The following is a 121,896-nucleotide window of genomic DNA, read 5'->3' on the forward strand; positions in this document are numbered from 1 at the left end:
TTTCCCTGGTGATTAGTAATGCTGAGCACTTTTTCATGTATCTATGGGCTATTGGTATGTCTTTGGAAAAATATCTATTCAAGTCTTTTACCCATTTTTGAATTAAATTATTTGGTTTATTTGTTTACTTGCTTGCTTCTGACTGTTGAGTTGTAGAAGTTCCTTATATATTTTGGATAGTGACCCCTACCATACATGTAGTTGGAAAATATTTTATTTCATAGCTTGCCATTTTAACTCTGTTGATTATTTCCTTTGCTGTACCGAAGTTTTTTGTTTGATGTAATTCCTCTTGTTTATTTTGATTCTGCTGCCTATGCATTGGGTAATGTATTGAAGAAGTCACTGCCAAGACCTGGAGGTGATCTAGTTTGGGAGATAAGGTGAGCTTGGCTAAAGTTTAAAAGTTGAAAGCGAGAAACATGCTACTCTTATTTCCTCCTCTACTTTTACTGTTGCTTTTGATTGTGCTGCCAACCAAGATTGTGGAGCCCTAACCGGTTTGGCTCAGTGGATAGAGCATCGGCCTGCGGACTGGAGGGTCCCAGGTTTGATTCCGGTCAAGGGCATGTACCTGGGTTGCGGGCACATCCCCAGTAGGGGGTGTGCAGGAGGCAGCTGATCGATGTCTCTCATCGATGTTTCTAACTTTCTATCCCTCTCTCTTCCTCTCTGTAAAAAATCAATAAAATATATTTTTAAAAAAAGATTGTGGAGACATTTGTTTTTTCACTAGCATGCTGGAAAAGTCCCAGTTTTTAGTCACCATCTTCATGAGATGCATATTTGGCATCCATTTTACAGGTATAGGTACAGATGGTAAGAGGTGGTGTGGTTTTGGCAGCTCTGGGTCAATAACAACAACTGCCTGGTTGCAGGGTACCCTACTGTGGTGATTTGGGCTGAAACCAATAGATGCTTGATCACAGAAAAGGCAACAGCATTTTTAAAGGCCCAATTTTGCATGTGGCTTTGGAATTCATTCCTGAGAAATTTGTTGCTTCATCCCATCCAACAATTCTGTGAGCTATTTGATACACTAGGATAAATACTTTCCTACATAAATTATTCTAGCTATATAACTAGAGTATTTTTCCCCACAACTGAATGCCAAGCAATATAGCCATTAACATTGTTACCTAGATTGTAAATAAGCTTTTGTTTTAATTTTTTACAGTAGAAAATAAAGGGTGGGGGACTCCTCTCTGGTCAAAAGAGTTCAAGGTACATAAGACCTTCACCCCAATAACATCCTTAGTGACTCTTCCCACTCCCACGTACACTGTACACCAAATATACCTCTCCAGAGGGTGCCCAGGGGCCACAGCTGGTAACCTGGCCTCATGGAGACAAATCTACACTTAATAACTGAGAAGCTATGGAACAGATATGCTGACTCTATTTAGACTTTACAAAGCACAGCAGGAGAATTTAAATTGAAGCTATGAAATCAAAATTGAAAAGCTATTAGTTCTAACTTAGTCATTTCATCCAGATATGCCACCTGCACACACACACACAAGAGAATCTGTTCCATTACAGATTTTGTGTTTAAGTTGTGCTTGTGGGCTGAGTATGGATGTAGACTAGCAGCAATGGGAACGGAGTCATGGGAAGACGTGAAAGACAGAGGGGAGGAGGTCCCCACTATTTGGCTTTGCTGTGCCCTTTGGTCTTCTCTTAGGTTGCTTTTATTCTCATCCTTGTCTCTTAGTCCCAGCTCTTCTTTCCCTTCCTCACTTTTCTCCTTTCTATGCCTTCCTTCATTCAGACTATACCTCAACCCCACTGCGTTTTCTCCCTCTTCCCATCATTATCGTTTTTTATCTTCTTAGTCAAAAGAAGAAAGTAAAATAGCAAAACAAATATATGTCCTGCAAAGGGAAAAACCAGCTCTGACATCTAATATTTGATTCTCTTTTCTGCTACATTCAATAATTTTTATATCTAAGAAGTGACACAAAATGAAAATAAAGGAAAAGGAGAAAATATAAATAAGAAAAAGAGAAAAATAGTATTTAAATGGTATTTACTACTTGCCTTTCTAACTAGATAGGAACATTTTGGTGGTGATGATGCTGATGATGGTAATTAAAAGTCAACTCAGGATAGCTTAGCAATTACTGCTCTAAGTTTGCCCTTCTAATGGGTTAAGAACTGGATAGAAAATGATAAATAAGACCAAGCCCCTGCCCTCAATCAGCTGATAAGGGGGCGGAGGGTTAGGGGGAGGAATCAGTTAGTAAGAGAAACATACCACACAATTATGACAAAATGAAATCTCAGAGTATCTTTAATTCCTCTCTGGAAGAAGCTATACAGGCCCCGAAACACACACTTGACCACTGCACTGGGCTAATGCACTTCCTAATAAATAGTGATTGGATATTTGGTGCCTCCCACTCAAGCATTCATATTCTAACACCCACCCCAGAGAGCACATCTGCTATGGGATATATAGGGAAACTCTTTTAGGTATTAATTTACCACAAACTCTGCCTCACTCATGTTTCATAGTGAAGCAGTATTGATTGGTCATGGTATTTTTCCCTTCCTTTCCCTTACCTACTCATATCCAATCGTGAGCAGGTCCCACTATTTCTATCTCCAGAGAATATCTTAAATTCATTCAGGTCTCTTTATTCACACTAAAAATCCATAAAATAAACCACCACTATTCTCATTTGGACTATTACAATGCCCTCCCCCCGCCCCAACAATTAGTCTCTGGACTAGTTGTTTTCTATCTACCATCCCCACCACCTCCTCCAGATCCAGATTCAATCCTTCTGTGACCTGCTCTGTGCCCTAGAAGTCTGACTCTTCTCACTGCACCATTTAGACTCTCTTGCTGGCCAGATTCTGGTTGAATTTGGCAGAAAAGAGGCGCCAAGAGGAAATCAGGAAGTAGAAAAAAAATCAAGGTGTTTCTTTCCCTCTCTATCCATCCTTGTTATGAGGTATGTGCTCATTGACTACAGTCTCTATGGAGCAAACCCTTCTCACAGCTCTAACTCTAATGGGGCTCTGCTTACATGATTTCTTCTCACTTCTTCTTCATGTCTAGGGGAAGCCTGAAGCTTTCAGCTATTGCCAGTCTTTGGGTGCCTTAATATCCCTTGTAGGTTCTCTTAATCTCCCACTCCTTTGTAAAAACTTCCTTTGTTAAAGTTTCTTGAACCTTCTGAGTAGAGATCATTAGGCTATGACCCTAATTCACAGACTCCTTGTCTCCACTGTTTCTCCCCTTTAATCCATTCTCCACAGTAGCCCAAGTGATAGTTCTTAAAATGTAAATGCCATCACTTCACTCTCCCACTAAAGCCCTCCAGTGGTTTCCCAGAACACTTAGGATAACTCCTAACCATGGCCTATAAAGTGTATAACTCTGCCCTCCCTACTGCCTCTTGTTCCTCTGATCCTATTACTTTGTCTGTGGCCCCTCGAACATGTTGATTTTCCCCTATCTTCAGGTCCTTGCAGCTGCTGCTGCTTCATGATGGAATGTTCTTTTTCATACTCTTTTCATGGCTGGTTCCTTCTTATCTTTCAGATCATCTTATCTTAAATGTCATCTCTACACTGAGTTCTTCCCAGAACACCTTATATAAAATAACCTCTCAATAAACCTGTTTCAATATTATATATATGTTTATCACATTTTGATATTTCTTTTGCTTATTTGTTTGTTTATTGACTGCTCTACCATCCACTAGAATATAAATTGTATCTGCCAATCTGAATATTTTTATTTTTTTAAATATATTTTATTGATTTTTTTACAGAGGAAGGGAGAGGTTTAGAGAGTTAGGAACATCAGTGAGAGAGAAACATTGATCAGCTGCCTCCTGCACCGCCCCCCCTACTGGGGATGTGCCCACAACCAAGGTACATGCCCTTGACTGGAATCGAACCTGGGACCCTTCAGTCCACAGGCCGACGCTCTATCCACTGAGCCAAACCAGTTAGGGCAGTCTGAATATTTTTTAAAATGGATTTATTGAATCCAATTTGAAAGGTATTTAGAAGCTCAGAGAATTGATAGAAAGCTGGAGGAGCAGGTTGGGAAATCAGGCTGGAACCAAGGAAGCTCTGAAGGCTAAGCATCAGGAAGAAGAATCCAGGACATCACCACCAGACACAGCTACTCATCAGTCCTGCCCTAGGATACCATCATAGTACCTGACCTTCACTGCCACTTGATGCATCCACTGCTGCTGGATGGACATGGACATGGACCTCAGCTGCTCCACCACAACTAATCTGGGTCTGTGGTCCTTGAGCTGAGACAACAAAGACATCCTCATAGCCAAAGCCCGTTTGGCTCAGTGGATAGAACGTCAGCCTTTGCAGACTGAAGGGTCCCAGGTTCGATTCCGGTCAAGGGCACGTGCCTTGGTTGCGGGCACGTGCCTTGGTTGCGGGCACATCCCCAGTGGGAGGTGTGCAGGAGGCAGCTAATCGATGTTTCTCTCTCATCGATGTTTCTAACTATCTATCCCTCTTCCTTCCTCTCTGTAAAATATCAATAAAATATATTTTTTAAAAAAAGACATCCTCATAGAGCGGCAACTTTGTTTGATATGGTGAATAAAGCAGTGGTTTTAGACTATGGTAGTTACTTTTCGGGCTAAGGATATAAATTTAGACAGGTCAGGTTCTTAGGGGCCAGTAGGGTATGGATTTGGAAGAACAAGTAGATGACACTCATCAAGGTCCACTGCTTTTGCTCTTCATCTACTCTTGTCCTTCATTCAGTTTAAAAGCTTCTACTGCCAAGCCAGTATAGCTCAGTGGTTGAGCATTGGCCTATGAACCCAGAGGTCATGATTTGATTCCTGGTCAGAGTACATCCCATGTTACAGGCTTGATCCCTAGTGAGGAGCCTGCAGTAAGCAGCCAATCAATGATTCTCTCTCATCATTGATTATTCTTTCTCTTTCTCTCTCTCTCCCTCTCACTCTCTCTTCCTCTCTGAAATCAATAAAAAATATTTTTAAGTTATTAATTAATTTAAAACATAGCTGCTTCAATCCCCACATGTGATGGTATAGCTGGTCAAGAGACCTAAGTTGCCTTCATCTACTACCCAGTTCAAGTTTTCTTTACAGTCTGCAAGCATTTCAAGCACAAGGAATTTTTGTATAAAGGATGACCTGTAGGACCTAACTATTTGGTGGTCTTGTCATTTTGGAGTTGTTGCTATTTTTCATTAAGCAGAATTATTAGACAAGGGAGTGCTAACAGGCATTCAAGAGAACCCCCTGGGATGCCGAAGCCGGATTGGCTCAGTGGATAGAGCGTCAGCCTGCGGACTGAAGGGTCCCAGGTTCAATTCCGGTCAAGGGCACATACCTTGGTTGTGGGCACATCCCCAGTGGGAGGTGTGCAGGAGGCAACTGATCGATGTTTCTCTCTCATCGATGTTTCTAGCTCTCTATCCCTCTCCCTTCCTCTCTGTAAAATATCAATAAAATATATTTAAAAAAAAAAAAAAAAAAAAAAAGAGAACCCCCTGGGTTTTAAACATAGTCCTTCTGAAAGATAAGAAGTCTTGTGAAGATTATGAAAAGAACATTCCAGAAAGAGGAATAAGCCCTTCCAAAAGGTCCATATACATGTCTTTTTTATCTTAAATTTTCCAGTTATGCTTCTAAGTGCCTGATCACCTGGACAGCCTATTAGCCCCTGTCCACAAATCACTGAGACTGTCTCTTTCCATACAACTGAGCAACCAGTCTCACCTAAAGTTCTGCCTATTGGCATGATATATATACTTTCACCACTGTCTTTTGGAGCCTCCCTTAAGTAAAGATGTAGTACAACACATCCACTCCTGCCTGGTGCAAGTATATTGCAGATACATCAGCCCAAGCCCACATTCTTTTCCCCTCTTCCATGAATTAGTCACAGAATTGAGAAAGAGGCAGCAAAGCAATAGAAGCATATGAGCCTGAACCACTGCTTATGCAGTTTCCTTGTGCCTCTGGACCTCCTGAGGTCTGATATATATTAGTCATTCCCATTTTATAATAGACTGTTGCCAATCCTTTCTAATTTTATGCTTCATCAGCTAAAATAACGTGCTGATAGTTAATAATGTGTTTTTGGGTAACATAGTCACCTTGTCAAGCTCCATATTTCTGAGGTCAGGATTCAGCTTCTATGGGAGCCCAGTAACAAGCCTATGAAGTCAGAAATATTGTTATTGCCATTGAAGAGCTAAAGAAATTTGCACGGGACCGGCTGGCATGGCTCAGTGGTTGAGCATCAATCTATGAACCAGTAGGTCACAATTTTATTCCTGGTTGGGGCACATGCCAGAGTTGTGGGCTTGATCCCCAATAGGGGGCATGCAGGAGGCAGCCAATCAATGATTCTCTTTCATCATTGATATTTCTATCTCTCTCTCCCTCTCCCTTCCTCTCTGAAATCAATAAAAATCTATTTTTTAAAAAAAGAAATTTGCACACAGTTCCACGGCTAGTTTAAGTGGCAGAGCTAAGATGCAAATCCAGAGCCCACACTCTTAATCAGCACAGTGTATTATCTAATAGTATTTGATTTGGACTTTGAAAGATGAATGAAGTTTAGCAATGGTATCAGCTTAACATTTTACGTTATTACTAAGTCCCAGGAAGTGTACTAAATGCTTTCCATTTATTATCTTACTTAAACCATACAAAAACCAATGAAGCAGATTCTGTTGTCAACACTTTTTTGCACATGAGGATATTACAACTTAGACAGGTTAAGTAATTCTCTACGTCACACAGCCAGTTAATGGTAAAACAGAGATTTTAACCCATGCACTCTGACTCCAGATCAACATGACAAGCCTTGACAAAGTAGAGTAGGAGAGCACTTAGACAGAAAGGCTAGGTAATAGCAGAGTAGAGCTAGAACATTATAGTGGAGCTGGTTTCTAAAGAGCCTTGATTAATAAAATAAGGAGTTTGGACTTCATTGGGTTGATAATAGGGAACTATTGAAACATGTTAATTAGGAATTGCCACTGTTGTTATAGGAGAGGGTCTGGGCCCAGAGCAGGTCTGCCTTAGGCCTGCCAGTAGTGTGTGGGTTCTTGACTTCATGTAGGAAAGATTTCACAGCACGAGTCCAAGTGATTTTGAGACTGTTTATCAAAGTGGAGGGCAGTGAAACAAAGGAACAGCTTAGGATAGAAAAAGCAACAGGAGAGAGTCTAGGTGGGACTGCGTTGGCTCTCTGAGAAATTAAAGTCACAGTGACAGAAGTAAGCTCACTGAGAATTCAGAGAAAAAGGGTGCCCTGGAGATAGGTTTAGGGGGTAAGCCTGGGATGAGCTGCCATTGCCCGCTGCTCCCTTGGTTGCAAGTCTCATGGCAATCCTTAGAAAAATAGCAGAGATACAAGGAATTGGTGTGTGCTAGCAACAGCATGCCATGGATCCTTTGTCTTGAGGCTTTTTCATCTTTCTTTGGCCAGCCAGAATCCTAGGGCAGGTCTCAGGGAAGGATCTCAGCAGAATATTCATTAGCTTTTCAAGTACATCCTTCAGTATGTTGATTCATCAAAATGAGTGCCAAAAGGGGCCAGGGTTATTTTCTGATCAGTTTATTTTTAAAGAACATTATTGAAGAGGGACTGAGACCATAGCCAGTTTGCCCCAGAACAGTCTGGAATATGTAAACCATTTGCTCCTAAGTGTTCTTGGTTAGGGAAGATAAAACCTTGTGATTTATTAACTGGCTGTAAATGCTCAAATTTTTTGGCCTTGTCTAATTATTTTGTCTTGGTTTCTCTTATTCCACTTGTCAAGGAATTTCCCTACCTTCTTACCATCCTGTTATACTATAGAGGGACCTCTAGATAAAACTAGTAGAGTTAATCTGTCTAAGAACAAATTCATGCCCAATCCTTTCTGGTTATGATTTTCAACAGTAGGTCCAGAGTAATCCAACAGCAGCGGGAGAAGTAAACAAGGCTGAGACAAATACCTTCTGCTATGGGATGACAGCTCCATGTGTATGGAAAGCATACTCTAGATAGGAGACAGCATCTTGATCTTTAGCAAATAGTTCCAGCCTTGAGAGAGCTAGCCATCTATTTGGGATATAATAACTATTCTTCCCTGTCACTTGTACTATGTTTTAAAATATACTTTTATTGATTTCAGACAGAGGACAGGAGAGGGAGAGATAGAAACATCAATGATGAGGGAGAATCATTGATCAGCTGCCTCCTGCACACCCCCAATTGGGGATCAATCCCACAGTCTGGGCATGTGACCTGACTGAGAATGGAACTGTGACCTCCTGGTTTGTGGGTCAACACTCAACCACTGAGCCACTGGAGAATATTACCACTGAAATGTGAATTTGGAAGAATGGAAATATAACTGTAGGCATGCCTGGTTTTAATGTGAAATGCAAATGTCCATTGGGCAGTTGGGAATGGAGGACCTTCGCCCAGAAGAGAAATGAGAATGCCTAAACGATTGATTAGGCATTGTTTGCATAGTGAAGATCAGAAAAGCCAGGAAAATGAAAGGGAAAAAATGTTTTATTTTATAGATTCAGTTTGTATGTCAAGTAGGTAAAATGTCAGAGCACAGTGGGCCTCATTATCCTCTTTATCTCAATTGGTTTCTTTCACTTTCGAGGCTCAGATGAATGTGTAAGAAAAACAAGATTAAGTTGATAGATAACGAGTATAACAAAAGAATAATGCTTCCCCCAAAAATATTTTCTCCAAAAATCCTCAATTATAAACCTTATTGAAGTATATTTTACTTTGTTTATAATAATGACAGTATGAAAAACCTCTCATATTGTTAATCTTCTTATTTTCATAATAAACTTGGTTATATATTATGGTAACAGGATGGAATGATGTAGTTGTTCAACTATTCATTCCAAAGAGTTATAATATGGACTAGATACATGGATTAGAAAATTTTAAAGAACTATAAAATCTCAAACTCTTACTTATAAAAAAAACATAAGGCATACTATTTCATTTCCTTTTGATAATTCAAAAGGCACATTGGGATTTTAAATTTCTCAGGGTCATTACTAAGGCCATAAATTTTCATTGGTCTACAAATGTGTCAAAGCATTGGATTCATTGTAGTTACTGGTATAAAACATTCCTAGCCATCATTAATTCTCTCAGCAAAGGAGATAAACTGGTTTGGCCACAAGAATTTCCTGAGTAGGTACAATAATAAATCCTCTAGATATGAAATGCATTTAAATGTAGTTAGCTTTGTTATATCAGGATCTATTTACCATGATCATTAGAATCTATTATTTTGATTTCATCTTCTGGTAACCCATTAAACACAAAAACTCTTCGTGAAAGTTTATTGTTAATTTGATTGTTTGATTGATTGATGATGCATTTAAAATTTTATCTCAAGTATAAAAATAGAGATTTTTAAATTAGGTCTACCATCTGGTTTCCTTTGATAAGAAGAATGGTAAAATGGACAAGCCTAAAGACCAAATGGGACTCCCTACTCCTAGTTGGACAACTTTCTGCCATGTTCACCCTAGAAAAAAATAGCATTTCTTAAAACTTGGAGAGAAATTAACTGGTTTTGTTGGGGAGGACTGGAATCCCTGTTCCAGTGATTCCCAGGCAGTACAAAGAACATTAAATCAATACATGGGAACAAGATATTTTAAATCTGTATACAGTAGCCTCAGGATAAATAATAATACATAACTGAAATAACAAAATAATTGTCCCTACCCACTCACTACAGAGGGACTACAAGAAGGTTGGTCTTTAAAGCACTACAGGTATCCTAGCTCAGTTACCAAAAATATATATAAAGTGAGTATACAATTCTGATATGCACATGTTTGAGTAACACAAGAACTGTCTGTAGCCTGGCCAGCGTGGCTCAGTGGTGTAACCAGGAGGTCAGGCGGTCCAGGCACATGCCCAGGTTGCAAGCTTGATCCCCAGTGGGGTCATGCAGGAAGCAGCCAATCCATGGTTCTCTCTCATCATTGATGTTTCTCTCTCTCTTTCCCTCTCCCTTCCTCTCTTAAATCAATATATATATATATATATATTTTTTTTTTTTTTTTATTTTATTTATTTTTTTTAAAGAACTGCCTGTATTTCAGGAAGAGACTGGAATCTGAGCTCAGGCCTAGAGAATACTGACTTGCTCTATGTAATCAATGGATGAATTTGTTTCCATCTGATTTATTTCTCTTTTGCTCCTGTCAACAAAGAAGAGAAGAGAAGAAAAAGAAACCAGTCAGATATCAAGAGGCCAGGATGTCCTACTGAATGCCAGGGCCTTTAAAAATTCCATAGGGAAAAGACTTCTGGAAATGAAAATATCTAACAATTAAACATAACTTATCTGACACTCTAAATTTGCATTGTCCAATATGGCAGCCACTAGCTATAGGTGGCCATTAAGTACTTGAAACGTGACTTGAAAAAATTGAGATGTGCTCTAAGTGTAAAATATACTGGATTTTGAAGACTTCATATAATTAATAAGTAAAAGAAATCATTAATAATTACATTTCATTGATTATATTGGTATTTTGGACATATCTACCTAATAAAAGAGTAACATGCTAATTGACCGTACCTTCATGACTCCCACCAGCCAATCAGAAGTGAGTATGCAAATTAACCCAACAAAGATGGTGGGTTAATTTGCATACATGGGCGCTGAGCAGCTGGGGGCAGGGCGGAACGCAGGCATCCAGCACCATCCCAGCCACTCCGAGCCTCCGAGCAACGTAGGAAGGTGGAAAGGCCGTTCTGGCTAGAGCGAAGGCGGTGCCATCAGCCAGGGAAAGGAAGGCCCATTCTGGCACAAATCTTCGTGCATTGGGCTTCTAGTTGGTTAAATAAAATATATATTAAAATTAATTTTATCATTTTAAAAATGTGTCTACTAAAAACTTAAAGTTGTATATCTAGTTCACATTATGTTTCTATTAGGCAGCACTGCTCCTATAAAGCCTGTTACATACTCAAAGACCTTGAAGGAAGTGGATTTTGGTGAAAAACAAGAAAAAGGCATTAAATCAAGCACAAGTGAGATGGCATCACAAACTGAGTAATAACATGCAGAAGGCAGAGCTTTAAGAGTTCTACATATTTTGATATGTTTAGTCTTCATTACAATCCTATGAGGACCTAGTTTTTCAAACAAGTAAACTGAGGCACAGATAAATTAAGTAGTTTTCCCAAGGACACACAGTTAGCGGTGGATGAAGATTAGAACCTAGGTAGTCTGACTCCAGAGTCCATGTTCTTTTATGGCTGCTTTATTGAATTACTCTTTTAGCAGTAGCAAGAACTTAAAATCAAAGGGAATTATAAGAATTTAAGTGTCCTGCCCTGACTGCTTTGGCTCAGTGGATAGAGCGATGGCCTGCGGACTGAGGGGTCCCAGGTTCAATTCCGGTCAACGGCATGTACCTTGGTTGCGGGCATATCCCCAGTAGGGAGTGTGCAGGAGGCAGCTGATCAATGTTTCTCTCTCATCGATGTTTCTAACTCTATCCTTCTCCCTTCCTCTCTGTAAAAAGTCAATAAAATATATATTTAAAAAAAACAAAACAGAATGTAAGTGTCCTGAGAAACTGCAGAAATGTATAGGGAGTGCTGAAAATTTGCGTAAGTTCTCTGATGAGCATTTGCTCTAATCTTTCTAGACTTTAATGGTATTCTCAGAGACATGGATGACATAGAGGTTAGGTTTGCTATAGGCCTTGCATAATTCAATTAGCTTGAACACAAACTCATTCATATACTTTCTATTTCACTGCCTTCCATTCACAAGGCCCGACCTTTGGGCCCCACTCTTTTTTTTTTTTTTTAATATATTTTATTTATTTTCCACGGAGAAGAAGGGAGAAGGATAGAGAGTTAGAAACATCAATGAGAGAGAAACATCGATCAGCTGCCTCCTACACACTCCCCACTGGGTATGTGCCCACAACCAAGGTACATGCCCTTGACCGGAATCGAACCCAGGACCCTTCAGTCCGCAGGCCGTTGCTCTATCCACTGAGCCAAACCGGTTTGGGCTAGGCCCCACTCTTGATGTAATCATACTTTCTTATTGGTTCTCTCTACTTTCAAGCCCTAATTGAGCTCTTTCTCAGCAAGGCAGGTCTTCAGAAAATTAGAGCTTTCTTCTCTAAGCTGCAGATCTAGTACTTTAATTTAAATACACTGTTGTTCCCCCAGAGTCTAATGACCCACTACTTAGCCCTGAGTGCTAGCCTCCAGCTCCTGAAATTCCCTGAGTAGCCTGTCTTCACATTTACATCCACTGTGCCTTAGTCTCATCTGTTCTGCTTCAGTGTCTCTGATGTATAGCTCCCACTTGTATAGCCACAGATCTTCTAAAAACTCTTCATTTTTTAGAACACTGACTGCTCAAAGCATTACAGTCATGGTGCATAACTCTCATTCCCAAAGCAAAACATAAATAACCTCCAGATAAAGGCAGTGCCCCAGAGAACCATGTCTACAGGAAATGAGAACCCAAGGACCGGAGAAGACCAATGCTTATCAAATCTATTGGGTACCATCTCACACCTGTCAGAATGGCTATCATCAACAAATAAAAAACGACAAGTGCTGGCGAGGATGCGGAGAAAAAGGACCCCTCATGCACTGCTGATGGGAATGCAGACTGGTGCAGCCACTGTGGAAAACAGTATGGAGTTTCCTCAAAAAACTAAAAATGGCACTCCCGTTGACCCAGTAATCCCACATCTAGGACTATATCCCAAGAAACTAGAAACACCAATCAGAAAGGATATATGCACCCCTATGTTCATAGCAGCACAATTTACCATAGCTAAGATTTGGAAATAGCCTAAGTGCCTATCAGCAGATGAGTGGATTAAAGAACTGTAGTACATAGTATACATAATGGAATACTACGCTGCAGTAAAAAAGAAGGAATTCTTACCATTTGCAACAGCATGGATGGAACTGGAGAGCATTTTGCTAATTGAAATAAGGCAGTCAGAGAAAGATAAATATCACATGATCTCACTCATTTATGGAATATAATGAACAACATAAACTGATGAACAAAAACAGATCCAGAGACTGAGAAGCATCGATCAGACCGTCAAACCTTGATGTTCTCCAATTAAAAAATTATATTTTCTTAAAAATGTGAAAAAGTAGTACAAACTGCCATAGTGAGGCAAAGGATATTGCTGATATGGATAAGGGAAAGCAGGAAAGAAGGAAGGGGGACCTTGTGCTTCTTTCTCTAAATTTGTCTCAAATCTGCCCTCTTCTTTTCTTCTGTATTTGTCACTACTCTAGTCCAAGCCACCACCATTTTCCAACTGGAATATTGCAACAGCCTCCTAACTGTTACCAGTGACCCTTTCTTCTCCTCAGAGCAGCCACAACTAGCTTTTAAAAATATAAACCAGATCATCAAAGGATTTCCATTGCATTTGGCATAAAATACAGATTCCTAGCCATGGTCCAGTAAACACTACATATCCTGGCCCCTGCCTCACTTCCCAACCAAATTCCCCACTGCCTTGCTGAGGAAGAGCAGTCTTCCTTCTTTCATTGCTGGAAAACATGACATTCTTTCCTAACTCGGGGCTCTTGTCTGGAATGCTCTTCCTCCTGGTCCTCTACCCAGCTGGCTCTTTTGGATCTCAGCCCAAAATGTCACCTATGCCCAGAGACGTCCCCCAAGACATTAACCTCTTCCCTCAAGTTACTCCTTAACACATGATTCTTTATTACCTCATTCAGAATTATCTGAATATACTTTATTCACTTACCTTTTATTGTATGTCTTCCTTACTTGAATGTAAGCTTCCTGTTTTTCTGTGTCTATATCTTAGACACCCAGAACAATGTCTAGAGTGTGATTGGTAAATGAAATAAGGTACTGCTTATATAACTCTTAGCACAATTCCATGGTTCCTACATGTATGACCTTGGCCAACAACTAACCAGTTATTAACTTCCTAAACTAAGCCAAGCTAATGTCTCAGTATATTTTTTATCTGAAAATTGTTCTAATTAAGCTAAAGTCTTGGAACCTAATTGCTCTTAATTTTTTGGTGGTTTATGAAAGGAAGCTGCCCAATTTCCTTGGTCATGTGCCTTGTCTTCCCCAGTAACACATTGTTTTATATCATTATTCTTGTTTTTCATTTACTAAAGTCCATTCTCAGGAAATGATCTTTTCCTGTGAGCATCTCTGCAGATATCTATAAATGATGGTGCGAAATAAGATCCCTTGATTGGTCATTTCCAAAACATTGGCTTTTATTCAGGAGCAGTTAACATGTCATACCCTTTATTTCAAAATGCTTTTATCTCTAAGAAATAAAAACAAAAACAAAAACTATTTCCATTCTGAATAATTCCTGCTACCTATAATATGGCTACTTGGGCACTAAGAAAATATCTGCAGAGAATGAATAATGTCTTACTTGAAATCTCTCTGTCAACTGGTACATTAAAAAGCAAAAATCTAATGCTAAGCTCTTTTGATTTAGGGTAAAAATAAACAACAGAGCTCCTCTACATTATCTGAGATCTTTTACCCAGAGTCATCATTTCCCCCCAATTTTATTCACCTTAATGTTTTTATGATTTATATAAAATATAGTCAATTTTTAAGTGCTACATTTATGAGCTCAAAGTTTACATAAAAATCTACATCATGAAGTCTTTTTTTCTAAAATATATTTTTATTGATTTCAGAGAGGAAGGGAGAGGAAGAGAGATAGAAACATCAATGATGAAAGGGAATCATTGATTGGCTGCCTCCTGCACACCCCCTACTAGGGACTGAGCCCGCAACCTGGGCATGTGCCCTTGACCAGAATCGAACCTGGGACCCTTAAGTCTGCAGGCTGACGCTCTATACACTGAGCCAAACTAGTTAGGGCCATCATGAAGTCTTGAAGTAAATAGGACCCTTATGGTCTAGTTCATCCAGTACATTTGTGTCTCCATTTAGGATGATTTTTCAGTACACAAGAATTCATCCCACATTTTAAATACATGGAAGTTAAATGATTATTCAGACTTTCTTTGGGGTCATCAGATTCAACTCACAGTTAACATGGTTTTACTTTGGCAAGAGTTGGTTATCATACATTTTCCCCATTATATTTCTGTTATATAGATTAAAAAGCTTAATTCTTTTATTTTATCATCTATCTTGGTGTGGTTTTTTTTGTTTGTTTGTTTGTTTGTTTTTTACCCTAGCTCCCTTTTAGGCTATTGAGTGGTACAGAGCTAGACAATACCAGAATCATCATGTTTATTCTTTCTATCTACTGATGATGTCCCTGATGGAATCATCAAGTAAAACTGAGACCCCAGGTTCAGTTATTTCCTTTCTTGGTTCTTTTATAGATAATTGTTTGGCTTTGGGGTAATAATCCGTATTGGGAACATTCTGTCACCTACTACCGTGCCGAGTCAAAAGGTGAGTACACTCTTAGTTAAAACAAAAGAATGAGACAGGTAGAAAATAGAAATTTTCTTTTTCACTTTCCCAGGCTGAATTTATCTCTCTGCAAGTCAAAAAAAAATTGTCCAATGATGCTGTAACTTCTCTAAAACCAGAAAAATTATGGCAGGAAAGAATTCTCTGAGTTGAAAAGCAGTGTCTTGCAGATCTGGACTTGTGCTGCTGCAATTCTATTTTTGATAAAGTATTCTAGGCAAAACAGCCTCCTCCTAGAAGGGTCAGGAAACTAATTAAACCCACATTATAAACAACACTGAGAACAGCAGTAAAAAGAAATCGGTGAAAACAAGCATGATGTGCATGCAGTTGCTATTATTAATAGGTGGTGGGAGCAAAGAAGTCTCTGCTCAGTAGGAGGTCTTTTTAGTGTTCTAAGCATGTGATGACCGCCAGGGACATGGCAGCAGCCCACTTTTGATCAATGAGCTCCAACAGGGAAGCAGTTTGTACCCATGTCCTGCCGTGTGCACAAGGGGAAGTTCAGGGGGTTGCTTTTAATTTTCAAAGCCTTCGCTACTTCTGGCTCCTTTTGCATGACCACAGTGGTCAAAATCAGTGGAGGATTTTTGTTTGCCAGCAGCAGTTCCGGGGGTTGGGACTTCTCAAAGATCTATTTGTGGCTTAATGCTACTTGGACTTTAGTTGCTAAAATATTTGCTGTCCATTCTCATGTTGGAAGATGAAACAAATACAAATGATTACTTGAAAAAGTATTTTTGACCAAGTCTAGGAATCATATGCTTTTCTTCCATATTCTTCTTCACCACACACCTCATTCATTCCTTCGCTTCCAAGCCAGCACTCAAGAAACAGTGGTCCCCACTGATGAACTCCACTTCCTTGCCTCCATTGATCGTTTTCCACTTTCACCAGCACACTGAAAGCGGCCTTATGTGACCAGTGACCAAGACCCTTCTCATTCCTTCTCTTACTGGACTGTTCCACTGGCCCTGCTCATGTGGACGTCTCCATTTCTTGAAACTCTCTGCCTCCTAGATTTCTGTCACATTCTGGATTTCCTCCTATGCCTTTAACTGTTTCTTCTTCGTGTTTATTAGTTCCCTATTTCTGTCTCCTTTCTAAAACAGTTCTGCCCTCATTCTAGTTGCTTTAATCAGCCATTCTAAACGATTTTTATTGCTTGTAAACACCACTTCTTAACAATTCACAGGTTGTATTTCTGGGTCTGCCCCTTTCTCTAAGCTCAGACTTGACTGCCCAACTGCTTGCTGGATACCTCTATATGGTTGTGCCATAGGCATCTCAACCTCTGCAAAGGAAAAACAAATTCATCATCTTCTGTCCTCTTTCCATCCAATTTCAATAAATGCTACCAAAAGTCATCCAAGCGAGAGGCCTTGGAATTTGTTCAGGCCTCTTACTACCTTAGTTCTCATTCTCCCTGTCCTCACTCCATACGCACTTCTAATGAAATGCAAACAAAACCATCAAGACTTGCTGATTCCACTTGCAAAATAGTTCTACTCTCCACTGCATCCCTTAGGAAAAGGACAATCAATAGATGCCAATGCAGAGATAATGCAGATGTTGGAAAGCAACTATAATAAATGCTCCAGCGAGCAATCCATACTTTGTTTTTTTTAACCTATCAATTGCTGAGAAATATGTTAAAATCTGCAATGACTGTGGATTTGTCAACACAAATAATTTTCAGGTGGATAAAAGACTTTAATATAAAGCACTGTAAAATTAAATCTATAACAGTTCTGCCATCTTTCATTGTTTATAATGACCTTAACACTTTTGAGGAATACTGATCAGTTGTTTTGTACACTATTCCTTGAATTTTCTTCTTTTTTTTTTAAATATATTTTTTATTGATATTTTACAGAGAGGAAGGGAGAGGGATAGAGAGCTAGAAACATCGATGAGAGAGAAACATTGATCAGCTGTCTCCTGCACACCTCCCACTGGGGATGTGCCCGCAACCAAGGTACATGCCCTTGACTGGAATCGAACCCGGGACCCTTCAGTCCGCAGGCCGACGCTCTATCCACTGAGCCAAACCGGTTTCAGATATTCCTTGAATTTTCTGATGTTCTCTCATGATTAGATTGAGGTGGTACATTTTTGGCAATGTCACAGAACTGGAGTAGCATTATTTTTCCCTTTGTAATTAGTATCTTGGGGAACACTTTGAAACTGTGGATATATCCTCTATCTCCTCAAATATTACCCACAAATTTTAGCACTGATTAATGGTTCTTGCCTGCAACAATTATTACTGTGATTTCTCATGGTGATTTCCTATGCTCATTCCTTCAGCATTTATTAATTAGAATTCTTCTGTAAGAAAGAGCTGTTTTATTACTATGAGATCATATATTTTATTCTTTGAATTATAATTTAATACCTCTACTATTTTATTGCTGTTCAAATTGTTCCAGCTTTGGGGGCGCTTTCCTACTTGCTCCAGTGTTTTTCAATATGATTTCCCCACATTATTTTTTAGTATATCTTTCTGGCACCTAAAATACTTCAAGCTACCTTGTATTTTCAGTGTCTCAGTCTTGGAATCAAACACTTCCTCCAGGACCCCTGGTTCTTTATATTGAAGGGTGACATAGAGAAACCAAGATCTGGTTGTTAGGTATAACCATTATTACTGGGGTGCCATGGGTTCTAGGTCCTCTCAGCTAACAGAGCCTAGTTACACACACACACACACACACACACACACACGCACACACACACACACACACACACACACACACACCACTATGGATACACACAGAGGAAATTTATTTCTGTATTTTACCTATTCGAATACATATGTTTAAAAAAACAATAAATTCATACCAATGCCTCAGATGTCAAAATATTTATTCAAGCCTCCTCCCTTTCTTTATTTGTAAGTTCTCCACCAGTGAGAAATCTGGTTCTCACTAGCTAAAACATATTTACTTACTTACTGAACTTTACTATATACATAAGTGTTGGAATGGCCAGTTTATAGTCCATAAAAAAACATTTACGAAGTGAAATATTGCATTTATATGCAATTCTTTTTGTCTTTACCCAGTCAAATACGGTTTTGCAAAGTAATTTAGGTTGGTTTTTTAGCTTCCCACCTCTGTATGGTTATGTTAATTTGCCATTCAGTTAGGTTTATTTGTTACCGTTTGTATTTCCTTTTCAGTTACTCTCGCATTCTGGTGGGTTTATTTTTCTGTTTGGGGGGTTTGTTTGTTGGTTGGTTGAAGTTTACATATAGTAAAATTCACTCTTTGTACAGTTTTTGGATTTCAACCATGCATGGACTTTTGAATGCACCACTACAGTAATGGAATAAAACATTTTATCACTCCCTCCCAAAATTCCTTCATAAGGAAGCATTTTTAACAGCAGCAAACTTTTAAAAAGAAAAAAAAAGACTAACCATAAATACTACAATTGAAAATTTTAACTCCATAAACATTTTTCAAGTTGTCAAAATTTTTTTTTGTTAGGTTATTGCATCATTATATTTTGTTCTTCAAATATCATATTTAGTCTTATAGCTTTATAAGCCTTTACTGGGATATGTTTTAAATTAACTTTATTGAGGTATAATTTATTAAAAAAACAAGCTGTACCTATTTAAAATATAAAATTTTTAAATAGAATTTTATATTCTACATGGAGAGGGCAGAGAGATGAGGCAAAAAGGGAGGTCAGAAAGATCTGAAGTATGAGGATTCAACCAGCCGCTGGCCTTGAAGATGGGGAAAGGGGGCTAGAAGCCAAGGAATGTAAGTGGCCTTTAGAAAATGAGAACAACCCCTGGTCAAAGCCAGCAAGGAAACAAGTCAACAGCTAACAACAACAAAAGGGACCTCAATCTTATTATAATTGCATTTCTTAGCAAACAAAAAAGTAAAAAAAAAAAAGTATTACTAGTAGAAATATTTGCTATAATTATGATTTTTTAAAAAACACCATCTATTGAAATCCTCATACAAACAGATAATAAAAACCTAAGGACCACCTTCAAATAAATAGGAAAATAGAAGGTTAATCACATTGCAAAACAATCTCTGGAAGACAGGAATTGGAAGTGGATTGATGAAACAGGTAGAGGAACAATAGTGTCCATACGCTCTGAGGAAGCTATTGTGGATAGGGGAGCCAGTTTACTGAAACAGAACCCTGTGGAGGCTCTGGGCTCAGGTTTGCTTGGAAGTGAATCCATTCCCTGAACTTCCAGAAAGAAACACCCCTTGCCAGCACCCGGGTTTGACCTTGTGACAGAGAAACTGAGCCCACCAGACTTCTGAGCAGGGTTTGTTTGGCCAATTTCAATTGGAATATACAGCATCCATTTGGAAAAGGACAACTGGTACAGCCACGGTGGAATACAGTATAATGGTTCCAAAAAATTAAAAATACAACTACCATAAAATCCAGCAATTGCATTTCTGCGTATGCAACTGAAACAAATGAAATCAGCATCTAAAAGGGATATCTGCACACCTATGTTCATTACAGCATTATTCACAATAACCAAGATATGGAAACAACCACCTGTGTTCATCAATGGATGAATGGATCAAGATGTGCTACCATGGAATACTATGCAGCAGTAAAAAAGAAGGATCTCTTACCTTTTGAGATGGCAGGAGGGACCGGGAGAGCATTACGCTAAGCAAATGAAGCCAGTCAGAGAAAGACAAGTATCACGTGATCTCACTCATATGTGGACTGTAATGGACAAAATAATCTGATGAACAAAATAGATACATAGACATAGAAGCTCGGAACAGACTGTCTGATCTTAGAGGGAAGGCAAGGGTGGGTGGGAGGAAGAGATCAACCAAAGAATATGTATGCATGTATGCATAACCCATGGACACAGACAATAGGGTGGTGGAGGCCTGGGGTGGGGGTTGGGGGTAGGGGCGGGCTAGAAGAGGTCAATGGGGGAAAAGGGGGGACATATGTAATATTTTCTACAATAAAGATTTTTTAAAATGCCTATTATTCAGCATGAGGAAGAAGGACATCCTGCTTTTTGTGGCAGCATGCATGGACCCTGAGGGCATTTTGCTTAGTGAAATAAGCCAGACAAAGAAAGGAAGCCTGCATGGTATTACTTATAGGTAGAATCTTTAAAAAAAAGGAAGTCAAACTGATAGAAACAGAAAGTACAAAATTGGTTGGCAGATTAGGGGGAGTTGGTAAAATGGTACAAACTTTCAGCCATAAGGTGTCTGAGGATCTAATGTAGTACATGGTGACTATAGTTCATGGCACTGTATTGTATAACTGAAATTTGCTAAAAGAGTATAACGTAAAAAAAAATAAGTAAAAGAGTGTAACTTAAGTATTCTTACCAATAATTAAATAAATAAATGATGGATGTGTTAACTAGACGGGAAGAATCCTTTTACACTGTGTACTTAGATCATCATTTTGTACACTTTAAATATCTTACAATTTCATTTGTCAGTTATACTTCAACAAAGCTGAAAATAATAAAAAAATTTTAAAAATAAAGAGAAAGAAGTCACTTTTAGAATGTCATGGTAAGTAGAGGGCTGAACAATAACTGCTGGGTTGGAATTCAGGATGTAATTTGCTATCTTAATAAGGGTCTTTTCAGAGAGTTGACGAGAGAAGCCAAAGTGCAATATATGAAGAGGAAAATGAAAAACAAGAAAGTAGAAATAGCAATAATATTTTATTTCTTTTAGTTGATAAGAAAGAAAGACACAAGAGTTAGATTAAAAGGGGTATAAGATTTAATTGAAAATCTAGTTTTTTGGTCCAGCTTTTAAAATATTTCTTAAGTTGTTTTGCATATAATTTTCCCACCAATGAAATTATGAAAAAGGCAACTATTATAATGGAGATAATTAAGATCTTTGAAAGGGAATATGTAATTTTTTCTGGCATCATGTAACCCCTTACCTATCATTACTTAATATCAATCCAACATGCATAATTGTTTCCCTATAGTTAATGGGATTTAAGCATAGCTCCTATTTTATACTTGGTTTCCTAATGTCATTGTTCTATTGCTTCATACTATCTTAGTGTTTCAATAATATGCCAAAGCAGTGGCAATGCTTTCTCAAATATAAAGAATTAAGTAATGCATCACAGAGGTAATACATATTTTCTTTCCCATTTACTGTCTTTTTAAAATACCTATACATCACTACTGGATTATAATAAAAGTAAACAAGTAACTGCAAAAGAAGAAATGGGCAATCTGATTTAAGTCACTGCCTACTTAAAATCTCTGTTTGGCTTTTTATATTTTCAGTAGAAATTTTTGTTAAATTATCCTGTGTTTTTACATATTTTTTAATATTTTTAATATATTTACATTTCTCTGTGAAGACTTTTAAAAAACTTAGGAACAGCAACTCTTATCAAATTTTTTTTAAGTTTTAACCAAATAAAATAGATGAGAATTTCCAAAGCCATATCACACAAGCGTATCCCACCAGTTTGAATTCTCAGCCAGATCAATTATATAAATGATAGTCAGAGTGCATAAAAGGAGGGTTTGTGAAGGTGTGTCTCTGGAAGATCTATTATAAGGCTGGAGTCCCACCTTTACCCCTAGGGGACAGGTGGGCTGCAGGGGGTCAGCTCCTTCACCTTAAGCCTCCTGAGAAATTGGCTTTTAATGTAAACAGGCTCACACTTACTCAATTGCCCTTTGTTCTGGCTTTTTCCCTCTGGGAATTTGATCTGGAGTTTAGGGGAGAGTAGAGATTTTCAAATTTTCTCATCTCAGGGCACACAGAAACTAGTTACTAAAATTCTGCAGCACACTAAAAAAAATACTTTTTGGCCAGTCTGACAAAAAGAATAGGTGTAATTTTGATTCATTCACACCAGAAGGCTACTGTTGTGTTGGCCATTGTCATTTTTATATTTGATGATCTAAAGGAAAAGAGGTCTGTACCCTTGACTAAACTGCCGGGTATTGAATGTTTTAAAATTTCTTGTGGCACACCAGTTGAAAACCACTGTGTAGAGGAAATTTTTCTGTCTGACCTACTTATTTCACTTAGCGTAATGCCCTCAAGTTTCATCCATGCTGTTGCAAATAAAGTATTTCCTTCTTTTTATGGCTGAATAATATTCCATTGTGTATCTACATACCACAACTTCTTTATCCATTGATCCCTCAACAGGCACTTACATTGCTTCCACATCTTGCCCATTGTAAATAATGCTGCTATGCACATGGAAGTGCAGATATCTTGTTCTACCTAGTGTTTTCATTTCCTTCATATTTATTCCCAAAAATGAAATGGCTGGATTATTTGGTAGTTCTGCTTTAAAATTTTTCAGGAACCTCCATACTGTTTTTTGTTTTTGTTTGTGCGTGTGTGTGTTTTGTTTTGTTGTTTTTTTGTAGTCACTGTAGAGCACAAGGATTTCCTTTATTCCATATCCTCACCAACACTCACCTCTTATCTTTGTGATGATAGTCATTCTAAGCAATGTGCATGATATCTTATTGTGGTTTGATTTACTTTTCCCTGATAATTAATGATGTTGAGCACATTTTCATGTACCAACTGTTGGCAATTCATGCATCTTCTTTTAAAAAAAATTTTTTTCATGACATTTAATTAACAGCTAATTTTTCAAATTTTATTTATTAAATTGATTGGGGTGACATTGGTCATCATGAACATAGAGGTTTCATGTGTGGATTTCTATGTTACAAAATCTGTATATTGCACCGTGTGTCCACCACCCAAAGTCACATCTTCTCCTGTCACCTCATAGCATATGCCTTCTTTGAAAAAATGTCTATCCTTTACTCATTTTTAAATTAGACTACTTGGGGTTTTTTGTTTGTTTGTTTTTGTTTTTGTGTGTTGTTGTTTTTTTGTTTGTTTTACTATTGAACTGTATGAGTTCTTTATTTATTTTGAATAGTAACCCCTTACCAGATATATGCTTTGCAATTTTTCTCCATTCCATAGGCTGTCATTTTATTTTGTTGATTAGTTCTAGTTCTTTTGTTGTGCAGGAGATTTTCAGTTTGATGTAGTCCCACTTGTTTATTTTTTATTTTGTTGCTTTTGCTTTTTGGTGGCATATTAAAAAAAAATCATAGTCAAGACCCATGGCAAGGTGATTTTTTCCTGTTTTCTTCCAGGAATTTTATGGTTTCCAGTATTACATCTTAGTCTTTAATCCATTACAAGTTAATTTTTGTGAGTGATGTAATTAGAGGTCTAATTTCATTCTTTTACATGTCCATAGCCAATTTTCCCAGCACCATAAAAAAACTGCCTTTCCCCATTGAGTATTCTTGGCTCCTTGTCAAATAATAGTTGAGCATATATGCATGAGTATATTTCTGGGCTCTCAATTCTGTTTCATTGGTCTATCTATGTCAGTTTTTATACCAGTACCATAATGTTCTGATTACTATAGCTTTGTAAGATAGTTTGAAATCTGAAATGTGATGCCTCCCACTTTGTTGTTCTTTCTCAGAATTGCTTTGGCTCTTTGGGGTCTCTTGTCCCATATAAATTTACGATTATTTTTTCTACTTCTGTAAAAATCTTGATAGGGATTGCATTGAATCTATAGACTAGAGGCCCGGTGCAAGAAATTTGTGCACGGGGGGGGGGGGGTGTCCCTCAGCCCAGCCTGCACCCTCTCCAATGTAAACAGGCTCACACTTACTCAATTGCCCTTTGTTCTGGCTTTTTCCCTCTGGGAATTTGATCTGGAGTTTAGGGGAGAGTAGAGATTTTCAAATTTTCTCATCTCAGGGCACACAGAAACTAGTTACTAAAATTCATCCTTGAGGGATGTCCGACTGCCCGTTTAGGCCCGATCCTACTGGGCAGTCGGACATCCCTCTCACAATCCAGGACTGCTGGCTCCCAACTGCTCGCCTGCCTGCCTTCCTGATTGCCCATAACGGCTTCCACCTGCCAGCCTGATCACCCCCTAACCACTCCCCTGCCAGCCTGATTGATACCTAACTGCTCCCCTGCCAGCCTGATTGCCCCTAACTGCCCTCCCCTGCAGGCCTGATCACCCCTAACTGCCCTCCCCTACAGGCCTGGTTGCCCCAACTTCCCTCTTCTGCCGGCCTGGTCACCCCTAACTGCCCTCCTCTGCAGGCTTGATCACCCCCAATTGCCCTCCCTTGCAGGCCTGGTTCCTCCCAACTGCCCTCGCCTGCTGGCCATATTGTGGCGGCCATCTTGTGTCCACATGGGGGCAGCCATCTTGTGTGTTGGAGTGATGGTCAATTTGCATATTATTCTTTTATTAGAGAGGCTAGAGCAGTGGTCAGCAAACTCATTAGTCAACAGAGCCAAATATCAACAGTACAACGACTGAAATTTCTTTTGAGAGCCAAATTTTTTAAACTTAAACTATATAGGTAGGTACATTGTTATTAACTTAATTAGGGTACTCCTAAGCTGGCCTTTGCTAAAAAATCAAGGGGCCAAAGAGCGGCATGTGGCTCATGAGCTGCACTTTGTCGACCACTGGGATAGAGGCCTGGTAAACAGGTGGGGGCCAGCTGGTTTGCCCTGAAGGGTGTCCCGGATCAGGATGGGGGTTCCCTTGGGGCGTGAGGTGGCCTAGGCGAGGGGCCTGTGGTGGTTTGCAGGCTGGCCATGCCCCCTGGTGACCCAAGCGGAGGCCCTGGTATCTGGGATTTATTTATCTTCTATAATTGAAACTTTGTAGCCTTGAGCAGAGGCCAAGGCAGGCCACAGCTGTGGAAGCTTGGCTTCCTTCATCGCCGGGAGCAACTCAAGCCACCTGCTCTCTCCAGCTCCATGGCCGCAGCCATTTTTGTTGGGGTTTATTTATCTTCTATAATTGAAACTTTGTAGCCTTGAGTGGAGGCCTGGCCCGGCCAGGGTGTGCAGAAAGCTTGGCTTCCTCCATTGCAAGGGAAACCCAAGCCTCCTGCTCGCTCCATGGCCACAGCCATCTTGGTTGGGGTTAATTTGCATACTCACTCCTGATTGGCTGGTTCGCGTGGCTTGTGGGTGTAGCAGAGTGATGGTTAATTTGCATATTACTCTTTTATTAGATAGGATGGCTTTTGATAGTGTGGACATTTTAACAATATTAATTCTTCCAATTCAGGAACACTGAGTGATTTTCTATTTATTTGTGTCTTCATTTATTTCTTTTATTAATATCATAGTTTTCAGTGTAGAGATCTTTTATTTCCTTGGCTAAATTTATTCCTAAGTCTAAATTTAGGATGCTACTGTAAATGAGATTATTTTATTTCTCTATTTTTCACATAATTTATTGTTAATGTATAGAAATGCTACTGATTTTTGTGTGTTAATTTTGTATCTTGTAACTTCACTCAGTTTTTCTATTAGCTCTAACAGTTTGTTTGATAGAGACTTTAGGATTTTAGAGACAATTTTACTTCTTCCTTTTCAATTCCGGGATCTTTTATTTCTGTTACTTGCCTGATTGTTCAGGCTAGGACTTCCAATGCTATGTTAAGTAGGAGTTGGTAAGAGTAGGCACCCTTGTTTTGTTCCTAATCTCAAACTTTCACTATTGAGTATAAGGTAAGCTTGTCATTTATGATCTTTACTATGTTGAAGAACATTACTTCTATACGTGATTTCTTACAAGTTTTTGTCATGAACAGGTAATAAATTTTTCAAATTCTTTTTCTGCATCTGTTGAGCTGATTATATTTCTTTCATTCTATTCATGTAATGTATCACATTTATAGATTAACATACTGAACCATCTTTGCATCCAAGGATAAGTCCCACTTGATCATGGTGAATGATCCTTTTAATTTACTGCTAAATTTGATTTGCTGGTATTTTATTGAGAATTTTGCATCTATATTCATTGGTCTATAGTTTTCTTGTATTGTCCTTTTCTGGCTTTGATATCAAGATATTGGTAGTCTTGGAAAGTTAGTTTGGGAGATTTCCCTCCTCTTTGATTTTCTGGAAGAGTTTGAGAAGAATTGGTATTAATTCTTCTTTAAATGTTTGGTAATATTTACCATGAAGTCATCTGGTCCTGGGCTTTTCTTCTTTGGGAGATTTTCGATTATTGATTAAATTTCCTTACTAGTAATTGTTCAGTTCAGATTGTCTGTCTTCCTGATTCAGTCTTGGTAGGTTGCACATTTTTAATAATTTTTCCCTGTCTTCTAGGTTGTCCAGTTTGATCACATGCAGTTAATTGTTCATAGTAGCCTTTTATGATTTCTTTTTATTCCTGTGGTATCACTAGTAATGTCGCCTTTTTCATTTATAATTTTATTGATTGGGGTCTTTCTTTTCCTTGGTAGTCTAGCTAAAGGTTTGTCAAACTTTTTATCTTTTCCAAGAACCAACTCTTAGTTTTGTTGATCTTTTCTATTGTTTTTCTGTTCTCTATTTCATTTATTTCTGCTAACTTTGAGCCCAGTTTGTTCTTTCTTCTCTAGTTCCTTGAGGCATAAAGTTAGGTTGTTCATTTGCTATCTTTCTTGCTTCTTAATATAGGCATTTATCAGTATGGCCTTCCCTTTTAGGATGGCTTTTGCTGCCTCCCATGAGTTTTGGTATGTTGTACTTCCATTTTTGTTTGTCACAAGATACTTTTCTATTTCCCCTTCCAGCTTTTCTGGTCAGTCTTTCTGGTCAGGCAGAAGAGGAGCTACACTCAAAAGTGGGTGTGGGGTGGCCTGATCACTGTGGGTCAGTGATTGAGCATCGACCTATGAACCATGAGTTTAGTTCCCAGTCAGGGCACAGGCCTGCATTGCTGGCTCGATCCCCAGTGTGGGGCGTACAGGAGGCAGCTGATCAATGATTCTATCTCTCCCTCTCTTTTCCTCTCTCTGAAATCAATAAACACATTTTTTTAAAAAGTGGGTGTGGCTGTGAATTAAGTCCCAGCTTGGGTTGAGCATGAGAAGCAGCCCCAAGCAGCCTCCCAGGTGGTCCCAGTCAGGCTTTCTGGTTGGGAGGGGCCAGAGCTGTACTCAGTGGTGGGTGGGGCTATTAATTTGCTCCCCTCCCTGGGTAGAATACGATGGTCAGCTCCTAGCATCCCACCAGATGTTTCCAATCTTCCAATAGGCTTTCTGGTCAGGTAGGGCAGGAACTGTAGTCAGAACTGGGTGGGGCTATAAATTAGCTCCCCTTTTCCAACTGAGCGCCAGAAATTGATTCCAAGCTGGGAGTGGCTCTTTGTGTGTGGCCTGGACTCAAGCTTATCTGTTTCTTAAGTCCCCTGGCTGAAAGGTGCCACTGACTTTGCTCTGGGGACAACCAGCTCTGCTGCTAAACTCTCTACTTGAGACTGGCCAGACTTCACAGCTTCCAGAAGTTCCTACCAGGCTTTGTGGTCAAGCAAGCTGAGAGCTACACTCAGCAATGGGCTGGACTATGACCATGCAGTTGGCTGTGCAGCTTCTTTCAGCAGTGGGACCAGGACTAGGACTCCGCTCCCTGCCTAGGCAGGAGCATACCAGGCTCCAGGCCCATCAAGGCTCTTTGAGGACCCAAATCAGGCGGACCTGCAGCCTCCATGTTCCCTGCACCACCGTCTTGGCTCCGTAGATAAAGCTGCTGGCTGGGACTACACCTTTGACACTACAGGTAGGAGCTCGCTCTAATAATATCTCAGTGCTGGTTGTTGCAACCCCCCCTGCCCTTCTCCATCACAGTTAGATTCCCAGTGGTCAAGTCCCACAGATTCCGCCCCCCCCCCCAGTTCCCCTGTAGTGAGACCAGAGTGGGGGTTCCCAAGAAGTGGCCCACAATGCTTGGGGAGCTGACTGTCCAGCCTGGACTCTTTTCTCACTGGAGGAAATGTAGGCTCAGGAGGCTTCTTGGGCGGTGCTGTGGCAGCCTGGGGCAGGAGCTGTGTGGTTGGTCTGTAGTGCAGGGGCTTCAGCCTCACCTGTGTTCTAGGATTTTCTCAGTGGTGTCTTGTGTATGAATAATTGTTTTGTTTTGTTTTTTGTGAGGGGAATGAAGTCAGGGACCACCTATGTCACCATCTTGGTGACGTCGCTCTCCTGGGCTGGATGATTCTTTGTTGAGGGGCTCCCACTGCCGGGAAGAGCAGGAGGACCCCCCTGCAGAGAACTTTAGCAGGCTCCCTGGTCTCTATCACTAGTTGCCGATAACGTTCCCCACCCCAGCGTCACAAGCAAAAATGTCTCTTGAGGAATAAAATCACCCCCGATGGGAAACATTGTGCTACAGGGAGACTGGGAAAAGGGACAATGGAGAAGGACATCTGTCCTCTGTGCCCTTTCCTGTTAGCATTGCTTCAGTGGGAGCAGTTGTTCTTGTCTCCAGCTTCTGCTGGCAACACCAGAGTCCACCTCCTCGTGGTCCCTCAGAGGTCTCTGTAGTGGCTGCCACCCTGGGATCAGCTCCTCAGGGCCTCTGCTCTGAGCTGCAAGGTAACCCCAGCTGCGCCCAATGTTCCTCAGGCCTAGGGAGCAATGGTGGTGCGGCTTCTTCCTGGAGATATTCCCTGTGGCATACCTCGATCTCTACCTCCTGTGCTTTCACCTGCCATCACTCCTGTAACGACATAGGTGTGGGTTTCCCTGAATTAAATCCCCTGTATTTGAAATATCTAAGCGAGGTTCTGTTTTCTGAACTGGCCTCTAATAAAGTGATCATGCCTATAACTTTGACACTGGCCAAGCAGAACTGGCAGGAGCCTCGGATATTTGTCTTCATTCAATATACATTTATTGAACACCTATGAGTCGGCAGGCACTGAACTGGGCTTTGAGAATCAAAGGCGAGCAATATGCAGCCCCGCTGTCTGGGCAATAATGAAAGGTGTAATAAGAGCCAACTGCAAAATTGTTTTTTAATCCATGCCTTATTTGGCAACCCACAGATCAGTGTCAGAAGGTGTGTTGTATTATCTTTCTCTTTGCTGGTTTAATTGTTTTGGGCACATGTCCTATTTCTTTAGTTTGGCTTTGAAATGGAAAACAGACACATGCTGACACACTTTTCTCCTTCCCAAAAGTGCAAGTGATTAAAATATTTTACCGTTGCCAACCCATGCAAAAGTGAAAAGAAGTTAGGAAATTTGTGTTCTCTGTTCAGACATCTTTGTTACAACTTTAGGCAATAGGCCAGGTTTATTTAGAGAATGGGTGGAAAGTGCGGGGAAAAATACAAGCTTGGTACCAGTCGTGACAAATGTTTAGGATTTCACACAATCCTGCTAAGATTGATTTGGGACTTTAGATATTGAGTAGTGGAGAATTCAAAACCTTTTTTTTTTTTTAAGTCTCTGGGTTTCATAAAAATGAGTATTTGAAGTAAAATTCCAAATTTTCTCCTTTGCCTGAATATGCCTGGTGAGATAAGGCAAGGACCTTATTCAGTCACTGTCTTAAATTCTGATCTTTAATTTGTTTAGAGATAATTGCCAGATGGCCTGTTCCTTTTTAGTCTTCTCTGATCGAGTGGCCGTGCCAGTGCCTTAGGTAGAACACTTGCTAGCAAGTGCCAGCAGCCAAACTCAAGCTAACGAAAGCAAACAGGAGAATGCATTATAAGGATGTTGGCGGGGTCTCACCAACTACCTGGATTTCAGGAATATTGGAACCAGGGCCTTGAATTTCATCAGGACTGATATTTTCTCTCCTTCCTGCACATCTGCTATTTTGTCTCTCCTTATAGATCAGCTATCTAACAAAACTTCCAAGTGTTATAGGGTCCATTCTTAGCCACCAGAGAGAAGCTGATATAATATGTTCTGTTCCCAAGTCCAAATTCATGAGGAATGAATCTCAACTTTATATATATATATATATATATATATATATATATATATATACATACATTTTATTGATTTTAGAGAGAATGGGAGAGGGAGAGATAGAAACATCAATGATGAGAGAGAATCCTTGATTGGCTGCTTCCTGCATGCCCCTTATTGGGGATTGAGCTCACAACCTGGGCATGTGCCCTTGACCAGAACTGAACCCAGGACCCTTCGGTCCACAGGCCCATGCTCTATCCACTGAGCAAAACCAGCTAGGACTGAATCTCAACTTTTAACCCAGCTTGTGACCCAAATGGAGATAGTCATTGAAGAAGAATTATAGAGCTCAATTAATAGAGACAGGAATTCTGCCTAGGGCATAATAAAAAGCGATTGCAGTATTCTAGTCTAAGGCAGTGATTCTTAACTGGAGGCAATTTTGTCCCCTAAGAGGACATTTGGCAATATCTGGGGACAGTTTTGATTACCATACTTGGGGAGTGTTACTGGCATCCAGGGGGTAGAGGTCAGGGCTACTGTTAAACATCCTATAATGCACAGGACACACACCCCTCCCCAACAAAGAATTATCCAGGTTAAAATGTTAGTGCTAAGGTTGGGAAACACTGGTCTGAGACCATTGCTGTGGGGACAGAAAGCTTTAGTAGAGATGCCTTGAATGTGGGTTAGATGTGGGAATAAGAGAAGAAGAAGCGTACACAGTGACTCTGAGGTAGGTGTCTCTGGAGGTTGGGTGGTCAATAATGCCTTCAACTGATAACGAGAAACAGGGTTCTGGGGGGGTGATAATGAAGCACTCTGATAGGTTCCTGCCAGCAAAGTGAAGGTGGATAGTCAGTCAAAGGGGAGGTTGGGTGTGATTTGCTTATACAAGGGTGGGCAAACGTAGGTTTACAGCTGTGCGTACATAAAACTTAATTCTTGTATTATTACTTATTATTTCATTTCTATACAAACAACTGTAAACCTGCTTTTGCCCACCCTTGTATATCATCTCTTGCTATAGTGATTTAACTAAACAGAAACTCTGTTAGTTCTTTACCCTCTGTATCAGCATACTGCTAGTGAATGAAGCCCACAGAATATTGGTCATTACATGGCTAAATGGAATACTCTTAAATGTTCCCTTCAGAGAGGTGATATTTAATACCACTAATATATATTAAAATTAATAGTGTTTATGCTATTTCTACTCATCTGGTTATTATTCCTTGGTTCCAAAACACTTTAAATAAAGGTAGACCAAGCAGGAATTGACATTATTTTATAACATGCTATCATATCCTTTATAATATTCATACATATTACTTCTTTTTGTTGGTTAGTGAAATATATTTAGATATTGACAAAGTCTCTTCTCAACAACCTTAGGCTCCTCCAAGCCCTCTAGGCTTTGACCTTGGCATCTGTCTTTGTCAGACCTGCATCACCCAGTTATAGCGATAATCTTGCTATATCAGTTTAGAGAGAACACCTCCCCCATCCCATTCTCCATATCTGATCACCCTTGGTATCTGATTAAATCCCTCATTCCCACCCTTGTTGTCTTACCATCCTAGCTTGCCTTCAACAAGAATTCTGTTTAATGAGACCCCCCCTCCTTTATCCCTGATGTTTCCGTGTAATAATTTTCCACCCTCTGACCCCCACTCTGCTCCTTGGCTATCAATCCCCATTTGTGCAGCGCGTGTTTGGAACTGAGCCCAGTTCTGCACTGAGGTCTCATCTCTGTGTTGCAATAGTTCCTGAATACCATCTGTCCAGCACTGGTTTGCTTTAACAATAGTATCCTAAAGTCTGGGTTTAAGTACTCTTGGCAAATCCCAACAAGTACCTACCGGGTACCATTCCTATGCTAAGTGGTTAGATTCTTAGGACCAGAAAACAGAGCCACTTGAACATTTAAAACAGATTTAATTCAATGCAGGGAACTGCTTATATTGGTGATAGAAGAGCTGAGAAGCCAAACAGGGCACACTGAGGCAAGGCAGAGATTGCTAAAGCAGGAACCTCATTACGAAATCCCAAGGGCCAGGGTCACAGGGCAGAAGCGGACACAATGGCACAACTGACCAGCAGGAACTGGGGGCCCAAAGGAGACAAACTGCCACCAGACACATCACCCAAGACAGAGAGGACAGAGGGGGAAATGCCGTGGCTTCTCCCTCTCACACCTCCAAACCCGACCAGAGTAACTCCTCTGGCTGACTCTAGGTGGGAGCTGGGGGCCTGGGGAACGCAGTCGCCAGGAGTCCACCCATTTGTGACACAGAGCAGGGACAAGGGATGTTAACCTGAAATTAAAGGGCCAAAGTGAGCAGCAACAAGTATTTATTTGACAGTCAATGGAATAGCTATTCAGAAAGCACTGATTCAGGCAGGAACCCAAATAGTGTTCCGATTAGCAGGTGATGGTAAGGGGTTTTTATGAAAAGGGCAGAAAAATAATGACATGAATAGAAGGGAGGGATTTTTATTGGTGCTAAGAAACTAAGGAAGAAATTGCTATAGGTGTGAATAAGGCAAGTTATTCTTTAGCTATATCCATGGTGGTGCCAATTCTAAAGAATGTCTTTAATCTTCAGTCCTGTAGTCAGGATGTCTGCTTTTCGGTTAGCTTTAAAAAACAGTTTGAAATAATGTTCGTTTGGCCCAGTCCAAGGTTATTTTGCCCAGTTCAAACATTCCGGTGGTTCGAGGAGGAAGGTGTGAAAGGCGGTTCCTCTGGAATGGCTGTCCTAGCTCTATTTTAAAATGGCTTCACTTACATCAACTTTTCACAGGCCAAAAGTGGATGTAGGCTGGAGTCACCAAGCCTGGCAGAGTGGTTCATTCAGGATTTATCTAATTTGTGCAATGCTCAGTAAGGTACTGCTACCTCCTTTTACAGCTTAGGAAACTTAAGCTCATTAAGTGACTTGTCCAAAGTCACAGGCCCAAAAGGGGCAGATCTGGAAGGATTACGAAGCTCTGTCCTGATCCGAAGCCCCTGCTGCTTTCTCAGCACAGACTCGAGCATCATAGCTGGGCTTTCCAGGCTGTCAATCCTAAAAGACAATTTCATGGAGGAAAACAAAATACGGAGAATGTCCAAGTCACAGAGAGACACGCTTGTAATACAAGACTACAGTCCTAAGAACTCATACAGACCGGAGTCTTTTATTGAACAGAACAAAAATCCTGGCCTACCGTCTTGCATAAATCATTACTGTTCTGCTTAATGGGGTGGCCATAAACCTAATAACCTGAAGGATTTGCAATCATTTTAATGAAAAATACACCGGCATTTTAGAGGAAAGTAACGGGGCCCAGGGGGACACAGTTTGGACACAGGGAGATTTATTCTGGTAGTCAACAATAAGCTCTGTTACCTGGGCGATGTAACACATTAGCACCGATGAGTTTATGTGATAAGCTGCTGCCAGCAAACAGCAGAACCTGGGGACAAGTAGAAAGGCACAGAAGAAGTGGTTTGTATGGAGGATGACAGGAAGTACGGGGGAGGAGGGAAGAGGAGCTGTTTTCTAGAGAGACGAAGGCAACCTCAAGAATAATGGAATTGCTAGGAAAGTTTCCCGAGTTTGTCATATTTCTTTGTTTAGAAGATTGCCTGTGTGTTCATTAAATGTGTGTTGTGTGATCCCCTGGTTGTCAGTCTGTATTAGAAAGCTGCCTTGTGTGGGTTTATAAGGTTAGGTAATGCCATTGCCAGTCACATTACAGCAGATGGAGAGATCCAATGAGCAGCAGGATAGATTGCAGCTCATAAGAAGGAGAGAGGACCAAGAGGGCCTGTGTGTCAATGGTGTTTCAGTTCTACTTCAAACTCTCAGGTCCCAGACAACCCCTGGTTCATGCAGCTGGTTGCCTTCCAGCAAGTCCTTCTGTCACTTGCAACTAAAGTGCTTGCTCAGTATAGTTTGCGATGTGTAAGTTGTAAATAGCAATGATATCTGTGACTCAATTATGGATGAAATTTCCTAAATGCCCCTTGTGAGCCCATCACCTGTAGAAATCAAAGCTGCAGACCACTCCTCTACAGACCTTAGCTAATGACGGCCTCTTCTGTGAATGCCTTCACAGATTTCCCACTGGTGAGTTTAGGAGACTGTACCAAAGGTTTGCTGGAGGCTGTGTCCTGAGGCACAGCCATGTCACACAGATCATGGCCTCTTAACAGCTCCTCATTCTCTCTTGTCTCCTACCTCTTCCACTCTCTCTTTGCCTATTCTCAGTAGCAACAATAACAACAAAAAGTTTAAATTTATTTTCCCCCTGTAGCTATTTACTAATCATCATGTCACCTTTACATCTCGATATTTCAACTCCACCCCAAAAGTCTTAAGATAATTTCCTAAGAAAGTTCTCTCTGATGCCAGCTATAATTTTATTATATTACAGCAGGACCGCACATAACACTGCTTTGTACAATGTCATTTTGTTATATCATTAATGGGGGAGGAGGGATCAATCCCCACCCAGGGCCAATCTGTATGGAGTTGGTCTGTTCTTGTGGTATCTACGTGGGTTTTCTCCATGGATTCCAGTTTCCTCCCATATCCCAAAGATGTGCACACGAGGGGAACTGGGGTGTCTAAATTGTCCCAGGGAACTGGTGTGTGAGTGCATCCTGCAGTAAAGGGTGTCCTGCCCAGGGTGGGTGACTGCCTGGTGCTCTGAGCTGCCAGGATATAGGCTCTGGCCACTGTGACCTTGACCTGGAATAAACAAACTGGAAAATAATTATCTTGTTTTTATTAACCTTTCCCAAATATACCTAAAGCTCACATTTATTTCAATGTTTAATATTAGAAGTTTTGGGTCTTTATTTAGAAGTTTGGTGATTTTTTCTGACCAGAAATATGCCATAGGACCTTGACTCTTGTTAATATCAATTAGCCTATGGCAAAATGGGTGTCATTTTATGTCCTTTAGCTTAAAGTTGCAGTTTCCAAGAACCTATTGACGTTAGTAAGGACTTGTACATGTACATAATTTTTGCTTATTTTGTCTTTTTAAAAAGTAGATACATATTTAGATATTTGAGATAGTAAATTATATCTAATTTTATATTCTGCTTCTTCACCACTCTTTAACCATAAGCATTTTCCTTTGTGAATAAAAACTCTTCAAAATCATATTTAATGACTTCATAGTATCTTATATGCATATATGATAACTTATAATTACTCTAACTTTGAATATTTAGATTGTTTTCAGTTTTCACTATTGCAAATGACAATTCAGTAAACATCTTTATGGATGTTTTTATTTTTGAATCATCTTCTAAAATTGTTTCCAAGAAGTGAAATTACAGAGTTAGAAGGTCTGCAAAATGTTAAGACTCTTAACCAAATTACTAAGTTGCTTTGTCAGGAGGAATGTATAAATTTACACTCTCTCTAGCAATGTATGAAAAAGTACTTGTTTGATTCACTTCACCCTGTTACCTATGTAAATTTGGTTACCAAGGTTTTAAAGATTTTCTAGGTGAAAAATGATTCATCATTATATACCTTTAGTTACTACAAAGGCTGAGAAATTTCATATGCTTGAACATTTTCTTGTTTTGTAAATGGTCTGTTCCTGTCCTTTGCCGCTTATGTAATAGGAAGCAGTTTCCATACCACCTCTCCTTCCATTGGAGAAATACTCTCCTGATGTTCCTGTTTGAATTTGTTCTGGTGGCTTTTACCATAACTGAGTAGTAATATACTCAAATGACTGTCTCTCATTTTATCAAATTTAGACAATTGGTATTAGCTCCTGGGTCTGGAAAAAAAAAAAAAAAAAGGAGTTGACTCACATTTTATAACTTTGATTGGTTCCCACTAAAAACGGACCCTGAGATAAGGGTTTGTGTACAGGTTTATTGGGGAAGGCAATTTGGGAAAGGACATGAAGGAGTGAGGAAGTATAATACAGAGCGAAGAAAAGCCAATGAATGGGGGATTAATGAGCGAGTTGTCTCTGTAGGCAAAGTTGTCTTCCCTGAAATCAAACTCTCATCGTCATTGGTTGGGAGTTATTCCTGAGCCATCTTCCCAGCACTGCTGGCCTGTCTACCTTGCAGGTCAAGCCTGTCCTGGCAGAGAGAGAATGAGATGCCATCATGGCTGTGGTGGCCTCTGGGGTCAGCCAGGGGGTATGGGTAGGGCACCTACTGGATCTGTCAACATTGTTCTCCCAAAGTGAGCATCCATGCTCTTCTTGGCTTTTCCTGTCCCCCCTATATCTCCCCCTCTTTTAGCTACACCTTAACAAAGTGGTTAATATTTACATTATTTCTGGCAACCATATTCAAGTCTTCTTTGTTTTGTCTTTAGGTTGACTCTAAAAATTGAGACCCAATGAACACCATTTAAATATTCATGACTAGGCATTGTTCATTAAAAACCCAAGTAATTTGTTTGGTTTGCGTTTCCTCCTCTGAGTACAACAGCTTGACACAATGCCATTTGAAGAGAAAACTGTGGTTAATATGCTTAACTTCGTGCCATCTATCACGTAGCCTTCCATTGAATGATGACTTTCTTCTCAAATTTCTTATTTTGCTCAGGAATTCCATTTGCATTTTTCGTATTTAGCATACTTTGAGTTTTTTCCTAAGCTCACTGATTTTAGTCTATAGAGCTCGCTTCTCAGAGGCATCTCTCTTTTTCTTTCTCACTAGACTGGGAGCTAACTGCTCAAGAGCTAACTGTTCCTAAAGCCCACTACACAGCTGTCCTCATGAGTCCCTTCTTATCAATATTTGTTTGGTTCTTCCGCTTTTAGTATATCATATGCTTCATTCTCTTGTTTTAGCTCTCATTTTGTTGGGCTATGTCCTAAGAAAATGTTTAACTTTCTGAGAAGTTACATGCAGGAAAAAAAAAAAATTATATATACATATATATATATATATATATGTATATTCTGCCCTCACATAATTTTGATAATTTGCTGGGTACAAATTTCTAGATTGAAAATAACTTTATGACAGAGTTTTGTGTTGTAATATTTTACACTCTCCAATACAGTTAGAAAAAAAAGTGATGTCAGTATGACTTCTAATTTCTTGTGATTTATGTGTTTTTTTTGTCTTTGAGGTTTTTAGGATCATCATTTAATCTTAGTTTTGTGAAAATTCTTACACAGTCTAGATGTGGGTCCTTCCACACTTATTTTCCTGGACATTAGCTGGGTCCTTTTAGTTTGAAAATTCTTTCTTCTTCAGTTCTGGGAAATTCTCTATTACAGTTCAGTGACTCCCCATCACAACGTTTGCCATCACAAGTTATCCATTTTTGTTTAAAACAAACGAGCAGATTGCCACTGGGAATATTCTATAATACTCAGTCTCTTGGTCTTTTTCCTGACTAGGTCTCTCTCCAGCATAAACATTTTGACTGAGAGGAAATTTGGGGCATGTCAACTAGTATAATTCATTTCATTGTAAGCCAACAGAGAACCAGTCATGATGTTATAAATCGGCCCCAATTTTAGAATTAGAAATACTTTTTTTGGAAGCTCCAAAGTCTTCACCAGAAGCCTCAGTTGTCTCCAGACAATTAAGTTCTGGTTTGTTTGTTTTCTCCCCCTGAAATGAGGCCTCGTATGTTTTCCTTGGAAAACGCCATCTGCTTCTGCTTCTATAGGTACAGTTGGCCCATATAGACATTTAATTAATCCTTCCGATTTCAGCCTCATTCACTTTCCCACCTGAGCAACTGAGCCCAGAGCCTCCACAGGGTTCGGTTTCAGTAAACGGGCTCCTTTATCTTCAATAGCTTCCTGTGCGTATGGGCGTTACTGGTTTCTCTACCTGTTTCTTCAATCCACTACCAATTCCTGTCTTCCAGAGATTGTTCTGAAATGTGATTAATCTCCGATTTTCCTTTTTATTTAAGGGTGGTCCTTAAATTTTTATTATCCATTTGTATGAGAATTTCAATATATGATTTTTAATCATAATTATAGCAAGTATTTCTACCAGTAATAAATTTTTACTTTTTTTGTTTTTAGATATTTCAAGCAGGATTTAAGAAAGATATATATAATAGATAATAATGATTTAAAAAGCATCACCCTTTCATATCTACATAAGAATTCATATAACTCGAGAGAGCAGGCTTTGGACAGCTGTAATAGGTAGACTAATGCTCCTGACCCAAAGATATTCACATCCTAATCCCCATAAACTATGAATATGTCACATTATAAGGCAAAGAAACATTATAGTTGCAGATGGAAATAAGGTTATTAAGTCACTGACTTTAAGATAGGGAGATTATCCTGGATTATTTGGGTGGACCCAATGTCATTAAAGGGGCCCTAAAAGTGGAAGAGGGAGGCCAAAGTCAGTGTCAGAGTAATGCCTCATGAGGGTAACTGGGCCACCTTTGCTGGCTTTGAAGATGGAAAAGGGCCCTGAGCCAAGGAATGCCGGGCAGCCTCTAACGCTGGAGGAGTCAGGGAAACACATCTCCCCTACACCTGGTTTTAGCCCAGTGATATTCGCTTGGTACTTCTGACCTTCAGCACTGTTAAGCTTGTGTTGTATTAGAGAACTAATACAACAAATATACCAAGTTAAAGAATCTCTGATTCCTACTGCAATTGAGCCTCTAAAGTCCAGAATGGGTAAACCAGCTTGGTAGTATGGGTAAACCATCTAGAGAATGCTATCATTTAGCACATTACTTCTGTCTGGGTGAAAGCCGAATAATGATATCACTATAACAGTTTATAAATGTGGTTTTAAAATACAATTCTTGGAGAAAATTAGGGAGTACACTGGCCAAAAGCTTATTATTAAACAATTTTAAATGCTTATGGCAATGTTGAATTCTCTTATTTATTAAACAGCAACATTTCTGACTCAACCCACTGTATCTGGTGCTTGATGACCATAAAGAAACTGAATGTAGTTTCTAATTTCACATTCATTTAAAAAGTTGACATTCTGGCCTTCAGACTTCTGTCAGACTTAGGATCAGTATTTATTACCACCAAAGTGAGAACATTTGCTAAGGGACAGATGGCTTGCACCCCAATTTTCTTTAGCTCTCTACAATGAGTCAATTCTTACCAACTATCATTCTAGAGGCCTACCAGGAGTGTGTGGAAACCACCAGTTATATCCCTACCAGAGAAGTTCGCTCATCTCAAAAATCTGTCACTATAACTGGCTCCACAGTGGGCAGACTTGGCAAACAGGTCAACAGTCTCTCCTGCTCTGTTAGTGCCACATGGACGCCGGGTAGATCAGGGAGCTTAGCTGCATGCTCTCTTTGCGAAACAAGATCTTTGGGTAAATAAATATGTACTTTTTAGCCCAGGACTCAACACAGGTTGAAATAATACTTTGAGAACTCAAACACATCAAAGGAGGTAAAAAAAGGGGGAGGGGGGCGCGACAAAACTTGGAGAAAATAGAGCAAAAAGGCTATGAAGGATGCATAGCCAGATGGCAGGTTGTTCAGAAGCAGTTGGATAGCAGTTTTTCTTCTCATTGTACCAAACTATATAACTCCCTTAGGCCTAATTAGGGATTGTCATACAGCTGGGGTAGGTCACTCATCAGGTCACTGGGGAAACCGTTACAAAGCATGCATTTGGAAGGAATTAAAAATCAGTGCAATAGAAATCGCAGTGGAATTTTTCTAGACCCATACCACCGAGCATGGGGTAACATGAGTTTCTAAAATCATAAGTCAAGCTTTCCCATTGATTTGAGTATTTTTAATCATTCACTTCCCAAAAGCCTCTGTCTTTGAAGATACTGAACACTAACAACTGCAAGAAAAGTTAACCAAGCACAAAAGAAGAGCAATGATTTGAGAAATACAATTGGGCCCAAAAGTCCATCTGCATAAAATTCTAGACTTGGGACATATATGACTTAGGACATCACCACCATCACCACCATCAAAAAGGATGTGGACAAGTCACTACCTGTGTGTGCAAAGCAGATTTTAAAAGTGGCTAAAAGCTCACTAAAGTCTGTACTGCCTTGGTTCTAATCCAAGCTCTGCCACTTATTGGCTATTTCACTGATGTATCACTCAGGCAGGCTACTTATCTTCTCCGTGTCCCAGTTATCTCTTCTGAAAAATAATAGGGTTGTTAGGAGGAAAAAGTTATGTAAAGTGTTAGAACAGTGGCTGGTATGTGGTAGGTGTTATACAAGTACTGTAATTTTTATTACCTTTAAGAAATAGAATTTTAGATGCCTGTGGTTCCTATGCACTTTAAGGCAAAGATTCCAACCTATCTCTCAGAAAAATGGGTAACTTTCCGATGGTATAAATTTAAGATAATATTAGTAGTCTATCTTCTATTATTAGGTTCCCAAGAAGTATTGTTTGGTTTTGCTTTTCAAAATAGAATTCTCTCTGTCCTCAACATGTAGAAAATTTTCAAAGAAATTCAAAAGACGACTTTTCAACACAGGGATGTTCGAAACTAAAGACGATGCATTTCTTCTACAACTTGCTCCTAATCCTGATTATATGATAAAAGACTTGCACTATTTCTTCTTCCCTTGTCCTTGTCCTCCAACATTGCTTATCTGTCCCCTCTTCTTGACTGCCACCGTCATCACTCCAGCTCAGTTTCTCATGCGCTTTTGTTCTATGCAAGGACAATTATAATGGCCCTCTTGCTGGTCTCATGTCTCCAATTTCTCCATTGTCTACATACTTTTACAGATGAAACTTTAAGCACCGCTTTAATCTCACTATTCCCCAGCCCCACACTTCCTATAGTTCCCTATTGTTTTCAAATTAAACTAAAAGATCTTTAATCTGATATTTAAGGATTTACCAATCTGGCCTCAACTTTATATCCCAACCTTATTTCTACCTTGTCCTCTCTCATAAACTCAAAACACTATCACAGTGATTCTCAACCATGGACGATTTTGCTTCCCAGGATCATTTAGCTTTGTCTCAAGACATCTGGTTATCTCAATTGGGCAAGCATGCTGGTATCGGGTGGGTAGAAGTCAGGGATGATGCTAAAGATCCTACAATGCACAGAATAACTGTTCACTTGCTTTTGGAAGAGAGTGTATCACCACTTCAATCAATTTCCCCCAATAAAACTATATGAACAGTTTGATTTTTAATAATTTCCCTACTAAAAAAAAATTAATTTCTTTAAAAATAAGGTAGTTCAATAAGATGAAGGTAAAAATACCAATAGTTTAAAAAATCCATACATATATATATTTAGCATGGGAGATGACTTTTGAAACTTTCTTAGCCCTTTCATGTTGTTTTGTTTCTATAATGGCTTTATTAAGATACTAGAGGCCCAGCGCATGAAATTCGTGCACTCGGGGGTGGGGTCCCCTCAGCCCGGTCTGTGCCCTCTCATAGTCCAGGATCCCTCAGAGGATGTCCAACTGACATCTTAGCACTGCTGCAGAGGTGGGAGAGGCTCCTACCACCACCACTGTATTTGCCAGCCGTGAGCCCGGCTTCTGGCTGAGTGGCACTCCCCCTGTGGGAGCGCACTGACCACCAGGGAGCAGCTCCTGCATTGAGTGTCTGCCCCCTGGTGGTCAGTGCGCATCATAGCTACTAGTTATTCCGTTGTTCGGTCAATTTGCATATTAGCCTTTCATTATATTGGATACTACTAAATCCTCTTAAAGTATGCCAATGATTTTTAGTGTAATCAGAATTGTGCAGCCATTACCAAAATCAATTTTAGAACATTTCTGTCATCACTCACCCCAATACTGTATACCCATTAGCAGTCACCATATTTCTCCCAGCCCTTGGCAAGCAATCTGCTTTCCTTCTCCATTGATCTACTTATTCGTATAAATGAAATCATACAACACATCGCCTATTTTTAGGCTTTTTTTCCACTTAGCATAATGTTTTCAAGGTTCAGACATGTTGTAGCAAGTTTCGGTACTTCATTCCTTTTCTTTTTTTTTTTATCCTCACCTGAAGATATATTTTCATTGATTTTTAGAGAGCAGGAGAGAGAAATATCAATTGGAGAAATATTGATCAACTGCCTCTTGTCCACCCCCTGACCAGAGGAGTGAACCCACAACCTAGGTATGTGCCCTGATTGGGAATCGAACCTGCAACCTTTTGGTACATAGGACAATGCTCTAACCAACTGAGCCACCCAGCCAAGGGCAGTACTTTTTCCCTTTTTATTACTGAGTAATATTCCGTTGTATAGATATATCACATTATTTACCCATTTATCCATGTGGGTTGTTTATACTTTTGGCTTTTATGAAGAATGCTACTATGAACATTAATGTACAAGTTTTTATTCCTCGGGTATATGTGAAGGCATGGGATTGCTAGATCATATAGTAACTCTAGTGTTTAACCCTTTGAGGAAGTGCCAGACTGTTTTCCACAGAAATTTTCCATGTTGTTTGAAGTTCTTAATTTCCCAGCTGTTTTTCTCTGCTTCCAATTGGGTTCCTGAAGCACCAGTAATGAACCTCCCAGCAGAATCAATTATACCAGCATTATAGAAAAATATACTTCATACTTTTATGACCCAGTACCTCCACTAAGATATCCCCATCCTTCTCTTTTTTCCCTCTAGTGATGTGTATATTTGCAGACAGGAAAAAAAAAACACTGAATGCATATTTGCTATGTAGTAAAGAACCCGAGAATTTAATTTCTTTGCAAAGGCCTTCTTTTCATGATTTCAGTGACTAAATTCATGTTGCCTGCTGAATTACATTTTCCCTGGGAAAAATCAGATGGCAGATGAGGGGGCAATATTTGCTTTAATATTAATACACTCAATCTTCCTCAACATTCACCTGGTACCATTATTCAAGGAGTAAGAGATGCATGTTGGATATTTGGCAAACATTAGAGCTGAATCTCAAAATACTTTTTTAAAAAATCAGTTGTAGAAGAATATATTTAAATGGCTTAAAAATATAATCATTTATAATAGAAGATTGGAAGTGTGGGCATATGAAAAATGTCAGTTAGAAAATAGTTTTAGGATTTAAAAAAATCCCATAAATATTTTATCCCTCCCTCCCTGGCACCAAAGAAGTTAATTTATAAATTTATTTCCATAGGTATATATTAAGATAATATACTTACATTTTCATAGATGTACATATATTTTTGAGGAGCAAAACTGTTTTGAAGTGGATAAAAATTTTCCCCTTTAAGAAGCATTTGTAATTTATTTATTAAATCCCTATTTATTGCTACTATCGATAAAACATATTTAATTAACTTTAAATAAAAGTCTCAATGTGAAGGGTATAGTGTCACATCAAAATAACTTTCACCATGGAATCAGGCCTCTTTTGACTCATTGGCCCACATGCAGCTCTTTGGCCCCCCGAGTGTGGCTCTTCCACAAAATACCACGGCCTGGGCGAGTCTATTTTGAAGAAGTGGCGTTAGAAGAAGTTTAAAAAATTTGGCTCTCAAAAGAAATTTCAATCGTTGTACTGTTGATATTTGGCTCTGTTGACTAATGAGTTTGCCGACCACTGGTTTAGGCAAAAAAAAACTTAATGACTCTTACCCTGAAGTCAAGAACAGATCTAGATTTAAGCATATCTGGGTAGGACTAGATGATGTAATCAAGGTCATGTTCTCTCTCTCACCCTCTTAGCTCCATCCCTGTTGGTTCCATATTTTGAGAGGTCCTCACCTTATTGTAAGTCTTTGTCTTAGAAATGACAGCAAATGCTCATTGTGAATCACTGGTTCTAAATGGGTCAACAGCCCACCTATCAACCAGTTTCCATGACCAGGGAAATGCAAAGCACTGATTGGCTTAACTTTACGTGACAGTGCCAAGGATGGAGGCGGCAACATAGAAATATATGGTCTTGAAAAAATCATGGTGTAGCTACTAAAAAAAAAAGAGGAATAGATGCTTATTTCCAAAATATAGAAAATGTGTCCTAAAATGCTATTTCAAACAAGAAAAACGTGTTTGCGCCAATAAAAGAAGAAATAGATCAAATTCAAAAAATTTTTTAAGATCATTATCAAGGAGTCATGAACATAAATGAACTACGTTTAAAGTGTACTATTTAACAAAGCTTGACTTATGTACACACTCCTGAAACTATCACCACAATTAAGATAATGAATATATCCTTTACCCAAAATGCTTCCTTTGACCCCTCCTTTTCATGCAACACTGATGTTACTATCAGTAGAAAATTGTTGGCACTTTCTAGACTTTCATATGAATTGAATCATAGAGTATGTGCTTTGGTCTTTCACTCAGCATTAATTATTTTGTCATTCATCCATGTTGGTGGTATCAATACTTGATTACTTTTTACTGTCAGGAAACAGTCCATTGCATGGATACATCACAATATACTAGTATTTGTCCATTCACCAACTGCGGATGCTTGCTCTCAGGCTTGGCTATTACAAATAATGCTGCTATATATGAACATGTACTTTCATTTCTCTTGGGTAAGAGACTGGATAAGTGGAATGGCTGGCACATATGGCAGATGTCTGTATAACACGTCAGAAAACTATCAAACTGCTTTCCAAAGTGGTTCAATGTTACATTCCCATGAACAATGTATGAGCATTCCAATTGCCCCATATCCTTCTCAACACTTGGTATGAACAATCTTAAATTTGAGGCATTTCAGTAGCTATGTGGTAATATCTCATTGTGCTTTCATTTTGCAATTTCCTAATGGCTGATGATGTTGAGCAACTTTTCATGTGCTTACTTACCATTCATATTTTATCTGAGATGATGTTTCTTTAATAATTTGGCCCATTAAAAATATTCATTTGATTATTTTCTTACTAAGTTTTGAAGATTCTTTATATATTGTAGATATTAGTTCCTTATCAGATATGCACTTGCAAGTTTCTTCCAGTCTGTGGCTTGTCTGTCATTCTCCTAAATTGTCTTTCCAAGAACATAATTTCTTACTTTTGATGAAGTTCAGTTTTTCAATTTTCTCATTCATGGATCTCACTTTTGGTCTCATGCAGGAAACCTTTGTCTGGCCCAGGGTTACAAAGATTTGCTTTTGTTATCTTTTATAAGTTTCATAGTTTCGGGCTTTACATTTAGATCTCTGACCCATTTTGAGTTAATTTTGGGATAAGATTGTTTATTTCCTATGATTGCTCTAACAAATTACCACAAATTTAGTGACTTAAAACATACTTAAGGCCTCTCAGCAAACTTTAAGAATATTAGATCTGCTTAGAATTCTGTTATATTTCACCTTCTAACTCAGCTATTAAGTTCATTTAATTATTTACAAGCATCAACATTTTAACTATTATTCTGTACATTCTATAGGTATAGAACGTAGAAATGATGTCAATGAACAAAGAGTACACGATAAATGTGTTTATTTTTAAACACTAAATTGTACATTTTTTCATATAAAAGATTCTAGCCTCTGCTTTTAAAAAATAATTACACTGCTAATGGTATCTATGTTTTTTACAGAAGCCAATTTTCTCTAAATTTTCAGCTTCATTCCATAGCTTTTATAGAATCATAATCTCTTGAATATATTTCCAATATCTTTTAAAAAATAAAATACAAGATCATTTTTTTTAACATATGAAAACTTAACAGGTTACAGCATAACTGCCCAGCCTTCCAGCTACCACTGACACCTACTCCCCAGCACAGAGGAGCCAACATGTTGGAGTAACTAGTTCTCTGTTTTCACCTTTATTAAAAAGAGGTTTCTGGTAGTCAGAACAAATAATCTCTCATTTGTTGCTTGAAAGCCTACTATAGGATCATTGGTGTCTAGGCTTGCTACTTGCTGCTTAGCAACCTGTCCTACCTGCCTGCCTTCCTTTCTGTTGTAAAGTACAGTGGACATAGGAGTGGGCTGACGATAGATGAACACTCGACGCAGGCACTCACAAAGGGCTGCATAGGAGTAATTTGGAGCACAGGCAAAAAATTTTTTGTCTCTCTTTGATGCTTGGACATAGCCTGCCAACAAATAAGACAAACAAAAGAAAAACTATATATTAAACAGAAGGAGAAAAGCTGTGATTCATTATTAATTAAAATGCCTAAATTAAAGATATACCATAAATACTCAACAATGAACTATTAATGATTAGCCACAACCAATCTCTCCCACCTGGTGCAAAAATACAGCTTTAATACCTAAGGAACAAAGTAGACAGGGTTTCAACTCTTCAAGAAAGGAACTATATAGCACCATATGACTTCCATGAATAATTAAAACACTAAACAGCTAAAATTTTAAATGCTAGAAACATGCCAAAGTATCTTTAAATGCCAATTAGTTAATTGAGTTCATCAATCACAGATGGGTCATGACACAATCTTTTTCTTTTTTCTTAATAAATAGGATACCATTGTAACGTTATTTCAGGAGTGTGTTCATAACGCAGGCCTCATTCCTGAAGGTACTAATATGCACAATATGTTCTTACTATTTCTGTGCTAGTATTTTTACCAACACTACAACAGAATTTTGTTGTAATTCAGCTCCCATAAGTAGAACCTTGAGAACACTTCAAACTTCAAAGAACATTCAAAAGTATCTAATTTATAAAACTTCATTAGGACATCCCTTAATTAAACTTTGAAAAAAACAACAACAGTATTAATCTTTTTAACAATTAACTTTACAGATTTAAAAAGCTTATACATAAATTAGGATTTTCAGCTGTAACATGAGATAAAAAATGTAACACTAAAGTAAATTAAGTTCATCAAACAATGAATGAGCAAAGGAACCACTGAGCACAGACAGATGAACAGTTTTTTTTTCCTCATTAAGCAGGATGTGAGAAGGAAAAGCAGGATGTAGGTTCCTATGTGAGTAGCTTAGAATTAGTTCTCCAGGCTAACCCTGACAAAATTAGTAATGTATATAATATCTATAATGTTGATTTACTTAAACTCAAGCATAACACATTTCTTCTATACTAGGGGACTTGGGGATTACAAATGGAGGATCTGAGCTTATGAAAATTATGGTGAGCGTTTCCTCTTACAAAAAAGAGGATAGAAAATGAAAAAAATAGGAATTATAGTGGAAAAGCTAGAAATATGCAGCTAAATTACTTAAACTTTATTTCAGGTCATAAAAATCCATTTGAAGTCTGAGTTAACCAATTTAACAGCTATATTATTACCTCGAAGGATAACTGACACATCTCCTCAATAGGGTTGTGCACATAGCTATATGCATAATCAAAATGCATAATTTTACTTCCTGTTGCCAGTTTAAAATAACCTTTCAATAAAGCAGTTATTTTGGCTAATTCATGTAAAAAATGTCTCCCATACAATACTAATGTATTTTGATATAAAATCAATTCTTACGTAAGTCTACAATTATGTAGTTAAAAAATTTTTTCCAGCCCTAGTTTTAAAAGAATTGATATTTTCCCCTTTATCTTACAGAATAAATTTTATTTCTGTTTATCACCATTTTCCCTAAATGTTTTCCTTTAGAATGGCTCTCTTTGCACTTACGTCCCATGAAAGATGTCTTCTAATGTACATTACCTCAGAGCAATTCTATGTTTTTGAAGAGTACTCTGAAGAAACGTGAATACAAGATTCATGCAAGCCTCATTTATTTAAACGAGGCATGTGGCCCGCCGGCCGCGAGTTTGACATGGCTTGAGTAGGGTATTGTCAAACGCCTTGTTCATATTCTATACCGTATAGCTCAATTGGAATAAACAAATGAATGATTACAATATTTCAAGTGTTTAGTTAACCACTTTGATTTCTATTCTGCATTGATCTTCTGTACAAGCATAAAACAGCTTAGTCCTACTGTTCCAAAAGCACTGACATTCATCAACTATAGTACACGCAACCAAATTATAGCAGAAATCAATCCCAATGTAATTAGGACAGCTCAAATTTTTAAAAGGAAAAAGAGCCTGCTGTGTACCTAAAGCATTGAAAGTGGCGATGTGCTCCCACATCTCGTCTTGTTTGCTGGAGTGTGGCTGCCAGAGCAGGGCGTCCACGTCATGGCGCAAACAGAAGCAGGGCATTTCCTTAGGATCCACTATGACAGAGAAGAGGTACTGGTTGCTTCCAAGATTCACCTAAAATAAAAAGTGACAAAACATTTTACTCAACAAATTATTAAAAATAATGATGACAAAAACACTTTATGTCAGCAACTATTCCAAACCTTTTATATACTTGACCTGGTAAACTCTTCAAAATGCCCTGGGAGAAATGTGGTATTGCTACCTACATTTTAAAGCTGAGGAAAGTGCTGTAACTGGCCACTTAAGTAACTTGCCCAAGAACAACCTGGTAATAAGTCCTGGAGCTGAGATTTGAACCCAGAGTCTATGTTTTTTTTTGTTTGTTTGTTTGTTTTGTTTTTAATGTTTTTACTTATTTTAGAGAGAAAGGAAGAGGGATAGAAACATTGATGATAGAAAAACATTGATGCCCCCTACTGATGATCGAGCCCACAACCTAGAAAAGTGCCCTGACCAGGAATTGAACCAGTGACCTCTTGGTTCATGGGTCGACGATCAACTACTGACCCATACCAGCCAGGCCAGAGTCTTAACCACTACACTAAAGTACCTCTTAACTCTTAATAACTAGTTTAAAACATGATATAAAATACCAATTTATAAGCAGAATATTTTCTTAAACCACAGTATACAAAGTTTACAAATGCTAACTTGTAATAATTACCAAGAACAATGCTAGCTACTAGGATTCATGAGCACATCCTACATGTCAGACATGTTATAAATATTAATCTCAAGAATCCACAAGGCTGTTATTATCTTCACTTAATAGATAAAAGAACATACTTGGAGAGCTTGAGTAACTTGTTCTAGGCTACATAGAAAAATCATAATGCTGAGATTCAAATTCAGATCTGTCTCTTCACAAAGTATTTACTTTGGTGTACTGTTTAATTATAATCTCAATGTCAAAGAATATTAATTTTTATTGCAATATTGATGGCTAAAGGAATTCATTTTAATATAAAATAGTCAAGTTGATATTCAATTGAATTCCATCTACAGGAATATTTCTTTTTAAGGAACTAGGTTATAAGATATTCTTTATTAGAAATGTTATCAGTTTAAAATGCCTAAATACCAACAAAATCAGTCAAATGTAGAAAACATAAGATATGCATAGTAACTGATTTCCACAAGTTTTAGAGTAGATTGGAGAATAAATGGTTAAAATTCAGGTAAAGAACTTTCCAGTATTCAGTAGGGAAAGCTGTGACTAGGCTCTCAGATTTACTGATATAGCTGTGCCCGCACAGCCTACTGTCTAAGTCAGGTTTATTTTCAAAATCACCACCAACTCACTGGCCTTTTATAGTAAGCTTGGTGGACCCAATACTGCTTCAGCTCTCTTCCCTGCAACACCCTTTACCCAACCCGCCTCCCCCTCCCCGCCCCCCCCCCCCCCACACACACACTCTATTCTCACTTGTTTACCAAGGGCTTTCACAGAAGAAAAGAACAATTGAACTACAAATACAGGTTGAAATGATTTTTTTTTTTTTTAAATATATTTTTATTGATTTTTTACAGAGAGGAAGGAAGAGGGATAGTCAGAAACATCGATGAGAGAGAAACATCGATCAGTTGCCTCTTGCACACCTCCCACTGGGGATGTGCCCGCAACCAAGTTACATGCCCTTGACCGGAATCGAACCTGGGACCTTTCAGTCCGCAGGCTGACGCTCTATCCACTGAGCCAAACCGGTTTTGGCTGAAATGATATTTTCATAATAATGCATTTACTTTCATGAGCCAAGTGCTTTAAGAATGCATTGAGTACTAACAATGACAATGACTGATCTCTAATCCTCTCATGTTTCAATGCACAAGGGAAAGAATAGAGGGCCCTGAACCACCAAGCGGAAGGCTAACTGAGAGAGATCACTAATGAAAATAAGAGGATGAAGATGCAGGTCTCTTGTGATGGGCCCCTTACTCAGACTTAGACATTCTCTTCCACTCCCACATACCTTACACATACCTCCAATAGAGTGGAGTCAAGGTACTATTAATTACAAAACAGCACTCTCACATCACATGGCTTACTCTACCATACCCTTAACACAGTGTTCTGCTTGAATTCTTCTCGCCTCTTCTTGCCTGATGGATTCCTACTTATTCTCCAAGATTCAGTTCAACCATGAAACCATGAGCTGCTTAAACTCTGAGAACCCCCAACATTATGGATATTATTCCTAACATTATTTATCATGCTATGTTAGATTATTAATATGCATGTATAACACCTGTGGCAGGCTGAATAATGTCCCCCAACATGCCCACATTTTAATCCCTGGAACCTGTGAATATGTTACTTTACATGGCAAAGGGGACTTTGTAGATATGACGAAGTTAATGATCTGGAACTGGAAAGATAATCTTGGATTATATAGGAGGGCCTAAGGTACTAATAAGGATTCCTATAAGAGGGAAACGGATGAGGGGAGTCACAGAGACAGAAGGCGATATGACAGCAGAAACAGAGGAGTAAAAGACAGATTGGAAAATGCTACACTGTTGGCTTTGAAATTGGAAGCTTAGCCCACTAGCAAAGGAATGCAAGCACCTCTAGAAGTTGAGAAGGGCAAGAAAATGGATTCTCCCCTTTGAGCCTCCAGAAGGAATGCAGCCCCAAAGACCAAGTTTAGGGACTTCTGACCTTCAGAACGTAAGAGAATAAACTGCATTTTTATTACAGCATGATTTGTTACAGCAGCAATAAAAAACAAATATACCACCTATTTCACAAGACTATCTTAAGAACTAGAATTTTGTCTTCTTGTCTCCATATTCTAGATAAATATTTTTTGAATATTTTATGTAGGAAGTCATTTAAAAATACTTCCAGCAAAGCTAATCTAACCTTAGAGTTAGGAATGTTTTATTCTACCTTACAGTTAGAATAATTGGCTAAGGATTTTTGTAAAGCAAAAAAATCTTACGTTACTAGAGAAATACGCACTGGTGATTAGGGGTCAGTAGCTTCCACACCCAACTAAGTACACAGCTCTCGCCTCAGAAAATCTTACTTTTTCAATAAGTGTTCCTATGCTTTCACAAAATGTCCAAACTGACTTAAATGGCATTTTTGAAAGCTCAAAAGTGACTCCAACATACCTTTCCAATATTGGCTCCTGTTACTCTCCTCGAAACTTAACACTTAGCAAAAACTGGATCACAGTCTACAAAACTGCACCCCCAACTGTCCCACTTCTTTACCTGCTGTGCCTTTTCTGCTTGCTCCACATCCTCCACCCATTATATACTTTATGCCATACTCTAATGGCATTTTCTCCTCTAAGCAGTTTTCTCCAATGTTAATAAAAAGAAATGATGTATCCTAATGGTTCATTTATACCTCTCTTAAGAATTTATCTCCCGTTCCCCTTACAGGTCTTTGAGAGGACCATGACTTCGGGTAGAATACTTAGCCCAAGCATGTCAAACTTGCAGCAGTTTGACATGCTTGACTTAGCCCCATTTTATTCTCCGGTAAATACAATGGTAATAATAGTACTTATTTCACAGTTACTTTGCTGAGTAAACAATATATTCCAAGCACTTGAACAGTGCCTAGCACTTAGATCTTAATAAATGCAAATGTTGATTATTACCATTCTAGACATCCTCTGTCCATTCTGCCTTGAATATTACTGGCATTCCAAATCAAACAAATGAGATGAGCAATAATAGGGGGAAAAACACACCAATTTGTTGTGATCTTCATTCATGTTGCTCATACATCACTTAGAAAATGTGAGAATAGCTATAAAAAAACAATAACATATCCTTCCTCTATCCTAATCCCAGTATATTTAATTTACACACAAATTTCTAAACTCTTACATTACTTTAAAAACAAGAAATACAGCCCTAGCTAATTTGGCTCAGTGGATAGAGTGTAGGCCTGAAGACTGGAGGGTCCCAGGTTCGATTCCGGTCATGAGCACATGCCCGGGTTGTGGGCTCGATTCCCAATAGGGGGCATGCAGGAGGCAGCCGATCAATGATTTTCTCTCATCATTGATGTTTTGATCTCTCCCTCTCCCTTCCTCTCTGAAATCAATACAAATAAAAAATACAAGATTCATTATTTTGCTTGTCATTTTATTGTCAAATAAATTCTATTTTATCAATAGTTTCTACTGTATGCCCATCACTTTCAATTTTACACTTTTCCTATAATGCATATCTTTCAGTAGTTTGTGGATCTGCCCCTCAAAAAGTGAACAAGTTATTCTTCAAATAAGATTTGGATGCTTTTAATATATTCAAAGACAAGTTTCTGGAAGTTTAAAAAACGATAATAAACTAGTCTGATGGTAATAATTTACTGTGAGACAAAACATTCCCTTTAAATGAGCTAGATAATTTGCAATTCTTTCTTCTTTATGTAGTAAGAGACTGTGTGGCATTCATTTTACTAAGTTCTAGCCTTCCTATTCTTCATTTTAAAGCCAAGTATTCCACAGCTAAATAAAAAAGACCATGCCACTGCAAGATGTTTGCTACTGCTTAGATTGGTCAGCAGCCACAATAGAAAAATAAACTCATAATTCCATTCAAAGGTTGCAAGCTAAGAGCAGATAAAAGAACGGCATATAAATACTGCTTTTAAGATAACACCTAAAACGTGTTTGGTTTCATTTTTCCCATGGTAGTAATGGAGTCTCTTGATAATTATTTATTACTTTTTCTTGAACTAGCTAGGATTTCCAGCATGATGCTGAGGGGTAATAGGGCAAACACCCTTGCCTATCACCAATCTTAGGAAAAACATTTGGTGTTTTACCAGGAAGAATGAAGTTAACTCTAGGTTTTTTGAGGAGGCAGTTAATCTTCAATTCCTGGTTTGCTGAGCACTTTTATTATAAATGAATGCTAAATTTTGTCGAATTATTTTCTGCATCTAATAGGATGGTCAAATATCTTTCTTTAGTCTGTTGATATGCTGAATTATGTGAATATTGGAATGTTGAATCAATCCTGAATCCTAGAATCAACTCTACTTGGTCATGACATATTATCCTTTTTACTTACTTCATTGGATTTACAAATATTTACTGAGGACTTTTGTGTCTATATTCATGAGGGAGCGTGGTTTCTTTTCTTTTTTTCCCGTTTTCTTGTCATGTCTTTGCCACTACGGTAATGCTGGCCTCATAAAATAAGTGGGAGGTGTTCCTTTCTCTTTATGTTCAGGAACAGTCCATACAGAATTGGTATTGTTTCTCCATTTGGTAGCATGTACCAGTGAAGCAACCTAGGTCTGGAGACTTCTTTGTCAGAAGGTTAGCAATAAATTCAATCTCATAACAGATATGGACCTATTAAGGTTACCTATTTCTTCTGGAGTAAACTATGGTAATGTTTGTCTTTCAAGGAATTTGTGTTTTCACTTAAATTGTCAAATCTATAAAAAATAGTTGTTCTTAATATTCCATTAGTGTCTTTTAGACCCATAATGATATGCCTGTTTGTATTCCTGATATTGGTAATTTGTGTTGTCTTTTTCCTTGGTTATTCTGTCTAGAGACTTATCAATCTTGATGTTTTCAAAGAACCAGCTTCTGGTTTCATTGGTTTTCTTTATTACCAGTATTTCTGGTTTTCAATTTCATGGATTTCTGCTCTTATCTTTATAGTTTCTTTCCTCTTGTTTGCTATATATTTGGTTTGCTATTCTTTTCCCAGTTTAAGATGGAAGCTTAAATTGTTAAATTGAAACAGGTTTTTCTTTTCTATATAACATATGCTATAAATTTTCCTCTAAGCATTGCTGTAGCTACATCCCACAATGCCCCAGGTTTCATTTTCATTCAATCAAAATACTTCCTAACTTCCCTTGTTAGTTCCACTATGACTCATGGATTATTCAGAAATGTGCTGTTTAATTTCCAAATACTATGTTTTTCTGTTATGAATTTCTAATTTAATTCTGTTATGTTCAGAGAACATTCTGTTTATTTTCTTTTATTCTTTTAAATTTGTTGAGGTTATTTTATGGCCCAGAATATGTTCTCATTTGGTGAATGTTCCACCTCCCTCTGGGATTCCACTTACTGTAGGTGTATGTTAGACTATTTGGCATTGCTTCAGAGCTCTTAGATACTCTCATTATTTTTGTTTTTAATTTCCACCCCCTCTACTTTGCTTTTGGTCCTGCTAATTTTTACTAACCTAACCTCAAGGTAACTAATTTCTTTTCTGCAGATGTATTGAGTATACTGATGATTTTGTTGAAGGCATTCTCTTCTTTTGTTCCTGTGTTTTGTTTTGAATTCTAACATTTTCATTAGACTCTTACAGGTTTTCTCTGCTAAAATTCTGCATTTATTCATGTATGTTATCCATGTTCCCTATTAACATATTAACCACATTATTTTAAATTCTTTGTCTGATAGTTTCAAAATATAAGTCATCTGAGTCTGATTACATTATCTTGTTTCTTGGCAGCTTCAGTTTTGTTGCTATAGTTACCTTCAGTGCATCACTAGCTTGAAATCCCTCTAGTGTTACCTTGTGCTCTGGTGATAACTTGCTAATAATTTTCCTCAACTGTACTATTCTACCACCAGCTTTAGGCCTTCACTCTGCATCTGTAGCTCAGGGAGTCTGCGCTCCTGCTCCTTCCCTAGCAGTATACTGCTGTTGCCTACCACTTGGTCCTTCGGTGTCTGATGGGGTGGAGGGTGTAGGAAAAAGCTTCTCTACTATTTAGGCTCAGCCTCAGTCTTGGACCTTGTGTTCTTGGGTATCAGGGTTTGGGCCTTTGAAGTGTTACCCTCCTCTAGTGGCAGGAACTTCTAGTAGTCTGTGCTTGGGATGGGTTCCTGGCTTTCCCCCCATAGAGACGGTGTTTTTTTGTTTTTAATTTTGTGTATGTTTTAATTCCTATTTATTGATTTGAGACAGAGAGAGGAAGGTAGAGAGAAACATCAATTTTTGTTGTTCCACTTATTTATGCATTCACTGGTTGATTCTTGTATGTGCCCTGACTGGAAATCGAACTCACAACCTTGGTGTATTGGGATGACACTCTAACCAACTGAACTCTCAGGCCCAGGCTAGAGGTGGTATTTTAAAATTATTATTTCCCTCCCGCTGCACTGGGTCTTCTTTTGAGCCCCTGGTGGGCTACAATTTTAGTGCTCTTCACTCAGCAGCATAAGGTTTTTGTTACTTAGGGAAAATAGTGCAGGTAGGACCTCACTTTCCCCATAGAATTAGTAACTTACCTCCTCCTACCCCACACCACCAAAATAGCTTTCTCTTGCCTCTTCCCCTGCTTTCAGTCTCTCCTGTTAGGCCCTGGTCAAGGTCCACAGAGAGGATATGTGAATTCCAAGGGTTCTATACTTTCTTGCTAGCCCACAGTAGGCCTTTAGCAATTTGTTAGTTGAAGTCTTCTTATATGGCAGTTCTTTCTTCTTCCTATGCCCAAATGGGCCTGTTCTCCTATCCCATATCTCCTTGGTGGCACCTGTTTTTCCTTAGATTTCAAGCTACTTTGTTGCCCTGTAACTTCAAGTTCTCAGATGAATTTTTAAAAAGTAATGATTCTACAGATTATCCAGTCTTTTATTGTTACACTGAGAGTGATGTCTTTCTAGCTTTCTACCTCCTAGACAGAATGTCACACTGATGATATTCAACCACCAAAGAAATATTACTTTCTCTTCATAATGCTCTAAATAAGATGTTGGGCAAATAATAAATTTTAGTAAGATTCCATGGAATAAAAAGGCTTTAAATGTAGTTTTAGCAATTAAAAGAATTAATTTATATTAGACAATTTACTTATTCAGAAAACTCATTCTTTAATGCCAAATGTAAATGTCTTATAGCCTTAGGAAAAACCCTCTTCAATCCATAACCCATTAGCTAATAAAATATAACTCCACATTTCTTCTATTCTCATGGTTTTTATAGAAAAGGTTATATTTACTTTTGAAGTACCAATGAAGACTACAATTGAATAAAACATTCTCTAGAGAAAAATCTGAAACATGAATTTCAAATAGTAAATTGATTATCTTTTTCTTTTCTTTGTAGAACACTTAGCAATTAAAGACTTCTAAAGATTAAATATCAAAGTGAAGACATTTGAACAACCCTTAATCACTGCTATTAACAAATTAAACTGAAAGGCAGTATTAAGAGAAAGGTTTTATCTATTCAGAAACAAAGTATTTGTTCAGAGGCCAGATTGAGAAATTAATTCCAAATTCCTATTCTGTACAGAAAATAATTGCTAAAATTTACTCTGTTCTTATGTGCATGAAATATTGAGTTGATCTGTACCTACTACTCTTTAAGTAAAAACACTCCCTGTGTTTCTCCTTTATTTTCACAATATTACCACACTCAAAATACGTCTCTTGATGTGTGGGTTTTCCACATATCAAGCTATTCTTTGACACCAGCTGGATGTCCAACAATTCAGTTCTGAAAGAATCTAGCTGGAGATAGCATCAGATTCCACCTGTTAAGGGCTCAGTCCCAAAAGACTCCCATTTAAGATGCCAATGGCATATCCCAGCTTGTCACCTGTACTTCGGACTGATTGGCTATACTCAGGGGTCCTCAAACTTTTTAAACAGGGGGCCAGTTCACTGTCCCTCAGACCGTTGGAGGGCCAAACTATAGTTTTTTTAAAAAAAAAAAAACTATGAACAAATTCCTATGCGCACTGCGGGCCTGGGACGAGTCGGCTGCTAAGCAGGACAGGCAGCGGCACCCAGCGGGCCGGATAAATGTCCTCGGCGGGCCACATGTGGCCCATGGGCCGTAGTTTGAGGACCCCTGGATATCAGGGTTCCAATGACTCCTCCCTTGGGTTTGATAATTTGCTAAAATGTCTCACAGAACTCAGGGAACCACTTAACTTACGTTTACCAGTTTATTATAAAAGGACATGATAAAGATGAACATCCAAATAGAAGAGATGCATGGTGAGAACTACAGAGGAAGGCACACTAAGCTTCCATTCTCTTGCCAACCACACCACCCTCCTAGTACCTCCATGAGTTCAGCATCACAGAAGCTCTATGAACCCTGTACTTTTGGTGTGTTTTTTTATGGAGGTTTCACTACATAGGAATGATCAATCATTAACTCAGCCAGTCCCTCTCCCCTTCCTGGAAGATGAGAGATGGAGCTGAAAGTTCCAGCTCCTAATCATGGCCTGGTCTTTCTGGAGACCAGGCCTCATCTTGAAGTTACCTAGGAGCCCACGCTGCTCCATTAGAACAAAAGGCACTCTTATCTGGGATCAAATCCCAGGGGATTTAGGAGTTCTATGTTGGGAACTAGATCAAAGACCAAATATTGGAACAAACGATGCTCCTAGTGCTCTTTTTAGGAAATTACAAGTGTTTTAGGAGCTCTGTGCCAGGAACTGGGGACAGAGTCCACTATATACATACCACTATATACATACTAGGGACCTGGTGCACGAATTCGTGCACAGGTGGGGTCCCTCAGCCTGGCTGGCAATTGGGGCTGGCCAGGTGGGGGTTGGGGGAGTGGGACAGCAGGAGGTTGGCTGTGGGAGTGCACTGACCACCAGGGGGCAGCTCCTGCGTTGAGTGCCTGCACCCTGGTGGTCAGCGCACATTATAGCTGTTGTCCGGTAGTAACAGTCGCTTAGGCTTTTATATAGATAGATTTTCTATTATTTCACAACTACCTTATTTAATCTTCACTTTCTGAGAATAAGGACTATAATCCTGTTTTATAGAAGAGCAGAGTAAAACTCAAAAGGTTAAGAGATTTAAGGTAAGATGCTAATAAGTGGTAGCTGGGATTTAATTTCAATGTACTTCCAAACCCATGTTCTAAACCCAATCACAATTACTGCATGCTCTCCCAAAGCCCATTTTACAGTAGTTACTAAGCAACTACCGGAGTATGCTCCTGGCTGGGCACTATTTCAGATATGGTAAACCACACATAATATAAATTGTGTATATTCTGCTCAGTTAGTTAAATTGAGTTGATAAGTTGTCCTTGTGGGGCATGTCTAAAACTGGTGTTTACAAACAATGGCCAAGAAGTCTTTTAAAATCCTGAGTTGCAATTGTGTTTGAACACCCATTCAAAAAAAGAAATCATATAATCAAAGATGTTTATACATTGCCTAAAAAATTTCAGTATAGGAAGAAGCCGGATGTGAAATGCACTTACATTTTTCACTTTACTAAAAACTGTAAGAAAGAAAACAACTATTAGTACTTAAAAATAAAAGAAAAAACTGACAATATTTTCATTTTGAAAATTATCAAATTGGATCTTTAGCTGTATATATCATAATATCAAATTTCAGTGAGTATTCTAATGGAAGACATTTAAAAATATAATGGAAGATGTATTAGACAACAGCAAAGATGTATTAGACAACAGCAATGTATGAATATTAAATACAACTGCCATAAGAAGAAAAAGAGAAAGCAGGTAAGGATATAATGTGGCTGTGTTTGATATCAATTAGTAAGGGATAGAAGGTAACATGTGAACACAGGTCTAAGTACTAGTAAAGGAAGGGAACAGATAAGGAAAGGCAGAACACTTCAGGTAGAATTAACAAATGCAAAGGCCCTAAGGGAGAAGCATGTTTAATATGAGGAAAAATATGAAAGTCAGAGTGGCTAAAGAAAAGTAAGCGAGCCCTAGCCGGTTTGTCTCAATGGATAGCGAGCCAGCCTGTGGACTGAAGTGAGCCAGGTTCCATTTCAGCTTGTACCTTGGTTGCAGGTTCCCCGCCCTGGTCGTGATGCATGCAAGAGGCAACCAACTGATGTGTCTCTTTCACATCAATGTTTTTCTCTGTCTCTCCCTCTCCCTTCCACTCTCTCTAAAAATCAATGGAAAAAATATCCTCGGGTGAGGATTAAGAACAACAACAACACAAGTCAGTGAGGTAGAAAATGAAAGATAATCAGAATTGGATTTTTTAATTATGGGTCTGAGCAATGGTAGTAAAATCAACTTAGATCAGAAGAAAATTTTCTATTTCATTAAAAATAGTATGGCCCTGGCCAGCTGGTTCAGTTGGTTAAAGCTCATCCTGTACACCAAAAGGTTACGGGTTCGATTCCCAGTTGCGCATGTACAGGAGGCCACTGATAGATATATATATATTTTTAATATATTTTATTGATATTTCACAGAGAGGAAGGGAGAGCTAGAAACATCGATGAGAGAGAAACATCGATCAGCTGCCTCCTGCACACCTCCCACTGGGGATGTGCCCGCAACCAAGGTACATGCCCTTGACCGGAATCGAACCCGGGACCTTTCAGTCCGCAGGCCAACGCTCTATCCACTGAGCCAAACCGGTTTCGGCCAACTGATTGATATTTCTTTCTCACACTGATGTCTCTCTCTCTCCCTTCTCTAAAATTAATGAAAACATATCCTTGGGCGAGGATTAACAGAAAAATAGTATGGAATGGAGTATTAGAGCCTGTCCTGTACAATAAGGATAGTACTGTTTTGTGAAATTTTTGTTTCAAATTTGTGTATGTGTTTACTGGGTTTCAGTGTAAAATGTACACAGTGAGCCACAGAAAATTTGAAAGGGGCTTGAAGACCATGGTAAAGATCCTAGACATTATTCTAAACATGACAGAAAGCCACTAGAGAAAGCAAAGGAATAGAGAAATGATAAATCTACTAAAACCTTTAAAACAGGGGTGGGGAACATCCAGCACACAGGCCATATAATAAGGCCCGAGAAATCATTTGGCCTGGCCCTGCCAAGGCATTAGGGGTGAGTTAATTAAATGTTTGACCAAATATAGGAGGCTAATTTTTAAGTTGATAATTTTGTATGGCCCGTGAATGATGTTATAAATATCCAATGGCCCTTGGCAGAAAAAAAGGTTCGCCTGCCTTGAAATGATTACTTTAACTTCACACAAACTACTTATTAATTCAAAGGGGAAGATGAAGACTGGGTGACTGGATGTTCCAAATTAGAGGAGATTAAAGAAACATCACAACTAAATGCACTATGTGACATGTGAATGAATCCCAAATCAGGGGGAAAATTTGTTAAAAGTACATTATTTGATCAATTGGTAAAATTTGAAAATGGACTCCATATGACATTAATGTATTGTATCAAAGTTAAATTTCCTGACTTAATATTTAAAAATGGTGGTAAAGGGACATGGCATGTGCAACTCATTCCTAAAATGTTTCAGCAAAAAGAAGAGGAGGTGGAAAAGCAGAGAAAAAAATAAATGTGCCAAATGTTAACATTTGCTAAAATCTAAATGAAGGATGTTGTTACAGGCTGAGTTGTAGCCCCTCACAATTCACATGCTGAAGTCCTAACCCCCAGTACACAGAATGCGACAGTATTAGGAGATAGACGTTAAAATGAGGTCAAAAGGGTAGGTCCAAATCCAGCATCTCTGATGTCCTCCAAAGAGGAGATTAGGATACAGACACGTGCAGAGGAAAGACCACATAAAAACAAAGGAGAAAACAGCCACCTAGAGCCAGAGAGAGTGGCTTCAGGAGAAACCAACATGCTAACACCGACCTCAGACTTCCAGCCCCAGAACTGTGAGAAAACGGATTTCTGTTAAGGCAGCCTTAGGGAAATTATTATATAGCTTAATTTCTAATATGGTCAAGTTTGATAGATAAAACCAAATAAACAGATTAGGAAATTATTATATAGCTTAATTTCTAATATGGTCAAGTTTGATAGATAAAACCAAATAAACAGATTAAGTACCCAAAGGAACGTAGGAATGGAAAGAGGTTCTGAGACCGAAAAGCTTGAGAACCACTGGTTTAGATACTTCCTAAAAGTATTTTCTTCCTTTATAACTTTTGATCCTATCTTTAATCTTTTTGAAAAAATTAGTATATCAATTATGTGTCTTTTCTACTAGCTTTCAAACTGACATTAACCTAAAAGAATTATTTCCTGCTTGTAACTCCTCTGCTTCCTGTATAACTCACTGTAATTTAAATTTTTAAAATATCCCATCACATTTTGACTACTCAAGTCTACAATCTGATCACTATAGACCAGTGTTGTCCAACAGAAATAAAATGCAAGCCACATGCATAAATTTTCTACTGGCCACATTAAAAAGTAAAAAGAAACAGAATAAATTAATTTTAATAAAATTATTATTAAGATGTTACTTTTTTCATGCTACTTCAAAATCTGGTTGTATATTTTATATACAACTTACAGGACATCTCAATTCAGAAAAACCACATTTCAAGTGCTCAACAGCTACTATGTGGCCAGTGGCTAATACTTTACAAAACATATCTAACACAGCTCTAGACAGAAGCAAAAATACTTCATCTTCAAATGCTAACCCTGATTTACATTTCTTTCAGGAAATTTTTTATTTTGAGAAATCTGTCCTTTACAATATAGAGTTTTGACCTTTTGTTACAGTATTTTTTCCTAAAACTATAAGGACATATATTGACTTTTCCACGTACAGATCATTTTGAATTATCCAAAGTCAAGACAAATGAAATCAAGAAAACAGAACTTGAAGCAAACATTGCAGAAAAAAGCACAACTGTCAATAAAGTACTACAGGAGTCCGAAAGTGGATGTGGCACTGAACCTGCAACATATTACAGTCTCCTTCCTCCATGACAAGCCAACTTAATACCATATTTTTCTTTTTTTAAATAATTTTTAGCCCTGACCGGTTTGGCTCAGTGGATAGAGCATCAGCCTGCGAACTGAGAGGTCCCAGGTTCAATTCTAGTCAAGGGCATGTACCTTGGTTGCGGGCATATCCCAGTAGGAGGTGTGCAGGAGGCAGCTGATCGATGTTTCTAACTCTATCCCTCTCCTCCCTTCCTCTCTGTAAAAAATCAGTAAAATATAATTTTTAAAATTCCTCAGTCTGTTCCATGCTTCCATGCCTCTGGGTCTATTTAGTTCATCAGTGTATTTTGTTCATTAGATTCCACATATAGTGAGATCATGTGATATTTGTCCTTCTCTGACTGGCTTATTTCATTTAGCATAATAATCTCCAGGTCCCTCCATGTACTTCCTTTTTACTGCTGCATAGTATTTCATGGTGTAAATGCGCCATAGCTTTTTTATCCACTCATCTACTGATGGGCATTTGGGCTGTTTCCAGATCTTAGCTATTGTAAATAATGCTGCTATGAACATATATTCTTCCTGATTGGTTTAGGGATTCTTAGGGTATATTCCTAGAAGTAGGATCACTGGGTCAAACAGCAGTTGCAGTTTTAACTTTTTGAGGGAACTCCACACTGTTTTCTATAGTGGTTGCCCTAGTCTGCATTCCTACCAGCAGTGTACTGGGGTTCCTTTTTCTCCACATCCTGGCCAGCTCTTGTTGTTTATTGGTTTATTGACAGTAGCCATTCTGGCAGGTGTGAGGTGATACCTCATTATCGTCTTAATTTGCATCTCTCTGATGATTAGTAATGTTGAGCATTTCTTCATATATCTCTTGACAACTTTTAAAACCTGTATGAGAGACAAGGCCCTAAAACATCTACCTTTGAAAGCTAATGGGGCTTGCATTCACAAGACCCACAAAGCTATAATGAACTGAGAAATGGTTCTTAAAGTGCTCTCACCCCAAAGTCGCATGCAGACTGCAAAGCGCCCAGACTTTCTGTGAAAGGCTTATTTGCTCATCTTAAAACACCGGCATGAGATGCAAGCATCTAATTTAATACATATCTAGGAGCCTATGGAAACACTTCCCAGATAAGCAGAAGCTAAAGGGTTCATTATCACCAGACCAGCCTACAGTAAATGTTAAAGGGACTTCTTCAAGTTGAAATGAAAGGGCACTAAGTATAAATATCACCGATAAAGGTTAGATTCTTAACTTTTGAAAGAATATAACATTGTAAAGGTGGTGGGTTAAACACTTACAAAACTAGTATAGAAGTTAAAAAAATAAAAGTAGTAAAAATAACCATAACTACAATAATTTGTTAAAGGGTACACAGATAAAAAGATGTAAATAAACAAGAGTGGTGGGAAAGAGAAGTACAGATATAGAAGTTGTAAGAGTAATTATTTAATTTTGGTACAGCTTCAGTTGCACTTCTGCCTAGTCACCGGTCTTCTGCCATTCCACCTCATTTGTCTATGTAGGTGTATAATCTAAAAGTACTCATTTTTATACGTCCTTTAGTAAGACCAGCCATTAGTTAAAGTTAAGTATCCAAAAAAGACTAGGAAAGGTTAGTGAGTGAATCAAGTTCCCATGACACTACTGACTTTGCTTCCCTAAATTTTTGCTAAAATTCACTTTTCCCTCAACCTATACAAGACAAACACTCTAGGCCAAAGTTGGCAGAAACTTTTCAAGACTTTTCTTGACCTACATCAAAGACTGAAAGGTCTGAGAACAAAATAACAAAAGACCAAATTGTTGTCTTTTCTATTGGAACTAATTTCAACATGCAAAGTTCGAAATCAGACACTGATTTTCTATGAAGGCACTTCTCACATGAACAACTCCATGAAACATGGCCATGGTTATACACTGAATGGCCAGATTATTATGATCTCTGAACGCATAATAATCTGGTCACTCTGTGTATATCCTATATAATAAAAGGCTAATATGCAAATTGTCCCCTCGACCAGGACTTCAACCAGGAGGCTGGCTGGACCCCACCCATGCACGAATTCATGCACTGGGCCTCTAATACGTTCAGAGATCATAATAATCTGGCCACTCAGTGTATAGTATTAAGTAATGGTTAATGATTCCCCTAAGCAACTATATCTCATAAAATTCTAAAATTCTTTTTTTTTTTTAAATATATTTTATTGATTTTTTACAGAGAGGAAGAGAGAGGGATAGAAAGTTAGAGACATCGATCAGCTGCCTCCTGCACGCCCCCCACTGGGGATGTGCCCGCAACCCAGGTACATGCCCTTGACCGGAATCGAACCTGGGACCCTTTAGTCCGCAGGCCGACGCTCTATCCACTGAGCCAAACCAGTTAGAGCAAAATTCTAAAATTCTTTAAAAATTTACATCTACAAAGCTGAGCACCACACCCTATAATACAGGAATTACAAGCCAGTCCAGACAGCATTCTTCAGTACCTAGATGCACACCTCTCAAAGCTTTTGAACAGAACATAGTTTTAAAGGGAAAAATTAACCTGCTTATATATTTATGGCAAATCAGAAAGAGAGGAGGGGAAAATCCGAAAAGGAGTCAAATAAAAATTCTAAAATGAAGTGGAGGAAAAAAAACACAAGAAAATGTTAAATCACTTGATATAGAAGAGTTTAAGTTTATAACAGGTCACACAAATAAAATTCTTCACAAAAGAATAGTCAAAAGTAAAAACAAAAGCAAAATACTAAAAATATTCTATATTTTGCACACCAATTAGAGATCAAACAAAAAAACTGAAGGAGAAGGTAAAAATGTAAAACAGGCAATAACTATAAACACTATTAATGAGAATATAGAGTGGAAATCAATTTGTCATGACTTAGCCGATGATTTCTTAATTTGACTCCTATAACTCTTTATGAGATAAATAACCCTGAATATAGAAAAGGCTTCATGTAAAAGAGGATTTACAAAAACAGCATCATCAGTAATGCAATTAAAAAAATTATTAAAGATGTGTACTGTAATTTGTAGGATGACCACTACATACACACACATGAACACCAACAATAACAGTACAGTATAATCCAACCATTAAACTAGAGATTGAAATAACATGAGCATAAAAAGAAATACTATGTCCTAATGCTGACTGAAAAAAATCATGAAATTATTATACACTTTAGGGATAATTGTATGTAAAAACCTGCACACACAAAGCCAATTGAAAGATATTAAATATGCAATAGTACCAAAACAATACATTTTAAAATTGGGGGTGATATGATAAAAAGTTGCCACTTTATGGAAAGATGATATTTATAACACAGCCAGTAATTGCTAATCAAGTCATCTTTGCAAAAAATATATTTGTTCAATTATTTCATCTGAGTAATTTCTACTCACAAACTTTTAAAAAAATCATTATTAAGAACTTACCACATGAGTAGTTTTTAATGTATTGCCATCAAATCTGCACAAACTGGAACTCTCTTCAAAGAAAATATCACATTCTTCTAACTCTTGAGCATTACAAGGAGGTTTTCCTTTATCGGGATCTGGATTCTTAAACCAGAAAATAAGTATAGAAAAAAAACACCAGAAAATAAGTATAGAAACAATAGGAGAATGAATTTCTTCATACTTAAAAGTGTTAATATTACAAGAAAAATTAAAACTAAATTTCAGACCCATAATTAATGAAAACTTAACAGAAATTATGGAATGATGGAATCAGCAAAAGGTATATTGAAAAAGCTATTATAAACAAAGCCTATGTATTCAAAGATGTAAAGTAAACACGTCCAGAGAGTTATGGAAGATATAAAATGGAACTAAATTTATCTAAGATAGAATTGACAGCTGATGAGACATTTCAGAAGACCAGTGAGCATGAAACATAATAATTGAGTCTATCTAAATTAAAACACAGAAAAGAAAAAGAAAAAACACAGAATCCCGTTGACCTGTGGAACAACATCAAGTGGTCTAATTAATATATGAGTAATTAAAAAGGGGAAGAAAGAAAAAACTTTCAAAGAAATAATGGTCAATTTTTTTTTTTTTTTTTAATTTGATGAAGACTTCACTTCTACAGATTCAAGGTCAAAGCTGGGATGTGGAGCCACCTAGTTGTGGTTGTCTGTTCCAGCTGAAAAATCAATGGAAACAATTCTGGTTGTTGTGGTGGCTGTAGCTGGGGCCACTATCACCCTAACTCAAGAAGATACACATGTCCAGTGGGATAAAGAAAGAACCCTCCACACTCCTTTCTCTCTTCCCCTTTCAACTTCCCATATGTTAGAGATAGGAAGGAAAAAAAACTTCAGGACTGCCAAGGCAGCCAGTACTGAACTGGACAAGATTAGAGAAAAGGGGGTAGGATCGGGGCAGAGGGGGTCAATGGGGGGAAAAGAAAGGGGAATCTGTAATACTTTCAATAATAAAGATAAATGTAAGATAAAATGGTATTAGCACATACAGTTATGTACAGTACTTAATACTTGATAACGGTAATAAACTATGTTACTGGTTTACAAGTTTACTATACTTTTAATTATTTTAGACTGTACTCTTTCTACTTATAAAAAGTTTGCTATAAAACAGTAAGCCAGGTTACACCAGCAGCAGCCTCATACATCTGGTGCTTACCGCATCTCGATTGCATCATTATCTTGATTTAATCTCGTGTTGATTTGTACAGTGACATGTTGTAGAGGGTTGGTAGCCTAGGAGCAATAGGCTATACCCGTGGTCGGCAAACTGCGGCTCGCGAGCCACATGCAGCTCTTTGGCCCCTTGAGTGTGGCTCTTCCACAAAATACCACGGCCTGGGTGAGTCTATTTTGAAGAAGTGGCGTTAGAAGAAGTTTAAGTTTAAAAAATTTGGCTCTCAAAAGAAATTTCAATTGTTGTACTGTTGATATTTGGCTCTGCTGACTAATGAGTTTGCCGACCACATACCATCTAGGTTTGTGTAAGTGCACTCTATGATGTTTGTACATTTAAGCCATTAAACACAAGTTACGAAATCGCTTAACATGGCATTTCTCAAGACATATTTCTGTCGTTAAGTGTGTGCATTTTTTGTGTGTGTATACGTAGAGAGAGATACATACAGAGATGCTCCTCTACCCTACACAGCATGCCCTCCCCCCATATATATGTATTCAAATATTGCAAGAACGGAAATTGGAATTTTAAGCGATATTCAAACACCAGTCAGCAATACTTAATCTGTGTCCTTTACCTTAAAAAGCAAAATAATGTTTGAAAACCTGGCATATCCTCATCTTTCTGACCCTTAGAAAATGAAATACTATTGTAATTGCTTACCAGTTGTTCAGAGGTCAAATGCATCAAACGTTCAGCTATTGCAGCACATTGGGCTGAGTCTCTTATAAATTCCCCTTGCTTATCACCAACTACTAGCTCTGGCCAAGTCAGTCCTTCATTCTTCTTAATCAAGGAAATCTCCAAGCTAGAAGTTTAAGTGAGAAAAGTAATATTATATTAAGCAACTATACAAATTATACAACTAATACCAAGAGAAGAATCTCCCATAGAAATTACCCCTCCAGTGTCCAGAAGATGTTTTACCAAATATTGTGTTCATTTTAGTTCTGCATATGAAAAATCTGTAATTTAAGGATAGGTAATTTAGATTTAATAAACAAATAAAGAAAGTACTATTGGAAATAGTGTTTCAAATGGCTTGATGAGAGGAGTAACTGGAAAGAGTAAGGCAATCCAGGAAGCATTGTTGTAGTCCAGCTGTGTGGTATGTTACCAAACTTAAGTAACAGAAATCTAAGCAGCACACATCTGAGATATTTCATTGGGCAATGGTGGGGGTGGGTATATAAAGTTAATTGGAAAGGGCCTATAACTAAAGGTACCTCTGTGTATGTGGAACTAATTAACTTTATTTTCACAAACTAGTAGCCATAATATATAATTATTCACCTAAAGATCAGGCAAGTTAAATCAATACAAATGTTATTTCTCAAAATTCAGATTTTAAAGAATTGAAAAGAAATGTAGGATTTAGAAAAATAATAACTTTGGTAAAACAGGAACAAAGTTAATATGGTCTCTATCAACTTACAATCTAATTCTGTACATTTAAGCCATTAAACACCAATTCCAAATGGACTAAAAAGGGCCTATCGGGGAATCCTGAGATTAAGGTCTGATGCAGCAGTGAAAGGAGGGCGAGCCGAGTCAGGCAAACAGTGGACTCAGCAGGATAGGGCGTTGCCACGTGCCTCCTGAATAGGAAGGGCAATCCAAGTAAGCTGCTTTGGGAGCAGCCGCTGCTGTAACAGAGGAAAGTGGGGTGGGAGCAGGCGTTCCCTGTGCCACCTTGGGTACACGTGTGCTACACTAACCCACGCCCTGGAACACAACTGCAAGCGAACAATTGCAAGAACATAATAATAACTATTATCATAATTATCAAACAGAACATGCAACTTATCAACTATGCTTTTTCAAGGCTGTTATCACCACCTCATGAATTAATTATAGCACTTTAAAATTTTCTGAAACTACTTACTTTAAGAGATTATACAAAATACCTTATGTAATATGAATTCCTATCATTAGCATTAAAATTACCACCACAAACAATAATGCCCAGGTTTAGTTATATTTTCTAAAGAGAAAGCTAACCTTGATAATGATGATAAAGATAATAATAAAAATGACAATAGCTTATACTGACCAGGTATTTACCATATTCCAGGTGCTATCTTAAGCACTTTATTTTATTTTTAAAATATATTTTATTGATATTTTACAGAGAGGAAGGGAGAGGGATAGAGAGTTAGAAACATTGATGAGAGAGAAACATCGATCAGCTGCCTCCTGCACACCTACTGGGAATGTGCCCGCAACCAAGGCACATGCCCTTGACCGGAATCGAACCTGGGACCTTTCAGTCCACAGGCTGACGCTCTATCCACTGAGCCAAACCGGTTTCGGCACTATCTTAAGCACTTTACATGTTTTAATTAATTTATTGCTTACCACAACCAAATAAAGTACGTACTATTATACAAGTAAGAAGAAAAGCACTGAGGTTAGAAACTTGCCAAGGTCACAAGCTAGTAAAGGAGTCTGGCTCCAAATCCATGTTCTTCACGACTGCACTATTCTGCCTCTTTGCAAAAATACATGTAAACAACTACTAAAGAACTTTATCCAGTGACCAGAATGTATAAATACTGTTCTTATCAGTTGCTACCTAAAGAAGTTAGAGTTCATATAATCTCAGTTGTAAAAAAATTCTGATCCTTCATTAAATTGGCACAACTGCATGTCTACATTTTAATACTAGTATCAAATCCTGCCATTCAAGCCAAAAGGAACATAAAATCCAATACATAATAAACTGTAGACTAGTTATTCTTACATGAGGAGCATTATTTGAAAATGTGATACAGATAATTTAATCAACTACAGAAAATTGTGTGCTTTTAAACCAACGATCCCACCTACACATCATTATAATTACCTTTTCTAACATAAAATAGTAATCTAGCAAGTCAAATTCAATGGAAAAACAATACTGGACTATGGTCAGGTATTAAATGCTTGAAACAATTTGCATGAGCTGCATGAGGTCCAGCTATTCTCGTACACCTTTGGTGGGTTACTGTTTAATGACATATTTAACAATATGTTCTATTTGGCTTGCCATGTTCTAATGCTACCCTCAAATATCTCACACACAAACACAAAACATGTTTAAAAAGAGTATGTGGAAATATAAAATATTTTTTTAAAAGAATCTTTCAGATAACTTGAGTTTTTGAAAATATGTTAAAAAAGTGTAACCAAGTCTTCAAATTTCTCCATTAATAAAATGAATTCAGGATATCTGCTTTAAAGGTTAAAAATATTTAAACTAGATATTATCTATTTTTTACACTCCCAGGATTTAGACTCAGACCCAAGATTCAATGGGTCATATATTACTAATCAAGAATGATATATTAGGGTAAAATATCTAACTGACACCCACTTCAGATCAAATTTGACCATTTAAAAAATTAAGTTCCTAATACTACTTAATCCATCACTGAATTCAAGAATTACTAGGACCTGATATATAATAAAAGAATAATTTTATTAATCCAAATGACTGAGGCCTGAAGTACTTGGGACAATAGATTTGTAAAGAGGCATAGTGAGGGTATAAGATTATAATAAAAGCGTAATATGCTAATTAGACCAGAAGTCCTCCAGAAGACCTTCGTTCGAGGGAAGCCCGGGTCCCCGGTGCTTGCCGGTGGCTGGAGGGAAGCCCAGGTCCTGGCAGCCGGGGGAAGGAAGGCCTACTCTTGCATGAATTTCGTGCATGGGCCTCTAGTAGTTTTAAAAGACCCTTAACGTTTGTTTACCTTTCAATACTCCTTTTATGGAGGTATAATTTACAGACAAAATTCCCAGGTTTCAAGTGTAGAATTCAATGAGTTTGACAAATGCATACACCCATATAACCCAAGGAAAATAGTGAACCTTCCAGAAAGTTCCCTGTACCCTGTGCACACAGTTATCACCTAAATTATTTTGCACAGAGTAGCATATGAAGCCATCAAATAGAATAAAAAAATTATGCATTCTTTATGAAAAGCTCTTCAAGATTTATGATTAAAGTCACAAAAGCAAGCTATATAACTGTTTATAGTATGTGTTGAAAACTTTTTTGTTAAAGAAAATAGTATGTATGCTGCTTAAATATGTATAAAAGTAAACTAATATTGTGTTGTGAGGAGTTAGAGATGGGTGACTGGAGGGCCTGGATTGGAGGGAGACTTATCATTCTATACCCTTTTACAGATTTTAAATTTTAAAGAATGGGAATGTTTTATCTAGTCAACAAAGTAAAGGTAGTAGAAAAATTGTTTCTATTAAAAAGTACAAATCAAAATAACCATTTTCACCTATTATTATTGTTGTTACTATTACTATTATTGTATCCAAAGCTGGTAATGAAAAGCACTACTGTGTAATGTAAGCAATAACTATAACTAGTATCTTTAATCTTAACTACAATTATGTTCTTTGACATAGTAATCTTAACTACAATTATGTTCTTTGACATAGTAATTCCAATTTTAATCTGCCTTAAAAATAATCAGCAATACAGACAGACCAATTATAGTATTCCCTTCTAAGCTAACTACTGTGGAAAGAATAAAATGTAAAATAATAAAAAATAAAAATAAAATTTAAATATAAATAAAGGGGGTCCTAATATATGGTGATGGGAGAAGATTTGACTTTGGATGGTAGGCACATGGTGGGTAAACAGATCTTGTAATATAGAAATCTGCACCTGAAACCTTTATGTTCATGTTGACCAATGTCACCCCAATAAATTTAATAAAAAAAATTAAATACATAAGTAAAATATGTAAAAAATACCTATTATTTTCTTTAATTATCCATGTACTGCTTTCATGATCAACAGATGAATAGAGATTTCCTTCCAAAAACCTGTGACCCTTCAGCACAATGTTAACATGATCAGGCAAAAACTGTACTTGAATATCCTCCTTAGTACTATCTTCTGGAAGCCGTATTGTGACAGTCAGATCCTCTTCAGTCTGTTGCCAGTAATACAGAGGCTCTATTGGGGGAAAAAAATGCATCTATAGTAATAAAAGTGTAATATGCTAATCAGACTGATGTCCTTCCTTCCGGACAAAGCCACAGCGGGTAGGGACCGGAGCCAAGGTCCTTGCACAGATTTCATGCATCAGGCCTCTAGTTATGTAATTAAAAAGTTAGATAACAAAACATATAAAATTAGAGACTAGAAGATACAAAAGAACACTTATCTAAAAGAAACAGCATATTTTTTAGTGATCTCACAAAAAAAAGTAATTATAACCAAACACACAGAGAATTTTCAGTTATAGCAATTGCACTTGTCATTTTCCTCTTCCAGGTTTACCTAATTATTCATAAAATACTGACAGCCCATTCCTCTCTCCTTGCCTCCAGTCCCTCTCTTAAGTACTCTGAAAATCTCTATTAAAAACTATGATATTCTTTGACTATAAACATAAAAAATATGAACAGTAATGTTTATAGAGGGAATATTTTATATTGATCTATAGATGTACTTATCTCTTGAATAGTTTTAAAAGAATATGAATTCTTTGTATATAAATGTAAACTTCTGAAAGACCTTGTTCCTCTTTTCATTCTGAAAACATTACAAACCTTCATTCAGTCAGTCAGTCTGTCTCCACAGAAAATATTCAGTGATTATACCTTTAAGGAACTTCCTTTCAGTTTATTAGAAAAGGTATACTAGTACACTTAAAATAAACAGAGTTGAGCTTACTGTAAAAAATTAATATCCTTAATGCTAATATGCCAGCTTCTCAAATGCCAAGAAAAAGGCATTATTTATTCGTTTGCCAAGTATTTATTAAACATCTAATCACATAAGCTAATATATATAAACATTTTTGGTAATTATAAAATTATTAAACTAGTTTCCACTATTTAGGTGGTATATTTTACAAAGATTATTCTGGGAAATATAAAATAAAATTAAAAAGAAATAATTAAGCACTATCTCAACCTGGTAAAACCTATAACCTATAAGGGCAGATAAACTAAACAAATATATATTTACTAGAGGCCTGGTGCACGGAATTCCCTCAGCCCAGCCTGCACCCTCTCCAATCTGAGACCCCTCTCACAATCCAGCACTGCTGGCTCCCAACTGCTCGCCTGCCTGCCTTCCTGATTGCCCCTAACTGCTTCTGCCTGCCAGGCTGATCACCCCTAACCACTCCTGTATCAGCCTGATAGATGCCTAACTGCTCCCCTGCCAGCCTGATTGCCACTCACTGCCCTCCCCTGCAGGCCTGCCCCCCCCCCCAACTGCTCTCCCCTGCAGGCCTGGGTCCCCCGCAACTGCCCTTCCCTGCAGGCCCAGTCGCCCCCAACTTCCCTCCTCTGCCTGGTCACGCCTACCTGCCCTCCCCTGCAGGCTTGATCACCCCCAACTGCCCTCCCCTGCTGGCTTGATCGCCCACAACTGCCCTCTCTTGCAGGCCTGGTCCCTCCTAACTGCCCTCCCCTGCTGGCCATCTTGTGTCCACATGGGGGCAGCCATCTTGTGTGTTGGAGTGATGGTCAATTTGCATATTACTCTTTTATTAGATACGATACTAATAAAAGGGTAATATGCTAATTAGACCAGGAGACCTTCTGGACATCCTTCTGGACAAAGCCATGGTGGTTAGGGGCGATCAGGCCAGGAGGGGAGAGCAGTTGGGGGTGATCAGGCCGCCAGCGGGGGGCAGATGGGGGGTGATCAGACTGGCAGAGGGGGGCAGTTGGGAGCGATCAGGCCAGCAGGGAAGGCAGTTGGGGGCGAGCAGGCTGGCGGGGGGAGGGGGCAGATGTGAGTGATCAGGCCGGCGGAGGGGGCAGTTGGGGGTGAGCAGGCTGGCGAGGGGGCAGATGGGGGCAAACAGGCTGGCTGGGGGGGGGGGCATTTGGGGACGAAAAGGCCAATGGGGTACAGCTGGGGGAGAGCAGGATGGGAGGCAGAATGGTTAGGGGTGATCAGGCAGGCAGGCAGGTGAGCGGTTAGGAGCCAGCAGTCCTGAATTGTGAGAGAGATGTCCAACTGCTGGTTTAGGCCCAATCCCTGTGGGATGGCTGATGTCAGGCCAGGTTGAGGGACACCCCCACCCCCAAATTTCATGCCCTGGACCACTAGTATACATATAAATACACATGAACCGTATGAAGATGAAAAGTAAAATTACCTTTGATTTTATCTGACATGTCTTCATCCTTCTTTTGTTCAACATCTTGACCAACTGGAACAAATGTGAAGGACTTGTAGGAGACGATCATTAGACCATTCCCATCAGGCTCAATAGCAGCATAATGGGGCACTGACTTTCCACGGAGAATATCACGCTTAATAATTTCATATTTTTTATTATCTGAAAGAATATTATGTATTTTCTGAACAAAAATTACAAATAAAAAACTATATTATAAAAATATTTTAAAAATATGTATGTTAATTTCAATTCAAGCTAAATATTTAATTTGTACTATTAAAAGACATTCTATTTGGTGTCTTTATATATAAAAAGATAAAAAAATATTGACCACCTAATATTCTGTAAATAAATCCTAAATTTAATATATTGGATTTGATAAAAATTGTTCTAGATTGTGCTATCCAATGTGGTACCCACTGATCACAAGTGGCTATTTAATTTAAATTAAGTAAAATTCAAATTCATTTCCTTAATCATATTAGCCACATTTCAAGTGCTCAACCGCCACACAGGCTAGCCGCTATCACACTGAATGGCACACATATAAAACATGTCTGTCTTGCAGAAATTTGTATAGGACGGACATCAGTGCTCCAGATCATGAAAGTGACTGAATTATCCAAAATACTAGCCTCTGAAGGATCTACTTTTTCCTTGACTACAGCCCGTCTACTTTCCTAGCAAGTGTATGATAGGCATCTTCTGAAAAGAGCCACAAGTTGAGGATAAGGGAAAGTGTGGTGTGGACTATTTTTCTGCCCATTCTAGCTACTGATAAGGGGTTTTATTAAAATAAAATATGTTTAACGTAGAAATGATTTTTACATACACCCAGATATATATTTATATGCCTATAATAATCAAACATAAAAAAATTATACCTAGAATTTTTAAGACATAAATAACTGTTTTCTAAAGTGTCTGGTAAATTAACTAAATTTATTCTCCTATGAAAATACGTTATTTTTGCTTTTAAAAGAACCCAAACATTTTAGTTGAGTCCATACCTTATACTGTTACTCTATTAAGTAGGTTCTACTTGTAAACTTCACACTGAACAGTCAAAATTGTAACTCAATGTCATCTGAGTTATACATAATAGAATCTATTCTAAAATATCAATTATTGTTTTTGCTTTAAACCTTCATTTACATTCACACATTTATTGCATGCATATTTAAGAATAAACTTCATTTCATGAATTAAAAACTCTTATTTTTTTTCCTACACAGGTACATGCAGGGCAAAGAGTCCTATCTCCTTTAAAGACTCAAAGTTAGACACTGTATATTTTACAATGTGTGAGACAGAAAATAATAGGTAAGTTTCAAGTGAAATCCCATGGTTAAATAAGTTGGGAAAGTCTAGATTAAAATTAAATTTTCTTTTTTACTCAAAATGTTTAGAAACTTTAATATGCTTAATGTTTAATGGGGGATACAGTATGCCCACATTTTAAAACTAACTTGACCACAAAATATAATTCATTAAATGTTCCACTCAACACAGCTTAGAAAAACACTGTTCTGTTATCTTCACTTAAAAATAAAATGAAAACTAGCACAATTACATTAGTAATAGGAGGAAAAAAGGAATGAGACATTAAGAAAAATAAAGCAGCCCTAGCCGGTTTGGCTCAGTGGTTGGACCGTCAGCCTGTGGACTAAAGGGTCCCAGGTTTGATTCTGGTCAAGGGCAGGTACATCGGTTGCAGGCTCGATCCCCGGCGTGTGGGAGGCAGCCAATCCATGTGTAGACACATCGATGTTTCTGCCTCTCCTCCTCATTTCCACTGTCTTTAAAAATCACTGGAGAAAATATCCTCCAGTGAAAAATAACAACAAAAAGATAAAGTAAACCACAGAAAGTATGTTTCTATAACAACAATAATTAAAATTAGTTTTTGGGAGAAAAAAGAAAGGTAAGTCTAAATATATCTATCTAGTTGAGGCATGAAAAAAAGACGAAGGGGAAAGAGGTGACAGAGGTAGAGCCACTGTGTTCTGAGGCGTTCTGATAAAAATTCCTGTGGATTGAGCTAAAGCTGTCACAGAACCAAGTGTCTTAGAGAAAAAAAAGGGACATGCATGAGGATTTCTCCTGCAGAATGTTAAGCAACTTAATTAAAAAACAGAGCTTTTATTATCTAAAGCAGGGATTTGCACAGCATGTATTTCCACAACAAATATTTTCAAAGAATAAATTTTTTATTTTTAAATGGTTAAAAAAAATCAAAAGCCCTAACCGGTTTTGGCTCAGTGGATAGAGCGTTGGCCTGCGGACTGAAGGGTCCCAGTTCGATTCCGGTCAAGGGCATGTACCTTGGTTGCAGGCACATCCCCAGTAGGGGGTGTGCAGAGGGCAGCTGATCGATGCATCTCTCTCATCGATGTTTCTAACCCTCTATCTCTCTCCCTTCCTCTCTGTAAAAAATCAATAAAATATATTTAAAAAAATCAAGAGAATACTATTTAAGTACATGTAAAAATCACATAAAATCCAAATGTCAATACCCATAAATTAAGTATTATTGGAATACAACTACACTCATTCATGTATTGTCTGGCTGTTTTTGCACCATGTGACACACATCTAGCCATTTATAGAAAACATTTTCCAACACCAAAAGTTTTAAGACACTGTGTTCCTCCAGAGATGAAACTACAACACTGGGGAGTAGAAAAACAAATTATATCAAATACTTACCAAAAAAATCTAGTAAATTTATTTAGCTTACTTATAAACTATTCTGATTATATATATACTAGAGGCCCGATGCACGAAATTCGTGCAAGCATAGGCCTTCCTTTCCCCAGCTGCCAGCACCCATTTCCCTCTGGCACCTGGGACCTGGGCTTCCCTTGCAGCCCTGGCTTCGTCCAGGAGGATGTCTGGTCTAATTAGCATATTATGCTTTTATTACTATAGATACACACACATACATTATATATATGTGTGTATATATATATATATATATATACACACACACATACATATACACACACATATGCCCATGTATGTTTATGCACATATATATTCATATATACATGTAGTTCACTTTAAAATAAAAAAGCTCTCAGAAAAAAATGCTAATAACCTTTATCAGATTGGAAACTAGCAGCTACGGTAAGAAATCTTTTTCTATAGAGATCAATTTAATGATAATTTAAAACTGATAAGTTAATTAAGTAGGTTAATAAAAACTACTGAGAAAAATAACAGTCATGGAAACAAGCTCCCTTAGTGCTAAACTACAGTAAAAAAATCACTTGGTGAGTAAAAGTGAAGCACTGGCAAAGAGCAAGGCCACACCATTTAAGGAATTCTAATTAATAAAAAAAAAAAAAGTAAGTTTTAATGTCCAAGTTAGAAGTTTGACAGATAGTTTCAAACAGAATGAAAGTGAGGACTTTCCTACACATGAAAGCACTTTGGGTGAGAAAAAATAAGAGTTTTCCTGAGGGTAGAAACAAATGGCAAAGTCCCATTTTATTGAAAAGAAATCACAGTTGTGATTTATTAACTAAAGATATTCATTTCCATATAAGCAGTTATATTTTATTTATATTTCAATTATACTGTGATTTATAATTAATTTACATTTAGTGTCATATTCAGAGTGAGGCAAAAGTAGGTTTACAGTTATGAATACATGAAAGTTTATTCTTATATTTGTTAATTATTGTATTATTTTCCATACGAACAACCATACACCTATTTTTGTCCCACCCTATATATATAAATTCTTTTTCACATACATATATGTGTACATATACACATATATTTTTGTATATATTAAAAATATACACTTTAAATTCTTTAAAAAATATGTAACAATGTCTCCTTTTATACAAAAAAAAAGCATAATTGACTGGGGAAGCACATTATTATTTTTTTATAAGGAGAAACTATATATAGATATTCATTCCACTGGATGGCAGGTACTAGAATTACCACCCAATACCGAAGAAAACGCAAACAACATTTATAGGAACAGCTTTGCGCTTCAAACTATGTTATGTTTTACCTTTATTTTTCTTACTGATAGTGACCCACTCCAAGGAAACAAAGAAACCACTTCCTTTCATGTCCAATTCTTCTTTCTCTACTCGAAGAAGTAGGGTAGCTACTGAATGTTCTTCAGCTTTCAGCAATGAAATACTGTGAATTATGATAAAAGGATTCCCTAGCTCTTCATTAAACACAATCTAGAAAAGAAAAAAAAGGTGACACATACAAAAGTATATCTATATATAACATGAATGCAGATAGCAGAGGGGATACATAGAATTCTGACAATCCAACAATTAATCTCCATACTATTTATTACAAGGAACACAAAATCTTAGAAAGCCTTTAAATAAAGGTTGCAACTTTAAATAGAATTCCTTGAAGAACTTGTAAAAATATTTGTTTTGTTTAACAGAGAAAACTGATCAGCACTCTTGGTTTAAAAACAAAACAACAGGTCATACAAGCAGCATCTAAAGGAGAAAGAAGAAATGGATTATCAAGTGAAAACAGTGCTCTATACAAAAAGAGAAGACTTGAGCAGGTTACCAGTATTATTCCTCCACCTCTTCCCCTATTTCATATATGATTTATTTCTGCTTTCTTCCTCTTAGTGTCTGGATAGCAGGCATGCATGTATATGTGCATGTGTACTTTTTTTCCTATTTTTATTTTTGGTTTGTCTTTCTGTTATTTTCTGAAAGTTTATAAAGAGTCAAAGGCACTGGAAAACAAATCATTAAAACTTTCTTCTCAAAAACAAAAGAACCATTTACATTTAAAAGGGATAATTCAACCATTTTTAATATGTAATACTAAATTTGCTTATAAAAAAGGAAATATAAGCATCATATAGAGACACAAAATCTCATGAAATTCTTTTTTAATACTATAAACAATCTAAAAGACTATATTTTATTAGAGTAAATACTAAATAAAAGTTCTTGAAGACTGATTTCTAAACAAATTTTCAAATAAATGTAAAAAATAGATGAAAAAATACTTAAACAAAAATCAGCTCCTTATTTTTTTAAACCTATATCTGGAATCCCCTCATGTCTGCTTCTATTTGAAAGCCTTACAAAGAAAAGTGTGCTTTAATGTCAATTTCCCTATTGAGCAGCTCTGTCCATATTATTCAAATAGGAGACTTTGGTATCCATTCTACAAGTCTTCCATAAGCAGAAGAACAACAACAAAAACTCAAGTACTCAAAACAGAAAGGATAAAGACAGGTTTTTGTTGGTTGATTAGATTTTGCTTTTGTTTGGGGGAACAGGAGGGACAAAAGGGAAGGAAAAATAGTATATTTGCCCTGGCCAGTGTGTCTCAGTGGGTTAAGTGCCTTCCCGTGCACTGAGAGGTCACCAGTTCAATTCCCACGTGCCTGGGCTGTGAGCTTGATCCCCAGGATGGGGCGTGCAGGAGGGAGCCTATGGATGTTTCCCTCATTGAGGTTGCCCTCTCTTCCTCTCTCTCTCTCTCTCAAAACAAAAACAAAAAAAATCAATAAAAACATATTAAAGAAAAAGAAAAAATAGAAAGTTTTGCCAGGTACAAGTAGCTAGCTTATTCTTTCCTCCTCTTCCTCATGTGCAGGAAAGGGGTTGATTGGAATGACACCAGAGGGATAGATGTCTGGACTTTTAAATATTGTCAGGCTCAAGTTTCCAATCTTCTGAACAAGCCCAGCAATTCAATTGTGATACTGTTGACATATAGCACCCCATCATATTAGAGGCAACACGTTTGGAAAGCAGGTAGTATTCCTTACTTCTTTCTACACTTCAGTCATCACCATCAGGGTTGCTTGCCCCCTTAAGCTCTATCTACTACACCACCAACCACTCCTACCTTTAGCTTCCTCTCTGTTACACCAAATCTCCCAAAGGCCTAAAACTCTCCCAAGTTGTTTCTCTTAAAATGACCCAGTATTCCATAGTATCCGTTCCACTCAGTTAATGCCCAAGTCTCGTCTCTTTTCTACTCCTCCCAACCCCCAGTCAAAACTATGACCAAAAACATTTCGTTATAGCAATGTACATTGAAGAGGAAGTAGATTCAAATTTTTTATTGATTTAAAAAATATTTTTGAAGGCCAATATGTGCCAAGGGGATATATACAGCAGAAACCAAATGAATTATATACCCATATGAATTTCCTTTCTAGCTAAACATGCAGTGTTATTTTAAGCTGAAGGCATTTCTCTTCCTGCTCAAAACCAACAGAATCAATACAGCTTTATTCTAGATGAATTCTCATTCATATATTTCCTCCCCATCCTTCTCCAAACTCCTTCCAACTATTTCAGGTAGTTGTGTTATAATACCACATTGCCTCAGTTAAAAAAAAAAAATTATTACAGGAGGCCACAGCAGAAAATGTCACAATGTCCAATGAATATTTGAAACTGTGACTGCAAAGGCAATCTGGCAAATAGGATATTATTGTTCTGATCATATATTGTGTGTTTTGTTTAGTTTTGTTTTTTTTTTTTTAACATAATACAATTTGGCATTATACCATTTAGTATAACTTAGTAACAAAAGTAAACCATTTTGTTCTAAAACCTTCTTGATTTTTCTCAAATAATTAAAGCCTTGATAAGCATCTGTTCGTCTCATAAAATATTTTATAAAATGTAAATACATTAAGTACATCTCTTTTTCTACCCACAACAAATGACCACCTGTTGAAATTCAGACAGTTGTAATATCACAATACTCTTTTTAGTATAACTCTGTGTCAATATTTTCCACTTTCAAAAACTGTGGCTCTAGAGAAATTAATTCCTTATATTACCTGCTCCTCAGATTTAAATCAGTTACACTGTGTTAAGAAAACTGAAGTTAAAATGGCATCTTAGAGATTGTCACATTCCTGTATTTATGTTGTAATGTATTTTTCTAAGTAGGGAATACTCTGGTAAACATACCAGACAGCTAGCAGAGTGGTGCAATGGAAACTTGCTAGTCCCATGAACATATCAGCAAATATAACAGGAGCACAGGAGAAAAGATATGCTAATCTAATTTTTTTGCCAACTCTTCTTCAAGAAGAAGGCAAGGTCACTGTTTAGTGTACTGCTTTACATCTATAAAACACTCAATAAATATCTGCTGAAAAAAATGCAATTTTTTGACAACTGCATTGACCCCAGATTAAAACAGCAATGGTTAACATATCAGTTTTGTATAGGACATACATTTTATAATTTAACTAGAGGCCCGGTGCACGAAATTCGTGCACGGTTGCAGGGGGGTGTCCCTCAGCCCAGCCCTGCACCCTCTCCAATCTGGGACCCCTCGAGGGATGTCCGATTGCCCGTTTAGGCCCGATCCCGGGCAGTCGGGCATCCCTCTCACAATCCAGGACTGCTGGCTCCCAACTGCTCGCCTGCGTGCCTTCCGGATTGCCCCTAACCGCTTCTGCCTGCCAGCCTGATCACCCCCTAACCACTCCCCTGCCAGCCTGATTGATGCCTAACTGCTCCCCTGCCAGCCTGTTTGTCCCTAACTGCTCTCCCCTGCAGGCCTGGTCATCCCCAACTTCCCTCCCCTGCAGGCCTGGTCACCCCTAACTGCCCTCCCCTGCAGGCCTGGTCCCCCCCAATTGCTCTCCCCTGCAGGCCTGGGTCCCTCCCAACTGCCTTTCCCTGCAGGCCTGGTCGTCCCCAACTTCCCTCCTCTGCCAGCCTGGTCACCCCTAACTGCCTTCCCCTGCAGGCCTGGTCACCCCTAACTGCCCTCCCTTGCAGGCCTGGTCCCTCCCAACTGCCCTCCCCTGCTGGTCTGATCGCCCACAACTGCCCTCCCTTGCAGGCCTGGTCCCTCCCAACTGCCCTCCCTTGCTGGCCATCTTGTGGTGGCCATCTTGTGTCCACATGGGGGCAGGATCTTTGACCACTTGGGGGCAGCCATCTTGGGTGTTGGAGTGATAGTCAATCTGCATATTACTCTTTTATTAGATAGGATAGAGGCCTGGTTCATGGGTGGGGGCCAGCTGGTTTGCCCTGAAGGGTGTCCTGGATCAGGGTGGGGGTTCCCTTGGGGCGTGGGGCGACCTGGGCGAGGGGCCTGTGGTGGTTTGCAGGCCGGCCACGCCCCCCGGCGACCCAAGCGGAAGCCCTGGTATCTGGGATTTATTTATCTTCTACAATTGAAACTTTGTAGCCTTGAGCGGAGCCAAGCCTCCTGCTAGCTCCGTTGCAGCAGCCATTTCTGTTGGGATTTATGTATCTTCTATAATTGAAACTTTGTAGCCTTAAGCGGAGGCCTGGGCTGGCCAGGGCTGCAGAAGCTTGGCTTCCTCCATCGCCGTGGGCAACCCTAGCCTCCTGCTCTTTCCAGCTCTGTGGCTGCCACCATTTCTGTTTGGATTTATGTATCTTCTATCATTGAAACTTTGTAGCTTTGAGTGGAGGCCTAGGCCAGCAAGGGCAGGCGGAAAGCTTGGCTTCCTCCATTGCCGGGGAAACTCAAGCCTCCCTCCTGCTCTCTGTGGCTGTAGCCATCTTGGTTGGGTTTATTTGCATATTTGCTCCTGATTGGCTGGTGGGCGTGGCTTGTGGGTGTAGGGGAGTGATGGTTAATTTGCATATTACTCTTTTATTAGATAGGATTAAAAAGATATTCAAAATATCATCCTAATATATAAAAACCCAGGGTCCATAACAACCGACCACTGGAAAGTCAGTCCTGCAGTTAGTGCTGGGTTGCTGTGACAACCCAGCACTGACAGCCGCCGGTGCGGGAGCAGAGACTTAGCACTGACTGCCAAGGGGGCTGTGAATCAGGCCCAGAGAGAGGCCTGAGGAGAGAGGCAGGGTCTGATCCGCAGCCTCCGTGGCAGCTGTTGATCAGCCGTTGCCTCTTTCTCTCTGTGCTTCACCAGCAGCAGCACTTCTGTTTCTCTCCGGGCCTCTGCAGGGGCTGCTCATCAGCCCTGCCTCTCTGATCAGGCCCGGAGATAGGCCTGGAGACACTGACTGGCATAGAAACTGACCAATCAGAATCAAATCTGGGTGAACTGTGAGGAGCCAATGTCTGCCTAGAAGGCAGAGCTTTTGATGCTGACTGGCATAGAAACCAACCAATCAGAACCAAATTGGCTGGCAGGTGCGGGCATTTGGGGGGAGATCAGGCCGACAGGGGAGGGCAATTAGGGACAATCAGGCAGGCAGGCAGGTGAGTGGTTAGGAGCCAGCAGTCCCAGATTGCAAGAGGGATGTCCGACTGCTGGTTTAGGCCTGATCCCTGTGGTTTAGGTCTCCCCCTCCGTGCACGGATTTTGCTCACTGGGGCACTAGTCTATATATACAAAAGCCTAAGCAACTGTTAGGAGCAAATGACCATTCAACCAGTTGCTATGATGCACACTGACCACCAGGGGGCAAATGCTCAATGCAGGAGCTGCCCCCTGGTGGTTAGTGTGCTCCCACAGCCAACCTCCCGCAGTCCCTCTCCCCAGGCCCCGATGGAGGGAGCTGGCAGGCCAACTTCCTGCGGTCCCTCCCCCCAGCCAGCCGGGCCCCCTGATAGGCCTCGATCGCCAGCCAGGCCAAGTGACCCCATCCGTGTACAAATTCATGCACCAGGCCTCTAGTCTATAATAAAAACAAAATGTCACATATAAACTATCCCTAAAAAGTGTTATTTTAAAATCATTAAGGTCCTTCCATTTATATATTCTTCCCAGCTTTTGCATAAATCTAAAACAAAACAAAAAACACACACCTCACCTCCCATTTTTCAGAAGCATTATTTCCACGTTCGCCTGTTGCAATGAGATATAATCTTCCAGTTCCATCTGACAAGGTAACCCAGGTAGAGGATGTGAAATGGATAGATGCACAAAGGCGATTGTCGTACGCTGTCAAATCTGTAGGAAGTCGAAATACCTCTCGTGGTCTTGATAAAACAGTGTCCTAAAATGAAGACCAATAATATAAATGAATCCCTCCCTCTCTCCTTGGTCCATACACACACAGAATTAATATCTGCAGTGTTACGCTCCTCCTCAAGGGAAGGCATCTAACTGCCCTCCCTTGGAGTACTACTGACTTACTTCTAACAAAGTATGGCAGAAATGATGGCTATGTGACTTCTGAGACTAGGTCTTAAAAGACTTTGCATCTCCTTGCTCTCTCTCTTGAACAGCACGTGGTAAGCCCACCTGGGGAAGAATTGAGAACTCTTGACAATAAGCATCCTGTGAGTGAGTCACCTTGGGAGTGTATACTTCAAACCTAGTCAAACCTTCGGATCACTGCAGTCCTGGCTGACATTGTCCTTAACTACAATTCCATGAGAAACTTTGAGACAGAACCAGCTAAGCCATTTGCTAATTTCAGTGAGATGACAAATGCTTATTGTTTCATTTCAAGCCACTAAGGTTTTTTAAATTAAAATATAGTTACCATACAATATTATATTAATTATAGGTGTACAGCATAGTTATTCAACACTTATATCTACCTAATGACATGATCATGATAAATCACTAAAGAAAGCTGTTTCACAGAAATATGCAGATAACTAACACAAAGCAGTAATCCAGTTTTTATTCTTAACTTTAGAGTTAATGATCAGCATTTTTAATTAGAAATACCACATCATGTTCTAAATTCCTAACATAGACATCAGCCTGTGGTATGAAAACACCACATTTAGACTATTAACTTAGGCTTTTGTCAACACATTTTTATTACGTCCATGACCTCATAATTTAAAGCTGTTAGATGGACTGCATCATTACAATGTTTTACAAGAAAATATATAAAAAGGCCTACAATTCAGAAAGTAAACTTCCTCTCATACACTGTACTCAATAATTTTGGGTTGTTGTTTTATTTTACAGTGAACAGTTTTTCAACAGGACAAACATACTCCTTGATTCATTTCACTCCCAGCTCCTAGAACTGTTTAGATAGGTGTATATAAGATTTAAGTAAACTATATTAAATATCCTTATTAGCCTCAAGTTTTTTAATTAGCCATTGTTTCTAAAGCATACAATTTAATTTTTTTGAAACAGCACCTTTCCTTCTTTTTGTACTCATATTTCAGCGATTTACATAACACTAAATTAAATGCTTCAATAACAAACACAGTGGCATAAAGTTTTTAGAATGACCAAATCCTCCCCTCAGGTCACCTAAATACAAGCCCAATCTTATAATACAGTTAAGTCCTTTCTAACGTCCTCTTATTGAGACTCTGCTGTTCCCCTGGGTGTGCATTCTCCTTTGAGGCAAAAAGTAATAAATCCAAATAAGTGTTAAGTATAGTGAAGTGCATTTACATACGGACATAAAAACATCTCCAAGACAATGACTGAAAAAGAGATGCTGAATATGTATAATAAAATATGTTGAAATAAACAAATGTTTTGATTTGACAGCACTGAGTAAGGTGTGTAGACAGACACGTGCTAGCATGTTAATGTTTATCATTAGAAAGAAAAATAAGATTGGATTGAGACTGGTGGTAGGGAAAAATGGGGGTAAGGGGCAAGTTTCCTTTTTGCTTCAATTAACTGCTTGTCTATTTACTTCCCTGAGCAATTTAAGTGTTAGAGACATAATTCAAAGATATTAATAAAATAGAACGGGACTGCTTGTTCAAAACAGTTTTTTCAAAGTAAAGCTTTCTAGTGATCTCCACACACACCCTTCTCGGCATCTCACCTAATGAGTCCTTATTAGGAAGGAGGGAGGGCTAAAGTTAAGTCACTATTCTTCATTTCTTACCTAATTATTAAGGTTATTTTAAGTCATTTTCTTTTAAATACAAGATTACACATGACTGAGAGTTCTGGAAGTCTAACAGATAAATTAGTGCAATATTCAACAGAATGATTAAGATAGTCAAATATGTATTTGTGAAGCCAAATTAAATTAAAATACAAAAGAAAACACAAAGTATTTCTCTTATTTAAATGACTAGAGGCCCGGTGCAGGAAATTCGTGCACAGGGGTGTGTGTCCCTGAGCCCAGCCTGCACCCTCTCCAATCTGGGACCCCTCAAGGGATGTCCGACTGCCCGTTTAGGCCCGATCCCGGTAGGGCAGTCAGACATCCCTCTCACAATCCAGGACTGCTGGCTCCCAACTGCTCGCCTGCCTGCCTTCCTGATTGCCCCTAACCGCTTCTGCCTGCCAGGCTGATCACCCCCTAACCACTCCCCTGCCAGCCTGATTGCCCCTAACTGCCCTCCCCTGCCAGCCTAACTGCTCTCCCCTACAGGCCTGGTCACCCCTAACTGCCCTCCCCTGTTGGCCATCTTGTGGCACCCATCTTGTGTCCACATGGGGGCAGCCATCTTGTGTGTTGGAGTGATGGTCAATTTGCATATTACTCTTTTATTAGATAGAATAGTTTAAGTGAAAGCAACATGAATATTCCTGATTTTTAAAATGATAAATTGCAATTTTTAAATTGACTCTATGCAAAAAATATTTCCTCCTGTAATATATTAATAAATCTTAAGTTACAGTATTAAATTATTTTTTAATAAACTCCACTGACAGTTTTACGAAGTATTCTCACAATTACACTTTATGTAATTGGTATCTATAATGTCCTGGTCCCACCTGATCTTTTTCTTCTAAACAAAATATGATAATGTAACTATGTTCAAGGCTACTAAAAATCATTCTGAGGAAACATTTCACAGGTGAATTGCAAAAGAATTAAAGTTTCATTGATAAATAAAACAGGGAATGGCTATCATGTAAAAGTATTGTATTAAATAAGTGCTTTGACTTTTTACCATCTTATTTAATTGTTAACAAATCTGATGAAGTTGAAATTATTATCCCTCTCATTTTAAGAAGATAAAGAGCTCTGTTTCCAAAGATTAAATAATATGCCTGGGTCTCCAGAAAATGACAGTGTAAATTTCAAAAAAAGGCTAATGTTCTTTCCTGTATTCCACACTTTCTTGAAATGAACCACTTCCCAAGTTTTTCTAATCAAATGATACTTCAGACCTCACTGATAGAATATTCCACCCCCAAAGTCCCACTATGAATACAACTACTATATTCAGTTTTTCTTCACGTTAATATATTTTTGAAAACATATTTTTACTGATTTCAGAGAGCAAGGAAGGGAGAGATAGAATCATCAATGATGAGAGAAAATAATTGATAGGCTGCCTCCTGCACGGCCCATACTAGGGATCGAGCCCGCAACCTGGGCATGTGCCCTTGACTGGAATCAAACCTAGGACCCTTCAGTCTGCAGGCCAACGCTCTATCCACTGAGCCAAACCAGCTACGGCTTCATGTTAATATATTACTCAGTATTTTTATTAGATTTCTGAGTCAATAAAACATAACAAAAATGATAATGTCTATACATTGTAAATGACTAAATAAATAGTAAATAAGTATTGTTGTTGTATAAATAGTTTAGGGGCCCCTTAATTTCATTTACAAGAAGACAAGCTTTGAACTAACAAAACATTTTTCTAACATTTATAGAAAGGGTTACTCAAGTTTAAAAAAATGGTCAAGCAGAATTAAGTAAGAGTACCATTTACTAGTATTATTAGACACTGACATTTAAAATTTTGCCCTTTTAAAAGGAAGTGATCTTTCTCTGGAGAAAGGCTTTCATCACTAATAATTTTTAACTTTACTTGAAAAAATCTTCCTCTTTCCTTTTTTTGTGTGCTAAGGCTTAAAGAAAAGGTTCTAATTAATTGCTGTTCAACTAAGTAATATCTCTCCATAACATAAGCAGACAGTGCCAAGAACTTACTCTTTCAATTTTTTCTTTAACTAGGAAAATTAATGGCTCCATATTAATAAACTCATCCATAGAAAATAAGCTGAGATTCAGATCCAGAGAGGAACATACTGGCACACATTTGAGCTGGACTAACAAATTGTTGTGACCTGTCACTCCAAGGCACAGCCTCACAAACGCATGCTAACAAAAGGAATCCAGTAACTTTGCCTGAATCTTTAAGTGTAATTTAAAGATGCACCACAAAATGACACTCTTCTAATGGACAGAAACTAGTTTTTCAGGTAAATGGAAAACAACATTAAGACAGAATTAATTTCCTAAATAAGAAAATGATGAGATTAAAATAAGCCATAATATCATAATAAAACAAAGTAAAAACTAAATTTTGCTTCCCTAAGGCATTTTCTACTTCCTAAGTATTCTTCCTCCCAATTGACATTTCTCTAAAATTGTAAACCCACACTTAAACTGACTTAGAAGTATAATGCCTCTATAAATCTGTGTTGAAATGCCGCCACCTGCTGGCTCCTGACAAAATCTAAAGTCCAGATAATGGGTGAATTTCGTGTCATAAGCCCCACAAGCCTTCACTTTAGCCACAATGATGTTTTGCCTAAACTTAACAAGGGTGGTCCTTTGTACACCAGGCACAGGAAAGAGCCTCTCTGGGACTGGAGCATGTGTGACTTTGACTAAAACAAAACAACACACGAAAACAAAACAAAAAAACTCCCCACGAAAACCAGACAATAAAATGAATATTAGAACTGTTTTCTGCTATAAAAAACCCAATGTGTAGGGAGTGGTCAATAGTCTTCACCTGCCCCCCACACAAAACTTCCAAGAGCAAATAGAGAATTTTTTGCTCACCAGAAAAATAAAAATAAATAAATATGGTATTATTCTGTAAATAACCAAAACCTGGTCCCTGAAATAAAAGCAAAACCATCTGAGGTGTCGCATAAAACGCAGATTCCCAGGCCACGACCAGCCCTGACATACTGAATCAGAATCTTTGGGAACAGTAATCTGAAGTTAGCTCTTTTTTTATTTTTTATTTTTTTAATCAGTTGCTCCCTATGATTCTGATGTGTAATACAATTTAAAAGACAAAACTGAATTAAACAGAAAAAATACTAAAACAACCCAAACACCGACCTTGAAACATCACATAGTACTAATACCTTCTAAAGTTTGATTAAGAAAAAATAAAGAGGAAAAAACAACAACAATTTTAAGAGCATCATATGCATGCAACTTTACAGGAATAAATTTGAAAGCTTAAGAGGAAATGATTTTCCAGCAAAACAAAACAAAATTACAAAATTACCCAAGAAACACACAGCATGAATAAACCAATAACCGTAAAATAAATTGGGTAGGTGATTAGAGAACTACCACTGAAAAGGACAATAGGATACATAAAATATAAAAAAACACATCTTTTCAGTTTTAAACTTTTCCAGTGCCAGAAAACTCTCCTTTAAGGAAGCCAGCAAAACTTTAATCAAAATCTAACTGAGCCCTGGCTAGCTGGCTCAGTTGGTTAGAGTACTGTCCCGCACACCAAAATGGTTGTGGGTCGATTCCTGGCCAGGGTACTTACAGGAGGCAACAAATCAATGTTTCTCTCTTCTCCCCGATTCTCTTCTCCTCTCCCCTCCATTCCCCTCTTCTGTCCTTCCTCTCTCTAAAATCAATAAACATCCTCAGGTGAGGGTTAAGAAAAAATCTAATAGATTAAAAAGAATAAAATAAAAACTACTATAACTTGTGAAAATAAATACAAATATTCTAAGTAAAATGTCAACAAATAGAAATCTAACAATGTATCCAAAAAATAATATACTCTTACCAAAAAGGATTTCTAGGAAATTAAGAAACTTAACAATTTTATCATTCTAAATCACTACATTGATAAATTCATGAAAAACATACAATATTAATAGGTGAGTGCTGAAAAGACGTGATAAAATTCAGCAACCATTCTTAATAAAAAATATTAAATAGAAACAGAAAGTGAAGGAAACAACCTTAAAACAATGAGAGGTTTTTATCAAAACCAACAGTATTTTCCTAAGTAAATTTAAAACCTACTACAATTAAAAACAAGAGCTAAACAGGGATACTTGCATTCCCCATTATTAGTCAGCATTGTCTCGAGGTTCTATCTAGTAGAGCAATAAGATAAAAATGAAACAATATGGGGATGTTATTTCCATTTTCATAATCATTGGAAAGAAGAGATAAAACCATTTCCTTTGGTTGATGAAAAAATTGTATACTCTGAAAACCTTAATGGAAGTAAGTAAAATAAAAATGACTGAATTATGAAATAAGATGGCTGTTTATAAAACAAATAAGCACTTAGAAAATAGAAAAAACTATATTCTATTAACAGATAAAGAAATTATAAAATACTTAAGAATAAATTTAATAAAATGAGCATAAGTTCAAGGATGAAAACAATTAAGAACTGGGAAAAAAGACAACTTGTAGAAACTTTCTCAGAGGTCACCCATTCTAAATTATGGCTTCCTTAGTGTTTACTAGTGAAACTTAAAAAAATAAACTTTTAATTTTATCAAGATGCTAAACAAATTTAAACATACATTATATATATTTGGAAAGGTATAGACTGCTTTGAGTATGTATGAACATGTGCCAAAAGAGGTTGTTAATTCAATGTCAAGTTCAAACTGGGGAAGTGAAGGAAAGAGGCACTTCAAACCCTACTGAAAATTAATAAACTGGAAGAAATTTATTTTGTACATTGCAGCATTGCCAATGCCTACAGTAATGCATAATATATAAGTAGGTATGTAATAAATATTTTGAAAGTCAATTATATGTATATGTATACATTTTTATATATGTATCCTATATAATAAAAGTTTAATATGCAAATCGACTGAATGGTGGAATGACCAATCGGTAGAGGGTGGGGCCGGCAAGCAGGCAGTGCCAGGCCAGCCAAGGCACATGCTAGTGGGCAGAGAGAGGGGTCAGCAATGGGGGGGTAGTGGAAGGTGGCAGCGACCAGTGGCGGCACCATGGTGGTGGGATGGGGATGTGCCAGCCAGTGCCATCCCTGATAGGCCGGCCCAGTCGCCTCCCACAGAGGGAGGCCAGATTGCAGCTTAGGACATCTCCTGAGGGCTCCCAGACTGTGAGAGGGCACAGGCTGGGCTGATGGACCACCCCCCCGCAAGTGCACGAATTTTCATGCAATGGGCTTCTAGTACATACATACATATATACATATATACATACATATATACATACATATATACATATATATATAATCAGACTTTGTGCTGAGTTAGGCTTATAAAAGTCAATATTCTTAGAGAATTTTGAGATTTTAGATTTGTCTTCCTAAACAAAATATAACAGAATCTTAAAAACATAAAAGCCATTAACTTTAAAAGACACAATAAAATGCATAAGAAACTATAAAGAGTTATTATAGAGTGTCCATAGAAGCTAGAGAATAGGTCAGTAAAAGGAATCAAAGGTATCTTAGTCTTTACTCTGATTCCATGTCAAATAAGCTACCTTAAAAACACTACAGTAATTTGACCCTTGAACAACATATATTTGCACTGCATGGGTCCACTTATACACAAATCTGTTTTTTAAATAAATCCCTGTTTTTCTTTTTATCTGCTTTGGAGTCTGCAGTTGTGAAAGACCAACTGTATGCATTGATCTATGCCATTTTATATAGGGTACTTGAGCATCTGTGGATTTTTCCTGGAACCAACCCCTGGCAGATACTAAGAGATAACCAAATTTTGGGGGAGTCAAAAGTTATATGTAGATTTTCAACTGCAAGGGAGTTGGCACCCCTAAAACCCAAGTTGTATTTAATTTCCTATGGAAACTTTTAAATAGAGAAGAAAAATATCCTAACCAGTCCACACTGCTTATCTATAGTATTTCAAATGCAATCGTTAAACTTTCATTCCAGATTCCCAGTCTTAAATCTTGTGATTTAATTTGGAATCAGCATCCGAAATTGTGATTATTAGTGGGTGAACTGATAAAACCAAGATTTTGGCCCTAAACCGTGACCTTATCCCCACTCCTCCCAGCCAAGCACACTAATAAAACATTTCCTTCTCCATACTACTTCTGCATCTTATCCCTACTTCCACTGTTACACGTTATCAATTTGTAAGTGTATGTGCCTACTAAGGACATAGTAGCATTCAATAAATGTTTGTTTAAGAAATAAATATTTCTCATTCAATAAAATGATTTATCTCAATAAACAAAGACTCATATATTACCCAGATAATAAGAGGAAGCTCCAATCAAGAATGCAAAGCCAACTCCAATGAGCAAGAAATAAACCAGTCAGAGAACGGTATCACATGATCTCACTCATATGCAGAATCTAATGAACCAAATAAACCAGTGATCAAAAATAGACCCAGAGTCATAGAAGCGTGAACAGACTATTGAACCTTAGAGGGAAGGCAGGGGACAGTGGGTGGGAAGAGATCAACCAATGAACTTGTATGCATATATGCATGACCCCTGTTCACAGACAATGGGGTGGTGAGAGCCTGGGGAAGGGGGAGGGGGACAGGAGCAAGCTGCAAGAGCTTAATGGGGGGAAAAAGTGAACCTATGTAAATACTTGAACAATAAAGATTTTTTTAAAGTGATAAAAAATATTAAATATTTTTAAAAAAGAAAAAAAGAACAAACTTTAAACAGCTGTTATCCATTCAACAACACACTGGCAACCCTTCTGCCGAGTCCTAGAATTACACAAATATAACAAAAACCACAGGCTAGACCAGGGGTGGGCAAACTTTTTGACTTGAGGGCCACAATGGGTTCTTAAACTGGACCGGAGGGCCGGAACAAAAGCATGGATGGAGTGTTTGTGTGAACTAATATAAATTCAAAGTAAACATCATTACATAAAAGGGTACGGTCTTTTTTTTCTTATTTCAATAGTTTTATTCATTTCAAACATTTTAACAAGAAGAATGTAAACACTAATTATTATAATTTGAAACTTCAAAAAATGGAGGAATCATAGCACAATAACATACCTTATATTGAAGATGGCAAAGGCAAAATAAAATTGCCTAACAAAGGAAAGGTACAAAAGCCTTTCAAATTAAACTTAAATATAATAAAATAATTTAAAACTAAAACAAATAGAAAAGAACAAAATGTGTAAACAGTAAATGAAACATTTTCTTTAGTGCAACTTCCAAATTATGCCCGGGACGTAGATGTAGATGGCAATGTAGACTGGGTTGAAAGGTTTTTGGTCTTTAAAACATCAACTTCAGTGGGAACAGTGTTGTTGGTCTCCTTTTTAGCTAATACTCTGATACTGTGCTCTCCAGGGGCGTGTCTCCCCCTACATCACCACGATAACGTGTCTACGCATTCCCAGGGTGATGTCGGGGGACGCGTCCGCGGGCATTACAAGGAGCCTCTGGAAGATTGAGAGGTTGTTCCTTCTACTGAATGGGCGGATATAAATCCGCCCACTCAGAAGAAGGAGCTGCGGCCGTGTTTCCTGACGTTGCCATGTTAACACTGCTGCTGGTGAAGGAGCGGAGGGGAGAGCAAGAGAACCCTCCGCTCTTTCGGCTCCGCGGGCCGGATAGAACAGCCGACCGGGCCGGATCCGGCCCGTGGGCCGTAGTTTGCCCACGGCTGGGCTAGACCAACAGTCAACAAACTATAGTCCATGAGCCAAATTGGACCTATTGTCTGTTCTGGTAAATAAAGTTTTATTGGAATGCAACCACATTCATTCATTTACACATACTGTCTACTGCTGTTTTCACACTACTACAGCAAAATTGAGCAGTTGTAACATAAAACCATTTGGCCCATAAACTCTAAAAGATTTATTATCTGGCATTATGCACAAACAATTTGCTAACCCCTGGCCCAGAGCAAATTCATATAGTTCATGGAGATATGAGAGCCAACGGTTTAAATGTTCTTGGGGGAGCAAAGATATTTATCAAGGCGAGCTTCCTAGATGAAATATTAGCTGGGACTTAAGTGAAGACTGGGAAGCAGACTGACAGAACTAAGAGAGAATATTCCAAGGAAGAGCTGATCACATGGGAAAAGGACTGGAGGCAACAGGCTTTAGGGCATGTCTCAGGAACTGCAGGAGTGTGGTATTACGAGTGTAGTCTGCATAAAGCGGTGAAAGTCAACGTTGGCGAGAAGGGCATTATAAACTTCATATGCCAAGAAGAATTTGCATATTTTATCCATGTACACAGGCTTCAAAATAGGCACAAGATCACTTGTACAAGTTCTAAAATAAATCGGCCAGCGGACAGCAGAAATCAGAACATGCTCTGTTTCTTGCTTCTGTTCCCCTTTCTGCTTAGTTATCATAGGAACTCCTATTGCCTTCAGGTAGGTGCTTCTGTCCCTGAACCAAATGCTAAGGGTATAGGAAAAGAGAAAAAAAATCATCCTAGGAAGAAGAGGAATTTCTGAGAGTCAATTCAGGTAGACCTCATGGAAAATTTGAACATGAAGATTATGTTCCCAGCGATTTTTTTCTAAATCCAAGAAATTCTTCACACTCTGATAGTTGTGATTCATGATTTCAGATTATTTACAGAAGTTGTACCAGGACAGTTCTTTTAGGTCATGGTGCATGTTTTTACAGCACTGCACCTGGGGAATCATGAAAGAAAGGGAAAGGGAGCAGGCTCAGCCTGGCCTGCGGGAGGAAAGGAAAGCTCAGAGGTTCCCTATTATTGCCTCTTCCATGCCTGACTACTTGGAGATTGATGGGGATTAACTCATATGCTTAAATACCCTCAGATCATTCATAACTTCTGTTAATTTTTTTTTTACCAGACTGTAATACAAATGCGCTGGGCAATAAAAGCTGTTTTGTTTTGAAGAACACAACATAGATAAAGAAGTAGAGGCCTGGTAGACGAATTCTGCATGGGTGGGGTCCCTCCCAGCCAATCGGGTGGTCTCGCCCAGTCCCAATTGGGCCGACCTGGGGGAGCACAGTGACCACCAGGGGGCAGCTCCTGCGTTAAGAGTCTGCCCCCTTGTGGTCAGTGCGCATCATAGCTACCAGCCGGCCATCAAGTTGTAAAGGTTGCTTAGGCTTTTATATATATAGAAAGAACTAGAGAGATAGGAGAGGCAGTGTGTGGTAGGTAGATGTGGAGCTTCTGAAGGTATGAAGCGGGGAGAAGTGGAGAGAAATTACAAAAACAAACTTTGCTATTTAAAAAAAAAGAATATATACCACTTTGTGCTTATATATGATGAAAAAAAAACCCAGACACATAAAAAACAAACCATTTCTAGAAAATAGATAAGAAACTAATTTTTAAAAAGTTACAAAGGGAATATGGGTATTGAAAACAAGAGAGATAAAAGATGAGACCAGAAAGACTATACTATTTTTAATTTTTTTTTAAATCAGATTAAAACATTGCCTATTCTAAAATTACATATTAAAAAATGTAGATTTTTCACATCAATAAAGAGAAACCCACCAAGCTGAAAAAAAATTTTGTCATAAAATTTTGGATTTTGTCAAAAAGTGTGGATTTTGTCATAAAGGAAATATTAAAGGAATTTATGTGAGAAGTGATAAGATCAGACAAGCAATTTAGATTATGCTGTAGACACAATGTAGAGGATGGCTAAAAGCAGCAGAAAGTAGTTAGGAAACTATTAACTGACCATTGACTAGTTATGCCAAATATCCTAACAATGTACTGTGGAGTTTACAACAAATAACAAAACAAAATATATAACAAAAATAGCTCAAAGGTGGTAAAGGAAGTAAAAGAAATATTATTGTTAGATTTATATGTTATTTTTTTAAGTAGGATAATATTAATTAGAAGCAGACTATGATAAATTAAAGGTGAATACTATAATTTCTACAATAACTAATGGAATACTAAAGGATCCCTTATCCTTTGCAACAGTATGAATAGACCTGGAGATTATTATGGTAAGTGAAATAAGCCAGTCAGAGAAAGACATATGACCTCACTTATAGGTGGAATCTAATGAACAAAATAAACTGATGAACAAAATAGGTCTAGAAACATAGATGCATGGAACAGACTGGCAGATTTCAGAGGGGAGAGGGGTGGGAAGGGGATAGTAAGAAATTAACCAAAACACTTATATGCATATACTAGTATGCATTACTCAAGGATACAGACAATAGTGTGTAAAGGCCTGGGGTGGGGTAGAGTGGAGTAGAGCAAAAGGGGAGAAAATGGGGGACATGTGTAATACTGTCAACAATTAAAATGAAATAAATAACAGTAATACAAACAGGTTTATATAAAAAGCCAAAAGAGAAAACTAAATGGAATTTTTTAAAAAAAGATTAATTCATACAAAGGGAAACAGAGACACAAAAGAACAAAGAATAGATGAAATAAACTGAAAAGATGGTAATATAAACTCAACCATATTAGTTATTACATTAAATACAAAAGTACTAAGCCCTCCAATTAAAGGACAGAGATTCATACTGAATAATAAAAAAAAGACCGTACTAAATGTTCTTTATAAGACATACACTTTAAAAATAAGAACACTGACAAACTGAAATTAAAAGGATAAAAAAGATCCTATCTAATAAAAGAGTAATATGCAAATTGTCACTCCAACACACAAGTTGGCCACCCCCATGTGGTCAAAGATGGCTGCCCCAATGTGGACACACGATGGCCACCACAAGATGGCTGGCAGGGGAGGGCAGTTGTGGGTGATCAGGCCAGCAGGGGAGGGCAGTTGGGAGGGACCAGGCCTGCAGGGGAGGGCAGTTGGGGGGACCAGGCCTGCAAGGGAGGGCAGTTGGGGGCTACCAGGCCTGCAGGGGAGGACAGTTGGGGGTGACCGGGCCGGCAGGGGAGGGCAGTTAGGGGTGACCAGGCTGGCAGGGGAGGGCAGTTAGGGGCAATTGGGCCGGCAGGGGAGGGCAGTTAGGGGTGACCAGGCTGGCAGGGGAGGGCAGTTAGGGGCAATTGGGCCGGCAGAGGAGGAAAGTTGGGGGTGACCAGGCTGGCAGGGGAAGGCAGTTAAGGGGCAATCGGGCCGGCAGGGGAGCAGTTAGGCGTCGATCAGGTTGGCAGGGGAGTGATTAGGGGGTGATCAGGTTGGCAGGCAGAAGCAGTTAGGGGCAATCAGGCAGGCAGGTGAGCGATTGAGAGCCAGCAGTCCTGGACTGTGAGAGGGGTCCCAGATTGGAGAGGGTGCAGGCTGGGCTGAGGGACCACACCAACCCCCCCATGCACAAATTTCGTGCACCAGGCCTCTAGTAAATAATATTTATTAAGAAAGCTAGCATGGCTATATTATTTCATAATTCTAAAAAGACCAATCCATAGCAAGCAAAACAATCCTAAATGTTTGTACCTAATTAACACTTAAAAATAGTGTTAGCTAAAAGGAAAAATAGATCATAGTTGGGGATAACCCATCTCACATGAAGAAAAGAGAAATGAACAGTTTCATCAACACTGATAAACTCATTAGAGTAGTTGCCCACTGGTGGGAGTGGAGGGGAATAAATATGTGTAGGAATAGGAACAAAGGAAAAAAAACCGTAATAAAACAAAAATGAAGCCTTACAGACTGATGATAGGATTCTCTATATTAAAGGTATGTGTACATCAATTCCTTGAATATAGGATTCAAAGTGAAAATTAAGGATCAAATTTATTAGAAAATCCTACTTATATATATTTTCCTTACCAGCATCACTGTTAAATTCATAATTCTTCCAAGGTTATCAATGTAGTAGACACTGTCTTGATACCATGAATCACAGTGAAGGTAATTATACATTCCAAAAGCATGCATGTGTTCCAGTGTGTATTGATCATCTCGAAGTTTTACTTCTGCCACAGCTGAAATATAAACAAAATAAACATACACATAAAAAGTTTTGCCTCAGATTGTTCCTTTCTTACAATACCTACATGGCAAGAGGCCTTCAGGACAATTCACTATGCTGTTCATCCAAAAACAATTCTGGGCACCTACCAGAAACTGTATGCAGAGGATAAATAGTGTGTAGAACTGACATGGTCCCTGCCCTTTCAGAACTTAGAACATGGTGGCTACCTCTTCCTTGTTATTATGAATAAAAAAGAGAGATTCTAAAATTGAAGGATTTCCTACCTCCTGGGCAAATATTAAGTCTACTTCATAAAGTGTTTTTATACTTTAAAAAATGCTTTTACCTATATTATCTCTCATTGATTTTTACCACACATTAAGAAAGCACGTTTTTATTATTTCACTAGGAGGCTGGTGCACGAATTTGTGCGCCAATAGGGTCCTTTGGCCTAGCCTGGGGGATTGAGCCGAAACCAGCTCTCCAACATCCCCCAAGGGATCCCAGATTGCAAGAGGGCCCAGGCCAGGCTGAGCGACCCCACCAGTGCACGATCGGGGCCAGGAAGGGATGCAGGAGGTTGGCCAGCTGTATAGGGACCGCAGGAGGGCTCCAGGGCATGTCTGGCCAGTCTTGCTCAGTCCCGATTAGCCAGACCCTAGCAGCAAGCTAACCTACTAGTTGGAGCATCTGCCCCCTGGTGGTCAGTGCACATCATAGGGAGCAGTTGAGTGGCCTTAGCACATCATTAGCATATTATGCTTTGATTGGTTGAGCAGATGACCGGACAACCAGACACTTAGCATATTAGGCTTTTATTATATAGGATTACACAATTATGGAAATAAATGTGAGCACAAATAGTGATTTCTGCAATGTTACACCACTTTTTTCCCAAAAATGGAGAACAAAACACTATTATACCTGGAACAAAAATAAAGTTTCCTACTAAAAAAATAGAACTTTTTCCACTAGAGCATTAGCTGCTTCCATAATTTTATTTTACTTTTCTCCAGCTTTACTGATATAATTGGCATAAAACATTCTATAAGTTAAAAATGTACATCATGATTTAATACATGTATATATTGCAAAATGATTACTACAATAAGTTTACTTCACACTTCCATCATCTTACATAGTTACAATTTTTTCTTTTAAAGAGAACTTTTAAGATCTACTCTCTTAGTTGCTTCCATAATTTTAAAATTTGCCAAATGTGATTTCTGCCTATCACTCCTCCTTTTTTCCATACACAGGAACCCTTACCATTCAGGGCTGCCCATGCACTAGAACTATTTTCTGCTTTAACAGGAAATAAGTGAACCAAGCTGAGGCAATACCTTACCTTAATATAAAACTCATCTTACTATATGCTAATTGGAAGTTTTATTCCAGAATGCTCACCTGTTCCTAATTCTATTACCTACTTTGAGTCCTGGCTTACTTATATCCATTCATTCATTTATTCAACAACTATTTTAATAGGCACCAATGATAAAATGATGACTAAAGAGCACAGAATCTATCTCCTTAACACTTATGACCGAGTGGGAAATGGACATTACTCAAATAAATGCATCAGTAAATACATGATTAAATGTTTTTAAGAAAAATTACTGGGGGAGAAACCAAGATGGCGGCATAGGTAAACACCTAAACTGCTGCCTCGCACAACAATTTCAAAACTACAACTAAAAGACAGAACGGACACCATCCAGAACCACAGGAAAGCTGGCTGAGTGAAAATTCAACAACTAGAAGGAAAGAGAAAAGCTCACAGAGAATTGGAGGTACGGCAAAGGGGCTTTGTGCGCGCAGAGAGGAAGGGCGGCTGAGAGCCTGGCTGACTTTCTCTGGCGGAAGGGGGAAGGAAGCCTCCGACCGCACTGAACCCCAGTTCTGACTGCACTGAACCCCAGTTCCGGGCAAACCCCTGGGGACCCACGCTCTTACGGGGGGAGTCTGGACTCTCGGGCAGAGACTCGAGCTGGGAAAGGCAGAAGTCTGAAGGCGCACGCGGGCCAGTGCGCACAAAGGCTGCGGAGGTTGCCACAGGCTTTCCCTAGTGGAAGGGAGTCAGAGGATCCTGACTGCACTGAGCCCCAGTTCTGACTGCAGTGAACCCCAGTTCCAGGAGAGCCCCTGGGGACCCACGCTCTTGTGGGGGGAGTCTGGACTCTCGGGCGGAGACTCGGGAGCCGGGGAAGGCGGAGGACTGAAAGCGCGCGCGCGCGTGCCAGTGCGCACAAAGGCTGCGGAGGTTGCCACAGGCTTTCCCTAGTGGAAGGGAGTCAGAGGATTCTGACTGCACTGAGCCCCAGTTCTGACTGCAGTGAACCCCAGTTCCAGGCGAGCCCCTGGGGACCCACGCTCTTGTGGGGGGAGTCTGGACTCTCGGGCGGAGACTCGGGAGCCGGGGAAGGCGGAGGACTGAAAGTGCGCACGTGTGCGCGTGCCAGTGCGCACAAAGGCTGCGGAGGTTGCCACAGGCTTTCCCTAGTGGAAGGGAGTCAGAGGCTCCTGACGGCACTGAGCCCCAGTTCTGACTGCAGTGAACCCCAGTTCCAGGCGAGCCCCTGGGGACCCACGCTCTTGTGGGGGGAGTCTGGACTCTCAGGCGGAGACTCGAGCTGGGGAAGGCGGAGGACTGAAAGCGCACATGCGCGCAAGGGCAAGGCTGACAGGAAGCCAAGACTGAGACTCCACCCCATCCAAGCTGAGCACAGAGGCTATTGCAATTTGGCAAGTCTAATCCTATAAAGCTGTCTCCAGCACCGAACTTCTCCCAGCATAGACACAGCTGATCCTTACAGCCAACTGGCCCGGAGGTCAATTCTTCCCAGTGATACCAACAACAATAAAGACTTAATTACAACAAGGCTGTACACACAGTCCACAAAGGGGTGCACCAAGAGTGGCCACCTCAGGTTAACTGGGGAGGCAGACCCACTGGGCCATATAGGAAACCTAGCACACAAATTTACCCTACCAACTCAGGGAATCAGTGAAAATGCGGGGTCAAAGAATCAGATCACAAACGAAAGAAATGGAGGAAAACAAACGACTGGATATAGAATTCAAAACCACGGTTATAAGACTTTTTAAGAATATCCTAGAAAAGGCCGATAAATATAACGAGACCCTCGAAGATATGAAAAAGGACCAACTAGAAATTAAACATACACTGACTGAAATAAAAAATATTATACAGAGACCCAGAAACAGAATAGAGGAACCCAAGAATCAAGTCAAAGAATTGAAATACAAAGAAGCAAAAAACACTCAACCGAAAAAGCGAAAAGCAAAAAAAAAAAATCCAAAAAGTTGAAGATAATGTAAGAAGACTCTGGGACAACTTCAAGCGTACCAACATCAGAATTATGGGGGTGCCAGAAGAAGAGAGAGAGCAAGATACTGAAAACCTATTTGAAGAAATAATGACAGAAAACTTCCCCCACCTGGTGAAAGAAATAGACTTACAAGTCCAGGAAGCCCACAGAACCCTAAACAAAAGGAATCCAAAGAGGACCACACCAAGACACATCATAATTAAAATGCCAAGAGCAAAAGACAAAGAGAGAATATTAAAAGCAGCAAGAGAAAAACAGTTAATTACCTACAAGAGAGCACCCATACGACTGTCAGCTGACTTCTCAACAGAAACTATGCAGGCCAGACGGGAGTGGCAAGAAATTTTCAATGTGATGAATAGCAAGAACCTACAACCAAGATTACTCTACCCAGCAAAGCTATCATTCAGAATTGAAGGTCAGATAAAGAGCTTCACAGATAAGAAAAAGCTGAAGGAGTTCATCACCACCAAACCAGTATTATATGAAATGCTGAAAGGTATTCTTAAAGAAGAGGAAGAAGAAAAAAGTAAAGATAAAAATTATGAACAACAAATACATACCTATCAACAAGCGAACCTAAAAATCAAGTGAATTAAAAACCTGAGGAACAGAATAATCTGGTGAATATAATAGAATCAGGGGCATAGAAAGGGAGTGGACTGATAATTCTCAGGGGGAAAGGGGTATGGGGGGTTCAGGAAGAGAATGGACAAAAATCATACACCTATGGATGAGGACAGTGGGGGGGAGGTAAGGGCAGAAGGTGGGGTGGGAAATGGGTGGAGGGGAGTTATGGGGGGAAAAAGGAGAAATAATTGTAATAATCTGAATAAAGATTTATTTAAAATAAAAAAAGAAAGAAAGAAAGAAAGAAAGAAAGAAAGAAAGAAAGAAAGAAAGAGAGAAAGAGAGAAAGAAAAATTACTGGGGCCTGGCTGGCATGGCTCAGTGTTTGAGCATCGACCTATGAACCAGGAAGTCATGGTTCAATTCCCGGTCAGGGCACATGCTCGATTGTGGGCTCAGTCCCTAGTAGGGGATGTGCAGGAGGCAGCCAATCAATGATTCTCTCTCATCATTTATGTTTCTATCTCTCTTTCCCTCTCCCTTCCTCTCTGAAATAAATAAAAAATATTTTTGAAAAAGAAAAATTACTGGGTACCATGAGAACAAGTAACAATGGGAGCTAATCTACTTGGGGAGGTTAACAGTAGCTTTCAAAAATTTGAGCCAAGCTACAAAGGATAAGATAGAGTTAATTTAAGAAGTATACCTACCTACCTACACACATACACTCACCTACTTAACACAGGCAGAAGGAAAAGCAGGCAAAAGTAAGAGGAAAAACTTGTGTTCAAAGACCCAAAAGACAACCAAACTGGCTGAAATAACAGCAACAGAATTGTACAAGGAAAGGCTTACAAATGAATGGAGAGAACCTGGCAGGAATTGAATCATGGAAGACCTTTTCTTTACTTATATTTGTTGATAAACTCACTGTTTTATGAATTTTTTAAGCAGGAGAATAAAGTCCAGATTCAAATGTGTAAAAGGATCACTTATAACTACACTATGGAAAACATACCAGAGTAAAGCAGAGGTAAATCCAGGAAGATCTACTAGAAAGCCATTGCAGTCATCGGGTAAAGGACGACTGAAGTCTAGAAGCATTTCAGAAGCATCATCTTATGATGGCTTTGATAGAGACAGAGGACACTGTTTCTATATAGCTCCTGGAAGTGTTTCTTTTATAGGGAACAGTTAGAAATACATATTCCACTGATTAGGAGGGGGACAAACATCAATTCTTGGTTTTCTAGCACCACTGTGTGGATGAAACTCGATACTGCAGAAAATGTGCATGGTACCATAATGGCCCAAACAGTAAACTAGACAATGTGACGCCAAATACATTTTTTTTCATAATTGTCCTGCTGGTGCATAGAAAAAGGCTGCCTCTGGCCCCACATGAAAGAAAAATGTCATAACCATCCTGAGTATACAGGGGAGGCAGAGCAATTGAAAGGAGAAAGGCAGTGTTGAGAATGTGAGGCTGGCCGAGCCCTTTTACAAACCTCCTAAGAGTAGGAGTGAGGGCAGGGAGTCTCAGATGTCGGTTGGGATCTTTGAAATGGTTGAAAAAGAGGAACATCTTTCATGAGGGTTAAGAAGCAAGTATAGTCAGTTTTTATTATTTAACATTATAATAAGTGCATTGGAAATAAAAGAGCTTTGCTGAAAAATCCTTCTCTCTTAGTAAAAAAACTTAGGGCCTAACACAAAGGGGATCTCTCCTAATCTTTAACAAAATTCCTTACAAAACATACACGTAACCTCAAAAATCTTAGTTTTTCACTCAAAAATCGTCTATTGAATGACTGCTATGGGCCAGATAGTGTGCACTGATAGTGGGCAAACACTGATAAATAAAACACTGATAAAAGAATAAAAACACTGATAAATAAATAAATGAACCCTGTTAATGGTGCTAACAACAGTTACAATTACTGCTTTTCTATAATATACTATTATATTGAACCACATGAAACTGCCAATATTCAACTCTTTTGACACCAGCTAAATATGATTCAATCTAATACTTATATACCAGTAAGCATAGTATTTTTTTTAAATGGAAGGCAGAGGCAAAGAATATTAAAACACTAACACCACTTATCTTCTAATTGTAACCAATGAGTTAAGTCTTCTTTTCACCTAGTGACTTAATTTGTTATTTGTGTATAAAGATGCAAAAAAGTAGAGCACAAGTTTGTATTACAAGTTCTGAAGCAAGATTTATGGAATAAGGCAGGGCTAGAACTAGGAGCACTGCTCTCACTAAACTATCCTCCTATGTAATAAAAGCCTAATATGCTAAGTGTCCAGTTGACCGGTTGGCCGTTCAACCAATCAAAGCATAATCTTACATAATAAAAGGCTAATATGCAAATTGGACAAACGGTGGAACGACCGGTCGCTATGACATGCACTGACCACCAGGGGGCAAACGCTAATGCAGGAGCTTCCCCCTGGTGGTCAGTGAACTCCCACAGGGGGAGCGCCACTCAGCCAGAAGCCCTGAGCCAGGCTCACAGCTAGCGAGAGCAGCGGCGGTGGCAGGAGCCTCTCTCGCCTCAGTGGCAGTGCTAAGGACCCCTCAGGGGATGTCGGACTGCAGGCTACTGGACTGCAAGAGGGCACAGGCCGGGCTGAGGGATGTCCCCCCCACCCCCCGAGTGCATGAATGTCATGCACCAGGCCTCTTGTATACTAATGATATGCTAAGGCCGCTCAACTGCTCACTATGACGTGCACTAACCACCAGGGAGCAGACAGTCAACCAGTCAACAAGTCGCTATGACATGCACTGACCACTAGGGGGCAGACGCTCTGACCGGTAGGTTAGCTTGCTGCTGGGGTCCAGCCAATCGGGACTGAGTGAGATGGGCTGGACACATCCTGGAGCCCTCCCGCAGTCCCTCCCCAGCTGGCCAATCTCCTGTGTCCCTCCCCAGCCCCAATAGTGCACTGGTGGGGCCCCTCGGCCAGGCCTGCACTCTCTCACAATCCGGTATCCCTTGGGGGATGTCGGAAAGCCGGTTTTGGCCTGAACCCGCAGGCCAGGCTGAAGGACCCCACTGGTGCACGAATTCAAGGCTGAGAGCTGTAACTGTTCTCCCAACTCAGAATTCATGGGATAATGGATAGAGTACACAGAAAAGACTTCTCTCAAATAATTAGCCTTAGGCATTGCTCCAGACCAGGCTAACAATTCATAAAAGCAACACCCAATTAATCTGTTTCCAAGTAACTCAACTGTATCCCAGAACAAAGTTCAAGAAGATTTATACAAATACAAATATATTCTGCAGCCAACAAGTTAAAATTCACAATTTCTGGCAACCAAATATTATCAGACATGCAAAGAGGAAAGAAAACAAAACTCATTAAAAGAATAAACAATCGACAGAAGTTCAAGACATATCTGACACCGAAGTTATAATTAGCAGAAGAGAACACTAAAACAGTTATTAAAGCATGTCCCATATGATCAAAATGATACAGACATGAAAGATGTAAAAATTATTTAAATCAAACTTCTAGAGATGAAAACTACTGCCGGAAACCAATCATTGTCTCACTAGCAGAAAGGTGTGGAAAAGGAACCTGGAAGGCTGGTCACCTGAAAGGTCAGAGCCAACCACTCCCTATCTAATTGAGACAATGGTAACTGAGGCAACTTCCCCCCCAAATAATCATGTAAATCCTTACTGATAAGATAATCTGCCTGCTACTGGAATTACCTGCCTAAGGGCCATGGGTGTATCCCAAACCTGAATAAAAGGGATGGCAAGGCCAAAGCAAGGCGTAGTCCTCCCACTAGAGGTGGGCTTCCGCCTGGCCCCATTTCCCAAATTAATATTTTTCTAGTCTCTTTGTGTGCGGCCTTCTCCAGAACCCGAACCCTGAACCCGAACCCTGAACCACACGGGACGTGAAAGGGGTTCCCACAAACTACAATTTCTAAAATGAAAATACACTTAGATATTAATGACAAATTAGAGACTGGGAAAAAAGATTAGTGAAATTAAAGGCATGAATATAGAAATGATCAAAAAATAAAACAGAGAACAAAAGGAATGGGGAAAAAATGAAAACAGCATTGATGCACTGGGGTCAACTTCCAGCAATCTAAAAATGGGCAACTGGATTTCTTAAAGGAAAGGAGAGGAGGGGGAGGGGGAGGAATGGAAGAAATAATGGCTGTAAACTTACCAAACCTGATGAAAACTATAAATCCACAGATTTGGGAAGACCAACAAAATCCAAGCATGAGACTCATGAGGAAAGCCATCCCAAACTGCTCAAAACCAATGTAAAAGAAAAAATCACAAAAGCAGCCAGAGAAAATGATGTCATACATAAAAAGGCAAAGATGGATAACAGATTTTTCATCAGAAACAATAGAACCAAAAAGACAATGGGGAAACTGGAAGAAAAAAATTGTCAACCTAGAATTCTATATGTGGCAAAAATGTCTTCTTAAAAACAGGGCAAAATAAAAATGTTTTCAGACATACAAAAACTGAAAGGTGCATCACAAAGACCTACAGGCAGAAAGAAAATTATAGATAAAAAAAAAAAAGTGGATCTACATAAAGGAATGAAGAGCACTAAAAATGGCAACTATAAGAGAAATATACAAGCTTTTCTTATCATTTACATTTCTTTGAGATAATTAACTCTTTAAACAAAAATAGTAACAATGTATTGTGAATTTACAATTATATGTAAAAGTAAAATGCATGACAACAATAGCATGAAGGCCAGCAGGAGAGAAATGGAAATATACTACAGTATTGTAAAAATCTTACACTACATGTGTAGTGTGATATCATTTGAATGTATCATGTAATAAGTTAAAGCTGTATACTTAAAGTCCAAAGCAACTATTAAAATAACAAAACAAAAGCAATAGCCGATAAGCCAACAAAGGTGATGAAATTGATTCATAAAAAAAACATTCAATCCAGCCCAGCCAGAGTGTCTCAGTTAGTTGTGTGTCGTTGTGGTCCTATGCACCGAAAGTACTCACACTCTCACACTCACACACACCCACACACACACACACACTATGGTAACATTAATAAAAAGAAAGCTGGCAGGACTATTTTAATATCAGACAGATTTCAGAGCAAGGACTATCACCAAAGTTAAAGAAGATTATTTCATAATGATCAAGGGGTCAATTTATCAAGAGGACACAATAATCAATGTTTATGTAACAAAACAGCCCTTTAAAATATATGAAGCAAAAACTGACAGAACTACAAGGAAAATTAGAAAAATCCAGAATTATAGTCAGACTAACAATATCCCTCTCTCAATACGACTAGGATGAACTCAAAGTAATTATGCTGACTAAAAGACAACAGATAAAAAGGAATACACACTGTATAATTCCATGAATATAAAACTCTAGAAAATGCAAAAAAACCCCAAAAACTAACATATAGTGACAGAAAGACATCAGCAGTTGCCTAGGAATTGAAGAGGGTATAAGAAGGAATAGAGGTCTGGTTACAGAAAGGTACATGGAACTCTGGGGGAATGACAGCTAAATTTTATATCTTGATTATGGTGAATTCATGTGTGTATACCTATGTCAAATTTTGCCAAACTATACACTTAAATATGTGGGGCCTTTTGCCAATCGTATCTCAATAAAGCTGTTTAATGTGTTATATGAAATAATCCATTATTCACCATGCATGCTCCAGACCTAGAGATAAAGCACTGAGGAAGATGGACACAGGATTCATCAATACAGAATAGTCTTAGCATAGAAAAGACATCGAATACTACTGAGACAGTCTATGAAGTAGCAGGTATTATTGTGACAGTACAGATTCTGAAATGTACAGATTCTAACTCAACAAAGGAATCTCTAAGTAAGTAACACATAAATCAAGACGAAAATATGCAATATGAGTTAGCTAGGTGAAATATTGGGGGGGGGGGGAATATACAAAGACATTTACTGAATGAAATTTCTAGGGAAAAAAACATCTATAACTATCCAGAAATGGAATTGCTGGGTCAAAAGGCAAATACAATTTATAAAAAAGGTTTTCTTGCTTAGTTCTTTGAAATAGAAAAAGACAAAGTGACATATACTGTTTACACAGGAGCGGGAATTTTAGAACCATTTAATGACACTACTTAAGACAAGGGAATGAACCTCCAAGGTCTTTGAGACCAGGGACCGTATCTTCATCCTCACCTCCTAAATGCAGAGCTTCACCCACCGAGGTGCCCACTGACAGCGTGCTGAATTAATGTAAATTCCTTGGGTTAGCGTAAAAGAAGTCAAGCTGTCAGGAGGCGCTCCTGAATCATACCTCACTCTCTCTAGAAATAATTTTTAAAGGAATTAACCTCTTTTTCTTCCTCCTCCTCTAGTAAATAACTTAAGTCCCTCCACGTGAACTTTGTAAAAGTGTTAAGCTGATCTCCCTGTTTCCATCCCTCTCATTTTCCAAATTCAACCTCCACGGAGCCGGAAACCCAGGCATGTGTCCTAACCAGAAATCAAACCTAACTTCCTGGTTCACGGGCCCACGTTCAATCACCGAGTCACAACTACTGGGCTACATGACAGTTTTTAAGAAACATCTCCACTTGGCAAATTAAGAAGTTGAGCTTTTTATGACAGGTGAGCTTTATTTTCTATTGAAAGGCCCCATGAAGAAATCTGGGAAACAATGACAAGAAAGTCCAAAAGATAAACAGTGCCTTCTAAGTCCTGTCACACTTTCCCAGGAGATTTTTTCCCTCCTCTCCTTCATTCACTCAACTTATTGAGCATCTGCTATGCTAAGAGCAATGGCAGAGTAGTGAGTAACGGAGAAACACCATCTTCATGGAGCTCACAGTCTAGTGCAGTGGTCTGCAAACTCATTAGTCAACAGAGCCAAATATCAACAGTACAACGATTGAAATTTCTTTTGAGAGCCAAATTTCTTAAACTTAAACTTCTTCTAATGCCACTTCTTCAAAATAGACTCGCCCAGGCCGTGGTATTTTGTGGAAGAGCCACACTCAAGGGGCCAAAGAGCCGCATGTGGCTCGCGAGCCGCAGTTTGCCAACCACGGGTCTAGTGGAACGAACATATCAAATAATACAGATTTAAAACTATGATTGTACTGCCTTAAGGAGAATGGAATGAAGGAGCCCAAAAATGAAGACAGGAAGGATAGTCAAGGAAGCTACTATAGTTCAGGTAAGAGATAACTGTGATTTAGACAAGGATAGAGGCATGAAGAAGCCAAAATCTTTCAATGGATTTGCTGACAGATTGAACAGAGGGGTTTAATGAAGAAATAACTCCATGACATCAACATAAGCAATTACATAGACCTGCACTAATGGTCCCTACATTTTATGCCTCCCTGGGTCTATGCCATTTGGTATGAGGTTGCTACAATTATTCTAGACGTGACTATATGATTTGCTATGGTGTGTGGAGCCGGCACAGCCAGGTTTGGTGAGCCTGAGAGGGGGCGGTGAAGGATTGAGAAAAGGCAGACAAGAGAAAAAGCTGGGTCTGGGTGCGATGCTGTCCTCTCTGATGGAGAGACAGCACCACAGCCTGAAAGCCACGTCTTTATTTTAAAGCCAGATTCCAGGAGGCAAAGTTAGTGCATGCTTACAACGTTCTTGTGAGTTTCAAATCTACTCAATTACATGCACCTGATCAAGCTTTGTTTACTTGCTGCAACTCCTGCAGCCTGTATCACTCAGCCCCATGGGACCACAGGTTCCGACCATAAGGTCAAGCTTACAACCATAGCCTTTGGCTATAATTATGCTGGGAGGGCTTTGCCCTCCAAGCTAGGACTTGCACATGGCAAGAGGACCATGCCCTCTCATTAGTCCCAGGTTTGAACCTGTCCAAACACTCTCTCCACACAATGGGACAACAGCAAACTTATTCCAAGCAGTAGCTTGAAAAAGTGTTTGTGCACTGCTACTTGTCTCTTGGAGTAAGCCTGGACTAGCCGGCTAAAGAATGAGAGATCGAGTGGAGCAGAGCTCAGTGGGGACCATCTGAAATAACCTTAAGCCAGTCTGTGGCCAAAGAACCCCTAAACATATGAGGAAGTCCAGCCAAGATGAGCAGAGACACCTAGCAGACCCATAATTGAACAAAAATGCACGGATGAGCCCAAGCCACACCTAGAACCACTAACCTGACCTGTAGACTTATGAACAATAACAGAGGAAGAGATAGAAACATCAATGAGATTCACTGATTGGCTGTCTCCTGCACGCTCCACACAGGGGATCAAGCCCATAACCCAGGCATGTGCCCTTGACCGCAAATGAACCTGGGACCCTTCAGTCTGCAGGCTGACGCTCTATCCACTGAGCCAAACAGTCTGCAGGCTGACGCTCTATCCACTGAGCCAAACAGGCTAGGGCTGGGATGACTTTTTAAATGCATAAACTAACTAAACATGGTGGTACCATTTACTGATATGGAGTGGGAGAGGGAATGGAAAAGAAAAACCAAGCTCATTGTATCTTACCCTGGTCAACTCTTACCTAGCCTCCAAAGTTCAACTTAGATATGGATTCCTCCAGGAAGCTTTCCCAGATCTCCCAGGCTGGTTTGGAAAGATTAAGACAGTCCTACCATTATGTTTTGTACATATCCCAATCACTGCCTTACCACATTGTTTTATAAGTATTTTACTTTTCTTCCCAACTAGATAATTGCACCTTTATGTTACAGACTGTCATACTCATCTTGATGTTCGCATGTAACATAAAACAGGGTCCCAATAGATGTTTCTGAATTTTATAAATGAATTAAACACATTACTTATTTGACACTATAAAATCTATTAATCAACTGTCGATCAGTATTTCTCAAAGTGTGATCTACAGACAACATGCACCAGAATCAGCAGGGGTGTGTATTAAAAATGCAAATCTCTGGGCTCTCTATCCTCAATAAAAATGCCATTCTTCACCTTGTTTAAAAAAAAGGTAAAGTGCTGACTATCTGGCCTGCTACAGATAAACAAGTCTTAAGAACTATGGGTACGAAAATCAACTCTTCCTCACAATTTTCTAGAGCTGTTCTCCACAATACAGTCCTTAGGCTAATATCACCCAGGTAATTGAACATGCTCAGAACTACAATGGAGTTTCTCTTTTAAGAAATGGGTGCGACTCAGCCAGAAGAAGCCGGAGCTGGGGTCCTCCAAGGAGGTGTGGCTTCTCAACGCACAGGTTCACAGAAGAGGCTCCAGGGGAAAGCAAGTTCTGAGCTTTCTCCGCAGCAAGGGCCAGGCCAGGACGGACAGGCGGTCTCAGCCCGAGCAGCATCGGCGTGCCGGGCCCCGGAGCTCGGTGCCGGCCCGTGGTCCCGCTACAGAAGAGCTGCGAGAAGGTGGCTCCCACGAAGGTCCTTCTCCAGAAATTGCCACCCTGTGTCCACCCCAGCCCGACGGGCCGTAAGGAAGGCCCCGGGTCAGAAAAGAAGAAAATGCGGGAAGGGTCTGGCCCTAGGCATCCGAAAGGGAATAGGAAAAGAGTGCAAGGGGACGCCGCCGCTTCCCACCTGCTTCTAGTTCCAGCTCGTAACAGGGCAGCGGCTCGAGGGAGAGTTTGTAACCCTCGAATCGGGGATCCAACAGGGGTCTCTTCACCCGCAGCGAGCAATTAGCGGCCACCTCCATAGCCTCCCAGGATCCTAGCGGGAGAATTAATAAAGCTCTTGTTGAAAGGTCCGCGCTTCCCTCGTTGCACTGAGGCTGGGAGGCTGCGTGGGTCCCATCCCATTAAACACTGCGGTGCAGAATGCCTTCTGGGAAATGCAGTGCCCGTGAGAGAGTTAATTGTTGCATGCCGGGATGCGTAGTTTTCAGAGGACGCACCGCCCAGCGCGACAGTAGGAGCTGGACTCTCTTACCCAGAGGGCTGAGCGGCCAGGAGGCGGCCCGCGCTGGTTAAATTCTCACCTTATAGGCAGGGTGGCGAGGCCCCGCCCCGGAAATGCGTGTTCTAGCTTTCTGTGTGCTTGGGCGCCCGAGCTACTGAGGGTCTAAGTCCGGGCAGCCGAAGAGTGTGGTAGGTAACGGTCGTCAGCGCAAGGGTCATTTCGTCGCTGGGAAGGGACGGCCCTCGCCCGCGGTGATGGTGGTGAGCTATGCCCGTGGTCCTCAGGGCCGGGACCCGGGCCCAGCCCAGGCTCCTTTCGATGTGCTGTCTTTCGTTAGCTTCCCCGACCCGCGCTCGCGGGCCTGTAGGGCTCTCCGACTGGGCGTGCTACCGGAGTTGGCCTGGAGCCAGTCCTCGCTTTGTTTTCTGGCTCCTCCCCTCCCGCCTCTCCGCTGTCTCCGCCCCGTTCCGTTTTCCCCAGGAATGACTGGACTGGGAGGGATCCCCTAGCGCCCTTGTTTTACCAGTGAGAAAACTGAGGTCTTTAAGAATTGACTGGTCCAAGGTCACTATCCGTATTTTAGGGGCCAAGGCGACATTAAGTTCAATATTCTGGGCATGGTACTGAAGTGGACCTGAGAATTGTCTCGAAAATGTTAATCTCCAGTTACAAAAGCAAACATGTTCTGGTCCTTTCTCAACCCCTCCTTTTTCCTTTGCACTTGAAAAAAAAAAAAAAAAGAAATCTCAACTCTGAGAAGTCACTGCCAGCCTGAGTTTTCCTATAGGGCACATGGCAGGCAGCAAAAGTAAGTCTGAAGTTACTGACAGGTTCAGTGACGGACGTAATGCTAGCTGGTTCCAGGTTCCACAGCCTAACCTCCCTCTTCTTTCTACACCATTTTGGTTTGGGCTGTCTTGTTTTTACTGAGAATGGAGACTTTTCCAAGTTAGGAATTCGTTTGGGATTTGTTACCCCCTTATCCCACCAGCAGGCTTTGATCAAGAGCCAGCACAAACACACTTACAGCTCGTTTAGCAGTCGTGATTCTGGATACGTCCTCGTGAGGAGCGAAGCCCTTTAAAATCTCACCTGGAAATTTCATTTTTTTCTCCAACAGTGCTTAATCTTTTACTGACAGCCTATCTTAGTATGGCTTCCCCAAAATGTTGAACAGAAATGATTAGCGGTCAGTAATGATGAGCTGTTCAAGCGCTTGGGGGCGGGGTCAAAGCCACCTGAGTTCAAAACCGACTTTCGTGACTTTCTATCTCAGTGCCTCAGTTTCCTCATCTGTAAAACATAGATTATGTGAATAATACTTACATAAAACAATAGGTTCTGGGAGTTGAATGAGTTAAAAAACAACAATGTGTTAGCCCAGGACCAGGCACATAAGTGTTCAATGTTACAATAATGGCAACTTACAGACTCGTTTTAATAAAGGGTATATGGGGGAAGGAAGCCATTAAGTGAGTTTATCAGTATGACCTCTTGGGATGCAGTAATGACATTGTTAACACATTGTTGGTATTTATCGCCCCTTCAGTTTGATAGAATGGTAAAGGTGTGGAGGTGCTTGCCTAGAGGATTTAGAAGGAAATGCTTTATTAGTGTTCTATATCTGAAAATACATGTTGATGTTCAGGTTAGCAAGATGAACAAAGATGCGCAGATGAGAGCAGCGATTAACCAAAAGTTGATAGAAACTGGAGAAAGAGAACGGTAAGTAATAGACTGTGTGAATAAATTACATTTAACACCTTTAAATTACAGTTACATTATATACAAGAACCGAAATAATGAAGGAACAAAACTGATGTCAGTGGAAAGAATTACAGAAAAATGGATTGTCAAAAGCTTCAGTTCCTAACATCTATAAACAATAGTTAGGCCTATTCAGTATTGCAAGACTTAGAGGGAAGTAAGTGATGTAGAAAGATAAACAAGAAATGACTCTCAGAGATTGTATAATAGCAAAAAAATTCCTAAATAACTACAGTTGGAGACATAATGTTAAATATATTTCATGGATTTTTTACAGAGGAAGGGCGAGGGATAGTTAGAAACATCGATGAGAGAGAAACATCGATCAGCTGCCTCCTGCACACCCCCCACTGGGGATGTGTCCACAACCAAGGTACATGCCCTTGACCGGAATCAAACCTGGGACCCCTCAGTCCGAAGGCCAATGCTCTATCCACTGAGCCACACCGGTTAGGGCACCAAGCTCTTTTTTAATACTCATCCAAGGATATGTTTTCATTAATTTTAGAGAGAGAGGAAGGAAAAGGGGGAGAGAAATATTGATCTGTCTCCTCACACCGAGACCGGGATTGAACCTGAGACCTTTGATGTGTGGGACAATGCTTCAGCCAACTGAGCCACAACAGCCAGGGCATTACTAAGTTCTCAGAGTAGCATGTATTATCTGAAACATTCCTCTCCTCTTTTTTCTCCTAATCTTTAGCTATTTCTAGCTCATCTTCAAGTCTTAATTTAAATTGAGTATCTCTTAACTCCCAAATATCTTGGTCTATCAGAACATTTAACATTGTATTGTGACCACCTACTTAGCTCGTTTGTATCCTTCAATATAATTTTAAGTTACTTGACAGCAGAAATACCAGTGTATATCCAGTATCATGCCTAGTTCTTAGTTGGCCAACTAAATATTTGAAAAAATGAACACAAAGGTTTGCAAGTACAAAGGAGAGGCTGAGGAACCAAGAAAGGCTTCCAGAAACAGGGTGGTAAATTGTGAGAGAAATATAAGCAACAGGAGGGTTCTTTCAATTCCATCTGCGGGTTAAGGTGATCAGTTAAGATCTCACAGAATAGTAAAAGGGGTACTTCAGCTGGGGGAGAAGGATTAGCAGTTCTTCAAGCCAAAAAAGTAGAGAAGACAATCTACGTAGATGGAACAATGTGCAAAATCACAGCTTCTGGGAAAGTGCAGAATTAAAGCTAGGAGGAGATAAAGGGTAAAAGCTGTGTGGACAGGAGGAGTAGATTTTGTATAAGTCATAGATTTTTTTAGTTGAAAATGATAGAAACTGGCTTAACCAAAGGAAACACATAAGCTCTTCTAACTGAAAAGTCTAGAGCTTAAAATTGCTTCAGGCACCGCTAGGTTCAGACACTCAAAAATTATTGTCAACAATATATCTTTCTTTGCCTCTCAGCTCTGCTTTCCTCTGTGTTGGCTTTATTCTCAGGCAGGCTCTCCCTACAGAGATTAGTATTTCAAAATGTATATCCCTCTGACTCAGACTACCTTCCTCCTAATAGTTTAATGAAGACCTGCCTTGATTACCATCTTACTTAGGTAATAGGCCAGTCATGATCACCCTTGCCTAGGTCACATGTCCATCACTAGAACCCTACCCAGATTTCTTCTACTGAGAGTGGTAGAGGTGTTTTTTTGTTTTGTTTTTTTTTGTTTTGTTTTCTTCTGTCAAAAAAAAGGACAGGAAAATGGGTGGTAGGTTTGCAAAAACATCTGTTGTTTAAAAGGTTTTTTTAAGGGAATGACTAGATCACATTTGCACTTTAGGAATGTTATTCTGGCAGTGTGGAGCATAGACTGGAAGCGTTAGAGACAATGCAGAAGATTATATTGTGTTAAAAATAAAAAAAAAAGTAAAATGGAAAGGAAAACTAGGTTGTGGGTTTTTGTTTTTTGTTTTTTTTGAGTAAAATCAGAAATGAGGAAGAAGGTGGAAAATAGAAAGGTGCCTTGGGAAACTGAGAGGATAGCATTGCCAGTAATGAGAATAGGGGACTATGTATTTGTTTGTTTATTTCATGCAGCTTAGTTACTGAGTTTCTACCACATGCCACGTCCTGTTAAGGTGCTGAAGTGATAGTGAACAAAGTGAAGTCTGTCCTTTCCTGGAACTTGCATTCTAATGGGGGAAAACAGACAAGAAATGTCTAATATGACAGGTAATGATGAGTTCTACAGGGAAACCAAAGAAGAGAATAATGGGGTATGTTATTTTGGAAAGAAAAAACAGGGCTTCACTGATAAGAGATCAGAAGGATATGAGGGAGATGGATGGACTCCAAGGTCCCAAGATAGGAACTTTTTGGCATTTTGAGGAGCACACGGAAGCTAATGAGACTGAATAAATTAGAAGAGGGAAAGAACAAAGTCAGGGCACAGCTGGGGAGGGGGCAGATCATGGAGGGTCATTTAGGCTGTGGTAAAACTTGAAGTTTACTCAGGGTAAATTAGGAAGCCACTGGAGAGTTTTGAGCAGTGGGAGGAGAATGGAAGTGTGCAAGGAGAAAAAGCAGGGAAACAAGTTAGGAGGCTTTGGGAACAATCCAGTCGAGACAAGGTGGTAGCTTGCACAAGGGCAGAGATGGTAAAAAAAAACATGGGTACAGGTACATATTTTAAAACTGGAACCAGTAGGATTTGCTCATGGGTTGGATGTGTAGTGCGAACAAAGTTGCGGCGAAGGACGCTGCCAAGGTTTCTAGCCTGAGGAACTGGAAGAATGGAGTTGCCATCGTGACAAGGAGAACAGGTTGAGGGTGGAGAGAAGCATGAGTTGGGCTTGAGCCCTGTACAGATTGAATGACCTGATTAAACATTGAGATGAAAATGTCACATGGTGGAGATAATAGGAATATTGAAAGAAGCGGTTTGGTTTGGAATATGACATGTTTTAAGCTGAGAAATAAGATGATTTAGGTTGAAGACTGAGGATTTTTTTTAGAGTGGGTATGGAAAAGGAACAAAGTACTGATAAGAAACTATTTTATTACATCCATGATGCCATTGGTTGCAATAAACACCTTTTTTTTTAAACCAGTAAGAAACAAGAAAACCCTGCTAATTAAATTACGATAAGGCCCTGGCCAGGTAGCTTGGTTGGTTGGAGTTCTTCCTGTAAGCCAAGGTTTCGGGTTTGATCCCAGGTCAGAGCACATATAAGAATCAATCAATGAATGCATCAAATCAATGGAACAACAAATCTCTCTCTCTCCCTCTCTCCCTCTCCCTTTTCCCCTCCTCTCCTCCTCCCCCCTCCCTCCCTTCTTCACTCCTTCCCTCCTTCTTTCCTTCCCTCTCATCCTACCTTCCTACCTCTCTACCTCGATCTCTAAAAATTAATAAATAAAAAAATTTAAATGGTGATAGGCATGCCACTTACTGAATTGTTAAAATGTCGGGCGGGGGGGGGGGGGATGTTAGATTCATGAAATACATAATTGATGAGTCATTTAGAAGGTTAATGGAAAAAGGGAGGGGGGAGTCTTTGAGAGTAGAGAGAGAAATAATGGGGAAGTAAGAGAATTGAAGGATAAGAATTTGTAGTCAAGGAAGGGATTTTGGAGTTTGAAGATTTCAGAGGTGCAGCTGCTCCAAGCGCAACTAATACCCTCCAAAAGGTGTATAGCCCCACAATATTCCTGTTGGTGGAGGGAGGTAGACGGGGAGTAAGAAGGCCAGAGTAGAGTTTCTTGAGAAGTATTGTGCCCCATCTGCTTTACTTTACTTTGCTGGTAATGAAAAGGAGGCCATGTCCTCACAAGATCAAAGAACTATTTAAACTATTTCGTGATAGAACCAGGATCAGGACATGGTTGAAGTTTTGTGACTGGAAAGCAGGAAATTTTTAATTGAAGAGTTGAACTTGTGATTCAAACATTCCTATCTGAGAGATTGCACATTGTTATAGTTTAATTTGAAAACACTTTTTTTTCCTACAGCCTCAAAGAGTTGCTGAGAGCTAAATTAATTGAATGTGGCTGGAAGGATCAATTGAAGGCACACTGTAAAGGTAATCAGTTTCATTTAGAAGATAAGCTAATTCCATTGTTCTCTATGTTGGTTTGAAGTTCACTAGAAAAATTACAGTCAGTATTTTAAAGGTATATAAGTGGTCAGACATAATTTTAAACAAATGGAAAATTGACTCTTGTAGTGATGATTTCCTGCCCGCTGTGATAATATGTAGACCTAATTCCTAAATTTATAGAAATTTTTTGTGTATTTCTCTTAAAACAAGTGAAGCAAGATTTTCTATGGCTTTAAAATGTAGAATCTCACCTTTTTCAGTGTGCCTATTCAAAGGGAAACATTCCTTATTGCTAAAATGTTTTAATTTAACCAGCTGAGTACTTTATGGTTGTTAGATACTTAGGAATTACCTCTCTTGTCTTTAACAGTGTTATTTTGAAAAATTCATGTTAAAAGCTCTTAGAGAATTATACTTATTTTTTTTAAATATAGAATGGGGGCTTGTTAAATTGCTTAATGTTGATGATGATACCATTAGATAGATTACACATGTCACTATGATGAGCCTCCTTTCTGGCTCAGCTTTTAGTATAATAGCATTTTGGTTATTTTTAATGATTCCCCATTGTATTGTAATGGTTTCTACAAGTAATAATGATAATAGTGACTATTTATAACATTAACTAATTACGACAAATTAGTAAAAGCATAGACTTTGAGGTCATACAGATCTTCACTGGTAAAAGACTAGAGCTGTATTTCAACTCATGTTTGGATGAGTTATTTAATCTTTATGCTTTAGTTGCCTCATCTGTGAAGTGGGAAAAATGCCCAGCCCATTTCATTATTGTGAATATTAAATGATGTAAAGCATCCAGCACACAGTAGGGGTTCAGTAAACGTTAACTACTTTCCCTCTTGTTTCTTTTGGCCCAGTCTAGAGAAGAGAAAGGAGCAAAGGAGTTTTGTATTTTCATTTTGGGCTATGAAATTTTAAATTGGACACAAATAATAGCTTTTTCCCCCTCCACACACATAAGAGCTAGTAAGATAACAGTGAAATAAGATCTGTGCAGCTATAAATTTCTAGCTTTTTATAACTGTTAGATTTGACCTTATAGTTCAAATTCATTCTGTGCTATATTTGTTAAGTTAATGTTATTTAGCTGAGAGATGAACAGGCTTTTATGATATTATCTGGTGAATACTTAATGTGTTTAAAGTTGAATTAAATATTCATTAAAAAAGAAGTGTCCTCTTTTTTTAAAAAAGACCAATCTGTACTCTAAAAACATGATCTTAACCCTTCCTCTATGAAAATCTTTCTTACAGATAATGATTTTAAATGATATGATTTGTTTTTTGCTTTTGCATAAGAGGTAATTAAAGAAAAAGGACTAGAACACGTTACTGTTGATGACTTGGTGGCTGAAATCACACCAAAAGGCAGAGGTAAGGAATACAAATTGTGTGAAAGGAAACGTGTGCTAAAGACATGATTTTTTCTGACATGCTGGTTCAGCTTTTCTTTCTTCCTACAAGGAAAAACAACTTTTCCAGAATTATTTGGAGAGTTGGTGTTCCCTCAATGGGAACAATTATAATTGTCTCCCTGCCTCCCTAGCATGATTTTGAGTAACAGATGAGATAAGAGGTATAAAATGTTTTTGCACTCTGAAACAGTATACAAAGAAATTGACATGATTGGTAAGGAAGATATTTTTTAAAATATGGGATCTTGTAGAGGTAAATATACCTGAAGCTAAGACTTATAAACTATTAAATATGGCCTGACTTCACTTAATATTTAATAATTCAGAGTTTTACTCCTGTCTGAGTCATTGCTCTGTCGCTTTGCTTATTAAAAATAAACAAAGCTCTGTCTTCTTGAATGTCTAATTAAGAATGTAGTAGGGCCATAACTTCATGTTCAGGGTAATCCATAATTAAGATTCACACTGCAACCACCTAATTTCTCCCTTTACTGCCTTGTTTACAGCAGGCAAAGGAAAGAAAGAAGTATGTTAACATTGACGTTATGTAATAAATATTGTCAGGAAACTACATTATATGGTTATCTCAGATGGACCTACATTTTTCCCCCATTTACTTTGAGAAAGTTTAAGTGAAACCAGGTAAATTAGATGAGCTATTGTTTTCTCACACAAAAATAGTAAAAATAATTTAAATGTAAATAAGTAAATATATTTGAAAATTATTCTTAGAAACTACTAGTTCCCTGAATTGCTTACCTGCTAGGAAGGAGCTAGGAATCCTTTGGTCCTTTCCATCATATCTTTTGGCCTTGTTACAGCTATAAAAACCTGACCTTTTCTCTACACATATCTCAGAGAAAGAAAAATAAAACCAACAGTATTTATTGTTTCCACCATGAATTTATATTTTAAAATGATTTTCCCTAAACTTGTTTTCTATTTTCCTTCAGTAATTTATGCCTAATTTGTTAACATTGCTTAGGAACCGGTTATACAAGCTAGAAATTGTCCTTTGCTCCTCCTTCAACACTGGTATCTTGGACATATCAGTTCTTTGTAGCTCCCCTGCTAGAGAATGAGTAAAGAAAGAAAAGAGAAGTGAAAATAAATCTGTCCTCTTAGTCTTCTTTATTGTGAAGAGTAGAAGCATTTTACTTTTTTGACCTTTTTAGTGTGCCATTTTGTGAATTTTATATACAAGTATGAATTCATATAACCACCACTTCCTTCAAGCAATCCCGTTGTATTCATTCACACCCTATCCCTACCCCAAGGCAAAGGATCTGTTCTCCATCACCTGAAAGTATATTTAATAGACATATTGATCACATTTCCAGTGGACTTGAATTAACCGTGTGGTCTCTATTTCTAGACAGGCTGAAACTAAACAGTTTATAGAGGAGTATCTGTCTCATCTGATTTGTGTACTTATTTCTGAAATTCTTACAGAAATATTTAACTATATCTGAAGCCTTCCATTTCCTCTGAATACAAGCATATAGCATTAGAAGTGTTAGTTAATTCTCTATTGTCCTTATTTATTAGGCAATTAGAAAAGGAACAGTAATGTAGATTTGTTTATTTATATTTAATATTAAAATTTCCAAAGGTAGGGCTTTTTTTTTCTTTTCATTTTTTGTTTAATACTCCAAATAGATAGTACGGTCACATGGTTTAAATTCGAAAAGTAAAAATATAGGAAACGTAACCGCTGTTGTGGTTTTTGCATCTTTGCTGAGTCAGAGAGTATATGCATTTATTTCTATAAAATATTGTCGAATTACCTTCCCAAAAACATTGAAACAATTTATATTCCCACCAGCTAATATGAGAGTGCTAGTTTTTCCTTCAGTCTTGCCAACACAGTATATTATTAACCATTGGATTTTAGCCAATCTGATTGGTAAAACATGTTATCTGAATGTGGTTTTAATTTTCATTTCTCTTGTAAGGTTTATCCCCTCTTATGTTCAAGAACTGTGTGTTTCTCCTTTTCTTCATCTCCTGTGCTCATTTTTCTAACAGCCTGCTGATCTTTTCTTATCAAATTGGAGAAATTTTAGAGTAGAGAGATTAGCCCATTTCTGTAAAAGTGTTTTCCCAGTTTTTGTCTTTTGCCTTTGTTTACAGTGATTTTGATCAAGCTTATTAAGTTGCTTTTGCATTTGAATTACATTTATCAATCTGTTATAGCCTCTGTGTTTTAAAAAGGCCATTTTTCACTTCGTTTAAAGAATTTTCCCATGTTTCTTCTCAATGTTCCATGTATTTCATTATTTCACTCAAATAATAATTGAAAATATACTTTATTTTTTCAGATGTTTATCTAATTTGTTATTAAAGCTCATGAGGGTATTTACAAAATGAATTATAAATTTTGGATCGGTCATCCTGAATAAAACATCAAATCTAAAATTAGCATATATTCATTGGAATCTTCTTACTCTTATATTTTTATTTTTATATTTCAGCCCTGGTACCTGACAGTGTAAAGAAGGAGCTTCTACAAAGAATAAGAACATTCCTTGCTCAGCATGCCAGCCTTTAAGATTGAATTAGATTGTGTTGTTTTGTGGTCTTATTTCTGAAAGTAAAACTTGCCATAAATTAGGAATCGCTTTCCCAAAATAAAATCCTTTTTTGTATGATGGTATACAGTTTTCGGTAATGATGTATACATTGTATTGATTTTTTTTTTTCCCTAAATGTGTTATTTTAATAAATATCTCATGAATGAGTTTGAAGTTTCCTTGGATCTTGGAATAAATGGGACTTTTCAACAATGCACCAGATTTGTTGAGAGAAAAAGTCATCAAATAATATAGTTTGTTAAGTATGTACATGTTTCTGTGCTAACAACTGAGGAGAAGTAAGCTGCCTCTTCTGGTTGTCGAGATATGGTATGTTTCTCTTGAATCACTATACTATTTTATAATACATGTCCCATCTTGTACTACAGTTGTCTTATTTGTTATAAACTCTGAGAGTTAGGACTGGGTCTTACTCATCTTTATGTGCCTTCCTTATTCCTCAAAGAATTTACCATCCTATTGGAAGAGACAACATTTGCAAACTGGCTTCATCCCAAGCTCCTCTCACATATCTACTCATCTGAACTTTGAAAACAGAAACTCTAAATTACATCCCCACATACTAAGGTCAAGGAAGAACTTAATGGGAAATAATCTGCACCCATAGCTTTACTCTGACATCAAGATTGCCAAATCCAATGGACTCTTGTCTGTACTTGTGTGACCTCTGCTGGAAACTGAGAATGTTGAGCATCCTGCCACTGGAACTTTCCTCCCACTCCTCACAGTGTTTATTCCTACCACTGGAAGTTCCTTCTGTTTCTCGTGGAGTACCTTTTGCTGTATGGGACTGGAAATAATGGTATTTCTTA

General features: G+C 38.8%; 2 protein-coding genes across 3 annotated transcripts; one reads left to right on the top strand and one right to left on the bottom strand.

Annotated features, from left to right (window-relative positions):
* Window positions 1–45,610: 45,610 nt before the first annotated feature.
* On the bottom strand, window positions 45,611–111,147 carry NUDCD1 (NudC domain containing 1). Its single transcript, XM_080646552.1, has 10 exons — window positions 110,919–111,147; window positions 97,285–97,439; window positions 83,509–83,694; window positions 77,784–77,964; window positions 73,730–73,912; window positions 71,358–71,562; window positions 67,260–67,404; window positions 65,364–65,489; window positions 48,186–48,345; window positions 45,611–46,231 (listed from the first exon to the last, which is right to left on the bottom strand). Exons 1-10 carry the CDS (start codon window positions 111,034–111,036, stop codon window positions 45,939–45,941), a joined length of 1,752 nt encoding a protein of 583 aa, XP_080502678.1. The 5' UTR covers window positions 111,037–111,147; the 3' UTR covers window positions 45,611–45,938.
* A 100-nt stretch (window positions 111,148–111,247) lies between these two features.
* On the top strand, window positions 111,248–121,231 carry ENY2 (ENY2 transcription and export complex 2 subunit). Of its 2 annotated transcripts, none has more exons than XM_080647022.1 (5): window positions 111,248–111,499; window positions 112,888–112,964; window positions 116,967–117,037; window positions 118,375–118,449; window positions 120,965–121,231. In XM_080647022.1, the coding sequence occupies exons 1-5, from the start codon at window positions 111,494–111,496 to the stop codon at window positions 121,039–121,041; spliced, it is 306 nt and encodes a 101-aa protein (XP_080503148.1). In that variant the 5' UTR covers window positions 111,248–111,493; the 3' UTR covers window positions 121,042–121,231. The 2 variants fall into 2 exon arrangements, with proteins under 2 accessions (XP_080503148.1, XP_080503149.1); XM_080647023.1 differs by having other exon boundaries at window positions 111,344–111,427.
* Window positions 121,232–121,896: the final 665 nt, after the last annotated feature.

The sequence above is a fragment of the Plecotus auritus genome (assembly GCF_963455305.1).
Source record: "Plecotus auritus genome assembly, chromosome: 11".
In the NCBI taxonomy this organism is placed as follows: Eukaryota; Metazoa; Chordata; class Mammalia; order Chiroptera; family Vespertilionidae; genus Plecotus; species Plecotus auritus.

Bases quoted from the DNA above. Each gene is read 5' to 3' on its own strand.
- NUDCD1 (XM_080646552.1), bottom strand. From the start codon at position 111,036: ATGGAGGTGGCCGCTAATTGCTCGCTGCGGGTGAAGAGACCCCTGTTG. The intron at 73,913-77,783 runs GTAAAACATAAC...ATATTCTTTCAG, and splicing joins TATCAGTAAGAAAAATAAAG to ATAATAAAAAATATGAAATT. The intron at 48,346-65,363 runs GTAAGTTCTTAA...TTTTTATTTTAG, and splicing joins CATTAAAAACTACTCATGTG to GTGAATCTTGGAAGCAACCA.
- ENY2 (XM_080647022.1), top strand. The intron at 117,038-118,374 runs GTAATCAGTTTC...CTTTTGCATAAG, and splicing joins ATTGAAGGCACACTGTAAAG to AGGTAATTAAAGAAAAAGGA. The intron at 118,450-120,964 runs GTAAGGAATACA...TTTATATTTCAG, and splicing joins AATCACACCAAAAGGCAGAG to CCCTGGTACCTGACAGTGTA.